General features: G+C 53.9%; 9 protein-coding genes, 1 long non-coding RNA gene and 1 pseudogene across 46 annotated transcripts; 5 read left to right on the forward strand and 6 right to left on the reverse strand.

Moving 5' to 3' along the window:
- The first annotated feature begins 223 nt into the window (after positions 1-223).
- CNOT3 (CCR4-NOT transcription complex subunit 3) lies at positions 224-18395 on the forward strand. 22 transcript variants are annotated; one of them, XM_008955562.4, is made up of 18 exons: positions 224-532; positions 5467-5541; positions 5657-5724; positions 5979-6053; positions 6197-6286; positions 6543-6671; positions 6774-6869; positions 8133-8352; positions 8445-8578; positions 9133-9189; positions 10678-11065; positions 11150-11273; positions 12090-12288; positions 14934-15033; positions 15135-15333; positions 15574-15706; positions 16422-16547; positions 17972-18395. In XM_008955562.4, the coding sequence occupies exons 2-18, from the start codon at positions 5517-5519 to the stop codon at positions 18119-18121; spliced, it is 2313 nt and encodes a 770-aa protein (XP_008953810.1). In that variant the 5' UTR covers positions 224-532; positions 5467-5516; the 3' UTR covers positions 18122-18395. The 22 variants fall into 22 exon arrangements, 17 of the variants coding, with proteins under 17 accessions (XP_008953810.1, XP_003830201.1, XP_054959441.1 ...); XM_003830153.5 differs by having other exon boundaries at positions 18023-18395; XM_055103466.2 differs by having other exon boundaries at positions 236-532; positions 5464-5541; positions 8130-8352; positions 18023-18395.
- LENG1 (leukocyte receptor cluster member 1) lies at positions 18353-23096 on the reverse strand. The gene is made up of 4 exons (XM_003830163.5): positions 22286-23096; positions 21004-21183; positions 19477-19739; positions 18353-18651 (listed from the first exon to the last, which is right to left on the reverse strand). Exons 1-4 carry the CDS (start codon positions 22415-22417, stop codon positions 18435-18437), a joined length of 792 nt encoding a protein of 263 aa, XP_003830211.1. The 5' UTR covers positions 22418-23096; the 3' UTR covers positions 18353-18434.
- TMC4 (transmembrane channel like 4) lies at positions 22817-36494 on the reverse strand. The gene is made up of 15 exons (XM_003830156.7): positions 36371-36494; positions 34688-34901; positions 32270-32418; positions 31462-31694; positions 31185-31306; positions 28128-28275; positions 27133-27300; positions 26418-26581; positions 25721-25847; positions 25361-25458; positions 24792-24975; positions 23852-23982; positions 23600-23755; positions 23189-23267; positions 22817-23096 (listed from the first exon to the last, which is right to left on the reverse strand). Exons 1-15 carry the CDS (start codon positions 36447-36449, stop codon positions 23028-23030), a joined length of 2121 nt encoding a protein of 706 aa, XP_003830204.4. The 5' UTR covers positions 36450-36494; the 3' UTR covers positions 22817-23027.
- Positions 32427-39364, forward strand: LOC129394716 (uncharacterized). The gene is made up of 3 exons (XR_008622066.2): positions 32427-33540; positions 34410-34629; positions 39202-39364. It is a non-coding gene; the product is annotated as an uncharacterized LOC129394716 (long non-coding RNA).
- On the reverse strand, positions 36749-51111 carry MBOAT7 (membrane bound O-acyltransferase domain containing 7). Of its 4 annotated transcripts, none has more exons than XM_034946445.3 (8): positions 50977-51111; positions 50075-50153; positions 49858-49987; positions 48836-48962; positions 45196-45355; positions 42784-43144; positions 40774-40950; positions 36749-37768 (listed from the first exon to the last, which is right to left on the reverse strand). In XM_034946445.3, exons 2-8 carry the CDS (start codon positions 50148-50150, stop codon positions 37381-37383), a joined length of 1419 nt encoding a protein of 472 aa, XP_034802336.1. In that variant the 5' UTR covers positions 50151-50153; positions 50977-51111; the 3' UTR covers positions 36749-37380. The 4 variants fall into 4 exon arrangements, with proteins under 4 accessions (XP_034802336.1, XP_063455704.1, XP_003830206.1 ...); XM_063599634.1 differs by having other exon boundaries at positions 50941-50985; XM_003830158.5 differs by lacking the exon at positions 50977-51111 and adding an exon at positions 50830-50972.
- Positions 51112-51114: 3 nt separating this feature from the next.
- Positions 51115-55327, forward strand: TSEN34 (tRNA splicing endonuclease subunit 34). Of its 6 annotated transcripts, none has more exons than XM_034946455.2 (5): positions 51115-51244; positions 53010-53256; positions 53372-53615; positions 53767-54024; positions 54836-55327. In XM_034946455.2, the coding sequence occupies exons 2-5, from the start codon at positions 53014-53016 to the stop codon at positions 55021-55023; spliced, it is 933 nt and encodes a 310-aa protein (XP_034802346.1). In that variant the 5' UTR covers positions 51115-51244; positions 53010-53013; the 3' UTR covers positions 55024-55327. The 6 variants fall into 6 exon arrangements, with proteins under 6 accessions (XP_034802346.1, XP_008953817.1, XP_034802344.1 ...); XM_008955569.5 differs by lacking the exon at positions 51115-51244 and adding an exon at positions 51664-51811; XM_034946453.3 differs by lacking the exon at positions 51115-51244 and adding an exon at positions 51936-52020.
- A 6717-nt stretch (positions 55328-62044) lies between these two features.
- RPS9 (ribosomal protein S9) lies at positions 62045-69280 on the forward strand. Of its 4 annotated transcripts, none has more exons than XM_063599636.1 (5): positions 62045-62565; positions 62831-62952; positions 63158-63280; positions 67907-68093; positions 68184-69280. In XM_063599636.1, exons 2-5 carry the CDS (start codon positions 62856-62858, stop codon positions 68194-68196), a joined length of 420 nt encoding a protein of 139 aa, XP_063455706.1. In that variant the 5' UTR covers positions 62045-62565; positions 62831-62855; the 3' UTR covers positions 68197-69280. The 4 variants fall into 4 exon arrangements, with proteins under 4 accessions (XP_063455706.1, XP_008953844.1, XP_008953845.1 ...); XM_008955596.3 differs by having other exon boundaries at positions 69031-69280; XM_008955597.3 differs by having other exon boundaries at positions 62486-62570; positions 69031-69280.
- Positions 69281-76602: 7322 nt separating this feature from the next.
- Positions 76603-84354, reverse strand: LOC100991256 (leukocyte immunoglobulin-like receptor subfamily B member 3). Of its 5 annotated transcripts, none has more exons than XM_034946401.3 (13): positions 84225-84346; positions 84029-84064; positions 83561-83845; positions 83111-83413; positions 82366-82662; positions 81809-82111; positions 81451-81501; positions 80422-80538; positions 80056-80131; positions 79939-79976; positions 79655-79707; positions 78613-78768; positions 76603-78533 (listed from the first exon to the last, which is right to left on the reverse strand). In XM_034946401.3, exons 1-13 carry the CDS (start codon positions 84256-84258, stop codon positions 78387-78389), a joined length of 1896 nt encoding a protein of 631 aa, XP_034802292.3. In that variant the 5' UTR covers positions 84259-84346; the 3' UTR covers positions 76603-78386. The 5 variants fall into 5 exon arrangements, 4 of the variants coding, with proteins under 4 accessions (XP_034802292.3, XP_034802291.3, XP_034802294.3 ...); XM_034946400.3 differs by having other exon boundaries at positions 78613-78771; XM_034946403.3 differs by lacking the exons at positions 79939-79976; positions 80056-80131.
- A 6178-nt stretch (positions 84355-90532) lies between these two features.
- Positions 90533-93557, forward strand: LOC103783593 (protein LSM14 homolog A-like; annotated as a pseudogene).
- A 4912-nt stretch (positions 93558-98469) lies between these two features.
- Positions 98470-105915, reverse strand: LILRA6 (leukocyte immunoglobulin like receptor A6). Its single transcript, XM_034946462.3, is given in 9 exon segments — positions 98470-102053; positions 102056-102163; positions 103005-103055; positions 103375-103677; positions 103933-104229; positions 104679-104981; positions 105129-105413; positions 105596-105631; positions 105792-105915. Coding segments are annotated over 9 exon segments (1500 nt in total). The 5' UTR covers positions 105826-105915; the 3' UTR covers positions 98470-101970.
- Positions 105916-121162: 15247 nt separating this feature from the next.
- On the reverse strand, positions 121163-127867 carry LILRB5 (leukocyte immunoglobulin like receptor B5). Its single transcript, XM_063599638.1, is given in 15 exon segments — positions 121163-121604; positions 121684-121839; positions 122726-122778; positions 123037-123074; positions 123157-123220; positions 123542-123658; positions 124688-124735; positions 125035-125085; positions 125408-125710; positions 125959-126255; positions 126716-127015; positions 127162-127393; positions 127395-127447; positions 127635-127670; positions 127834-127867. Coding segments are annotated over 15 exon segments (1929 nt in total). The 3' UTR covers positions 121163-121457.
- Positions 127868-132963: the final 5096 nt, after the last annotated feature.

Here is a 132963-nt window from a genome sequence, read left to right on the forward strand (position 1 = left end):
ACGTTCGGGTCCTCGCGCTGGCGTGTTGTGCCCTGAGGCGGGAGGAGGAGGAGGAGCGGGGAGGAAAACCTGAGCCAATCCTAGCAGGCTGCGCGGGAGGCCAATCGAACGCCGCGCCTTGGAGCGATCACCCAATCCACGAAAGGGGGCAGGGCGCATCCCTGCTAGGAACCAATAGAAAGCCTCCAAGGGTCAGGAGCGACGTTCAGCGGGAGCAATGACTGGCCTATATTCGGGACTCGGGGGCGGGTCGGCGCCAGAGACGAGAAGAGAGGAGGGGAGGCCTCCTCCGCCGCCGCCATCTTGGACCGGGCCCGGTCAGCTTCCGCGGAGCCATCGGCAGACGCCGCGGCCTCCCTTGAGCCCCGACCCCCGTCGTCAGAACAACCCCGGGCCCACTCCCCCAACCCCACTTCCGCTTCGCGCCGCTATCGCGATAGCGCCCGGGCCCGGGGCGCGAGAAAAAGGCGGCGGGCGCTCGCCTCCCCCGCCTGTCGCGATACGCTCCTCAGCGGCGGCGCCAGCTCCTGTGGTGAGAGCGTCAGGCTCGACTGGGCCGGACCCCTTCCCTTCCTCCCCCCGGCGCCATCGGCCGCCCTCCCCGCCGCCTCCCGCCCTGGCGACACCGCCGTCTGTCGCGACATGGCCTCCCCTCGCCTGCCTCCTGCCGCCGCCTCTGCAGCGCGGGGCTCCCGGCGGGGGGCGGCTCCCTCCCTCTCGCCCTCCCGTTCCTGCGCCTCTTTCACGTTCCTCAGCGCCTCCCGGGGGTCCTTCCGCGACCCGGACCCCGGGCCCCGCCCGCCGCCGCCTCCCCGCGTGGCATCGCGTCGGGCCCCCCGGTAGGGGTGTGAGGGTGCGAAGCCTCCCGGGCGCGAGGTGCCCGCCCCTCTCCGCGTCGGTATTGGCTCCTGGCTGCAAGGATGGAGGCGCCCCTGGTCCCAGGTGCCCGCCCTCTCGGGGCTCAGGTGCCTGCCCCCCTCGGCCTCGGTCCTTCGCGTTGTGGGGCAGCCTCCGCGCCGGGGCTTCTCCCTCGACGGTGGCGGGGAGGGGGGGTGGTGGTCGGGACAAGGACCCCAGCTGGGTGGGGGAGTCACCCTTCCCAGGACCGAGGCCGCCCTCCGCATCCCTCCTCACTGCTCCCGGGAGCGCAGCCTCCCCTGGATCTCAGGTTCCAGCTGCCCGTCTGTATCGGATGGGAGCCTCTTGGGAGGGGAGTGGAGGAGAAACTCCCCGTTAGTTGGAGCCTTTGCCGAAGTTTCCACCTCTGTAGTCTGCAGCTCTTCCCTCATGGCGAGTAGCGCCCTGGGTGGCTCAAGCCTCGCCATCCCGCTGCACTGGGCGCCTGCCTTTTGGGGGAGTTTGGCTTTCCCCCACCTGGGGTACAGGACCGTCCTCAGTGTGGCCCACGTCTGGCCTCAGCTCTCACACTTCTTTGATCCTGGCGTCTGCCCCTGGCTTTGCAGCCTTGAACTCCCCTGCATCGTGACTCTCCGACCTTCTGGGTGTGGGCCTCTCCCAGTGATATCAGGACCACTGTGGTCTTGTTGCTGGGGGCTGCTGGGCTCCCCTGGCGCTCAGGTGCCTGGTGAAAGACACTAAGCCCCCACGCTGTCCATGTTAGTGAGCTCCCACTGCGGGCAGCACCAGCCCCTCTTTCTGAGCAGTCCCTGCCTCTCAGTGCAGGGCGGCCACCCACCCCGGGGTGAGCTCTCCTGCCCTTTTGGTGAGGGGTTTTGATGTCTCCCCTCACTCCCTTCACCCCTGCCTGAGTATGAGGCTTCTTCCATTTTCACACCAGTCTCCTCCTCTAGGGTGTCATCTCTCCAAGGACCAAGAAGCCCACTGCCCTTGATATTTGCATCAGATCCCACACTGTGGGTTTGTTGACTTCCCATCTACCCTTACGCTGGGTGTCAGCAGTTGGAGAACAAGGGTTTCGCCTTCTGGCCCCGCTGCTGGTACCCCATGAGAGTAGGAAGCTTCCTAGACCCGGGTTCCTGTACTGCGAGGTGGGGGCTCTTCCCTCTGGGGCTGTGCCTTCTCTCCAGGGTAAGGACCCTTTCTTGGTGTCACCTCCCCCAGGGATAAGGTTCTTGCCATCCTTGGTATTGGTATGGCTGCTCTTCTGGATTTGAGGTGTCCACGCCTCTGCGTGTGTCCCCACCGTAAGGCTGAGGACCCCTCTCGGATGCAGGTGCCCCCGGCTAATGCTTCCAAAACCCCCTCTTGATTTTTCACTGTATGGGGTAAGGCATAGTTTCCTGGCTGTGTGGATGTAAGATACCTGAGTCTCAAGCGGGAGACTCCACTGTAGACCCTGTCCCTGGGACCAGAGACTTCTCTGGTGTAGACTTTCCAAGGTGGGAGTTTCCAGCCCCCCACCCTTGGCATGGGGCATCTCAGTGGAGATGACTACCTCTACCCCAGGCCCTAACGCATCCTTCTTCTGGAGTCTCAGAGCCTCTGTGTGGCCACGTCAGCAGCCACCTGGGTTAAGGATCACCCTTCAACATCACTTCTCAGAGCTCCTTGCTGCAGAGGCGGAAGCTCTCCCAGATCAAAGGTGCCTCATGACAAAGACCACTCTGTGGGCATATGACGGCCCCCAAGGTTAAGGACCACCCGGTGTTAGTTTCCCAGGGCTGACCTCCTGCCCCTCCCTCCTCGAGTCTTTGTGTGGTGGTATCATCTTCCCTGAGATGAAGTCTGGGGGGCTCTTCTTTACTGGTTTTGGCTCTGATTTTAGCGTGTTGGCTCCTGTGAGGCTGGTGTCCTGCTCACCTCCCCCCCCCGCCACCCGCCTTGTGGGTCCCTTCCCTGTGGGGATGTGTGTTCCTCTTGGGTAGGTCTCCTCCTGGGCCGAGGTTCCCAGATTCCTCAGTGCTCTTGGAGAGCCTTTGCTGCTGGAGCACAGGTTCTTCACGCCTGAGAGTGGACCTGCGATCACCACCTTCCTTGGAGGATCTTGGTGGATGCCCCCCTGACTACAGCAAATGGGGCTCTTTCTTCTCTGGCGGCGTCTCTGCTTCGAGACTCAGGCTCCAGCTTCCCTTCTCTCTGGTCCTTTGCTGGGGGGACCAGAGGTACAGATACCCTCATGATATAGGGATTTTCTTAGCGGGGAAGGTGTTGTCTCTACTGTGGCTAAGGCTCCAGCCTCTCTAGGGGACAAGTACCCTGGGCCTCTGGCACTTGCCCCTTCTCTGTGGAGGAGCTGCCTCCTCGCTGGGTCTCAGCTGTAGCCAACTTCGATGTCACACTGTTCTGTCTGAAACATCACCTCCCTGGGTTAGGGCTCTTGTTCCCCTCCTCCTGGCTTGTGACCCCTCCAGGACTTCCTTCTCTTGCTGCCACAGTGTGGTCTCCTCTCTGCGGGTATTCTTCCTCTGCACTAGGATACCAGTCCTTTCCGTGTGGAGACACAGGGAGGGCGTCACCTGCCTAAGGTGTTGATTGCCTTGTTTAGGGGTGTAGACCATGAGGCCTCTTCTCTCTCGGGGCTGGAGCACCTGCCCATGACCCTCTGTTGGGTTCTTGGGATGGAAAGAGGGAGTGTAAGCTCTCGTTTCACATTCTTGTTCCCCCTATGCAGTAAGAGGCTTTTCTGTGTTGGGGTGTTGGACTTTGGTGAGGATCCCTGCACACCTGAGCTCTGGTGTCCAGGCCCTTGCCTTGTGTGAGCTCCCTGGGTCAAAGGGGCTTTCCCCTCCTCAGCCCGAATCCCCACTGTGGCACCTTCTCCTGGGTCCTTTTGTTGGTTGCTTTGCCTTCTTAGAGATTCCCCAGGTAGGGTGTGATAGCTGACCTGGGCGGGGGCTGCTGCGGCTTTCTTTAGGTTGGGCCTTTTACTGAGGAGATTTAAATTCCCTCAAGTGTAAGGTAGCACCCCTACCTATTATCACTCAGAATGGGTCCCTGCGGTGTTGGGAAAATTCTCCCTGGGGGTAAGGTACCAGCCCTGTCCTTTATGGGCTTCTTGTTCTAAAGCATATCCGTCCCATATGGTTGCTGCTAGTCACATGTGGTGATTAGTAACTAGTTAAAAATGAAAAATTCAGTTCCTCCATTACACTTGCCACATTTCAGATGTTCAGTGGCCAACAGATATGCGCAAATAGAGTGTTTCCAGCATTGCAAAGTTCTGTTGGATAGCACTGTTTGCCAGATGTTCCCTTCTTTGTGGGTGAGGACTCTTTTGGTGTGACTTCCCTCTGTATTGAGGCTCTTGTTCCTCAGTATGGGGCTGTTTCTGTCTTTACAGTAAGTGACTACTCCAGGGTTCCCTGCCCTGCACAAGTAGAGTGGGAGCGGCCCATGGATCCCAGTGAACTGTGCTTTTCATTGTAGGCCCCCTCCCTGGAGGGGAAGAGGGCAATCTCCGCTGGTATCTCAGAAGTCTTCTTCTGAGGCATAAGCCTCTCTTCCCAGGGCTCCCCTGGTCTCGCTGTCAGGCCCTAAGGTATGTCTTCCCTTGGACTAAAGCTCCTTGGAACTCCCTTTTGACCTCAGTCTTCTCTGGGTTCCAGGTAACTTCCTTTAAAATAAAGACGCTCCTCTCTTGAAGTTTTGGATTCCTGCCCTGATGGTCTATGTCTCCCTGACTCTAAATTACCAATCCACTTGCTATGGGATTCCTCCGTGAGTGCAGATCGGCTCCCTCACAGCTGCGGTACCTTTGCACCCTCTTATCTTAGTAAGATTTCTATCTTCTCCCAGGTCTCTCTTGGGTACTGCCTTCTGCCCCCAAATCTCTAACCCTTCTTGGTATTAGCTTCTTTGGGTTAGGAGTGTTATTTCCTTTTGGTTTAAGGATCCTGCTCTGGAATAAATTTCTTGGTGGTTTAAGTCCCTTCTACTTGGCATTCAGCCCTGTCTGTATGAGTGGGTTCAGCTCTTCATAGTTTTCGGCATCTCTGCTCGCCGTCGTTTTCCCCCACCCCCAATCTTTCTTCTCCTACCTACAGCTTACACACACACACACACACACGCCCTTCTCTGTGAGCTGCCAGTTTCATTTGTCTCCTGACTTGTCTGAGGGATGACCTCTCCTAGCCACCTCTGTGCCCAGCCCCTCTGAGTAGGAAGTGTGATCTCCAGGGCTAATGCCTCCATCCCAGTCATCAGCTGTGTGCAGCATGACTGTCCTGCTCTGAAAAACCTTTTTGAGTGTATTCTGGGGAGAAGGTACTCCATGCTCTAGGAATTTTCCACTTCCTGAGTCAGAGGCACACAAAAAAGTATGTAACTTTTCTTGTTTCAACAAACTTATGGGGTCCCCTGTTGGCCAGACACTATGCTGGGCAGTCAAGCGAGCATCAGGAGAACTGGGGCTGGTCTCTTGTCAGATAGCAAATGCTTCTTCTCTTTACCAGTCCCACCTACCTCACTATGCTGACTAGGTCCATGTCTCTGGGTTTTTACCAGCCAGGGAATACGTGTTAATTCCTCTCCAATCTCTCCTAGCAGCGTCCGTCTCCAAGAGAGTATGAAGAGAGTGCGTCTGTAGGGCAGGGAAGATGGCGGACAAGCGCAAACTCCAAGGTACTAGACTGACTTCCTGCTGCACCTGTAGCCACATGCTCCCTCTTCTGAGAACTGCTCTTTAGATACCTGCCGCCTGGGCAGGATTCTCACAGCCTTGTTCCTCCCTGGCCAGGTGAGATTGATCGCTGCCTCAAGAAGGTGTCCGAGGGCGTGGAGCAGTTTGAAGATATTTGGCAGAAGGTACAGGGGCTGAGACCCTAATAATCTGGGTCTTCAGAGAGGAGGGCACAGGAAGGCGGCTCAGGACCTCTGGGTGTTGACCAGCGGGAGGGGCTACATATGCAGATGCTGAGGACCTAAGAGAATCAGCTCTAAGATGGATTGGGGGTAGGGGTTGGGGGGGTCCTCGAGTCCCTAGCATAAGGAAGAATCACTGGAGTGGGTACTGGGACATCCCCTCCCACACTGACTTCTCAATTCTCTCCATCCCTCAGCTCCACAATGCAGCCAACGCGAACCAGAAAGAAAAGTATGAGGCTGACCTAAAGAAGGAGATTAAGAAGCTACAAGTGAGGGGGCTGGGGGCCTGGACGCCTTTGTCCTGAGGGTAGAGGGAACTGGGAGAGTGGACTGCTGGGTCCCAGGGAGAAGGAGCTGTGGGCCCCAGTTCCCGGGTCCTGAGGTCTGACTTTCTTGCTTTTCCCATCTGCAGCGGCTGAGGGACCAGATCAAGACATGGGTAGCGTCCAACGAGATCAAGGACAAGAGGCAGCTTATAGACAACCGCAAGCTCATTGAGACGGTAGGAGCCCAGAGCCTGAGTCCCAGAGAGGTGGGAAGGTCACCGGATTCTTGAGATCCCAAGGGGCGGAGGCAGAGCGGCCAGACCCCAGAGGTCCTCAAGAGAAGTAAGGTTTCTGCACCTAAGGGAAGTGAAGAGGCAGCGGACTCAGAGCTCAGAAAGTAGGGTCACGAGGCTCAGGTCTGAGTGTCTGCTGGCCCTTAGTCAGCTCCTTTCCCACCTTTGAGAGCCCCCCTGCCAACTGCACTCTCTACAGCAAATGGAACGGTTCAAAGTTGTGGAACGAGAGACCAAAACCAAAGCTTACAGCAAGGAGGGCCTGGGCCTGGCCCAGAAGGTAGATCCTGCCCAGAAGGAGAAGGAAGAGGTTGGCCAGTGGCTCACGGTGAGTTGGGGTAGAGAAGAGGAGGTGAACTCTGAGGATCCTGAGCCCTGGGTGTAGGCGGAACCCTAGCTGATGGGCTTCCTCTTCCTCTCCCTCCCCTAGAATACCATCGACACGCTCAACATGCAGGTGGACCAGTTTGAGAGTGAAGTGGAGTCACTGTCAGTGCAGACACGCAAGAAGAAGGGCGACAAGGATGTGAGTGAGGGAGACCCGACACCTTTGGGATGGGGATGGGCATGGGAATGGGCTGGCCAGCAGGAGGCCAGTCATTTAGGCTCCTGGGAGTTGGGGCCTGGATTCCTCAGGCGGACAGGGCCAACAGCCGGGATTAGGGATTTGAGAGACAGGATTGGGAGGGCTTGGCAGCTGCACGCGTGGGGCAGGGAGGAGGTCAGACAGAATCTCAGGGTCCCCTGGGTGTCTGGGTAGACAGTGGGGCCTTCGTGAAGAGGAGCGACTTGGGGGAAGGTGAGTGCAGGTTGAGCTTGGGCCACAGAGTAAAAGTGAGACCTGAAGGACACCCATGGCAAGAGGCCTCCTGGCACCCAGAGGGCCCTGGTCCTAGGGAGAGCACAGTGGGTAGAGACAAGGCAGAACATGGAGAAGGCAGAGAACCAGGCCTGAAGGAAGACAGGAGTCTGGGACAAAGCTGGATGTTGGGGTCCCAGGTTCTAAAATCCGGGATTGTGGGGTATGAGTTCAAAGGGATACAAACTGTATAGACTTGCTGAAACCAGAAAGACGGAGGGGAGAGCTGGGTCCTCAGGGAAGCTGTGGGTGGGAGAGGGTCAGGAAGTGGAAGATGACAGGGTCGGGTGTCAGACTCTGAGGGGTTTGGGAACCAGGGGCTTTCGGGGAGATGATGGGTCCTTGAACAGAGCAGAGATTTGGAACCAAGGCTAAGATGTTAAATCCTAAAGGGGCCTTGAGGGGAGGGCAGGAGCGAGGCTTAGGAATCTGGGCTCTCTCAGGGATAAATGGGTAGGGTTGGGGGCCTAGTGATGACAGATATCACGATTCTAAACAGCAAGCTCCTCACAAATGGGGATTATCATTGTTACTGCTGGAGCAGGTCGGAGGGTATCTGTATGCCAGAGGCAGTCACAGTGGTGGGCAGGCTCAGTTGAGAAATCTGGGCTGTTAGGTGAGGTGCAGATGGAGGCCAAGTCGTGGGATGGCACAAGGACCTCTGGGTCTTTTAGAGGTTTCCAAGGACTCCTGGAGCCAGAAAGGTGTGGGGAGAGGAGGGAGCAGTGGGATCCCAAGATGTCAAGGCTAAGATTGGTCCCCACAGGGCTCAGAGGGTGGGTGGACCCCATACTGCCCCACCCCGAAGGGGATGGCGTGGAGGCTTTGGGTCTCCACAGGGGTCAGGGACTGAGGACAGGTTCTGTGGGGGCAGGAGGGGCCAAGCAGGTGCTCTGCAGCCCCTGAGCCTGGCCCTGGGCTCGCCAGCAGAAGCAGGACCGGATCGAGGGCTTGAAGCGGCACATCGAGAAGCACCGCTACCACGTGCGCATGCTAGAGACCATCCTGCGCATGCTGGACAATGACTCCATCCTCGTTGACGCCATCCGCAAGATCAAGGACGACGTTGAGTACTATGTTGACTCATCCCAGGACCCCGACTTCGAGGAGAACGAGTTTCTCTACGATGACCTGGACCTCGAGGACATTCGTGAGGCCCTGGGGCTGATCGTGGCACAGGAAGTGAGGGCCCAGAGTGGGCTGTGTGAGCCGGCTAAGCATGCCCTTCTTCTGCCCCCACAGCACAGGCGCTGGTCGCCACCTCCCCCCCCAGCCACAGCCACATGGAGGATGAGATCTTCAACCAGTCCAGCAGCACGCCCACCTCAACCACCTCCAGCTCTCCCATCCCGCCCAGCCCAGCCAACTGTACCACGGTGAGGCCCCACGGGACACTAGTACCTTGTGTTTCCAGCAGGGCAGGACTCGAGGAGACAAATCTGGGTCACTCCAAAGTGGCTATGGGAGCGTAATTGAGGAAACACAGATCTAGGTATCCAGGGTCTAGGCTCTTGGAGCACATGCTAAGGTCCTATATCTGGGTCCCTAAAGGACATAAAGAGCAATAGGGTGCATCCCGCGCCAGTTTAGGTCCTGGATCTGGGAGGTGGGAGGGGCCGGTGCCTGGGCTGCCTGAAGAGGCTGGGTAGCTGGCCACCTTGGGCAGGGATCCAAGGGTTGGCTTCCCTGTGGAGAGCAGGTTCCCAGATCCTTAAGAGGCTGGTGGGTCAGTGCTGGCTCCCAGAAAACAAGACTGGAGAGCCTGAATTGAGGTGGTTTCTCCAGGCAGATTAAGGACAGCCATTTGACCAGCTCTGGGGCCTCAATGGCAGTCAATTGGGCCCAGGTCCCCGGGACATTCAGAGATTGGCGGTTCTCCATCAGAGCCCCAGAGGTCACACAGGTTTCTATTCTGCCTTCCCTACCTCAGGAAAACTCTGAAGATGATAAGAAGAGGGGACGTTCTACAGACAGTGAAGTCAGCCAGGTGGGTGTGAGCCTGGACCGGGTGGGCACGCCATTCACTCCTCTGTTGCTTCCCAAAGGCATCTTGAGGCCTGAGCGCCGGCCACTGTGCTGGGCTGGTGGACACAGGTGGCTCAGAAATCAGTGCTGCCCTGAGGGCAGGTGGGCAGGGCAAGTGGACAGGTGACTGGTGCTGTGGTCAAGGGGGTAGCACAGGTCACCCTTGGCCTGGCCAGGCAGTCAGGAGATGCTGCTGTGGAGTGCCCTGGGCTTCACAGTCAGGTGAGTTTGCCTGGCAGGGAGAGGTGGCAGCCAGTAACATGGGCAAGTTGTGACAGAAAGCTTGGAAGTGTGGAGAGATGAGTGTGGCCAGGTCTGCAGGGCCAGGGGCCCAACTGTGAGCACAGGGACTGGGACTGTCAGGCTGAGGGGCTCAGGCTTTGTGGACCTGAGTGGCCTCCAGAGTCAAATAAGCCTAGGAAGCGATGGGGCCTTTGCTGTGCTGATAATACACACTGCAAATTTCTGAGAGGAGACGGTGGCAGGCAGTGCTTCTTCAACTCCTTTAACATCTCCCAGGACAGGAGCACGCTTTCGGAAACGCTGCTACAGAACAATGTTAGGCAGGAGCAGCATGGGCCTGAGGCCCCTCTGTGGGCTAACGGGATGGATGGTTCCAAGGGGACACCCTGAGTGGGCATTGAGGAGGCTGGTGTGGAGACTAAGGGGACCCGCGGGTAGTAGTGAGGGCGGGCAGCAGGGCCAGGAGGTGATGAGGAGAGACACTGAGGTAGGTACTCCAGGGGCCAGGCTGGGCTCTGCCACCTTCCCAGGCCCCCACTGCCAAGCAGCGATGCCCAGGAGAGAAGTGGGTAGTCAGTCCTGTTGGGCGCTTGGTAAGCGCAAGGTGCCTGTGGGGTGGCTGGAAAGAAGCCCAGGAGGTGGTTAGGCTCAGCAGCCCGAGTGCTGTCCGCAGATTGCCTGCGGTAGGGATACCATGAGCACATTTACCCTCCCACCACTTTCTGCAGTGCTGGTAACTTCCAGCCCTGTGAGTAGCTTTTGTGACCCTTCAGGTGACATTCAGAATTACTATCCAATTTCCAGCTGTTTTTCCTTCTACTCTTGGACATTAGGCGGCTCCAGCTAATCTCATATTGAGAACACTTAAGTGTTTCCCACTAGTCCTCTGGCTTCCGACAGATGGATCTTCTCTGGCTGACAACCTAAGTTGTGTGTCAGATCCCTGTGGGGGTGTCCATGGGGCGGTGTCCAGGCAGGACTTGGGAAGCTGGGCAGGCTGGAAATCAGTGCGAGTGTTTTAAGCATGAAGGTGATTGAAGCCATGAGGGTGAGTAAGGTCACCCAGGTCCCCAAGAGGGCAGGAGCAGGTGCGGGCAGCGAGGCCAGAGAGGAGGCTGCTGGGACGAAAATGGAGGCTGAGGTGGGGGTGATGAGGGAGACCAGCTGGCCCACTGGGTCCTGACCCTCTGCTCTCTCCCACCCGCAGTCTCCAGCCAAAAACGGCTCCAAGCCTGTCCACAGCAACCAGCACCCTCAGTCCCCAGCTGTGCCGCCCACCTACCCCTCCGGCCCCCCGCCTGCTGCCTCTGCCTTGAGCACCACTCCTGGCAACAATGGGGTCCCCGCCCCAGCAGCACCCCCAAGTGCCCTGGGCCCCAAGGCCAGTCCAGCTCCCAGCCACAACTCGGGCACCCCTGCTCCCTATGCCCAGGCTGTGGCCCCACCAGCTCCCAGTGGGCCCAGCACGACCCAGCCCCGGCCCCCCAGCGTCCAGCCTAGCGGAGGCGGAGGAGGCGGCAGCGGAGGCGGAGGGAGCAGCAGCAGTAGTAACAGCAGTGCCGGTGGAGGGGCTGGCAAGCAGAATGGCGCCACCAGTGAGTGGGGAGGCAGCGGGGTGGGGGGCGTGGGCGGGGCTGGGCAGCAGGCAGCAGCCCTTTCCATTTACTCTTTGTTCCCAGGTTACAGCTCAGTTGTGGCAGACAGCCCGGCAGAGGTGGCTTTGAGCAGCAGTGGGGGCAACAATGCCAGCAGCCAGGCCTTGGGCCCCCCTTCTGGCCCCCACAACCCACCTCCCAGCACCTCGTGAGTGTCTCAGCCATCGGCAGGGTTGGGATGGCAGCCTTTTGAAACAGAGAGGCGCAGGCGCCTCACCCCCGCATCGGTGGGTTCTGAACCCCCCGCCCTTGCTGCTGGGAATGGCCAAGCGCTATCCTCCATCTCCATCGGGTGTTACACCCCCACTTCTTTCCAGCAAGGAAACTACATCAGCCTCCCTGCTTTGCCCTTCAGAACATTCTAAAATACGTTCTCATCTAAGTGGAAGTTTTCTCAAGAGCCCCATACCCTTTCCTCCCCATTTCTGTTACCTGCCTGAGGCCAACTGACTGCCACCGGAGGGTCACTGTTTCACTTTTCAAAGTGAATTGTCCCGAAGTCCTTATTCCTCTGCAGCCACTCCTTCAAATCTTAGCTCAGACCATTCCCCTGGGTCTGCCTGTTTCCCGAAGAATGCCCTAAGAAAGATCAGTGTGCACAAAGGAAAGGCCTGCTTCCTGCCCCCTCACCCCAGCTCCAGCTGGCCTGCCCAAGGGGGAATGGGCCTTGTGAACACCTGCCCAAGGCAAGTGGTTTTGATCAGCCTGTGGCCTGGTGGAGCACCCGACAGTCCTCACCCCCACCCCCACAGCTCTGCTCTGCTGATGAGAAACCATTCCAAAGATGGGGCTCTGCCTTTGTTTGCCCAGAGAACCACTTCTTTCTCCCATCTGTCTGCCCTCACCTGCCCCTCTCAGATCCCATCTGATATGTGCAGTCTCCCCTCTCTCCAGCCAGGCCTCTCTGCCCATCCCACCCTCGGGGACCCTCCTCTCAACCCCCTCTTCCATGCTCTCTCTCCAGGAAGGAACCCAGTGCGGCAGCCCCAACGGGGGCTGGGGGCGTGGCCCCAGGCTCAGGGAACAACTCAGGGGGACCCAGCCTCCTGGTGCCACTGCCTGTGAATCCTCCCAGCTCCCCAACGCCCAGCTTCAGTGATGCCAAGGCAGCCGGTGCCCTGCTCAATGGGCCTCCACAGTTCAGCACCGCCCCGGAAATCAAGGTGGGCTCCTCGGACATCCCCCGAGCCTCTGTGTCCTGACTCTGTTGTTTCTTTCCTCCAGGTCTCTAGCTGCACCCCCTGCCCCCACCCTCTTTCTGGATCTCTTTCTCTGGCTTTCTGTGTCCTGACTCTGTTGTTTCTTTCCTCCAGGTCTCTAGCTGCACCCCCTGCCCCCACCCTCTTTCTGGATCTCTTTCTCTGGCTTTCTGTCCCCTTCTCACACTTGCTCTTTCTCCAGGTCTTTCTGTACCACCCTCCCCGTGACCTTGATCTCTGGGGGCTCTCATACCTCCTCTCTTGTTCCCTCCAAAGCTCTGTTTCTCTGGGTCTCTTTTCCTTTCTCTTGGTTGTACTTGTTGCTTGCTCTCTCTGGGTCTCCATCTTCATCCCCCCAGCAGGCCCTCAGTTTCTGTCCCCGTTTGTCCTCACAAGGCATAGACTGGTGTACTTTCTGCACAAGTAGAAAGACTGGTTGGGTGAATGCAGCCTGGTTCCACCCTTTAGGAAGCTTCCCTGCTGGGGCAGCTGCAGGGAAGGTTGCGGTGGGCCCACCGAGGGGCATCTGACCTGACCTGGGAGACAGGCCCAGGAAGGCTCTGAGAGGGGGTGATGTTTAAGCTGAGACCTGGACCAGGCAGGGGGGCTAACAGCTGCAGGAAGGGCTTCAGGAGGTGCTTTAGGAGGAGCATGCATCTGCCTGTGTGCTTAGGAAGCTGGGCAGGATGCAGCAGAGAGGAGAGAGGTGTCCACTCTGCAGGAGACAGTGCCACCAGCTGCAGGGCTGAGATAGTGGGTGTAGCAGGATAGGACGGTGGGGTCCTGATCATCGAGGGTCAGGAGCTGGGGCTTGGCTTGTGAGCCAGTATACTGTAGCGCAGCTTCCATGGGGGGACCAGTGTGTATGCCCAGGCTGTCCAGGAGGCAGTGTGCGCACCCAGGCTGTCCAGGAGGCAGTGTGCGCGCCCAGGCTGTCCAGGAGGCAGTGTGCGCGCCCAGGCTGTCCAGGAGGCAGTGTGCGCGCCCAGGCTGTCCAGGAGGCAGTGTGCGCGCCCAGGCTGTCCAGGTCCAAGTCTTGGCATTGTCCTTTCTGTGCTTTCATCTGGGAAACGGCAGTAGTCACGATTATACCTACTATGTAGGGTTATTTGGAAGACTAAATCATCCTCATAAAGCTCTTGGAACAGTTTCTGGCCCAACAGAAGCATTAATTTTTTTTTTTTTCTTTTTTGAGACAGAGTCTTGCTCTGTCACCCAGGCTGGAGTGCAGTGGTGCGATCTCAGCTGAATGCAACATCCGCCTCCTGGGTTCAAGCGATTCTCCTGCCGCAGCCTACTGAGTAGCTGGGATTACAGGCACCTGCCACCACGCCAGGCTAATTTTTGTATTTTTAATAGAGATGGGGTTTTGCCATGTTGGTCAGGCGGGTCTTGAACTCCTAACCTCAGGTGATCCACCCACCTCGACCTCCCAAAGTGCTGGGATTACAGGTGTGAGCCACCGTGCCCGGCCCAAATTTTAGAAGTAGGTGGACAGGATATTTATAGTGCGTGCATTTTTCTGGAAAAAGGGAAACAGCAGCTTTGAGATTTTCAGAAGGGGTCCATATCTTTTAACACCACCAACAACAAAAATGAATCACTGGGGTGGGTGGTCGGGAACCATGGCAAGGTTTGGAGTAGAGAAGGAACAACATGACTTCATTGGAAAGGTCCCCTGGGGCTGGTGAGGACAGGATAGAGGGAGGGTGGTCTGGGCAGGAGAGGACAGGCTTGGGCTGTGTGGGACATGGTGGCACGACAGGGAAGGGAGCCATCCAGTGGGGTTTAGAAGCAGGACGGATAGCTGGGCGTGGTGGCTCACACCTGTAATCCCAGCTCTTAGGGAGGCAGAGGCGGGAGGATAGCTTGAGCCCAGGAGTTTGAGACCTGCCTGGGCGATATAGCGAGACAGGATGGATAAGCCTTGGCGACTGACTCGTTGTGGAGAGTCCAGCACAGGGCTGGGGTTAGGGACAGCTGCACGTGGCTGGAGGAGATGGGAGGAACCAGCCGTGACTTTGGGGAACAGAAGCCTGCTGTAACCTTTGTAATAGGTAACGAGGCTGTGGCTGCAGGGCTGGAGACCCAACCTACCTGTTGCCAGCAAGGAGACTGAAGCCTAGCCGAGCTGGGCCCACTCCGATTCCAGTCACCCCATGCCAGTCACAGGCAGACAGCTGAGCATGTAGACCTCCTGCCTCCTTCAAGACAGGCGGGAGCTCTCCCAGCGTGTAGGTGTCCCTAGTGAAGGAGCGTGTACTATTGGCACATCCTTTGACAAAAATGGTAGCGCACTGTACATATTCTGCAGGTTGGCGTTTACTTCTGTAGTATGTCACGAACTTGTATTTTGAAAATCTTGGCGTAGTATTCCATGCTGCAGAGTCCCACTCACGAGACGTTCCTCTGCTGATGAATGCGTCGTGGTCTCCGATTGTTTCCCTACAGTTTGATGCTTTTACCTGTCATGGGTAGATTGTGAGGAGTGGGTCGTTGGCCCTCCACGGCCCCCAAACAGGGCAGGTGAGAGCATCTGGGGCCTGTGTCAGGCTGCACTTGCTCCTGCAGCCCAAGTGCTCAGGCCAGGCCTCTTGTTTCCTCCCCAGGCCCCTGAGCCTCTGAGCTCCTTGAAGTCCATGGCGGAACGGGCAGCCATCAGCTCTGGCATTGAGGACCCTGTGCCAACGCTGCACCTGACCGAGCGAGGTGAGGGACCCAGGATGGTGGGGAAGCAGCGGGCCAAAGAGGAGGGGCTGCCCCGACCCATCCTCACCACTGAGGGGGCCGGACCCCCTCCCTCCCCACAGACATCATCCTGAGCAGTACATCAGCACCTCCGGCCTCAGCCCAGCCGCCCCTGCAGCTGTCAGAGGTGAACATACCGCTGTCGCTGGGTGTCTGTCCACTGGGCCCTGTGCCCCTCACCAAGGAGCAGCTCTATCAGCAGGCCATGGAAGAGGCCGCCTGGCACCACATGCCTCACCCCTCTGACTCTGAGCGTATCCGGTGAGGGGCCACAGGGAAGGGGGTTGGGCTGGGACTCGAGTCTTAGCGAGGAGGCAGTGGCTGAACCTGTGAGGCTGTGGGTAGAGCACCAGGCCCCTGACTTGGGCTCTCCACTGAAGGTCAGCACCGCCCCGGGTCTTTCTCTACCACCTCCCCCCGCAGGGATGCATGTCTGAGCACCCTTTTGATCAGGACAGGACTAGTAGGCAGCTGGCACTGACCTTCCTGTTGCTCCCACAGGCAGTACCTCCCCCGGAACCCCTGTCCGACGCCCCCCTACCACCACCAGATGCCACCCCCACACTCGGACACTGTGGAGTTCTACCAGCGCCTGTCGACCGAGACACTCTTCTTCATCTTCTACTATCTGGAGGTACAGCAGGGCCCCCGGGGCAGCCTCGGGCCCCCCGGCTTCGCCGCCACCGCCGCCGTCCCCCCTCGGGCTGGAGGGGTGAGGTGGGTGCCCCACTGCGGCCACTGGGACCGCACCCCCTCCCTATTCCCACTCCTGGGCCCCTGCCCCAAATCCACCTGTCCCCGTCCCCCGCTTCCAGCCCAGAGATGTTAGAACTGCTTGGGTTGACAGCGAGGCTGGTCCACTGAGGCACACCTCAGCCCCGCTTCCAGTTGCCCACTGGCTCACCCGCGGCCCCTCCCCAGCCCTGCTCCAGCAGCCCCTCAGTCTAGGCCGACCCCACTCTGCTCGTCGGCACATTCTCAGGCCTCCCTGGAGACCACTGGGGAGCTGTCCAGCCCCCTCCCAACCCCAGTGAGTCGAGTGACCTCCACCCTCATCCCCACTTGGGAAATTTTCTAAATTGCCTCCTCTCTCAGCTCTCATCACACATTAGTTTTTCTTCCTTCTCAAAGCTTCTCTGAAAGCAATTTTCACCTCCTGTCTCATTTTCCTTCTCCTGACCAGCATTGGTATGTTCTGTGCCCCCAGCCCCACCTCCAAGAGGATTGTCCAGCCCAACTGTGGTCTGTGGCGGGGGCCGGGGTTCAGCCCTGATGTCCTGCCCCATTCCCCTGGCTCCCCACCCAGTTTGGGGGCCCCCTGATCCCCCTCTCCACTGTTCCTCCCCCAGGGCACTAAGGCACAGTACCTGGCAGCCAAGGCCCTAAAGAAGCAGTCATGGCGATTCCACACCAAGTACATGATGTGGTTCCAGAGGCACGAGGAGCCCAAGACCATCACTGACGAGTTCGAGCAGGTGAGGGCCCCGCCCCCTCTCTTCCCGCTGCTAGGGTTGGGGTAGAGTCCCCAGGCTCCAGGCAGCCCCTGCTGGCCTCTGCTCCCTCGCCTCCACCTTTCAGCTGGCGCAGTCCCTCAGCCTGACCAAGTACTCCTCCCTCTGGCTGGCTGCTCAGCCTGGAACACCGCCCTCTCATCCTCCACTTGGCCAGCTCCTAGGCCTCCTGTAGGTCTCAGCCCAAATGTCCCTTCCTCAAAGAAACCTTCCTGGAGCCACCCAGCCCAGTGCCTCCCCTTTGCAGTGCTGGGCACACTCGCTTGGGGTGTGGGATTTTCCCAGTATGCGTCCCTGCACCAGGCTGTGGGCTTTGCTGCCCAGGGACCTTGATGGCCCCCACTTCACCTCCAGGTCCCAGCACTCAGCAGGGCAGGGGCTCAGTGCGGAAACTATTTTTTTTGAATGGGCTTCTCAAGTTCTAATACTGGGAAATTCCTGCTGCTTGCAAACACTCTGGAACCAACCTACCTGGGTTTCAGCCCAGTCCAGCTGGGCGACTCTAGGCAAGTCACTCGAACCTCTGTGTCTCAATTAACTTATCTGTAAAAATGGGGGGAAGACCACCTACCTAATGCAGTTGTTATGAAGATTAAATGAGTTAATAACATGTAAGTACTTAATGGTGACTGCTACATAGTCAGTGTCATGGATTTTTTTTTTTTCAAATTACTTTCAGCTGGTGTGTTCTACAGTGATGTTTTTTTCCACCAAATACTTCCCTGATGCCGAGCCCCTTCATGGGGATGAAGTAGTACAAGGTCCTTGTCCTCAGAGAACTCAGTCCCCTCTCCTGGTTCTCCCAGGTTGCCATCTTTGAAGCACTTAAGACATTCATTTAGAACCTAGGTCCTCTCCCATTGTGTCCTCAGACGTTAACCACAGACTTCCTGTCCTTTCCTGGTTTGGCCCGAAACCATCCTCCAAGTTAGTACATTTCAGGGCATCCAGTCATTCAGAAATTCCCACACCACTTCCGTCACCAATAAAATGTCCCTGCAGAGTGCTTGGATTTAGACTCTGAGACTGTTCCATTCTCTAGAACAAGGGTGACAGTACCCACTGCCTCGAGGTCTTTGTGAAGATTAAATGCTAGGCTGTGCATCCTGTACTCACACGTGAGAGGTGCTCAAAAGCCACAGCCCTCGAGGAAACGAAGGCTGTGCACTCACACCTGGGGCTGGGGCCCCGTTCTGGCAGCTGGCTTCGGTGGAACCTCTCTGCGGCCCCCTCCGTTTCCTCCTCGCTGAAGTGGCATGATAACATTTCCTACCCAAGAAGAACGTTGTGAGGGTGGATGAGAGTGTGTGCGTGCAGGGCAGCTGGCCCGGTGCCTGACACATCCACAGCCCTAAGAATTGTCCCCTTTGTCTGTTGGTCCGGCCCAGATCCCAGACCACCTCCTCGTCCACTCACTGACCGCCTTCTCCCCCGGCCAGGGCACCTACATCTACTTTGACTACGAGAAGTGGGGCCAGCGGAAGAAGGAAGGCTTCACCTTTGAGTACCGCTACCTGGAGGACCGGGACCTCCAGTGACACCGGCCCCTCCCTCTACCCACCCCCTTCCCCCGCATGCTGATCCCCCTGCCCAGGTGAGGGCCCTGCCCTGGAAGACTGGAGGGAGGCCCCAAGCCACGGGGCATCCCCCTCTCCCAGGAAGCAGGGAGGGGGCCGGGAGGTTTTCCTCTCAGCCCCACCCTGGGGGCCCGGGGGCGAGGGCTGCCCCCTCCTCCCCTCCCCAGTGAGGGACATTTTTTGGTAAACCTATTTTCATTTTGGAAAATATTTATGAATAAATAGTTTTATATGACGGCTGGCAGCAGCGGCCTCTCCTGTACCCCCTCAGGAGTCAATGAGTAAGGTGAGGGTCCTGCTGGCGGGGGCGCCGGGCCAGCTGGGGGTTGAATTGGGAGTTGTACCGCCGCCGCCGGTCATCTGTCTCGTCTTCTTCCGGCTGACCCTGTAGTGCCCGGCCTTGGACCCAGGCCAGCAGGGCCTCTGCCCGAGCCCTCTCAGCTGCTTCCCTCCGCAGACGTTCAGCTCGAAGCTGGTCCAGGGATGGAGGCCTGCGGGGAGAGGAGTGAGGTCAGAAAGCTGGTAGCCCCTAGGAGGCCATTCCCCCAACCTCTCCCATAGAGGGAGCTGCCGCCTGGAAGCCCCGCTGCATCCAGCACACCCCAGCCTCAGCTCCTTAGGCCTGCTGGAAGAAGCCACTTGGTGCTGGGACGCCATGGGCATGTCTCCGGCCTTCCCTTCTGTGGCTTTGGTCCTCCCCAGTCTTTAAAATCTGATGTTTCTCCAGGTCAAGAAAGCACACTTAGCAGCCCCCTGGCCCTCAGTTTCCCTTTCTAGAGAAAAGACGACTACAGGCAGTGTACCCCCTCTAGACCAGGGGTGCAGCATCCTGGAGACAGAAGGCTGCTTTTACTCTCTAACCCAGCAGCTCTCAAACTCTTTGGTCTCAGGACCCCTTTATACTCTTCAAAACCAAGGACCCCAAGAGCTTTTGTTTAAATGGGTTCTCTTAATATGCTGCAAATCATTAGTGAAAACTAAGAAAGTTTGGACACAAGCATCTGCCATTAGCCATCAGAGCGAGGGTGTCTTCTCATCACACAGCCTCTGGAAACCTGCACTACATGCCTGAGAACACGAGTGGAAAAGGCCAAAAGTGTTTGTTAGGAAAATAGGCTTGACACCACGGCACCCCGGGAAAGGGTGTCAGGACCCCTAGGGCTCCCTGGACCACATGCTGAGAACCACTTCTCCACCTAGCCAGCCCTTCACGGCGTCCCTGGCTGTCCTGACCAGAGACCCTGCAGTGCCCATGCTGGGCTGCTGCCAGGCCCTGAAGGTCTGGGCCCTGGTCTGCCGAGGTGGGGTCTTCTTACTCCTTGGGTCGCTGCTTCTCAGACCCCTCCTTTTCCTTTCTGCTGCGATTGCCTTCATCACCGCTGTGCTGTCTCTTCTTCCCCAGATGCTTCTGCATCTCCCGCAGAGGGTCCAGACGGCTCTTGATCTTCTCATCTGGGGCTGGGCTGGGCGGGGGGCCCCCTCGCCCTGGGGGTAGCTGGTACCAAGGGGGTTGAGTCTGTGCCTCCGCTGCACTCTGGCCCAGGTATGTCAGGATGCCCAGAGCTTTCTCTTGCCTCTCCTGAGGGGGCCAGGAAATACAAGAGATGTGATGTAATCTTTCAAGGTGTCAGGTGTGTCTCCCTGACACAGGTATCTAAGCGAACAGGTATCTAAGGCTTGTTATGAACCAGTTGGACCAGGTGCTGGGGATGGAAGACAAACAGAGGCCAAGCTCCCCCTGGGGACACAGTAGCAGGTACAGTAACAGCAGGGGAAGGAGGGGACAAGTGGAGCCACTTGAGTGTTCAGAGGCAGGCATCTTTGCAGAGAAACTTGAAGAGAAGCCTGAAGGGATCAAGCAAAGCAGAGGAGCGATGGGTGGGGTCAGCAAGTCCAGAGACAGCAGATAAATGACAAGAGCTGATGTACCTCTTTTTTTTTTGAGATGGAGTCTCGCTCTGTTGCCCAGACTCGAGTGCAGTGGCACGATCTCGGCTCACTGCAACCTCTGCTTCCTAGGTTCAAGCAATCCTCCTGCCTCAGCCCCCCTAGTAGCTGGGATTATAGGCACACACCACCATGCCCAGCTAATTTTTGTATTTTTAGTAGAGACGGGGTTTTGCCATGTTTGGCCAGGCAGGTCTTGAACTTCTGACCTCAGGTGATCCACCCACGTTGGCCTCCCCAAGTGCTGGGATTACAGGCGTGAGCCACCATGCACGGCCACTGATGTACCTTTTACACTTGATCTTAGCCAAAAAGCAAGAGGCAATTGATTCACTTTTTGTTTGATTGTTTTGAGATGGGGTCTTGCTCTGTCACCCAGGCTGGAGTGCAGTGGCACAATCTCAGCTTACTGCAGCTTCCACCTCCTGGGTCAAGTGATTCTCCTGCTTCAGCCTCCCGAGTAGCTGGGATTACAGGCGCGCACCACCACGCCCGGCTAATTTTTTTGTATTTTTAGAGATACCATGTTGACCAGGCTGGTCTTGAACTCCTGACCTCAGGTGATCCACCCGCCTCAGCCTCCCAAGGTGGTGGGATTACAGGCGTGAGCCACAGCCGGCTGATTTAAATTTTTAAAAGCCCATCAGGTTTGAGACTCCTCCAGTTTGGAGAACTGAGCGGTTTGCCCAGCAGCTGGGGACCTCTAGCATCTACCTCCAACCCCTGTGGGCGCCCAGACGGCAACAGCCAACGCTTTTTGAGTGTCATGCCTTGGTATGGTCCTAAATTCTGTGTGTTCACTCTTGTTTGACCTTGGTCACAACCAATGGCTAAAGTGCCCCCTCCCTCCAACTCGATTCATGGCCCCTCTGATGAAGTGGGTGAGGCCAGCTTACTTTCTCCTGTCGCTTTTCTTCCTCGTACTCTTTATTGCCTCTGATCACTCCTTTCCCTTCCTCCAGCAGCTCCCGAAACAGGTCCACAGGGCCAGAACTTGGGGCTCCCGCCTCTGCTGCTTCAAGCTCAGGCAGTGAGTTCTGATGTCTGGCTTTCTTCCGTAGGAATTCTGTACGGGCCTGGGGAGAAAGTTATAGGCAGGACATTCAGAACCTAGAGGTAATTCAAGAACTGTGAGTCTGGTGCCCACCACAGAAAATGGCAGTCCAGGGTGCTGGGGTTATATGAAAGGGAGCACTAGGCGCCTAAAAGAGGCACCTGTCCTAGCTGGGGGTGAGGGTAGGCAGATGAGGCAACGCCTGGGTTTTGTAAACTCCCTTTCAAATAGTAAACCACGGGTCATCAAGGATGTATGGGAGGAGGTCCCTGGCCTAAACCAAAGGGGTTCCTAACCTCAAGTGAGACAATTAAAACAGCCATAAAGGTATGCATCAGGCCAGACGATCTGAATTCTAGCCATGGCTCCAAGTCACTACCCCAAGTCTGCTGAAGCCCTGTCCCCTGCCTTCAGGACGCGGATTTCAAACAGCGCTCAGCAGCCTACTGAGATTCTAAAAACCTAGACTACCTCCCACCCACGGTGGAGGATCAGACTAGCTAAGGAAATGAAAGTTGGGTGTACACCAAACAGATTTAAAGAGCCATACAGAAAGCCCGTGTTTGTGTGTATGTGTCTAGGGGGCGGCGCACGAAAGGGCTCGCCCGATGGCGTGGAGCCTGGCTGTCCGCCTCTCCTTAAAATGTGTCTTCCCCTCACTGAAGCCATCTCACTTCGTGCAACAGAGATGACAGTGCCCCTCTAAGAACGAACAGTGCTTATTGGGGATTCCGCAAGTCAGGTGCACGGCATGTAGTTAGCATACAGTAGATGCTCAATAAATAGGATGTGCAGGCAAACTAAAAAGTGATCCGAATTTCCTTGAATTGTCCAAGGGTTCACGGATTCATTAAATGTTAAGCTTCTCTTTTGTGCTAGACACTGTTCCAGCCATGTGAAATACATCAGTGGGGGAAAAACTAAGACGAGGGCGGGATCAAGGGAGGTTTCGTGGAAGTGGGCACAAGGTTTGCGGGGCAACGTCCTCGAAAACGGGATCGGCGCCTGGTCCCGAATTTCACACGGGGCACATTGAGCCTGCGCAACGCCTCCGCTTCCGGCCCCCAACCGCGGCGCCTGCGCGCTGGGCCCCGGAGCGCCGCCCGGCCGGCTTCCGAGCTTACCTCTTGCTGAGCCAGCAGCACCCTCCGCTCACGCTCCTTCTCCTCCTCCCGGGCCTGGGCCTCGTCACGCCGCACGCGGGCGACATTGTCCTTGTTCCGGACGTGCCAGCTCTTCTTGGGCAAGATATTCATGGCGTCGTAGCTGTCCAGGGACTGGCACGCCCGCCTCTTTGCACTTCCGATTGGCGAGAGGCTGCCCCCCTTCTTCTTGTCCCTACTTCGACCGCGGATTGGTTCCGAATTAGTTGGTACGGCCCCCTGGCCTGTAGCGACAGGTGATTGGCTGAGACGCCCTTTATCACAGCGAATGCTAGGCGTTCGGCTCGTGGTATCCCCTAGCAACCGCCTCTTGTCACAGATCTGAACCAATCATAAGTTGGCCCGCCCCTGATGCTACCAGATGCGGCCGTCGATTGGCCGACATGACCGACAAGTCTCCTTGCGGAAGAGTGCTCTGCACCGACAAACATGCCCATACATTTGATTGGCTCCTGCCCTGCTGTAGCCCTGCCCCCACCTTCAGGACGCAGATTTCAAAGCGCGCTCAGCAACCTCGGCTGTATTTATTGATATATGGAAGATCACCCGAGAGTCAGGGACGTGGCGGCGAGGGGCCCTGGAAATCTCCAGATAGCAAAGCTGGAAGGGCTTGGAGTCTTCTCCAGTTCTCCTAGTTTACAGATGTTGTGACCTAGGCTTACAATGGGCCTGGGGTCTGAAAGTGGGACGTGGGCTGCGGGGGTCAAAGAGCCGGTTTGGTGGAGGTCAGCGCCACAGCGCGCCGTGCCAGGAAGACTTTATTCTGCGCCTCCTGGGGCAAAGAGAGGTGGAGGTGAGACAATCCTCTTCCCCAACCCCTTTCCATGTTCCCCAGGGGCCCTCTCAGGGACCCGCCTGGCTCACCGTCTCTCTCTGACGTTTGAGCTCAGAGATGAGGCGTCCGTAGGAGTTAGCCAGAGCCACAGTGTACGCCATCAGGATGCTGAAGGAGACAGGAACGGAAGCCACTCCTGACACGCTCTTCCATTATATCCAAACGTCTGGCTCCTTCGAAGCCAGGGATGTGGACGCCTAAGCCCCTCCTCGTCTGGGCTCAAGGAGTTCAGTCTCCCAGCCCCTCCGCCTTCAGATCCAGGAGTCCTACGCCCCGCCCACCTCCTCCTTCGGACCCAGCAGTCCAGGAGCCTAGGCCTCCTCCCTCAGACTCAGTACGTTGCCTGCTCCCACGCCCAAGCCTCTCCTCTCTTGGACGCAGGTGGTGGCCCCCAGATCACACGCATTCAAACCCAGACCCAGATATCTGGGCCACCTCACCTGGAGATCAGCAGAAGGGGCACAGCAAAAGCCTGGGTCCCCAGGAAGAAGAGGAAGTTCTGGGTGGTCTCAGGGAGGCTGGAAATAGACTCAGGGATCTGGGCCCAGATGGACGACTGCCCCCGGAATGGACCACACAGCTTAGAAGGCGGGATCCTGAAGTCAAGACAGGCTGGGCTCACGTAGTGCCAGGAGTCTGAACACTGAATGGGGAGAGAGGGAGGGAGAGAGGCGGGAGCCTCTCGCACTTACAGGAAGATGCTGTAAAGCAGGGGAACGCTGGAGATGGCCAGACCCAGGAGAAGGACCAAGGGGAAAAAGAAATTCGCCGCGGAGGCCCGGAAGGTGCGGGCAGCCGGGGAGCAGGTGGAGAAGAGGGTAAGCTGGTGGGGGAAGGCACGGAGAAAAGGGATCTGAAACACAAGAGTCTGTGCCTCCTTTTTTTTTTTTTTTTTTTTTTTTTTTTTTTTGAGACAAGAGTCTAGCTCTGTCGCCCAGGCTGGAGTGCAGTGGCTCTCACTGCAGCCTCCCCTCCCGGGTTCAAGCTATTTTCGTGTCTCAGCCTCCCGAGTAGCTGGGATTACAGGTGTGCACCACCACTCCCGGCTAATTTGTTTTGCTGCTGTTGTTGTTTGTTTGTTTTCTCTTTTTGAGACGGAGTCTCGCTCTGTCGCCCAGGCTGGAGTGCAGTGGCACGATCTTGGCTCACTTCGACCTTCACCTCCCTGGTTCAAGCAATTCCCCTGCCTCAGCCTCCTGAGTAGCTGGGATTACAGGCGCCTGCCACTAAGCCCGGCTAATTTTTTTTTGTATTTTTAGTAGAGACGGGGTTTTGCCATGTTAGCCAGGCTGGTCTCAAACTCCTGACCTCAGGTGATCCACCCGCCTTAGTCTCCCGAAGTGCTGGGATTACAGGCGTGAGCCACTGCACCCGGCCTACCTGCCTCTCCTTTTTTCCGAACCAGGAGTCTGAGCCCCTTCCTCATCTAGGACCCCGGAGTCTGAGTCCCCAGATCCTCAGACATATAAGTCAGAATGCCCTATACTCCTCAGATCCAGTAGTCTGTCCTCCAACCCCCTCCTCTCTCAGGACCGAGTAATCCAGGCCCCCAGGATCTTCCTTGCCCTTGACCCAGGAGTGCGGGCCCCAATACCTCCTGCCTCAGACCCAAGGGTCCCCCCTACCCCTTACCTTCTTCAGGTAGAAAAGCAGCAGGAACTTGACCGTGTTAAGCAGGGGCAGTAAAGGGCAGAAAAAACTCCCCACCCAGACCACCGTCTGCGCGTAGATGAGCCCCAGCACCTCGTCGGGCACCTGGAATTCCTGGGTCCCCGCCAGACGACCCAGCGCCCCAGGACAGAGGCCACAGAGGAGCCTGAAGGACGGGGCGGGGCCGGGCCGGAGTCAGGGCAGCGGCGGCCTGGAGTTTCCCCGCCTCCACCGCCCCGCCCGCCAATAGGAAGCATGCGTATTGGGGGGGGGGGGGGGGGCGGGACTTTCAGGACTCCACGTGGAGGGGGTGTGTCCAGAGGGCGGGTCCTGAGGACTAGAAGGGACCCAGATGTCGCCGCGGTCGGGGCCAGAGGGAAGTAACCCACTAAAACAAGGGCGGGGAGCGGGGAGATCTGCGGACCCAGGGCAAGCAAAGGGAGCAGGCAGAGGCGGGAATGGTAAAAAGGTGCGCGGTGAAAAGAACAGCGCGATGGGGCAGGGCCTTGGTCCTAGGGGGGCGGGGCCACAGCAAGGGGCGGGGCTCTCACTTTCTAGGAAACTGGATGAGCAGCGCGACTGCCAAGACAGTCAGCAGATCAAAGAGCAGAAGTTTGTACATTTCCTGGCCCAGGACAGTCTCCCAGCACTGAAGAAGGAAGAAATATGTCAGAACGACCTCAGGACCCGGGCACCTGGAGGCCCACGCGTCCGAGTCTCCACATCGCAAGCCTATGAGACCCTGTCAATACTTTCTCTGGGGATCCTCGTTTTTCAAACATTCATACCCTTGGGAGAGTGTTCCAGCACCCCAAGCTCCCCTCTCCGCCCAAACCAAGAGTCTGGACCCACCCAGCTCCATCTCTCCTTCAGGGACCCAAGAGTCCCAGGCACACTCATGCCGTTCTCACCGGAAGTTGTTTGTAATTGTAGCCACAGGTTTTGCAGTCCTCAGCCTCGGAGTCGCCCCCACAAGTGATCTGATTCCAGAGAGAGAAGAGCAGGACCACCAGGGAGGCGAGGCGAAGAAACACGGTCCTGAAGTGGAGGAGGCAGAGGAGAATGGGCCCTGACCAGGTACCCACCATGTGGCAGTTCCCTTCTCAGTAGAACGCGCCCGCATTCAACCCTTCTCAGATGAAGAAGCTGAGGCCCAGTGACAGAATCAGGATTTCTTTCTTTTCTTTTTTCTTTTCTTTTCTTTTTTTTTTTTAAGACAGGGTCTCACTCTGTCGCCCGGACTGGAGTGCAGTGGCGCGATCTCAGCTCACTGCAACCTCCACCTCCCAGGCTCAAGCCATTCTCCTGCCTCAGCCTCCCGAGTAGCTGGGACTACAGAAGCCACTACCGCCGGGCTAATATTCGTATTTTTACTACAGACGGGGTTTCATCATGTTTGTCAGGCTGGTCTCGAACTCCTGACCTCAGCCTCGGCCTCCCAAAGTGCTGGGATTACAGGTGTGAGCCACTGCACCTGGCCAACAGAGTCAGGATTTGAATCCCTGGATTCGATATCAGCAGGATTTCCGTGTCTTACCTGTCAGCGCCAACATCCCTCTGACCGCCCCCACCCTTCATCATTCCCAGCCATCCCCGTGAGGCTGGAACCTGAGCAGGATAAAAACGATCTGGCGACTCCGAGTGTAGCCCTCCAGTGGAGCAATGAGCTTGAACACGGGCGGCAGCACAAAATTGACCCCAGCGATGAAGATGGACGGAAGGTAATTCACCCCAAGCTTCAGCAGTGGCAACTCCTGGACAAGGGGCATCTCCTGGGAGCGGGATGGACCATGAGTAGAGGCTTGGGGTCCTGGAGGAGCCAAGCTTAAGGTCCTCCCCCCGGCCTCTTCTTCTTCTTCTTCCTTTTTTTTTTTTTTTTTTTGAGACAGAGTCTCGCTCTGTTGCCCAGGCTAGAGTGCAGTGGTGCGATCTCGGCTCGCTGCAACCTCTGCCTCCCGGGTTCAAGTGATTCTCCTGCCTCAGCCTCCTGAGTAGCTGGGATTACAGGCGCCCACCACCACGCCCGTCTAATTTTTGTATTTTTAGTCGAGACGGGTTTTCATCATGTTGGTCAGGCTGGTCTGGAACTCCTGACCTCGTGATCCGCCCGCCTTAGCCTCCCTAAGTGTTGGGATTACAGGCGTAAGCCACCGCGCCCAGCCTCTCTTCTTCCTTTAAAATCCCTAAGTCCAGGATCGGAACATACCCTCTCCCATACTTCCTCTCTAAGGTCTCTGGCATCCCAAACTTCCGTCCCCTCCCTCCACCGTTGGAAATGTAGGTTCCAGGACCCCCTGGCTTCCTCTTCCAAGACCCTCCGCACCTGCAGCTCCACGGTGCACCCCGTAGCCCAGTAGACGCCGTAGAAGGCTGCCCCCAGGAGCGCGACCACCAGCAGGTTGAGCAGCACCCGCACCAACCAAACCCTGGCTTGCTGGCCCAGCGTCCGCACCGCAGCCTGGCGCCACACCACTGTCTCTTCCAGCTCCACCTGAAGGCAGGAGAGATGCCCGCTTGGACTCCATTTCCCAGGGCGCGGGCCTCCCGGTTCCCCAGGCCTGGCTCTCCAGAGATCCTCCTTAACGTGAACTGATGCAGCCGTCTCCCCACCCGCTAACAACCTCTGCAGTCCTGGTTCCACCCGCTCCGGGGCGCTCCAGGAAACCAGCGGCCCTTTACAGCCCCGCCCCTTCGCGGCCGGATACAGCAACCCAAGCCCCCATCCCTCCGCGGCCAATCTCAGCACCCCAGGCCCCGCCCCTGAGGCTCCGCCCAGCATCCCAAGACCCGCCCCTGGTCAGCCCTGCCCATCAGAGGCTCCGCCCCCAGGTGGCCCTGCGCTTTATTCCTGGCCTGAAGTTCCAGTTCAGCTGTATCAAGACGCCCTGCTGGCCGCTCCCATCACTTAACTTTGAACCAAATTGCCTTAGGCCCCGCTCGCTTCTTGTGCTTACTTAGAAAAAAAAATTTTTTTTTTTTTTTTTTTTGGTAGAGAGGGAGCCTCCCTATGTTGCCCAGGCTGGTCTCGAACTCCTAGACTCAAGTGATCCACCTGCCTCGGTCTCCCAAAGTGCTGGGGTTACAAGCATGAGCCACCGATCCCAGCCCTGGCGCATCCTTTTCCTACACCCTTGGACCTCGGGCAGCCCTATCTCGGCCTCCTCTCAACCCTCTCATTCCCCAGGACCTGCCTTTCTTGGAGAAGGAGCTGCTTAGCATCTCTCCGGAGGCCCCATCACCGAGTTAGGCCCTGTGCGTTATCTCAGCCCGGTCCTGTCTGGTCCCTACCCAGTTGCAGACCCCGCTCCCTAATCGCACCTTTAATTCGTACAAGATGATGCGCTGGCGCAGCCGCACGTGGACGTCCCCGCAGAGACCGAAGTCCCAGGCCGAGAACACCCGGTGGCTGTAGCTGGTCAGAGCCTCGGACTCCGCCAGCAGTGTCTGCTTCAGCCCAGACACCGAGCTGAGAGGAGAGACCCGAGAGATGGGATGTGAAAGGACAGCCAGGAAAGGGGTTATGGGGGGACCCCTCATATTGGGACAAACGGGGAAGATGAACCCTAAGGCCTTGGGTACTAGGCGAGTTCCCACCAGACCAGATGGGGAAAGAGTCAAAGAGGTGGAGACAGTCATTGAAGGCAAAGTCCAAGGGAGATTCAGAGACAGATCTGGGGTGCAGGCACCCCAAAGAGAGGCAGAAACCTAGGAGACAGGGACAGAGCCCCGGAGCGAAGGGGGCAGAAACCCAGAGTGAGAGAGACAGAGGCCCTGAGGAACACAGAGATGTGGAGGAGGGACAGAGGCCCCAAAGGGAGATTTGGAGAAAGGGAGAAAAAGACAGTGAGAAAGGAGAAACTACATCTACAAAAGATGGGGGTCAAAGACCCATAAGAAGTACAGGCACCCAGAGAAGGGAGCTGCGGCGGGAAGAGCCGAGAAGAAGACAGAGACCCAGAGAAGATGGCAGGTAAAGACTCAAGAGAGGGGGCAGGCCAGGCGCCATGGCTCACACCTGTAATCCCGGCACTTTGGGAGGCCGAGGGGGGAGGATCACCTGAGGTCAGGAGTTTGAGATCAGCCTGGCCAATGTGGTGAAACCCCATCTCTACTAAAAATACAAAAATTAGCCAGGCGTGGTGGTGCATGCCTGTAATCCCAACTACTTGGGAGGCTGAGGTGGGAGGATCACTTGAACCCAGGAGGTGGAGGTCGCCTCCGGAAAAAAAAAAAAAAAAAAGACCCAGAGAAGACGGGCAGGTAAAGAGACTCAAGAGAGGGGGGCAAAGACCCAGGAAGGAGATAGAGAAGACGGGCAGGTAAAGAGACTCAAGAGAGGGGGGCAAAGACCCAGGAAGGAGATAGAGAAGACGGGCAGGTAAAGAGACTCAAGAGAGGGGGGCAAAGACCCAGGAAGGAGATAGAGAACCCCAGCAGGGGCAGAAACAGAACTGGACAAAGAGACCATGTGCACCTTCACTGCCCTGGCCCCGGCCCCCATCATCTCTCATGTGAACAACCACAGAGGGCCCCCACATGGTCTCCTTGCTTCCACTTGTGCCCGCTTATAATCCATTCTCAGTTCTTGAGCGAGTGGGACCTTCTTTTGATGCAACTCAGACCGTATTCCCCTGTTTAAAACCTATTCCAGGGCTTTTCCCTGCTCTTAAAATCGAGGCTTCTTTGCCGGGCATGGTGGCTCACGCCTGTAATCCCAGCACTTTGGGAGACCGAGGCGGGCGCATCACCTGAGGTCAGGAGTTCGAGACCAGCCTGACCAACATGGTGAAACCCCATTTCTACTAAAAATACAAAATTAGCCGGGCATGGTGGCACATGCCTGTAATCCCAGCTACTTGAGAGGCTGAGGCAGGAAAATTGCTTGAACCCGGGAGGCGGAGGTTGCAGTGAGCTGAGGTCACACCACTGCACTCTAGCCTGGGTGACAGAGCAAGACTCCGTCTCAAAAAAAAAAAAAAGTTGACTTTTGGCCAGGCACATTGGCTCATGCCTGTAATCCCAGCACCTTGGGAGGCTGAGGTGAGCAGATCTCTTGAGCCTAGGAGTTTGAGCGCAGCCTGGGCAACATAGCAAGACCCTGTCTCTATAACATTAAAAAAAAATTTTTAGCAAGACATGGTGGTGCACCCCTGTGGTCCCAGCTGCTCCTAAGGCTGAGGTAGGAGGATCAGTTGAGTTCCGGAGGCCCAGGCTTCCGGTGAGCTATGATTGCACCACTGCACGCTAGTCGGGTGACAGAGTGAGACCCTGTCTCAAAAAACAAAACAGACTGGGTGCGGTGGCTCACACCTGTAATCCCAGCACTTTGGGAGGCCGAGGCAGGTGGATCACCTGAGATCAGGAGTTCGAGACCAGCCTGGCCAACATGGCGATACCCCGTCTCTACTAAAAATACAAAAAATTAGCTGGGCGTGGTGGCTGGAGCCTGTAAACCCAGCTACTTGGGAGGCTGAGGCAGTAGAATCGCTTGAACCCGGGAGGTGGAGGTTGCAGTGAGCCAAGATCGTGCCATTGAACTCCAGCCTGGGCGACAGAGTAAGACTCTGTCTCAAAAACAAACAAACAAAACAAATGAAAAACAAAAACAAAAACAAATCCCAAAACCTTGATTTTTTTTTTTTTTTAGATGGAGTTTCACTCTGTCGTCCAGGCTGGAGTGCAGTGGCGCGATCTCGGCTCACTGCAAGCTCCGCCTCCTGGCTTCACGCCATTCTCCTGGCTCAACCTCCCGAGTAGCTGGGACCACAGGCGCCCGCCACCACTCCCGGCTAATTTTTTGTATTTTTAGTAGAGACGGGGTTTCACCGTGTTAGCCAGGATGGTCTCGATCTCCTGACCTCGTGATCTGCCCGCCTCGGCCTCCCAAAGTGCTGGGATTACAGGCGTGAGCCACCGCTCCTGGCCCAAAACCTTGATTTTAACTCACACAGAATAAAGGGTTACACAGCAAGACCGAGGATTCTGGGGCCGGGCGCGGTGGCTCACGCCTGTAATCCCAGCACTTTGGGAGGCCGAGGCGGGTGGATCACGAGGTCAGCAGTTCAAGACCAGCCTGACCAACATGGTGAAACCCCGTCTCTACTAAAAATACAAAAAAGTTAGCTGGGCGTGGTGGCGGGCGCCTGTAATCCCAGCAACTTGGGAGGCTGAGGCAGGAGAATCGCTTGAAACCGGAAGGCGGAGGTCGCAGTGAGCCGAGATTGCGCCACTATACTCTAGCCTGGGCAATAAGAGCAAAACTCCGTCTCAAAAAAAAAAGACTGAGGATTCTTGGGGAGGGGGTTTCTGCCACCACCACTTGCTCCCGCACCCCAACCCGTCCCGTCAGGGGTCAGGGGTGCAGGTGCCACTGACCGATGCAGGATGAGCAGGAGGCAGATGAGGCCAACGGCAAAGGCCCAGCACAGGTAGGTGACCGCCAGGCGTGGGCGGGGCGGGTAGAAGCCATAGAAGAGAGGGGACCATTCCAGGTAACCCTGTGGGGGGAAGGCGGCGCAGGGGCCACTGTGGGAGGAGGCGGGGCTCCTGGAGCTGCACAGTCAGGGTCTGGGGTCAGGGTTTGAGGTTCCTGTCATTGAAGGCACTGGGTTCACAAGTGGGCGGGGAATCCCCCAGGGACCCAGGCACCTACCTCTCCCGAGAGCAAGTTGAAGAGCTGGGTGGCAAAGGTGACCAGGCCCTGGGAGTGGGGGTTATAGAAGCCGCAGGGCGAGGAGATGTTGGGGCCGGGAGGGCCTGGGGGAGCGCCTCCCAACCAGGTGGGCAGCAGCGTCATGCAGGCCATGAGCACAGAGGCCAGCACGTTGAGAAGGAGCAGGAAGCGCAGCAGGGAGAAGTAGGACTCCGTGCCGGCGCCAAACTGGCCTGCAGGGGGCAGCAGACAGAGGCTCAGGTTCCTTCCCGGGAGCAGGACCAGCCCCTCCCACCCCTGGACTGGGGTCCAGCTGCGCCTTTCTTTCTTTCTTTCTATATATATACGTATATACACACACACACACACACATATATATATATATATATATATATTTTTTTTTTTTTTTTTTTTTTTTTGAGACGGAGTTTCGCTCTGCCGCCCAGCATGGAGTGCAGTGGCGCGATCTCGGCTCACTGCAACCTCCGCCTCCTGGGTTCAAGCAATTCTCCTGTCTCAGCCTCACGAGTAGCTGGGATTACAGGCATGCGCCACCATGCTCAGCTGGTTTTTGTATTTTTAGTAGAGACGGGGGTTTCACCATGTTGGTCAGGCTGGTCTCGAATTCTTGACCTCAGGTGATCCACCCACCTCGGCCTCCCAAACTGTTGGGATTACAGGCGTGAGCCACCGCGCCCGGCCCAGCCGTGCCTTTCTCAGACCCAAGAGTCCAGACCCCCAGCCCCTCCTCCCTCAGACCCAGGAGTCCAGGCCCTGCCCCCAGGACACCACCCAAACCCCACCGCACCCCCGATCCTCTTCAGTGTCCACGCCCAGGGCTGCAGGCTTCGCAAGCCTTCCTTTGTTTTCTCCTTGGACCTCCGAAGTAGCCGCGCCCATTGGTCCGTCTTAGTTCCAGAGCCATAGACCACCTGGTCCCTGCTGGCATTTCTTTGCCTGGGAGGGAAACAGGCAGAAAATGAGGGGTTTCGCAGCCCCAGACTGGGAACCATCTGAATGTAGACACAATCCAACAGTAGAATGGAGAAGTAAATTGTGGCCTATACATAAGATAGAATACTCTGTAGCAATAAAAAAGAAACCAGCTGGGTACAGTGGCTCAGGCCTGTAATCCCAGCACTTTGGGAGGCCGAGGTGGGTGGATCACCTGAGGTCAGGAGTTCGAGACCAGCCTGACCAACATGGTGAAATCCTGTCTCTACTAAAAATACCAAAAAAAAAAAAAAAAATTAGCTGGGCCTGGTGGCGGGTGCCTGTAATCCCAGCTACACGAGAGGCTGAGGCAGGAAAATTGCTTGAACCTGGGAGGCGGAGGTTGCAGTGAGCTGAGATGGCGCCATTGCATTCCAGCCTGGGTGACGGAGTGAGATTCCAAGAAAGGAAAGAAAGAAAGAAAAGAAAGAAACCTAATGCTAGGCAGAAGAAGCCAGCACAAAAGACTGAAGACTGTATGATTCTATTTGCACAAAGTTGCAGAGCACAGCTTGCAAAGCTCTACAGAAAAGCAGGAGGCTGGAGTAGGAGGATCGCTTGAGCCTAGGTGTCGGAGGCTGCAGTGAGCTGAGACTGCACCACTGCACTCCAGCCTGGGCATCAGAGTAAGACTCTGTCAAAAAAAAAAAAAAAAAAAAAAAGGTTAGGGAGAAGAGGTTACCTTGTATTTGTGAGGAAAAAGGGGGTGTCAGGGGAGGGACGCACAGGGTGCTGTCATGCCGTGTCGCTTGCCCTAGCTGGAGTTTATCTGGGCTCTCACTTTATGAATACAGCCGTCCCTCAGTATCCATGGGGGTTGGTTCAAGGACTCCCCAAGAATACTGAAATCTGTAGATGCCCAAATTCCTTATATAAAACGGTAAGTATTTGCATACAGGCTACACACATCCTCCTGTGTTTGTTTTATTTTATTTTATTTTATTTTTTATCTGATTTTTATAGACAAGTGTCTCGTTTTGTTGTCCAGGCTGGAGTGCAGTGGTGCAATCATAGCTCAATGCAGCCTCAAACTTCCAGGCTCAAGCAATTCTCCCGCCTCAGCCTCCCAAAGCGCTGGGGCTACAGGTATGGGCCACTACACCCAGCCCTCCAATGCACTTTAAATCACCTCTAGATTACTTATAACACCTTGTACAAGGTAAATGTTATATAGATAGCTGTTCTTTTAACTTGTATTATTTTTTGTCATATTGTTACTTTGATTATTACTTTTAAAAAATAGAGATGGGGGTCTCGCTATGTTACTCAGGCTGCAGTATAGTGGCTATATTCACAGGCATGAACCCGCTACTGATCAGCATGGGAGTGTTGATACATTGTTATTTTTTATTGTTTTTTTCCATATGTATACACATATATATACACACATATATATGTATATATATGTGTGTGTATATACACACATATATGTGTATATATACGTATATATGCATATATATACACGTATATATGTGTGTATATATATATTTGAGATGGAGTCCCGCTCTATCACCCAGGCCGGAGTGCAATGGCACGATCTTGGTTCACTGCAACCTCTATCTCCCTGGTTCAAGCGATTCTCCTGCTTCAGCCTCCCGAGTAGCTGGGATTACAGGCACCCGCCACCACACCCAGCTAATGTTTGTATTTTTAGTAGAGTTGGGGTTTCGCCATGTTGGCCAGGCTGGTCTCGACCTCCTGACCACAGATGATCCACTCGCCTGGGCCTCCCAAAGTGCTGGGATTACAGGTGTGAGCCACTGCAACGGGCCCATAATCATTTTTGAAGGAGGGCACCTGCATTTTCATTGTTCACCAGGCCCTGCAAATTATGCAGTGAGAATGGGAAAAGAAAGAAGTTAAAGAGAGGGAGGCTTGGAAGAGGAGGCAAAGATGAAGGAAGGTATAAAGCAGAGAGAAATAAATATTAACAGATTTTGGACACACACACACAGAGAAACTGAGGCAGAGACAGGATTGGTGGAGACCAGGGAGATGGCAAATCCCAGAGAGAAGAGACCCCAGAGCCACCGAAAGGCAGCACTCACCTGGAGTCCGAAGTAGAGACAAAGATGAGGGGAAGAAAGAAACCAAGAGAGGCAGCTCTGAGCGGGGCAGAGAGAGGCCCCAGAAGCCAGGAGCGGCAGAGGACAGAGGGAGGAGACCGAGTCCAAGGTATGGGAGAAGGGCCCGGTCCGGGCTGTGCGGGTCCCAGCGGGAGGTGGAGCCTCACCTGTGTGCCCGTCTGGCCTGCATGGGCCAGGGCAGTTCCCGGGAAGGGTGAGGGTCCTGCAGCTCCGTCTGGGTGACTTCTGTGAAGGCCTTTCTGCTCCTTCCTCCATCCTCCTCCTCCTCCTCCAGCGCCCCCCAAGGCAGCACCCCAGGGCCTCGGTACCGAAGGGTGGCAGCACTGGGCAGCTCGTTCAGCACAGAGGACAGCGATGGGCCTGGGGAGGGGCAGGGGGCTGGGAAGACCCGGGAGTCTGGGCCCAAATTCCTCCTCCCTCAGACCAGGAAACCAGGCCCCCGGCCCCTCCTCCCTCAGACCCAGGAGTCCAGGCCCCCGACCCCTCCTCCCTCAGACCCAGAAGTCCAGGCTTTCGGCCCCTCCTCCCTCAGACCCAGCAGAACAGGCCCCTGGCCCCTCCTCCCTCAGACCCAGAAGTCCAGGCTCTCGGCCCCTCCTCCCTCAGACCCAGCAGAACAGGCCCCCGGCCCCTCCTCCCTCAGACCCAGGAGTCCAGGCCCCCGGCCCCTCCTCCCTCAGACCCAGAAGTCCAGGCCCCCGGCCCCTCCTCCCTCAGACCCAGGAGAACAGGCCCCCGGCCCCTCCTCCCTCAGACCCAGGAGTCCAGGCCCCCGGCCCCTCCTCCCTCAGACCCAGGAGAACAGGCCCCCGGCCCCTCCTCCCTCAGACCCAGGAGTCCAGGCCCCCGGCCCCTCCTCCCTCAGACCCAGGAGTCCAGGCCCCCGGCCCCTCCACCCTCAGACCCAGGAGTCCAGGCCCCCGGCCCCTCCTCCCTCAGACCCAGGAGTCCAGGCCCCCGGCCCCTCCTCCCTCAGACCCAGGAGTCCAGGCCCCCGGCACCTCCTCCCTCAGACCCAGGAGAACAGGCCCCCGGCCCCTCCTCCCTCAGACCCAGGAGTCCAGGCCCCCGGCGCCTCCTCCCTCAGACCCAGGAGTCCAGGCCCCCGGCCCCTCCTCCCTCAGACCCAGGAGTCCAGGCCCCCGGCCCCTCCTCCCTCAGACCCAGGAGTCCAGGCCCCCGGCACCTCCTCCCTCAGACCCAGGAGAACAGGCCCCCGGCCCCTCCTCCCTCAGACCCAGGAGTCCAGGCCCCCGGCGCCTCCTCCCTCAGACCCAGGAGTCCAGGCCCCCGGCCCCTCCTCCCTCAGACCCAGGAGTCCAGGCCCCCGGCTCCTCCCTCAGACATAGGAATCCAGGCACCCAGCCCCTCCTCCCTCAGACCAGGAAACCAGGTTCCCAGCCCCTCCTCCCTCAGGCCCAGGAGTCCGGGTGCCAGCCTCTACTTCCCCTGGACCCAGGGATCCACAGCCCTCAACTCCGTCCCCAAGCGTGGAACCCTCCTACTCCAGGGCAGTGGAGTCCAGGCTTCAACTTCCTTTTCCCTCTAGCTCAGGAGTGTGGGAACCCAGCCTCTCCTATTCCCAAGACACCCAAACTCCCAGCCCTTGGCCCTCCCCTCCTCCCAGACTAGCCTGGTTCTCCAGGCTCCTCCTCCTCAGACCCTGGAGTTCCAGCCTCCAGTTCCCTTCTCCCCCATAATATCAGGAAGTGGAACCTTCTCTCTTTAGCCCTCAGACTCAGGAGGCCAGGCCTCCCCTTTCCTCCTCCAGCAGGACTGCCACCTAGCCTGAAGGTCGGATGGATCTGAGCTTCTCCTGGCATCCCTACCTCCTCTGGCCTCCTGGGGGGCCAGCCACCCCCTAGAGGAGCCCCAGGCTTCTGATTCCAAGGTTGGGTTTTCTTCCATGGCCCCAGGCTGGGCTGTCTCTAGTGGCCACCAGGCAGACACTGCCCCAGGTAAGGGAGGGGCCAGGGCAGGTGTGTACCTGGCCAGCAGGTGGCCCGGAGGGAGTAAGGTACACTTCCTGTGGTTTCTCAGGGCCGCTGATGCGAAAGGTCTCCTGGGAGCTGAAGTCCCCGTGGTGCCCCGGGCCTGACAGTTTGGTTCCTGGGCTGGGCGGGGGGCGGGGGGCTGTACCTCACCCTGGGACTTGGTGGACTAAGTCCTTCCCACCGTTTATCACCCAGACACCTGCAGGGACACAATGCCTTTGTGCAACACTTTATTGGGAAAGATTTACACACGGTGACCTGTCATAGGCCAAGCGATGAGAAGAGGGCGCCAGGAGCGCTGGGGCCCCGAGGTGGCTCAGATGGAAGCCATGGGACGGCCGTCCCCAGGCCCGCGCATCTGCACCTCAGTTTCCCCTTTGTGAAATGGGAAGCTTATGCTTCCTTCCACGTCTGCAATGTCGGTGCAATGAGCTAAAAGTGGAGCGAAAGACACAAGGAAGAGGCTTCCCACTCCCAGGACCTGCCCCCAAGCTCCGACCCCACGTTGTGGATGCAAAGAAAGGGAATTTGCCCAAAACCCACTGCCCAGGGGCCCCTTCCGTTTTGGGGAAGTGCAGTGCTCTCTGGATACCCAGAAGCTGGAGCAGGGGCCAGTGACTCTTGTCTGGACAATACTTTGATTTTGTAGGAGTGGAGGTGGCCTCTGGGCAGAGGGCAGGGAGGACACCCCCGGGTCTGCTTCAGTTGCAGGCAGGGTATTTAGCTGGGGAAGAGGAAATTCTCTCCAGGACCCTCTCCAAGGTAAGGACTCTTTCTGCGGAGGAGACAGCAGCCTGGTTCACAGAATTCCCGGGACCAGCTGGCAGAGGGAGCGTCGTGACAGCTTACTCCTCCCGGAGCTTCTCCGGGGCAAGGCTGGTGGGCTGGGATGCTGCCTTCCGCCGGCTGGGGCTGCCCCCACCTAAAGCCAGCCCCAGCCCCAGGGCTGCCAGGGCCAGGAAGTGGATACAGAAGTAGATGGAGGCCCAGTACCGAAGTGTGTCTGCCAAGGAGAGCAGCACGAAGCCCATGCACATGTAGTCATAGGCACGCATCTTCAGGAACCAGTGCACCCAGTCCCAGGCCTTCTGGCCCCCTGGGCTCAGCCGCCCCCGCAGGGCTGACTCCAGCCGGCCCTCGGCAGCCAAGCACAGCGGGATGGTCAGGAAGCTCAGGTAGTAGCCCGGGTGGAGGCCGTGCCAGTAGGCGCTCAGCAGCATGGTCCAGGCGCTCCTGAGGAGGAGGCTGGGAGTCAGGACCTACGAGTCCAGGTCCCCAGTGCCCACTGCCCCCAGATCCAGGAGTCCAGGACCCCAGCCCCTCCTCCCTCAGACCCAGAAGTGCAGGCCCAGCCCCTCCTCCCTCAGACCCAGAAGTGCAGGCCCAGCCCCTCCTCCCTCAGACCCAGGAGTCCAGGCCCCAGGCCCTCCTCCCTCAGACCCAGGAGTCCAGGCCCCAGCTCCTCCTCCCTCAGACCCAGAAGTGCAGGCCCAGCCCCTCCTCCCTCACACCCAGGAGTCCAGACCCCACCCCTTCCTCCCTCAGACCCAGGAGATCAGGCCCCAGTCCCTCCTCCCTCAGACCCAGGAGTCCAGACCCCACCTCCCTCCTCCCTCAGACCCAGGAGACCAGACCCCATTTCCCTCCTCCCTCAGATCCAGGAGACCAGGCCCCAGACCCTCCCCGCTCAGACCCATGCCCCTAGCTCCGGAAGGCGGAGGAGGCTACAGGCCTCTGTCTCCTTCAGGGATCCAGGAGCTTGCAGCCTTCCACACACACTCAGTCCTATCAAGACCCTCTTCTTCTTTAAAGATTTAACATTTTATATTCCACTGCCCTTCCTCTCCCAGGACCAACAAGTCTTAATTCTTCAGCCCAGTGGTTTTTTTTTTTTTTTTTTTTTTGAGACAGAGTCTTGCTCTGTCGCCCAGGCTAGAGTGCAGTGGCGCGATCTCGGCTCACTGCAAGCTCCGCCTCCCGGGTTCACGCCATTCTCCTGCCTCAGCCTCCCGAGTAGCTGGGACTACAGGTGCCTGCCACCATGCCCGGCTAATTTTCTTTTCTATTTTTAGTAGAGATGGGGTTTCACCGTGTTAGCCAGGATGGTCTCGATCTCCTGACCTCGTGATCCGCCCGCCTTGGCCTCCCAAAGTGCTGGGATCACAGGTGTCAGCCACCACACCCGGGCAGCCTGGTGGTTCTTAACCTGGGGTCCCAGGTCTGGCATCAGCATCACCTGAGAACTTGTGAGACATACAAATCCTTGTCCCCACCCCTTTTGCACCAGAAGCCCTGGGGGTGGGGCCCAGGAGAAGTCTTCCAAGTAACAAGTCCTCCAGGTGACTCTGATGCCTGTTAACATTTGAGAACTCCTGCCTGGCTCATGAAGATCCAGAAGTCCCTGGCCTGTGGTCCTTCCTTATTCTGGGCCCAGGAGATATGTTCCTCTTCCTCCAAGGCCCAGCACCATCTTTCCTCACTCTTTTTTATTTTTTATTTTTTTTTGGAGACAGAGTCTCACTCTGTCGCCACAGGACAAGGCTCACTGCAGCCTCCGCCTCTTGGATTCAAGCGATTCTTATGCCTCAGCCTCCCAAGTAGCTGGGATTATAGGCAAATGCCACCAAACTCAGCTAATTTTTGTATTTTTTGTTGTTGTTGTTCAGACGGAGTCTCACTCTGCCGCCCATGCTGGAGTGCAGTGGTGCAATCTCGGCTCACTGCAACCTCTGCCTCCCGGGTTCAAGTCATTCTCCTGCCTCAGCCTCCCAAGCAGCTGGGACTACAGGTGCCCACCACCATGCCAGGCTAATTTTTGTATTTCTAGTAAAGATGGGGTTTCACCATGTTGGCCAGGATGCTCTCAATCTCTTGACCTTGTGATCCACCCGCCGTGGCCTACCAAAGTGCTGGGATTACAGGTGTGAGCCACCGCACCCAGCCATTTTTATATTTTTAGTAGAGACGGGGTTTCACCACCTTGGCCAGGATGGTCTTGATCTCCTGACCTTGTGATCCACCCACCTTGGCCTCCCAAATTGCTGGGATTATAGGCATGAGCCACCGCGCCCGGCCTATTTTATTTTATTTTGAGACAAAGTCTCTCTCTGTTGCCCAGGTGACCTCGCTCACTGCAACCTCCGCCTCCCGGGTTCAAGTGATTCTCTTGCCTCAGCCTCCCTAGTAGCTGGGATTATAGGCGCCCGCCACCATGCCTAGCTAATTTTTTGTATTTTTAGTAGAGAAGGGGTTTCTCCATATTGCCCAGGCTGGTCTTCACCATATTGCCCTGACCTCAAGATGATCCACCTGCCTGGGCCTCCCAAACTGCTGGGATTACAAGTGTGAGCCACCACGCCTGGCTATGAGTTTCTACTTCTTTTTTTTTTTTTTTTTTCTTTTTTGAGACGGAGTCTCGCTGTCGCCCAGGTTGCAGTGCAGTGGCGACATCCCGGCTCCCTGCAACCTCTGCCTCCCGGGTTCAGGCCATTCTCCTGCCCCAGCCTCCCGAGTAGCTGGGACTACAGGCACGCGCCACCACACCAGGGTAATTTTTTGTATTTTTAGTAGAGACAGCGTGTCACCATGTTGGTCAGGCTGGTCTCGAACCCCTGACCTCATGATCCACCTGCTTGGGCCTCCCAAAGTGCTGGGATTCCAGGCATGAGCTGCCGCGCCCGGCTGAGTTTCTGCTTCTAAAGGCTGCACAGATAACAGTGTCAAGCACAGAGTCTCCACTCGAGAAATATTGGAAGAATGAAAAACAATAAAAATGAATACATAGCACGCACTTACCTGTCAGGCCTCACATTAAATACATTTCACATTTTATCACATTTAGTCCTTCTATCTACCTATGAAACCAGTAATAAATAGCATTCACTCCATTCAACACTTGAGGCAACTAAGAGGTCAACTAACTCCTCAAGGTGTCTCTGTAACCTGGACGGCCAAGATTCCAGGAAGGCTGGCTATTGAGTCCACAGGACTCAGTACATTGCTTCTGCTGAGTGAGGCTGACTTTACAGAAGTAGAAACTGAGGCCCCGAGAGGGGGAACGATTTTACACCGGCATGCTGCCACTATAATTAGAGGCAGGGCAAAACCAGGCTAAACAAACTACAATTCCCATGAGCCTCCGGGGGCAGGGGCCCAGCCAGGGACGCTGCAGGCTACCCTGGGGCCTGCTGGGAGATGTAGTTCCGCAGTGTCACCTGAGACTGGGCGGGCTCACTCACCGCAGGACATAGGAACGGGTAGGTGCGCTCTTGTAGATATACTGCGCCAGCCACCACTGCACCGTCATGTTCCAGTACCGCATGCCATCGCGCACCCGCACGCAGAAATCTGTGCTGTAGCAGTCGATGTTGCGGATGGTCTCATAGTCATACTCCAAGGAAGCCGCCTTCTCCGGACTGGGGGGTGGAGGATGAGGGTGGGGGACAGACATGCAGCTCAGCCAGGCCCCCTCCCGACGCCTGCTAGTGTCCCAGCCCCGGATGCTAAGGAAGGGATCCTGGCCAGGCAATGGCCCTCTGGCTGTCAGACTTGCTAGGGCAACAAGGGAGGGTGGCCCAGAGGGTGCCTGTAGGGGAGGAAGGTGGGTGGGCTGGGTGGTACAGTTCACTGACAATGGGGTTCTTCTTCTTTTGGTACCTAATGGGGCCCGCCACAGCCATGAAAAGCCTTGAAGGGCTATGGTTGCTAAGCTATGAGTCCTTTAGCAACCAAGCTCAGTATATTCAGAGAAGCCGCCAAGGATGGTCCCTTCTAAATTGTCGGACACTGCAGTTGCCAGGGAAGTTGTGGTTATCATCCCTAATAACAAGGTGCTTCACGGTTGCTAGGGAGATGTTCCAGGCGCCAGTGGGGTCCCCATGATCTTTGTTGCTAAGGAAAAGGCATTCCTTAGCAACAAGGCCTAGGATGTTTAGAAAGGCTTTTAGAAAGGGGCTTTTTTCCTGGTCGCAGTGATTATTGGAGAAGTGTCACCTCTAGCAATACAGTGGCTCCCTCATCACTCATGTCGACAGCCCCAGCAGTGGGAAACATTGGCCCATATGAAGCCTTGGTGGCCTCTGATGACAGGAGGGGAGCCATCCTTTAGGAGTGAGGACCGAGCAGATTTAGAAAAACCTTCAATTCCTGCTTGGCTTTACTAGGGGGACATCCTCTCTCTAGCAGCTGGAGGTCAGGGCACGGTTATTAGGGCAGTGGTAACAAATTCACGTTGGGGTGTCACTACCCCCACAACAGAATGGCAGTTTGTGACGACTAGGGGACAACCCTAGCAGGGAGTAGTAGTTCATCATTTACATCAACAGGCTGTTCCCCCAGCCGCAGTCCAAGCCCCTGGGGGAAGGCTGACTGCAGCTGTCAGGAACACAAGGGCAGTCTACTCCTGGTTGCCGGGGGTGCCATCTCCCTAGCAACACGGGGGCAATACTTCCTCAGCCACAAGAGAGTCCACAGCTATGGCCGTGCGACTTGCCTAGCAATGCAGGTGCTGGGGGGTGGAGCCTCTCTGGCAACAAGGGTCAACCCATAGTTTCCAGGGGGAGGTTTGGCTTCCTTAGCAACAGGGTAACTGTAGTTGGTAGGAATGGCGTGCCCTCTGCTGGGGAACAGCACTGGTCAGGGATTGGAAATTGCTATTTCCTTGCAGAGGGCTGCTGAGGGCCGCTATGTGAGGACATCCCACGGGGTGGAGCAGTGCTAGCTCCTAGCAACAAAGGGGCAGTGCAGGGAGTGCCATATCTGCAGCAACAGAGCAAAACTTCTGGTAAAAAGGAGGTGAGCTACTGTTGCTAGGGATCCTGCTTCCCTAGCAAATAGTGGCATTCTGTTGCTAGGGAACCGTTTCCCTAGCAACAGAGGGTGACCCACCACTAGCAAAGGATGGCATCCCCAGCAAGCAGGAACAATCTGGTTCTGGGGGGGTGACACTTCTGTGGCAACAGAGGGGTGGCACAGGGTTGCTAAGTTACCACCTTTTCCTAGCGACAGGGGGCAGTTCACCACACTGCGGGGTGACAAGCGCTAGCAACAAGGGGCATCTGTCAGTACCAGGGATCTTTTCCCTACCGACAGGGGCTGGCAGGCCGTGGTTGCCAAGGGGGCGACACTCTGCTAACAAAAGGTGGTGGCCCTGGCCCCTTGCTCCCCGCTCTCCTCCCTGCTAGGGGCAGAGCCAGCCCTTGGAGGTGGGGGCTGCTGGGTCTTGGGAAGCCTCCCTCGCGCCGCCTGACCTGCTGGGGGGTGGGCATTGGAGGGTGGGGCCGCCTCCGGCCCGGGCTTTGGCGGCCACGGGGTAGGCCCCAAAGCCGGCGGCTATGCAGCCGCACTCGGCGGCAATCCAGGCCACGTAGAAGCGCATGCGGAAGGCGAAGAAGACGGGGATCATGTAGAAGAGGCGGGCGGGCAGCGGGCGGGCGTAGAAGGCGTCCTCGCGCACGGCCTCCAGCGGGAAGAGGTGAGAGGAGAGCAGGAACAGCAGGCCGAAGAGCGGGGCCGGCCAGGCGCGGCGCAGCAGGGGCCGCAGGCTGGGCACCGCCCCGGGGAAGGGCTGCTCCAGCCAGTCCAGGTAGGTGCGGTAGCGGAAGAACGGGCCTGTGGGGCGGGGAGGGAGGGCCGCGGTCAGACAGGCAGGTGGGCAGAGCTCAAGTCTGCAGGAGGAGGACAGGGAGCTTGGAAGGAAGGTGGGAAGAGGGAGTGAGACGGGCAGAGACTGGGCGCCGGGGAGACCCCAAGGGTAGGGACAGAGACCCTGAGAGATGGGGATAAGGAACGAGAGACAGGGGGACAAGAAACTCAGAGAGACAGAGACAGTAACAGAAAAACAGAGGGGCCGGCGCGGTGGCTCACACCTGGAATCCCAGCACTTTGGGAGGCCTAGCTGGGAGGACTGCTTGGGCCCAACAGTTGGAGAGCAGCCTGGGCAAAACGGCAAGACCCCATCACTACAAAAAATAAAAATTAGCCAGGTGTGGAGGGCACCTGAATTCCCAGCTACTGGGGAGGCTGAGGCGGGAGGATCGTTTGAGCCCAGGCTGCAGTGAGCAGTGACTGAGCTACTGCATTCCAGCCAGGGAGGGAGGGAAGGAGTGAAGAAGGGAAGAAAGAAGGGAGGGAAGGAGGGAAGGAAGGAGGGAGGGAAGGAAGGAGGGAGGGAAGGAAGAAGGGAAAAGGGAAGGACGGAGGGAGGGAGGAAGGAAAGAAACTAGGAGATAGCTGTGGCACTTTAGCTACAATATGATGGTGGTCTGGCCTAGGGAGGAAGCAGTGTGATTCACAGAAGGGACCGGGGTTAAAATTTTTATATGTTCACAAAGACCGCATGTTTAGGTCAATGTAGCATGGGAAGTTAAAAAGAAAAAAAAAAAACAAATTAAAATAAATAAATAAGACCACATGTTGTATGATTCCATTTATAAGCGCAATGTCCAGAACAGGCAAATCTTTACAGGTAGAAAGTCAATTACTGGTTACCAGGGATGGATGGAGGTTTGCGGGATGATGGACATGGGGTTTCTTTGCAGGGTATGAAACTGTTCTGAATGTAACTACACAGCGGTCATGTCTGCACAACTCTGTGGATATACCAAAAGTCAGGGAGTTGTATGTTTTGTGTTTTTTTTTTTTTTCCAGGAAATTAAAGAAGCCAAGAGTTGTATGTTTTAAGTGGATGACTATGTGAATTAGAGTTCCCTAAAGCTGTTATTGGAAAAAAAACCTTAGATGAGGTAAACATTAATGAAAAATATTTTCTTTTTAAAATTTCACATATATATACACATACACACATACATATATATACACACATGCACACACACATACATATGTATTTTTTGAGATGGAGTCTTGCTCTGTTGCCCAGGATGGAGTGCAGTGGTGCGATCTTGGCTCACTGCAACCTCCGCCTCGTGGGTTCAAGCGATTCTCCAGTTTCAGCCTCCCAAGTAGCTGGGATTACAGGCACACACCACCATGCCCGGCTAATTTTTGTATTTTCAGTAGAGACGGGGTTTCACCATGTTGGCCAGGCTGGTCTCAAACTCCTGACCTCAGGTGATCTGCCTGTCTCGGCCTCCCAAAGTGCTGGGATTACAGGCGTGAGCCACTGCGCCCGGCCCTTTTAATTTTATATTTATTTATTTTTTAAAAATAAAGGTTTAAAATAAAGGGATGGGATCTTGCTATGTTGGCGAAGTTGATCTTGAACTCTTGGCCTCAAGCAATCCTCTCGCCTCAGCCTCCGAAAGTGCTAGGATTATAGGCATAAGCCCCCACGCCCAGATGAAAAATATTTCCTTAAACTGAAAGTGGACCCTAAGCTGTGAATATTTGTTGTCTGGGAAGCAAAAACATCAGGTTGACATAGATCTTTACCTCCTTTATCTCTTCTCTTTGCTCCCAATACGCTACAAGGAGAAGAGCAAGGAATCGCTTAGGCTGAGACAGCCAGCTTCTACCCCAAAGCAGCTCTGGTCCAGCGGAGGTGTGAGACGTAGACCCAGACACGTGCCCACCCTCACAGCAGCAGATGCTAGGATGGAGGTTGCCCCAGGCAGGGCGGGAACACAGAACAGGCACTCAGGGCGGAAGGGGACACAGGAGACAGAGCGGCAGAGTGGCACAGCTGTCAGGGCAGCCCCACTCACCTGTCATGATTCCCACGTAGCAGTAGCTGTAGCTGAGCGTCTCCATCAGGGAGGGCACGTCGGGCAGCAGCCCCAGGGTGGGCCCCTTGCTGAAGCCTGAGGCCATTTCCTTCCTCTGGGCCAGGTGCAGGTCCTGGACTTCACTGGCCAGGCTTACCAGCTGGGCAGAAGGGGGTGGGCAAGGGGCCAGGTCAGACTCTGGGCCCTTCCCCACACCCATCTCCCTTGCGCGGCTGCCCTCGGCAGCCAAGGGGTGCTGGGTGCCCGCAGCTCTGCCCATCTAGGTTGTGTGTAACGCCTCTAGCTGGGCAGTGTTCCCCAGGGCTCAGTCCCAGGCCCTCCTCCCCTTTCCCTGTTCCGTGCTTACCTGCTCTCATGCAATCACGGAGGTTTCAATACTATCCACACGCTGAGGATGCCCAAACGCTACCCCAGCCCCAGACCTATCCATCAAGTGGCTTATTGGCATTTATACTCGGATGTCTCCAGGCACCCCAAACGCACTGGAAACGGAACATGATGTTACCCACCCCACAAGGTAGACCCTCTTCTAGTGTCTCCCCTCAAACAACAGGCCACCAAATTGTTCAAGCCAAAAATCTCCCTCACTCCCCAAATCCGATCCTTTAATCTCTTTTTTTTTTTTTTTTTTTTTTGAGACAAGTTTTGCTCTGTCACCCAGGCTGGAGTATAGTGGTGTGATCTCGGCTCACTGCAACCTCCGCCTCCTGGGCGCTCAAGCAATTCTCATGCCTCAGCTGGCCAGGCTGGTCTCGAACTCCTGGCCTCAAGTGATCTGCCCGCCTTGAAATCCCTTAAGTTTGAGTCTGTTGCCTCTTTCCATCTCCACTACTGAGCTGAATATGTTGTACTCTCCACCCTTTCCCACCAGTCCCAAGGTCCACCCTATATCAATAGATCTCCTTCTTCCAGCTTGTGGCTGGGTTGTCAATAGAAATCCCTGGCTGGAGACAAAGTCAGGAGAGGGAGGGTAGGGCTTTTATTCCCTTGTAAGATGGCCTTGGGCTGGCTGTCACCCTTGATAGATCATTTCAAGGTGGGTGGCTCTACACACCCTTTAAAAACAATAATTTTGGCCGGGCGTGGTGGCTCACGCCTGTAATCCCAGCACTTTGGGAGGCCGAGGCAGGCAGATCACCTGAGGTCGGGAGTTCAAGATCAGCCTGACCAACGTGGAGAAACCCTGTCTCTACTAAAAATACAAAAAATTAGCCGGGCATGGTGGTGTGTGCCTGTAATTCCAGCTACTCGGGAGGCTGAGGCAGGAGAATCGCTTGAACCTGGGAGGCGGAGGTTGCGGTAAGCCAAGATCGTACCATTGCACTCCAGCCTGGGCAACAAGAGTGAAACTCCGTCTCAAAAAAAAAAAAAAAAAAAAAAATTTAGGGCCAGGTGTGACGGCTCACACCTATAACACTAGCACTTTGGTTGGCCTAGGCAGGCAGATCACTTGATGTCAGGGGTTTGAGACCAGCCTGGCCAACATGGTGAAACCCCATCTCTACTAAAAATATAAAAATTAGCAAGGCGTGGTAGTGGGCGCCTGTAGTCCCAGCTACTCGAGAGGCTGAGGCAGGAGAATCGCTCGAACCCGAGAGGCAGAGGTTGCAGTGAGATCACACCACTGCACTCCAGCCTGGGCAACAGAGCGAGACTCCATCTTTAAAAATAAATAAAATTTAAAAAATTAATTTTTTGTAGAGACAGGGTCTCACTATATTGCCCAGGCTGGTCTTAAACTCCTGGCCTCCAGCAGTCCTCCCACTATGACCTCCCAAAGCGCTGGGATTATACAAGTATGAGCCACTGCACCAGGCCTACACAACCCTTTTTCCATCCAGGTACCACAACCTGACCCATTTCCCCTGGGCCTAGGGTTGGGAACGGCTCCTTCTGCCGGGCTGGGGTTCAGGCACCATCCCTTCTTGCTCCTCTACATCCTGCCCAATTGGTGGCCACTCCTTCAGTCATCCTAAATGCGCGTTTCCTGCTGCAACTCAGACCTACCCACAGCCAGCCAACGGCCTGTATCAAGTCACCACAGTTTGTCACCTGGACTCGGACAAAGGAGGATCCCTTTATCTGAGTCCATCCCATCTTGCCCTGTTCCACTTCAATTCTCCTTCAGCATCCAGAACGAGTTTTATTTCTTTTCTTTTCTTTTCTTTTTTGAGATGGAATCTTGCCCGGGAAGGCCCAGGCTGGAGTGCAATGGCGGGATCTTGGCTCACTGCAACCTCCACCTTCGAGGTTCAAGCAATTATCCTGCCTCAGCCTCCTGAGTAGCTGGGATTACAGGTGTGAGCCACCACACCCGGCTCATTTTTGTATTTTTAGTAGAGATGGAGTTTTACCATGTTGGCCAGGATGGTCTCAAACTCCTGACCTCAGGTGATCTACCCGCGTCAGCCTCCCAAAGTGCTGGGATTACAGGCGTGAGCCACCGCAGCTGGCCTAGAACGAGTATTTCTATTTGTTTATTTATTTTTGAGATGGAGTTTTGCTCTTGTTGCCCAGGCTGGAGTGCAATGGTACGATCTCAGCTCACCACAACCTCCGCCTCCTGGGTTCAAGCAATTCTCCTGCCTCAGCCTCCCGAGTAGCTGGGATTACAGGTATGCACCACCACGCCCAGCTAATCTTTTGTATTTTTAGTAGAGACAGGGTTTCTCCATTTTGGTCAGGCTGGTCTTGAACTCCCGACCTCAGGTGATCCGCCTGCCTCAGCCTCCCAAAGTGCTGGGATTACAGGCGTGAGCTACTGTGCCCAGCCAGAACGAGTATTTTTAAACATTTAAAACTGGTCACATTGCCTCTTCTGGCAGCAAACCAAAAATCCCCTCTTCCAGCAGATCTCAATCCTCCACGGGAAGAAGTCCAGTGTCCTCACGGTCTCCAGCCAGGCCTAGCACGGTGTCAGCCCTGCTGCCCGTTCCCTTTTGCTCGTCCCAGAAAGTGGATGTGGCTGGTGTAGCCTGTGGAACCCAGCCTGCTCCCCTCCACACATCCTGCGGCCTGAAACGCTCCTCCACGAACCCCTCTCTCATCCAACCTACTCCTGCCACCACTGAGCTCCCACAGGGCACACTGAATGCTGGGAAGGCCACTCCCTACCTAGCATGACTGCTGTGTTCACCGATAAGCCGCCAGTAGGAAACCATGACTCTGTGGGTCTGGGGTGGGCCCTGGGATTCTGTTTTCACCCCTCTTCCCAGGTGATTAGGAGCCAGACCTGGATGCCCTAGTTTTGTGCCCTTCACCAAGTACCTTCTCCCCAGAGCTGGTTTTTCTCCTTTGCAAAATAGCTGGCTACAGAGATTCAAGGACAGCATGTTGGTAAACCACCCAGCTGGGCCTCTGGCACACCGCAAGCACCCAATGGCACCTACTGTTACCCTATGTGGGTTATTTCCTCACCCCAGGAGGAGCTGGGAGGTGAAGACCTGCCCAAAGGCATGTGAATGGGGAATGCTGTGCCCAGGGCAGCAAGTGAGGTGACGTCCCACCCCCAGGGTGTGTTGGAGGTAAAATCCCGGGGAGCCACTGAAGGGGGAGGTAAAGTGGGAGGTGAAGGGGCCCACAGGGAGGCTGGAGGGGAGTGGCAAGCCCCAAGTCTGACCTTCAGCGTCAGCAGCAGCTGGACGGCATTGGTGAAGGGCGTGGGAGTGGGCAGGCCCAGGAGGCTGAGGGCTCGGAAGAACAGGAGATAGGAGAAAGTCCAGGCCAGAGCCAGGGCGTGGCAGGAGCTGGGCAAAAGCAGGAGGCGCACTGTGTTGGGCACAGAAGTCTCGGCCTTGGCCACTCACTCCACAAGTCCAGCCACCAATCCTCCCCCAGCTCTCCCCATTCGTTTAGAGACAGAAACACAGAAAGGCAGAGAGAGGACAGGAGGGTGGATGTAGGGACGGAATGAGTATGATGGAAACAGTGGGAGAAGAGGCTCAGTCACACAGAAACACACACCAACAGAGAATGAGGTTAAGAGAAGCTTCGGGTGAAGACCCTGCAATCCTCCACTTTTTCTTTATTTCCGAGGTCCAGCGCTCAAGAAGAGAGAGGTGGATATGAATGAATATGAACGGTGGCCAGGCCAGCAGACACACTGTCCACCTCTCTCCATGACATGGATGTAGCAGACTGGGACAAACACACAGGGACCAGATGCAGAAGGCAGGGGAGGAAGAAAAGCAGATGAAGGCCGGACGCGGTGGCTCACGCCTGTAATCCCAGCACTTTGGAAGGCTGAGGCGGGCAGATCACAAGGTCAGGAGTTCGAGATCAGCCTGACCAACATGGAGAAACCCCGGCTCTATTAAAAATTCAAAATTAGCCAGGCGTGGTGGAGCATGCCTGTAATCCCAGCTACTTGGGAGGCTGAGGCAAGAGAATTGCTTGAACCCGGGAGGTGGAGGTTGCAGTGAGCCAAGATCATGCCACTGAACTGCAGCCTGGGCAACAGGAGCGAAACTCCATCTCAAAAAGAAAGAAAGAAAAACAAACAAACAAACATGAAACAGAGAAACGAGCTGATCAACAAGAGACAGCTAGAGATGAGGCAGAAGCTGAAAAAGACTCAAAGAGGAAACAGGTTGCTTCCCCCTCTCCCCTCTTCTCCCTCTCCTCCCTCCACCAAATTCTCACCAGGGCTGGGCCTGAATGAGGGCCCAGGTCCCGAGGATGGTGACCAGAGAATGCAAAGTGTGGGGGCCACAGGTGAACAGGGTGAGCCCCAGGCCCACAGCGGCTGCTCCCCATCTCTTCAGCCCAGGACCTGCAGGGGGAAGGGACAGCATAAGCCTGGAACCTTCCAGAGGGTCCCCCCCCCTTTATTTTCCACTGGGGAGGGAGCCTGACTCACCGGCTTTCTTAAAGAGGAAGCCGATGGGGATGGAGATAAGAAGAACCACTAGATACGTCCATTCTTCAGGCGACATGGTCTGGGGGAGGGGCAGAGATTCACAGTGAGAACCCAGGAATCCAGGCCCCCTGCCTCCTCCCTCTTCGAGGATCCAGGAACCCAGCCTTCTAGACCCCAGTTTTTGATGATGGAGTCTGAGCCTCAGCTCCTCTCCTTTGAGAACCTAGCAACCCGGACTCCAGCCCCTTCCTCCTTGGAGGAGACAGGAATCCACCCCCAGCCCCTCCTTTGAGCGCACAGGCCTCCAGCTCTCCTGTCCTTGGAGAACCCAGGAAAGTGTGGGGATCTCCCAGCACCCAAGCCCCTCCTTTGCGAACGCAGAAATCAAAGCTACTCCCCGCACCCATACTGGGGACCCAGATTTGAAGACGCCCCTCTTTTAAAAACCCAGAAACGGCACCCCTCCCGGACCGTTCCTCTTCGACAGCCCAGGAATCTAGACCTCCGAGCCCCCTCTTCCAGCGAGGATCCAGGAACACAGACCCCCTCTTTGGATCCCCCATCCCCCGGCCCTTGTGAAACCAGATATCCGGACCACCCAGCCCTTCTCCTTCGAGACCACCCAGAGGAGCCCGGGCCTCCAACCTGCACCTCCTTCGGAGCTCCAGACCCCTCTCCTACTGAGAACCCGGGGATCGAACACCCTCCCCTCCCCAGGCCCAGGCCCAGGCCCAGCCCCAACCCGTCCCGCGCACCCCAGCGCATCCCCGGCAGAGCCACAGGCGGTTGCGCCAGCCCCGAGTTCCAATGCGCCTCCGGGGCCGCCCCGCACCCGCCAACCCGCAGAGACCCTGCCGCCGTGTAACCTCGCCTCGCCACTGGGCGCCGCCACCCTGGCCCACCTGAGCTGCTCGCCGGGCAGGAGGCGGCCGAGCAGTCCCAGCCCGCTTGCCGCCGCAGCTCCGGCCACGCCTCCCCCGCCCAGCGCGCCCCGCGCGCCCCCGCGCCGCCTGCTCCTTCTGGGCGCCCGCCGGGCTGCGCAGATCAGGCCGGGGAAGAAGCCACGGTCAGGGCCCCGGGCGGGCAGGGAAGAAGCCCCGGAGCAGAAGCCGAGAGCGCGAGTCGGCAACGGGATTCGAGTCCAGGTCCACACTGGGATCCGAGCTCCGAGTACGTGAAGGGGCGGGCCTTCGGGCTCGGAACAAGGAGGAGCCAAAAGCTTTGGACCCGAAGGGGAACAGACGGGCTCCGGAAAGGAGGCGGGGTCTGGAGCTCGGCGTGAGGAATGAGGCGGGGTCTCCCTTCGGGTTCCTTCGGGCACAATCGGGAGCTTGAGTTTCCCCGGAGGCGGGGCCACAAACTTCGGCTCACTTCGGCAATAGTCGAGAACGGAGAGCTGAGGCCACTGTGGGCGGGGCCACATGTTTCGGCTTTCTTCGGAGATAGTCGAGTCCTTAGGGTCACTGTTCCGATGTGGGCGGGGCCACAGACTCGGCCGGATGTGGGTGGGGCCACAAGCTTCGGTTTACTTCGTAGATAGTTGGGTACAAGTGACGCTAGGATGATAGGCGGAGTCAACAGGTTCGCCAGATACCGATGAGTATTTACAAGGGGGCGGGGCGAAAGCGACTTGCCCTCAAAGGGGCGGAACCCCGAGGGCCGGCGTGCGCCTACGGGACCGGGCCAGGGTGACGATCCTCAAGTTCCCAAGTAGAGGAGAGGAAGCGGCAGAGGGAGGTGCGCTCAGTGGGGCGGAGCCAAGGTGGCCCCCGCGGGAGGAGGGCGGGGCTTCGGTCCTGCGAGGGGCGGGACCTGACTTCCCGCGGCGCTGATTGGGCGGGATGACGAAGTTGACGAGGGTGTCGGCATGAGGGGGTGGAGCAAGGAGCGCGTGGCGCGGTGCGTAGTGGGTGGCTCCACCTCGACTGCGAATTACTGTTTATGAGGTGACTTGCTGGTTCTATCGGTGGACAGTGGGACATTCTGAAGGGAGGCAAGGAGGCGGACTGAGCGCTCCCAATTGGGGTGAGCCCGCCCGAGCGGAGAGTGGACGGCGGGTGCCCAGGGGGCGGGGCTTTCGGCTGTGGGGTTCGGTCGTAGGGCGGGAACTCCCCAACTGGGGTGCGCTGGCGCTCGAAGGGGGCGGGGCCACAGGCTGCGAGGCTGCCGGGAGCCGATGACGCCCGAACGCCGAACCTATTGCGTCCGGGAGGAGGCGGGGCTGCGGATTCGGCCGAGCCGAGAACACCCGAACGTCAAATTGCTGGCGTTCGAGAAGGGGGCGGGGCTGCGGATTCGGTGGAGCCGAGGACGCCCGAATGCCGAACTTCCTGTGCTCGGGAGGGGGCAGGGTTTTGTACTGTGGGAGTCTGAGAGCGAGGAGGTCCGAAAGCCGAATCACAGTCGTTCGGAAAGAGGAGGAGCGAAGGCCCGAGCGTCCGGAAGAGGGTGTGGCCTCGGCGGTGCCTTAGCCTCCAGAGCTTCTGACCGCTGACGGGAACACCCGAAGGGTGACGCCCACTTTGCAACAGGGTGGTGCCAAAATGGACCTTTGTAAGGGGGCGTGTCGCCGCGCTTGCGGAGGTTTGTTTTTCACACTCCAAGGCGCAATGGTAGGTACGGCAGTGCGGGCACAGAGCGGGTGCCGACCGCAGGGTCACAAGGGTAGAGCGAGGTCCCGGGGGCTTGGCGAGGGGCGAGGGTCGGGGGCTTGTCTCCGGCGTCTCGTCTCCGGCGGCCGCGAGGCCTGGTGGGATCGCCCGGGGGCGGGGCCTGGCGCTCGGGCCCAGCAGGTGGTGAACGGCGGCTGAGCGAGGCCCCGCCCCCTGAGGCCTAGGGGCGGGGCTTCGCCGAGACCCCGGAGGCTTTGGGTGCTCTGCAGCGGTCCGCGGCGCGCAGCTGTTTCGGTAACTGCTTTGCCTCCCGGCTCCCGCAGGAGGATGCTGGTGGTGGAGGTGGCGAACGGCCGCTCCCTGGTGTGGGGAGCCGAGGCGGTGCAGGCCCTCCGGGAGCGCCTGGGTGTGGGGGGCCGCACGGTAGGCGCCCTGCCCCGCGGGCCCCGCCAGAACTCGCGCCTGGGCCTCCCGCTGCTGCTGATGCCCGAAGAGGCGCGGCTCTTGGCCGAGATCGGCGCCGTGACTCTGGTCAGCGCCCCGCGTCCAGACTCTCGGCACCACAGCCTGGTAAGGGGGCGGGGCTCGAACTCCTGGGTTCGGTGGGAGCGGGACCTGGGAGTCAAGTTTCCTGGCTTCCGAAGGGACCATAAGCTTGGAGGTTCCAGCGAAGTGTGCTTCTCAGGCCCTGACATCCTTCAAGCGCCAGCAAGAGGAGAGCTTCCAGGAGCAGAGCGCCTTGGCAGCTGAAGCCCGGGAGACCCGTCGTCAGGAGCTCCTGGAGAAGATTACGGAGGGCCAGGCTGCTAAGAAGCAGAAACTAGAACAGGCTTCAGGGGCCAGCTCGAGCCAGGAGGCCGGCTCGAGCCAGGCTGCCAAAGAGGATGAGACCAGTGATGGCCAGGCTTCGGGAGAGCAGGAGGAAGCCGGTGAGCATGGGAGGTGGAGTCCAGGGACCACGGGAAGGAGAGGAGAGATCTTTTAGGAATTTTAGCTGGGAATCCAGTGCCTGGGTCTCCCTGAGGGTGAGAAGACTTTACCCCTTGAATTTACCAAACTCTTCTCTGTACTCCCCACCAGGTCCCTCGTTTTCCCAAGCAGGACCCTCAAATGGGGTAGCCCCCTTGCCCAGATCTGCTCTCCTTGTCCAGCTGGCCACTGCCAGGCCTCGACCGGTCAAGGCCAGGCCCCTGGACTGGCGTGTCCAGTCTAAAGACTGGCCCCACGCTGGCCGCCCTGCCCACGAGCTGCGCTACAGTATCTACAGAGACCTGTGGGAGCGAGGCTTCTTCCTCAGTGCGGCTGGCAAGTTCGGAGGTGACTTCCTGGTCTATCCTGGTGAGTATGGGTTGGGGCCTCTGGTTGCTGTGCCTTTCCATACGATCCCAATGTATTCTGCGTTTTTCTTTTCTTTTTTTTTTTTTGTCTTAATAGAGGTGGGGTCTCTATTGTTGCTTAGGCTGGTCCCGATTCCTGGGCTCAAGCAATCCTTCCACCTCGGCCCCCCAAAGTGCTGGAATTATAGGCCCAGCTGCATTTTTCTTTTTTGTCTCACTTTCTCTTAGCCTCTGAAATTCATAGACAGACAGGAAACATTTGGGAGCTCCCGAACTCATTGGGCAAGCAGTTTAACGACTTTTATTAAATGATTACTGTGATCCAGAAGATTCACTTAGAAGTAGTTAGACATGCTGTGCGCAATGGCTCACGCCTGTAATCCCAACACTTTGGGAGGCCAAGACAGGTGGATCACCTGAGGTCAGGAGTTTGATACCAGTCTGGCCAACATGGTGAAACCCCATCTCTACTAAAAATACTAAAACTAACTGGGTGTGGTGGTGGGTGCCTGTATTTCTAGCTACTCGGGAGGCTGAAGCAGGAGAATCACGTGAACCCAGGGGGCAGAGGTTGTAGTGAGCCGAGATCGTGCCAGTGCACTCCAGCCTGGGGGACAAGAGCGAGACTTTGTCTCAAAAAAAAAAAAAAAAAAAAAAAGCCTAGAAGTGGAATAGTTGTGTCCAAGAGCATCTGTTTTAGAGTATCTATAGTGATGGCTGAAATGATCTCAAATCTCCTCCCAGTGGTCGTTCCCGTGGCGTCTAGCCCTCTGCCATTGGTCACTGCTTCAGTGCCTCTCTCCCTCCCCCAGGTGACCCCCTCCGCTTCCACGCCCATTATATCGCTCAGTGCTGGGCCCCCGAGGACACCATCCCACTCCAAGACCTGGTTGCTGCTGGGCGCCTTGGAACCAGCGTCAGAAAGACCCTGCTCCTCTGTTCTCCGCAGCCTGATGGTAAGGTGGTCTACACCTCCCTGCAATGGGCCAGCCTGCAGTGAACTCCAGAGACCTAGGGGATGTGGCTGTGTCGGCAGCAAGAGCCTTTCTGGATGTTCCCCAGCTCTTCTCTGGGAGTCTAGAACCTCCTCCTACCTTTCTCCGCGGTTAGTTTTTGATTCCAGGTTTTCGAACACTACATCTTTTTTATGTTCTTCCTTGTTTCAAAGCACTTATTGGCTGTGTTTTTGTAGTTACCTATTTTCACACTGTGAGCTTCCCGAGAATGGGGCCTGGGTTTGATTCATCTGTTTTCTACAGGGTTTAAGTCTCAGGAGGTCTCAATAAACTTGTTACATAAATGTTCATGATTTGAATATTTGCGACAGTCCTGGAACCCGTGGATGGTCTCATCTGCATGTACAGGTGAGAAAAAGGCCTGGAGGAGGGGGACTGACTTGCCCAAAGTCACACACTTAGTAAATAGCAGGCCTGGCCTTTCAAAATTGGTTTTTCTGACTCCTAAATCTGCACTCTTTCTACCTCACTAAACTTCCTTTTGAAAAGATTTCTATGAAATTTCCCAGATGCATACAAACGTTATAAATAAAAATATAGGCTGGGCACGATGACCCACACCTGTAATCCCACAGAACTTTTGGAGGCCAAGGCAGGAGGATCGCTTGAGCCCAGGAGTTTGAGACCAGCTCTGGCAACATTGTAATACCCAGTCTCTACAAAAAATAATTAAAAAAAAAATTAGCCAGGGATCCCTTGAGCCTGGGAAGTTGAGGCTGCTGTGAGCTGTGATTGCACCACTGCCCTCCAGCCTGGGAGACAGAGCAAGAACCTGTCTCAAAAAATATATATATGTGTGTGTGTATATATGTAAATATACACACATGTATGTATATATATGTGTGTGTGTATATGTATATATTATGAAAGGAAATGAGTATTGTAATTTTAGGAGTTCAGAGCCTGGGGAGAACGTCAGGAAGGACTCTGGAAGGCGTTCTGCTTTTTCATGGCCTGGGTAGTGGTTGAGAATTTTTTTGATGCTGTATATTTATATTTTAGACTCTTTTTTGGATGTGTTATATTCTGCAATTTTTATAAAAGCTAAAACACATCTATATGTAAAAAATTTGCACTTATGAAATCATTTACCCATGTTTTTGCTTAAGAAAGTACTAGAACACTACCACTATTCCAATAATTACACCTTTATCTTATCAATGTGAAGTTTTATTTTGTCACGTTTATTTTGTCAGTGTAATACATTCACATCATGAGGCTGGGCGTGGTGGCTTATGCTTGTAATCCCAGCACTTTGGGAGACCAAGGCGGGCGGATCATGAGGTCAGGAGTTCCAGAGCATCCTGGCCAACATGGCCCACCTCTATGAAAAATACAAAAATTAGCCGGGCGTGGTGGCGGGCGCCTGTAATCCTAGCTACTCCGGAGGCTGAGGCAGGAGAATCACTTGAATCTGGGAGGTGGAGGTTGCAGTGAGCCAAGGTCACGCCACTGCACTCCAGTCTGGGCGACAGAGCTAGACACTGTCTCAAAAAAACAAAAACAAACAAAAACTTCCACATGGTAAAATTCTGGGGCTGAAAGTCTCCACCTCTAGTTCTTCCATTTCTTCCCCCCATGTTTCATTCTTTCTCTTTTTTGTGTGAATTGAGCAGCCTCTGGAACCGAAATAGGTTTAGAGAGACTCCCATCTCCCCTCTTTCTTGCCATTTCCAGTAAACAGACTTCATAGAATCTCAATTTCCTGTAAGTTTAGATTAATTTAAAATACGACACTGGGCCAGGCGTGGTGGCTCACACCTGTAATCCCAGCACTTTGGGAGGCTGAGGTGGGCAGATGAGTTTGAGATCAGCCTGGCCAATATGGTGAAACCCCATCTCTACTAAAAATACAAAAAAAAAATTAGCCGGGCGTGGTGGCATGCACCTGTACTCCTAGCTACTCAGGAGCCTAAGGCAGGAGAATCACTTGAATCCAGGAGGCAGAGGTTGCAGTGAGCCAAGATCGCACTACTACACTCCAGCCTGGGCAACAAGAGCTAAACTCCATCTCAAAAAAATAAAAAGAAGAGAAAAAAAATGACGCTAACCCCTGTCTGGCCAATACTCTCTTCTTTGTGCCTGCTTCATAATTGGCTTTGTAAGTCTATTCTCCACCCTTTCTCCTCTCTACAACAAAGTACTTAGAAGTCTCATTACCTCTGTCATGAGTCTCTCCTCTGAAAAGTTCCTCATTTAAAACTCTTGTGGCCAGATGTGGTGGCTCAGACCTGTAATCCTAGCACTTTGGGAGGCCAAGGTGGGAAGATCAGTTGAGCTGCTGAGCTCAGGAGTTCGAGACCAGCCTTGGCTGAACATAGTGAGACCTCATCTCATCTCTATTTAAAACAAACAAACAAACACTTTTGTGACTGGTGTCCCCACATGTTGTCAGTCAACAAATTCTGTAGGTGCCGTGTTCAAAGCACTGTGGATCCACAGTTTGGCCCCACCCTCCACCTTCACTGCCAGTATCTTACAAAAACCAAACCATGGCTCATTTGATATTGATAGCTTTCTAACTCATCCCCTGCCTTCCATTCTTGCCCCTCTATTGTCTGTTTTCAACAGAGCAGCCAGAATCATCGTTTTTTTTTTTTTTTTTTTTTTTTTTGAGGCGGAGTCTCGCTGTCGCCCAGGCTGGAGTGCAGTGGCATGATCTCTGCTCACTGCAGGCTCCGCCCCCCGGGTTCACGCCATTCTCCTGCCTCAGCCTCCCTAGTAGCTGGGACTACAGGCGCCCGCCACCTCACCTGGCTAATTTTTTGTATTTTTAGTAGAGACGGGGTTTCACCATGTTAGCCAGGATGGTCTCGATCTCCTGACCTCGTGATCCACCCGCCTCGGCCTCCCAAAGTGCTGGGGTTACAGGCGTGAGCCACCGCGCCCGGCCAGAATCATCATATTAAAAGATAAGTCAGACCATGTCACAGCTCTGTCTAAAACTTTGCTGGAGTTTTCCATCTCAAAGTAAAACTCAAAGGTCACACTTTGCAGCTTCCTCATGAACTGGCCATGTGCATTCTCTTCCTTGCTTATTATTATTATTATTATTATTATTTTTTATTTTTGAGACAGAGTCTTGCTCTGTTGCCCAGGCTGGAGTGCAGTGGCACAATCTCGGCCCACTGCAGCCTCTGCCTCCTGGGTTCAAGTGGGTTCAAGCGATTCTCCCACCTCAGCCTCCCAAGTATCTGGGATTACAGGCGCCTGCCACCACGTCAGGCTAATTTTTTGTATTTTAGTAGAGACAGGGTTTCACCATAATTGCCCAGGCTCGAACTCCTGAGCTCAGGCAATCCGCCCACCTCAGCCTCCCAAAGTGCTAGGATTATAGACATGAGCCACCGTGCCTGGCCAGCTTTGTTCCTCTTTACTGCTGGATATTCCATTGTATGGACATAACCCCATTTTATTTATCCATTCACCAGGTGATTGGCATTTGTTTCTAGTTAAGGACAAGGTTTTGGTTTTTGTTTTTGTTTTATTTACCCTTGTTCATGCAGTATCCCCAGGTCCAAGAACAGTTCCTGGCACACAGTAAGCAGTCAATACATTGTTGCTAAATAAATGAGTGGCTTAAACTATAATTTTTAAATCAGGGCTGAGACAATTTGGAAATTATAATTTCTCCTACATGACTTTCTAAGCATATTTTAAATAAATATATATACGTTAAGGTCATTTTTATTAATGAAAATTGTAGCATACTATGCACACTTCTGCATCTTGCTTATTGGATATGCCCAGGCTTGTCTCATTTTTGCCAACGGCTACATGGTTTTGCGTCCTATGGATGGGGCATAATTAGATTTTATTACACTTGTACAAAAGGAAAGGAATTCAGCTCCCCAAGCATGCCCAGCTGGTCCTTGGCAACCCATGATGGAAACCAAGGGTTCCTCTTATATTACCCGTGCTCCTTTCAGAGAGGAAGGGCTAGAGGGCTCCAGCCTGAGTGAGAGAGAGAGAGGAGGAAGCATGAGGGGTTTGTGGAAGAGGGCCCGGTGCCATATGACTGGAGCATGCTTCTGAAGAGGATCAGGGTGAGGCCAGATCTCATCAGCTGACCCTTGAGCAACATGGGTCTGAACTGCTCAGGTCCACTTTTATGCAGATTGAAAGAAGTAAAGGTTACACAGAGCATGCCTGCCTCTCCTGCCTTGCCTTGTACCTCCTCCACCTCTGGCACCCTGAGACAGCAAGACCAAACCCTCCTCTTCCTTCTGCACCTCTGCCTACTCAGAATGAAGACAAGGATGAAGACCTTTATGATGATCCACTTCCACTTAATGAATAGTAAATATATTTTCTCTTTTTTAGAATTTTCTTAATATTTTCTTTTTTTTTTTTTTTGAGACGAAGTCTCGCTCTGTCACCCAAGCTGGAGTGCAGTGGCACGATCTTAGCTCACTGCAAGCTCCGCCTCCCGGGTTCACGCCATTCTCCTGCCTCAGCCTCCCCAGTAGTTGGGACTACAGGCGCCTGCCACCACGCCCGGCTAATTTTTTGTATTTTTAGTAGAGATGGGGTTTCACCATGTTAGCCAGGATGGTCTCGATCTCCTGACCTGGTGATCCGCCCGCCTTAGCCTCCCAAAGTGCTGGGATTACAGGCATGAGCCATCACGCCCGGCCAATATTTTCTTTTCTCTAGCTTAATTCATCATAGGAATACAGAATATAATACATATAGCGTATAAAATATGTGTTAATTGACTATGTTATTGGTAAGGCTTCCAGTCAACTACGAGTAATTTTTTTTTTAAATCCTGAGACAGTGTCTTGCTCTGCCAGCTGGGCTGGGGTGCAGGGGCATGATCTTAGTTCACTGCTGCCTCAACCTCCTTGACTCAAGCAGTCCTCCCACCACAGCCTCCCAAGTAGCTGGAACTACGGGCACACGCCACCACACCCAGTTAATTTTTCTGTTTTCTGTAGAGTCTGGGTTTTGCCGTGTTGCCCAGGCTGGTCTTGAACTCCTGGGCTCAAGTGCTCTGCCCATCTCAGCTTCCCAAATCCCACCTGGGGTTACAGGTGTGAACCACGGTGCCTGGCCTAGTAGTTAAGTTTTGGGGAAGTCAAAAGTTATATGCAGATTTTCTTTCTTTCTTTCTTTCTTTTTTTTTGAGGCAGTCTTGCTCTGTCGCCCAGGATGGAGTGCAGTGGTGCGATCTCGGCTCACTGCAATCTCCACGTCCTGGGTTCAAGCGATGCTCTTGCCTCAACCTCCTAAGTAGCTGGGATTACAGGCATCTGCCACCACGCCTGCCTAATTTTTGTATTTTTAGTAGAGACCAGGTTTTGTCATGTTGGCCAGGCTGGTCTCGAACTCCTGACCTCAGTTGATCCGCCGGCCTCGGCCTTCCACATAGTGCTGGGATTACAGGCGTGAGGCACCGCGCCCAGCCTATATGGAGGTTTTCGGCTGAGCTGGGGGTCAGTGCCCCTCGCCCCCAGACTGTACAGAGTCAGCTGTGTTAAGATATTAAGCACCTTCAGTACACAAGACTCTGTGCTGGTTTTCTTTTCTTTTCTTTTTTTTTTTTACTCTAAATCATCAAACCCTATGAGGAAAGTCCTGTTACTTTCTCCCATTTAGCACTCTTGAAGAGGCTAATTTGCCTAAGATCAAGAGCTCGTCAGTGACTGCTGAGGTTCAAACGCAGATCTTTTTTAAGACTTGAGAACCTACAGGTTCAACCACCATTATAAAACCATCTCTGTAATCACCAGGCACCCGGAATTTGTGGAGCTTGGACTTCATCCTGAAGGGAGTGAAAACTTATGGAAGTTTTTTCCTTCCACGTTTCCCCCTTCCAGATGAATAATATACGCGTGTTCAAGATACAAAAATGCATAAAATTTGGCCAGGCATGGTGGCTTACACCTGTAATCCCAGCACTTGGGGAGGCTGAGGCGAGTGGATCACTTGAGCCCAGGAGTTCAAGACCAGCCTGGGCAATATGGCAAAACCCCGTCTCAAAACAACAAAACAAACAAACAAAAAACCCGTAAAACTGAACAAGGTAGTTTGTAAGATATGGAAGTACAATGCAGATGACAATAATGACGATGGTAGCTACCACTAGGCGCTTTATTTATGCCAGACACTCTCCTCAACACTGGATAGACTCTCACTTAATCCTCACAAGCTTATGAGGTAGGCACTACCATCATTCGCCGTTTTACAGAGGAGGACGCTGAGGCACAGAGTGATTGAGAAACTTGTCGAAGGCACTGCAGCTGGCAAGTGGTGACGTGGCATTTGAATCCAGGCATCCGGATGGTGTGGATGCCGTGGAAGAGAAAGGGGCGGGTGGGACTGCTTCCTGAGGAGATAGTGACTGCCGAGGCAGCAGCGTAGGGAAGACAACTGAAGAACACGAGCTGTGGAGACAGACCATCGCATTCGGAGTGGAGAGATGGGTGTACAGACAGACAATAACCAGACTATATATAAAAAGAGAACTCTAGGTCACGCGCGGTGGCTCACACCTCTAATCCTAGCACTTTGGGAGGCTGAGGCGGGTGGATCACTTGAGGTCAGGCGTTGGAGACCAGGAGTTCAAAACCCCGTCTCTACTAAAAATATAAAAATTAGCCGGGCATGGTGGTGGGCGCCTGTAGTCCCAGCTTCTCGGGAGGCTGAGGCACGAGAATCGATTGAACCCGGGAAGCGGAGGTTGCAGTGAGCCGAGATCGCACCACTGCACTCCAGCCTGGGTGACAAGAGCGAAAAACTCCGTCTCAAAAATAAAATAAATTACTGATAATAATACTAATACCCCTTAAGTGGCTATTGATAATAATAGTACCATGGGGGGGGGGGGCAACTGCTCTGAGAGTGCTCTGTAAGTATGTATTGAAGATTGAGTAAATACATTTAAAATTCTTAGAACAGTATGTGGCACATAGCGTTCCAGAATGCCACATTATTGTTAGTGACAGAAATAATCTCGGCTGGGCGCGGTGGCTCACGCCTGTAATCCCAGCACTTTGGGGGGGCCACGGCGGGAGGCTCTCTCGAGGCCAGGAGTTCAAGACCAGCCTGGGCAACATGGCAAGACGCCGACTGTTAAAAAAAAAAAAAAAAAGCTACCCGGGTGTCGTGGCGTGTGCATGTAATCCCAGCTACTGGGGAGGAGGTGGGAGGATCGCTCGAGCCCGAGAGGTTGGTCGGGGCCGCAGTGAGCCGAAATCACACCACTGCACTCCAGCCTGGGCGACAGAGCGAGACCCTGTCTCAGAAAGAAAAAGAAAAACCACCGTCCAGGGGCGGAGAAGGAAGGTTCTCCCTACTTCTCAGGTTTCCACTCCCTGGCCGGAAAAAACCTAGTCCTCCCAGGTTAGCACGCCGCTCTAGCCCAGCCTCACGTCTCCACTGCTTCTCAGCCAGCCAACGCCTCTTCTGATTGGCTCTGACGTGCGTGGTGCGTGATAACGTCACGAGACGCCGGCGTTACTATAAGAGCGCAGCCGTGGCGCTTGCGCGCCTCTTTCTCAGTGACCGGCTGGTTTGCTCAGGTGAGGTGCGGTGGTGTGCTTTTTCTCTAGGGTTTGGGTTGGATGGTGGCCCGGGCCTTCCGAGTTTCCATGAGTAAGCTAAAGACGTTAGGAAACAGAGCAGGGTGGTTGAACGGGAGTGCAGCACGGTTGTGGGGGCAGATACTGACTATGAGAGCGTTGGAGGTTATTCTCGCGAGATCGGATCTGGGCTCCGCGAGGTTTTGGCGTAGTTGTGGGACTGCGCAGGCGCCGTCTGGAGCCCTTACGCTTCTCTCCCGCGCAGGCGCAGACGGGGAAGCGGAGCCAACATGCCAGTGGCCCGGAGCTGGGTTTGTCGCAAAACTTATGTGACCCCGCGGAGACCCTTCGAGAAATCTCGTCTCGACCAAGAGCTGAAGCTGATCGGTGAGTGGCCAAGGCTTCCGGGAAGTGGTTCGGCTTCCGGGAGGCGGTTAGCACGTGGATGAAGGCGCCCATGTACTCTATCTAGTCCGTCCCCTAAATTTGGTACTATTCGTGGTTTAGGAAGGTTTTGTGAATCCAAAGCTGCCAGTCTAGTTGTTGTGCCAGTACGTGGGACTACACTTGTCCACCCCCTTCTCCCCACCAGGCGAGTATGGGCTCCGGAACAAACGTGAGGTCTGGAGGGTCAAATTTACCCTGGCCAAGATCCGCAAGGCCGCCCGGGAACTGCTGACGCTTGATGAGAAGGACCCACGGCGTCTGTTCGAAGGTGCGTATGGGAGTCCACAGCAGAGGGATGGGGTGCAGGGCTTGTGAGGTTCATTCTCCCTTCTGTTGCCTCTGTTCCAGTGATGAGAGTTGTGTCATTGGATAAATGGAGCCAGCCTTTTAACTTTTAGTGGCACTTGTGGAGTAGGAAAAGTGTATCTGGATCAGTCTTTGCCCTGTTTCTTAGGTGTGTGGCTTTTTTGCCCAGTTACTGGACCTTCAGTTTAGTAATGACCAGAGATAAAGATAGGCCTGGCACACCTGGGCACCCGTCTATATCTTTATATGATGTCTCAAAACAATTCTGTTTATGTGGCCTGTTTGCTAGTGGATGAGAGTAGACTATGAAGTGGAATTTCTGGGCTAAGTGATGGTGATAACAGGGTTTGCACATTTGCTTGGTTTATTGTTTATTTAATTAAGTTTTCTCGTTTTATTTAGTTTTTTGAGACGGAGTCTTGCTCTGTCGCCCATGCTGGAGTGCTGTGGCGCAATTTCGGCTTACTGCAACCCCCGCCTCCTGGGTTCAAACAATTCTCCTATCTTAGCCTCCCAAGTAGCTGGGACTACAGACAGGCGCATGCCACCACACCTGGCTAATTTTACTTTTGAGACGGAGTCTCGCTCTATTGCCCATGCTGGAGTGTAGTTGTCGCAATCTTGGCTCACTGCAAACTCCGCCTCCAGAGTTCAAGCGATTCTCCTGTCTTAGCCTCCTAAGTAGCTGGAATCACAGGCATGGGCCACCAAGCCTGGCTAATTTTCTATTATTAGTGGAGATAGGTTTTCACCATGTTGTCCAGGCTGGTGCTTGTTTTATTAAGCTGGTCAAGGACATTTAGGTGGTATTTAGCAAAGGCCTGAACAGGAGAGAATCTGTAAAATGTCTCAGGGAACAGCATTTCAGGTGATGACTTTAGGAGGGCATGCAGATCACATAGACTTAGGCTTACTTTACTAATTGTGGTGAAATATACATTAACTTGAAAGTGTACCATCTTAACCATCTTGTTTTAAAATCTACTCTGAGATGCGGTGTTATTGGAGTGCTTTCTACAGCAGATTGGCATGACCAAGATTGGCATTAGTATATCCTGAGACGCTGCTTTTGCCTGAGTTTGGGTAGTCATGATTTATGGTGAAAAGCAGTCTCTACACCTGAGCCCTGACTGTTAGGCATGAGAGTGGTCATCCATGTTAGGCGTTGAGAAAGTCCTGGAGCATGTTTAGCCACAGATTGTCACAGTTTGTCCCAGGCTTGCAGATGTTAGAAGCTTTTTCTTTAAATAGGCACAGGATCTTGCAGTGTTGCCCAGGATGGTTTCCAACTCCTAACCTCAAGTGATCCTTCCACCTCAGCTTTCCATAGTGCTGGGGTTACAGGTGTAAGCCACCGCACCTGACCCTTTCATTCTTTTCGTCAATTTGTAGACCCCGTTGGCAATCTCATGAAAGTGCTGGAGATCCCTCCCCCATAGATACTGATGCTGGGTGGGAATTCATCCCAGGGTTCTGTGGGGAGTGGGCTACAGCTGGTTCTGGTTTTAGGGAGGACTTTCTGGACATAGATCCTAATTGCAATGAAACTTACAGTCATGTGAGAAAGCGGTGCAGGTGTCTGAGGGTTATTTGTGGTTTTCCAAGGCAGAAGTGAAAATTCCCAAGGGGTACACAGTTGTTCAGGTGAGTACGCTTTCTAGTAAATGAAGCCATCTAGCCTAGTCAGGGACAGGAAGGAGGAGCTTGGATGTTTGCTCTTTGGTGTAATCCTGCCTTGATTCAGATCCAGCCTTTCCCACTAAGATGTGTGACTAGCGAGATTCTGAGTCTCGTCTGTTAAGACTGAACAGCCGCCAACATTTGGCTGGCAGTTAATAATCAACAGATAGAGGCCAGGCGTGGTGGCTCATGCCTGTAATCCCAGCACTTTGGGAGACCGAGGTGGTCGGATCACTTGAGGTCAGGAGTTCGAGACCAGCCTGGCCAATGTGGTGAAATTCCATCTCTACGAAAAATACAAAAATTAGCCGAGCATGGTGGTGTGCCTATAATCCCAGCTACTCGGGAGGCTGAGGCAGGAGAATTGATTGAACTTGGGAGACGGAGATTGCAGTGAGCCAAGATCCGCGACACTGCACTGGGTGACAGCGAGACACAAAACAACACGAACTCCCCGCCCCCCCCCCCCCCAGCACAACTGTGAAGAAATGTAGGAGTCATATCCATTTTTCAGATAAGAAATGAAGGCATTGTAATACCTGACTGCCTTGTATGATGACAAGGACCTGTTTCCCACTGAGGTCCTCCCTGGTTTGCATTTTTAAAGCATTTTAAATTCTCTTGGTGCATTGGCCCAGCGGAGCCTCAGCAGTAGGACATGCTTTTGTTGAAGGTGTAAGGTTTATTGTGCTGTTGAAAACTATTGTCTTCATACTTAAAGGTTTTGCCTGTGGCTGACTCTCTTGTTCTTTTTCAGGAGATAGATGGTTTAATAAATGTGGGCCTGAGTGCAGTGGCTCATGCCTGTAATCCCAGCACTTTGGGAGGCCAAGGCAGGCGGATCACCTGAGGTCGGGAGTTTGAGACTAGCCTGACCAAAGTGGAGAAACCCCCTAGTCTCTACTGAAAAAATACAAAATTAGCGGGGCGTGGTGGTGCATACCTGTAATCCCAGGCTGAGGCAGGAGAATCCCGGGAGGCGGAGTTTGCAGTGAGCCGAGATCACGCCATTGCACTCCAGCCTGGGCAACAAGAGCGAAACTCTGTCTCAAAAATGATAATAAATGTGAAACATTTTTTAAAAATCATGCCTTTGTTTTGCCTAATGGTGACGATCTCACTTTGTCTCCCGGGCTGGAGCACAGTGGCATGGTCGTGGCTCACTGCAGCCTGGACCTCCTGTGCTTAAGTGATCCTCCTCAGCTCTAGTAGCTGGGACCACAATCCACCATGTACCACCATGCCCGGCTAATTTAGTTTTACTTTTTTGTTTGTTTTGGTACAAATGCGGTCTCACTATGTTGCCGAGGCTAGTTTCAAACTTCTGAACTCAACTGATCCTCCTGCCTCAGCCTCCCAAAATATTGGGTTTATAGGCCAGGCATAAGGGACTGTGCGTGGCTTAAGTTTCCATTTTCTAATGTAAAGACAAAAAGGCGTGAAGTGTCCAAAGAGGTAAATGATCCCAGACTCATTTTCATCACCTTTTGGACGTGTTTTTGTATTTTGATATTCAGGTGTTTAAATATCCTCTGAGGTTGAGTGTTAAAAAAGAACAAAAATTGAAGCCATAGTATGACATAGGATGCTGGAAATGCACACAGCTGGTGTTTCCATTTTGATTCCCTCTACCTGTAACTGCTCCCTACTGGGAAAACTTTGGGTCCTCACAAAGTGAGCTAGCTTTCTTTCAAACTTTGCTTGGAGGGTAACAGTGCCAGGAATATCAGAAGTGCCTGATGCATATGGATCTATTTATGAAAGCTTGCATGAATGGTTTGCTGTAACTAGTAAGAGCCACTTTTTATAAAAGTGCACATAAGGAAAAAAGGTTGAGGTGTTTACCCCAGTCAAGGGGCAGTTGATTTGCTGAACGCGTGTGGGATTATAGCGGTGAGCGGGAGCCTAGGGGATGGCGTTTGCCCCCAGGGCCCTGGGGCTGTGGGCAAGGGCAGTCCAGAGTATTAGCTAGAAGCCATGGCTTTAGACAGGGTAAGGAGCAAGCCATCCTGAGCCTGGGGTTGGAAGAAAGGTGTAGTAGCTGGCATCTGTTGGATATTTTATGCAGTGCATTCTTAGGTTATATACATACTAGATATATTTTTGGTGGAAAATTTCGTACAGAATAGTAAAATGAATGACATGTACTTAGCTGGAAAAACTCTAGTGTTAGAAATTACTTTTCTCTCCTTAAAAGGTGTAGATACTGCTATTTATGGCACGGAATGTGATTCAATCTCACATCTGATTAATCAGAAGAGCTTTCTGGGCTGAGGATATGAACTTTTCAGCACTGTGCTTTGTTACGGTGGTAGTAGCTTAATAGTAGCTGCATTTGGTCTTTTGCAGACTGAGTCCTTGTAAGGAGATGATTTCCTTTACTCTTGCTAAGAATGTGGAGCGAGGGATGTTATGCTCTCAGATGACAGCCATAGGGTAGTTTGGTTTTTTGTATTGTTTCGTTTTGTGACAGGGCCTCACTCTGTCGCCCAGGCTGGAGTGCAGTGGCCCCATCTCAGGTCACTGCAACCTCCGCCTCCTGGGTTCAAGCAGTTTTCCTTCCTCAGCCTCCTGAATAGCTGGGATTACAGGCAGTGCGCCAACGGCCTGGCTAATTTTTCGTAATCTTAGTGGAGACGGGCTTTCGCCATGTTGGCTGGGCTGGTCTCTCAAACTCCTGACCTCAAGTGATCCGTCTCGGACTCCCAAAGTGCTGGGATTACAGGTGTGAGCCACCACTCCCAGCCCGTAGGGTGGTTTTGACAGTGACATGGGTCACAGTGACTGGTGCTGTACTACTTGTGCCTCACCACCGCGGCATGGAGCTACCAAGAGGTGGAGCCAGGATTTGAACCCAAGAAGCCTGAGGTCAGAAGGCTGAATCAGTGTTTCCTCCCACTCTTCCCAGGCAATGCCCTGCTGCGGCGGCTGGTCCGCATTGGGGTGCTGGATGAGGGCAAGATGAAGCTGGATTACATCCTGGGCCTGAAGATAGAGGATTTCTTAGAGAGACGCCTGCAGACCCAGGTCTTCAAGCTGGGCTTGGCCAAGTCCATCCACCACGCTCGCGTGCTGATCCGCCAGCGCCATATCAGGTACCACCTCGGATGGGCACCTGAATCTTCCTCCACCTGCCCCTCTGATGGTTGCCCTCACTAAGCCTGCTGTCCCTATCTCCTATGCAGCCCTCGGAGGTGATGGGTGTGAATTCACCCAGAGGGTACAGATTCACCCTTGCACACAGCTCACCAGGGAGCTGGGGCAGCCTCATGCCCCAATAGCCCAGCGCAAGGGTCACTGCGGCTCTAGCCGTACACCTTGTGAAGGCCTCTGCCAGGCATGTGGGCAGCTGGACAGGTAACAGCTCTTGGTGTCCCCAGTGGAGGGAGAGAACTAGCCTCACCTCGCTTGGGTGGTGGGTTCAGCTGTCTCCTGGCTCGCTTGTGAAGTTGATTCCAGACCCCGATCCATGACTGCGTTCTGGGTACTCAGTGTGCCCTTTCTGTAATGTGGCACCATTGAGGGGGAGGAGCTGTACAGAAAGAGGGCAAGATGTTTGCGTTTAGAATCTTCGCCCCAGCCCTTCACTAACCCTGTGAGCCGTAGGCAGAGCCTTGTGTGTCAATGCTTTCGTCGGAGACGCGTAACCTCGGGTTGCTGTGTTATTGTGGGCATTGCTGCCGCACGTGGTAATACAGCTCAGTGTCAGGCGTGGGGTTAACAATATTTCAGACTCGGAACTTGGGGGCTCTTACACGGCCATCTCATTTGCTTTGTGGTCTTAGGTGGGATACTTTCGGATTTCTCCTATAAAATGGGGTTGAGAAAGTCATCTGAAGCATTTTTGGGGATTAAGGTGATACCCTAAAACCCCGAAGGGTGCCCGTAGGATCAGGTGCACCCTTCCTGCAGCACCTTGGTGTCTGCAGCCATGGCAGCCTCACGGGGTGGGTGGAGAGGAAAGAGTGGTGCCGTAGCTGGGGTTGGCGTCCGTTTCTCCTCCAGTCCACTTCACCTTGTCACCTCTTCCAGGGTCCGCAAGCAGGTGGTGAACATCCCATCCTTCATTGTCCGCCTGGATTCCCAGAAGCACATCGACTTCTCTCTGCGCTCTCCCTACGGGGGTGGCCGCCCGGGCCGCGTGAAGAGGAAGAATGCCAAGAAGGGCCAGGGTGGGGCTGGGGCTGGAGACGACGAGGAGGAGGATTAAGTCCACCTGTCCCTCCTGGGTTGCTGGATTGTCTCGTTTTCCTGCCAAATAAACAGGATCAGCGCTTTACAATTGGTGTGTGGGGGTCTCTCCTCTTTGACTCTTTCCCCGCTCTAAACATGCAGCCTTCCCTGGGAGGCTCACTCACTTCAGGGTGATACTTGGGAGTGCCTACCAGCTAGTGGTCCCTGGCCTCTCAGTACTATTCTACAGTAGTGAACACACATCTTTACCAGAAACTTCTGTCATCAGGGGAGAGACGAATGGTATTTTTGGAAAAAGTGTGTCAAAACCAGAAGGAAATTCCAAGTAAGCCGGCGTTTGCATATAGGGGTGGGAGGGAGCCAGTCATTGCTAGGCAGGGCAGGTGCTGAGTGGAGGTGGGGGCCTTCCCTGCCTGCTGGCCCTGGGACCCTGACCCCACCGGGCAAGAGACAGGTGGGACGGGAGCTGACCAGAGGCTGACAGGTTGCTGGGGAAGGTGAACTGTTGGTGATTGTTGTTGGGGAACACTTCACAGAATTTGCTTGCTAGTTTCAAAGCTTGTGATGCGGTTGATGTTGGGCAAGTTCCCAGTTTTGTCTTCACATGTAGGGGAAGTGGGTTAGCGTAGGAGAAGGGGCGTTGAGGGAAGTCTGTTCCTCCTCTCCGCGTTTGGTGCTTCTGTGGACTCATGGTCAAGAGGTTGGCAGGCTTCCGTTTTCTCAGCCTTGTTGATCATCTGTGTTGGGAAGGGGTTTGGTTTCTGAGGAAGTGAGAAACCTGAAATTGTGCAACCCCCTCAGGCTGCAGGCTGTAGTTGATTGGGTCCTTATCTGGAGGCCTTCAGGGTTTGAGGTCAGGGCAGGGACAGTTCTGGAACACAGCTAAGTTACTGTGAACCACGCGGAGAATCCCATTGCGGCTTACTCGAGCTAGGTGGTTGGCCCTCCCTTCCCTCAGCGTTGCTACTTGGGAAATGATGGTGGTCTTGTGTCCATGGGGCCAGCTGCTGCACCATCTGGGCTCACTGTGGTCTCCTTCCTTGGAGCGTGGGGTCTGGGTCTTGTCTGGGCTAGTGGATGGCCAGGGCAGCGGACTCACTGGCTCCTGGGAGCTTCCCTGGGAGGAAGAGACTGCAGTTGTCTCTGGTCTGAGAGGTGGTGGCTCACCTGGGTGTAGCTCACAATTGCGGAGCTCCACGGCAGCCTGGAGGGAGGGGAGAGTGGGAGTTGAGGTATGCGGTTCTGGGGAGAAGCCTGCGGGCTTGGAAAGGAAAAGGGTCTTCAGGGCTCTGTACAGAGGCAGCGAGCGGGGCAACAGAGGGAGACTCCATCTCAAGAATTTGTAGAGATGGAGTCTCAATGTGTTGCCCCGGCTGATCTAAAACCCTTGGCCTCACGCAATCCACCCGCCTCCCAAAGCACTAGGATGACAGGTGTGGGCCACAGTGCCTGGCCTGCGTGGGTCTGTTTAATCTCCGGGCCTCTTGCTCTCCCTTTCTTGGTGATCTCCTTGGACCACTTCCCCGTATCATTCTCTCCCTCGACCCTGAGCCCGGGGTCCTGAGCAGAGAACGGGATGGGGGCTGGGTAGGGGCCCCTCACTTGCAACCAGGATGTTGGGTGGGGGCGACAGGGGGCCGACCTTGGGCAGGAGGCATTGTGTCCACAGCAGCATCTGTGCTGGCCCCCAGGGGGGTGGCTCACATGGCCCAGGGGGACGTCCAGGAGGTGCTGCCCATCTAGGCGCTGGCGGGCTGGGAGCCCCTTGTCCTGGTCAATGCAGAGCTGTCAAAACCGGCCTCTGAGTGATGCTGAGGGGTCAGGCTGTCTGCAGAGAGCACCGGCGATCCCGGCTGTGCTGAGAGGGAGGGCTGAGGGCTGCCTGGACGCCCCTGAGACGAGGCGACTGGTATTTAGGGGATGCGTACTCTCTGGGGCCCGCTGGGGCCTGCAGGGAGAGCTCTCACCGGTCTCAACTCCATGCCTTCTGCCTTGTGCTTCTGGCCCAAGAGGTCGGGGTCACTGACCACCCCGTGTCCACCTAAGGCTTCCCTGGACACACAGCAGGGAGATGGGCAATGAGGGTGGGGTTGTGGCCCTGCCTGTCACGGTCCCCAGCAGTGCAGATGAATTAGACCATTGAGTCACAGAGCCTGGAGGGCAGATGGGTGTGCTGGTATAAGGAGCCCCGGGCTCTGTGTTACAGGTCATGTGTTCTCACCAGTGGCCTTGCAGGAGGGGAACAGCCCCTTCCCCAGGGCCTCGCTCTGCTCCCCCTGAAGGATGGGGCTGAGGGGACAGCAGGCTCTGGGGGCCTTTCAGACCACATTTGAGTCAAAATTTGACTTCCCCATACTCTGCCTGCTTCCACCTCACCCAACTCTCATCCAGGGGTGACCCTTGTTCTAGCACATGAGGCTGAGGCCAGAGAGGGCAGGGCCTTAGGACACAGCCCAGTCACTGTTCTAATTCCAGAGGCAAGCCCCTTCCATGTCCTGAGCTCTGTAATGTATCTTTTCTTTCATGAGCCTTGCGATCAGGCGATGTTTATTCAGTGGTTACCACATCCAGGCATGCTGCCAGGAGGGGGGGAGTCGTGGGTGAAGCTGATAGGATTCCTGCTGGACTCACGGAGCCTGGGTTAATGACACATTACCCATGTTTAGATAGGAGGTAATTCTGCTCCGGTTTCGACAAGTTGTAGGAAAGGAGGAAAACATGCTCATAGCAGGTGAGCAGCGTGCACCTGTCACGGGAGTGAGGGGTCCTTCTGGGGGATGGAGAGACCAAGACGTGAACAGTGAGTGTGGCACGCAGAGTGTCCTCCACCAGAAACAGTGTGGGCTGTTCTCAGACCTGAAAGTGAGCCAAAGGAAGCTGGGACCTCGTCATTCAGGGGACTTGTGCACCATGAAGATTTATTGGATGCTATGTTTAAGAAAATGGAAAATCCGGCCGGGCACGGTGGTTCACACCTGTAATCCCAGCACTTTGGGAGGCGGAGGTGGGTGGATTATGAGGTCAGGAGTTCGAGACCAGCCTGGCCAACATGGTGAAACCCCGTCTCTACTAAAGACACAAAAAATCAGCCAGGTGTGGTGGTGGAAGCCGAGTAGCCAGCTACTCGGGAGGCTGAGGCAGGAGAATCACTTGAACCCGGGAGGTGGAGGTTGCAGTGAGCCAAGATCGCGCCACAGCACTCCAGCCTAGGTGACAGAGTGAGACTCCATCTCAAAAAACAAACAAACAAAAAAAACAAAACGGGGAGTCTTTAGAAAGCACAGTAGAAACAGATGTCTGTTTTTACAAGCCCATCACTGCACAGAATGCAATATGGGAGGGTTTCACTAATGGTTAACCATAACCACACTCTAGCGTGAGCCCAGCCACTAGGCAATGTGCTGATAAGGATTCTAAGTGGTTTATGTGGACTCCTCATGACCTATGACACACATACGTTTACAGTGGAGTGGAACGAGGCAGGAGGGCTTGTCTTTGTCATAGTCTACGAGCTCTGCAGAGGTGTCAGCTACATCCGGATTGGCTCAGGGAGCGGCCGTCAGAAGACTTACACGTGTTTAATAACTGAGGTTGTGTGTATGTGGCAGGGGGTGGGTAACTGTGATGAGTTTGGTGTGGCACAGCCATAGCCTGTGAAGCTGGAAAGTGTATCAGGTTTGGTCATCAACAGGCTTGAACATGAGGTACAGGAACGTGCATCTTATTTTTGGAAGATGGAGCCCCGTTGGAGGAATTTGAGCAGTGGAGGGTCACAGCCAGGTAAGATGGTCAGAAGAGGCCTCGGAAGTGATGAGAGGGATGGACTGGAGTAGGGATGGGAGCCAGTAGGGGGCCAGGAGGGAGGTTGGTGCAGTGCACAGACAGGGCGTCCTCGGTCTCCAGCTGAGCTTAGACTGTAGGGATGGACCAGCGGACACGGGTGGAGCCGGGTGAGGAGGGATGTGGGCAGAGAGGTTTGGATTTGTTCACTGTGTGTGAAGCAGAAGAGTGTGAGGAGCTTTTCCACTCTCTGCCTTGGTTGATGGGAGGAACCAGTGGGGCTGCCGCAGGACAGACGACCCGAGTGGGAGAAGGAGGCTTGGGGAGATGTTTCTAAGACTTAACTTGCTCACAGAGGGAAGCACAAGCTTCCTTCGAGCCTGGGCTTTGTTTTCCCAAACAGGTCCCTTCACTGACTTTCTTTTTTGAGACGGACTCTCGCTCCGTCGCCCAGGCTGGAGTGCAGTGGCGCGATCTCGGCTCACTGCAAGCTCTGCCTCCCAGGTTCACGCCATTCTCCTGTCTCAGCCTCCCGAGTAGTTGGGACTACAGGCGCCCGCCACCACGCCTGGCTAATCTTTTGTACTTTTAGTAGAGACGGGGTTTCACCGTGTTAGCCAGGATGGTCTCGATCTCCTGACCTCGTGATCCACCCGCCTCGGCCTCCCAAAGTGCTGGGATTACAGGCGTGAGCCACCGCGCCCAGCCAACTTTCCTGTTAATGAGTAGCACTCTTTTTTCTTTCTTTTCTTTCCTTTTTTTTTTTTTTTTTTTTTTTAAGACACGGTCTTGCTCTGTTTCCCAGTCTGGAGTGCAGTGGCGTGACCTCAGCTCACTACAACCTCCACCTCCTGGGTTCAGGTGATTGTCCTGCTTCAGCCTCCCAAGTGGCTGGATTACAGGCACGTGCCATCACGCCTGGCTAATTTTTGTATTTTTAGTAGAGACAGAGTTTCATCATGTTGGCCAGGCTGTTCTCGAACTCCTGACCTTAAATCATCCTCTTGCCTTGGCTCCCCAAAGTGTTAGGATTACAGGCATGAGCCATCATGCTTGGCCTCTTTTTTCTTTTTCTTTTTTTTTGTTTTTGTTTTTGAGACAGAGTCTTGCTCTGTCACCCAGGCTGGAGTGCAGTGGCGTGATCTCAGTTCACAGCAGCCTCCACCTCCCAGGTGCCAGCGATTCTCCTGCCTCAATCTCCCAGTTAGCTGGGATTACAGATGCGTGCCACCATATCCAGTTAAATTTTGTATTTTTTAGTAAAGACAGAGTTTTACCATGTTGGCCAGGCTGGTCTTGAACTCCTGACCTCAGGTGATCCGCCCGCTTCAGCCTCCCAAAGCGTTGGGATTACGGGCATGAGCCACCATGCTCGGCCTCTTTTTTCTTTGCTTAAAAGATGAGGCCTGTTGCCCAGGCTGGAGTGCAGTGGCACTATCATAGCTCACTGCAGCCTTGACATCGTGGCTCAGGTGATCCTCCCGCCTCAGGCTCCCGAGTGGCTGGGACTACAGACATGCACCTCCACAGCCACTACTTATTTTTGTAGCGATGTCTATCAGCTGGTGAATAGAGAAAGTGTGGTATATCCTTACAACAAAATATTATTCAACCGTAGAAAGGAATGAAGTACTCATACATGCTACATGTGTGAACCTTGATAATATACTAGATAAAAGCAGTCAGGAAAAAAAGGTCACATATGACGTTATTTCATTTATAAGAAGTATCCAGCCTGGGTGTGGTGGCTCATGCCTGTAATCCAGCACTTTGGGAGGCCAAGGCAGGTGGATTGCCTGAGTTTAGGAGTTTGAGACCAGCCTGGGCAACATGGTGAAATACCATCTCTACCAAAAATACAAAAAATTCACCCGGCATGGTGGCATGTGCCTGTGATCCCAGCTACTTGGGAGGCTCAGGTGGCAGGATCGCTTGAGTCTGGGAGGCAGAGGTTACAGTGAGCCGAGATCACACCACTGCTCCAACCTGGGTGACAGAGTGAGTCCCTGTCTCAAAAAAAAAAAAAAAAGGTATTCAAAGAAGGCCAATCGATAGAGGCAGAAAGTAGGTTAATTGTTGCATGGGATTAGGTGGGAGTGATTGCTTGATGTAAACTCGGTTTCCTTCTTGGTATGATAAAAATGTTTCGGAATGAGATAGAGGTGATGCTTACACCATATTGTGAATTTACTAAATGCCACAAAATAGTGTTGTATCTCAATAAAAATATATTTGTTGGGCCGGGTGCGGTGGCTCACGCCTATAATCCCAGCACTTTGGGAGGCAGGCGGATCACGAGGTCAGGAGTTCAAGACCAGCCTGGCCAGCATGGTGAAACCCTGTCTCTACTAAAAATACAAAACTTAGCCAGGCGTGGTGGCATGTGTCTGTAATCCCAGCTACTCGGGAGGCTGAGGTAGAACGGAGCGAGACTCCATCTAAAAAAAAATATATATATATATGTAAATATATATATGTTGGGCATAGTGGTGCACACATGTAGTCCCAGCTACTTGGGAGGCTGAGGCAGGAGAACCACTTGAACCTGGGAAGCGGAGGTTGCAGTGAGCCGAGACTGCACCATTGCACTCCTGCCTGGGCAAAAAGAGTGAAACTCCATCTCGAAAAAAAAAAAACCACACACACACACGTAGATAAAATCAAATATTCTGTATGCCATAAATATGTACAATTATTATTTGTCAATTAAAAACTCTTAAGCTGGGCACAGTGGCTCATGCCTGTAATCCCAACACTTTGGGAGGCGGAGATGGGAGGCTCTTGAGCCCACAAGTTTGAGGCCAGTTTGGGCAACATCGTGAGACCCCATTGCTACAAAAAAATTTAAAATATATTTTTAAAAAACTCTAATACAGTAGTCCCCCTTTATCTGTAATTTTCTTTCTGTGTTTTCAGTTACCTGGTGGTCAACCATGGTCCAAAAATATTAAATAGAAAAGTTAAGGAATCATAAGTTTTTGACAAATCAAAACTAAAAATATTTCCAAAAAACCTAGAATACGCAGGAAAGGGGAAACAACACACAGCAGAGGAGACAAACAAAAAGGCACACCTGAACACAGTCATGCACCGCATAACGATGTTTCGCTCCACTACACATTTCATATGTGATGGTATAGCCTATGTATGCAGTAGGTTATACCACGTAGGTTTGTGTAAGTAGACTCTATGATGTTCACACGACGGTGAATTTTTTTTTCTTTTTTTTGAGATGGAGTCTCATTCTGTCTCCCAGGCTGGAGTGAAATGGCACGATTTTGGCTCACTGCAACCTCCGCCTCCCAGGTTCAAGCGATTCTCCTGCCTCAGCTTCCCAAGTAGCTGGGATTACAGGCATGCACCACGATGCCCGGCTAATTTTTGTATTTTTAGTAGAGACAGGGTTTCACCATGTTGAGCAGGCTGGTCTCGAATTCCCGACCTCTGGTGATCCACCCATCTTGGCCTCCCAAAGTTCTGGGATTACAGGCGTGAGCCACCACACCTGGCCAAAATTTTTTAATGATGGCTTTCTCAGAACATATCCCTATCATTAAGTGACATACGATTGTAATGTCATCAGTGATTACATTAAATATAAGTGATCAAAAAGAGATTACAAGATTGGAATTTTTTTTTTTTTTTTTTTTTTTTATTTTATTTTTTATTGATCATTCTTGGGTGTTTCTCGCCGAGGGGGATTTGGCAGGGTCACAGGACAATAGTGGAGGGAAGGTCAGCAGATAAACAAGTGAACAAAGTTCTCTGGTTTTCCGAGGCAGAGGACCCTGCGGCCTTCCGCAGTGTTTGTGTCCCTGGGTACTTGAGATTAGGGAGTGGTGATGACTCTTAACGAACATGCTGCCTTCAAGCATCTGTTTAACAAAGCACATCTTGCACCGCCCTTAATCCATTCAACCCTGAGTGGATACAGCTGGAATTTTTTTTTTTTTTGAGACAGAGTCTTGCTCTGTTGCCCAGGCTGTAGTGCAGTGGTGTGATCTCGGTTCACTGCAACCTCTGCCTCCTGGGTTCAAGCAGTTCTCTGCCTCAGCCTCCCTAGTAGCTGGGATTACAGGTGCCTGCCACCACACCTGGCCAATTTTTGTATTTTATTAGAGACGGGGTTTCACCATCTTGGCCAGGCTAGTCTTGAACTCCTGACCTTGTGATCCACCCGCCTTGGCCTCCCAAAGTGCTGGGATTACAGGCATGAACCCCCACGCCTGGCCTGTTGTTTATATTTTATCACATTAAAAAAGCAGGATGAAAAATGTATTATGCAAACACTAATCAACAGATAATTTCACTGGCTTGTTAGTTGTTTTGTTTTTTTGAGACAGGGTCTCGTCCAGGCTGAAGTGCTGTGGTGCGATCTCAGCTCATTGCAGCCTCGACCTCCTGTACCCAAGTGATCCTCCCACCTCAGCCTCTCAAGTAGCTGGGACTACAGGTGTGTGCCACCACGCCAGACCGGTTTTATTTTTTGTAGAGATGGGGCCTCACAATGCTGCTCCGACTGACTCGAACTCCTGAGCTCAAGCCACCCTCCCCACTTGCCCTCCCAAAGTATTGGGATTACAGGTGTGAGCCACTGCACCTGGTTATGCTTCTTTTTTATTATTTTTCTTTCTTTCTTTTTTTTTTTCGAGACGGAATCTCACTCTGTCGCCCAGGCTGGAGTGCAGTGGTGCGATCTCAGCTCACTGCAAGCTCTGCCTCCCGGGCTCACGCCATTCTCCTGCCTCAACCTCCTGAGTAGCTGGGACTATAGGCACCCGCCACCACGCCCGGCTAATTTTTTTGTATTTTTAGTAGAGACGGGGTTTCACCATGTTAGCCAGGATGGTCTCGATCTCCTGACCTCGTGATCCGCCCGCATCAGCCTCCCAAAGTGCTGAGATTATAGGCATGAGCCACCGCGCCCGGCCTATTTATGCTTCTTAATTTTCCGATGTCGTAAGTTCGATGTATAATATTTACATTATCATTCAGTTTAAAACATTCACTCTTTTTTTTTTAGAGACAAGGTCTCGCTCTGTCACACAGGCTGGAGTGCAGTGGCACAGTCATAGCTCACTGCAGCCTCAGCAGCCTTAACTTCTTGTGTTCAAGGAATCCTCCCCACTCAGCCTCCTGAGTACCGCACCCAGCCTTTACGTCTGTTTTTGTTTTTTTTTTGTTGTTGTTATTAACTCATTGATTGTTGAGAAGTCTGTTGCTTTATTTCCAAAATGGGACGATATTAGTCATCTTTGAGTCAGGTGAGTCCCAAAGTTCCCAGCGTCTCCTCATGGTCTGTGTTAGGGGTCCAGGCTGGCTGGGGTTCACTGGTGTCCACTGGGGGCAGCTCCCGTGCCTTCAGCAGTCCTGAGTCTCCTTCTGCTGAGTGTGGGGTCTGCGTACCCCCCGGGCTAGTGGATGGCCAGGGTGGCGTAGATGCTGGGCTCAGCTGGAGGTTCCCCTTCCTGGGATGCAGGAGGCTCAGTTGCCTTCTGTCTGAGGGTCAAGCTGTTCAGCTGGGCATAGGTCACATCCTGGGGGGCTTCAGATGCAGCAGCCTGCAGCGGGGGAGAGTGAGAGGGAAGGAACGTGGTGGGGGTCGGGGAGGCCTGGGGGTCTGGAGAGGAAAGGACTCACCTCAGTGTCCATCTGCCTGTCCTCTTCCGCCTGTCTGTCCTTTGTGTCCAGGAATTCTTCGGACAGTGGGGAGGGAGGAGAGGCCATTTCTCTCCTAGGTCTGGAGTGTTTCACCTTGGCATACGTCACTGCCTGGGGGTCTTCATCACGTGGGCTCTGCTGGAGAGAGACAGTGGTGGGGGGTGTCCTTGAATCCCCCTGACCCCCTGGAGTCAATTTTCCCCACTGTTCCCGGGGTGATCCGATTACATCCCTTTCCTGATGGAATCTCAGGGATGCCCTAAGGCCGTGGAGGGTCTGGCCGCTCCCTCCCTGTGGTTCTGGCCTCTGCTCCTCACTCTGACCTTGCCCATTTGGCTGCAGCCTCACGGGCCTTCCTGCAAGAGCTCGCTGCTGCCTCGGGGCCTTTGCACGGCTGTTTCCTCTGCCTGCAGGGGCTCGTCCATTAGAGGATCGTGTGGCCCCCTCCGTCCAGGCGTCTCAGATGACAGCTGAGCAGACAGCCCTCTCCTTCCATTCAGACTGGCCCCACTGCCCCACACTCTCTGCCCTTTCCCTGGTTTATGTTCCTTACAGCACGTTGCACTCCTGGACACGGCGCATTTATTTGCATTTTGTCTCCCACCATGAGGTGAGCTCAGGAGGCGGGGGCGGCTTTGCTCTCTGCTGTGTCTGCAGCTCCCACAGGGAGCCCCATCCACAGTGAGCTCCCTGGGAACACTCGCTGGATGAATGAATGAAGAGGAGCCCGGGGGACCGGGGTGGTTCATTTATTCCTCATCCTCCTGATGGCTGGGGAGCGCTCTAACAACCAGACGGCCAAACAGAGGATGAGGAGCAGGAAGGGGACCCGGGAGGAGGCCCACGAGGTCCCAGGACAGCAGGAGAGAGTGAGGTCGCAGCAGGCGGGAGGCAGCGTGCTGGACAAGGAGGGGTCCACTGTGACGATGCTGAGAGCCGGGGGAAGGAGGACAGAGAAGTCCTGCAGGATTAGATCTGGCACCAGGAGGCCTTTGGTGCCCGGGACGGGGCGGGATCTCACCTGACTGTCCAGCTCCACCCCGTCCTCAGACTGTGTGTCCTTCATGGCAGCATCTGCTGGGGCAGAGCAAGGGGTTCGTCTCCTGGTTCTCTGAGACCTCTCAGTCCTGCTGGCCCCTGCCCTGCTCCCAGATGGGGCCACCGAGATGCAGGGAGGTCCCACAGTGTGGGGCGAGACCATCTTCCACGGAGCCCCAGACCCTTCCCAGCCCCTCCCTGTTGCTACTGAAATTTTGGGACTCCTGTCTCTCCAGCACCCCCATTTGTCCCCTCTCTTCCTCTTACAGAGGTTTTCTTCCTGGACGTCAGCAGCTGGGCTGGACCTGGAGGAGGACATGGGAGTGTGAGGGGCAGTGTATGGGCTGCGGTGGGTGGGAGTCTGTGGTCTTTGGGCAGAATTACCTCCTCAGCAGGCCCCTGTCCTTGGGCTCTGTCTCCGCAGCCCCTGCAGGACGCTGGAAATCAGTCTTTCTCTGGTCTGGGTGAAGATGGACAGAGTCTCAGCCCTGGGAACATTAGAACTCCCATTCTACACATGCAACTTGAGGGAAAGAAGGAAAACTAAAAATATTCCTGCATGGATGTTCCAAATATTTTATGAGATAGAAAAAAACTCCCATGAATACTGAAGTTTGTAAATGCGTATTGAAATTACGTGCCCCTGGAACCGGTTTTCTAAACTGACACCCCTGTGTGTTTGGGTTCCCTCTGGCTGGTGCCCTGAGCCCACCCTCGGTCGGCCCATGGGTCCCCCGCTTCCCTACTCACCAAATGTCCTGTGTTTGCTGTGACGCTGACGTCGGAGGAGGAGGAAGAGGAGGAGGAAGAGCAGCAGGACGAAGGCCACCGAGACCCCAATCAAAACCTCCAGGTATCTTCCCAGACCTTGACATGAGGACGTCAGGAGTGGGAATGACGTCACTGATGTGAGCACCTACTGTGTGCAGGCGCGAGCCGGGTCTTTCCTTCGTGACCTCCAACCCTCACGAGCAGTCGTGCAACATGGAATTGCCACCCGTACAACCCATTTCACAGATGCACAAACTGAGGCTCAGAGAGGGGAATCGCCTGCCCCGGGCCCCCAGCGAGGAAGCGGCAGAGCTGGGAAGGGAGCCCGGGAGTCTGACCTGCAGCCCTTGTTCCTGCACCAGAGCCGAGACCCGGAGCTGCAGGCAAAGAGCCTGACCATCCTGAACCACGGCCCTGCTCCCCTCCCCTGCCCCAGGTCACCGTCACTACTGCAGGTGGGACAGGACAGGCCCCTGCGGAATCGGGTCTGGGAGGTTCCCTGGGAGGCCTCCTCTCCCAGAAGGTCACAGCTGGGAGTCAGAGCTGAAAGGAACTTTCCCACCTGCAGGCCTCTCTCCTTTACACTTGGAGAAACTGAGGCCCAGGCGGGGAGGGGCCTGTCCACGTCGCCACCTCCAGAGGAGCCTGAACCTAGGACAGAACTCACCCCTGCCTCCCCTGGACCCTGCCCACCTCCCACTCAGAGCCCCTCACTCACCACTCTGGGGGCCTGACCCTGGGGGGTTAAGGGACTGGTCCTCAGGACCTCCTCGGTCAGGAAGGGGAGATGAGGGCTAGGGCTGTCTTGACCCCCACATCAGCCCGGCTCCTTCTCCCCCAGGCTGGGCCGCAACATCTCCCTCTGCCTCGACCCCCCGCCCTTCACCAGCCCAGCCTCAGAGCCCCTGGGACACAAGCCCATCCTTGAAGGGAGGGGAATGGGATCCTTAGGGAGACTCAGACTGCCCTGGGGGAGGCCGCGCTCCCCACGAGGCCTCAGTGACTCACCAGGTGTGGAGGGCGGCCCTGTGGGTGGGAGGCTGGAGCCTCCAGAGGGTCCTGGAAGGAGCACGGGAGGCGGGTGAGGGGCGGGGGCCGTCCATGGAGTGCACCCTTCCACTCCCACTCTCCTGCTTCCGCCCAGTGGATTCCCTGGAACCATTTCTCTGCCCACCTGGTGCCTTCTGCATGCCAGGCAGGGGAGAAGGTGTGGCCATGCCTAGGAGAACCCCTGCTGGCCTCCTCCCCTCTGAGGGCTGGGTGCCCTCTGGCTAAGCCTCCCTCACTCCATCCCAGCTGAGGTCTCCTGGGGCCTGGGCTTGAGCTGAGCCTTTGAGCTCAGAGAGGACGGGGTCGGGGCCCTCACCTGAGACCATGAGTTGCAGGGTATCACTGGGGAAAGACAGCAGGTGGGGGTTGGAGCTGCGTGAGCCGTAGCACCTGTAGGTCCCCGCGTGGGCTGAGGTCACAGGACTCACGGGGAATTCAGCCTGGTACTTATGAGCTCGGTACTTTGATCTCAGATGCAGCGGGGGATGGGCTGCCCCCTCTTTGGTCAGAAGGAAAGTGTCGAACTGCCCCTGTGACTGACACAGCAGGGTCACGTTCTCTCCTGAGGCCACCGTGGGGCCCGGCTGCACCGAGAGGGAGACTCTGTCATAGAACTGTCCTGGAGAGAAGAAGGATGGTTGAGGGGCTGCCCCACCTTGCTCTGAGCTGACACCTCCCCAGGCCTCTCCCTGGGACCCTCAGTGTCTCTGTCTCTGTTTTCTCTGAGTCTCCCCTCCCCGCCCATCCCCTGTCTCTCTCTGTCTCTCCCTCCCTTGGGACCCCCACCCCTCATCCTGGCCATCACCACCTGGGCTCCCCCGGCAGGGCCTGTGCAGAGCCTGGGTCTCTGACTGAACCCGCTGGGCTCCTCACCTGCGATCAGGATGTCCAGGGGGTCGCTGGGGGCCGACCACTCGGAGGAGAGTTTGTGTGCACCATAGCATCTGTACTGGCCCACGTAGGAGCGGCTCACAGGGCCCAGGGTGAAGTTGGCCTGGGAGAGCCCAGCCTGGGGCTGCCGGCCAGGGCGCTGGAGGAAGTCACGTTCCCCCTCCTTGTACAGAACAAATCTGTCGTAGCCGACATCAGAGCCACACTGGAGGGTCAGCGTCTCCCCAAGGGCCAGGACAGGGCCCCGCAGCGTCAGGAGGGAGGGCTTCCTAGACACGCCTGGAGGGAAAGAGGAGCCAGGACTGAGAGGGCTGGTTCCTCCCACGCCCCTTCCTTCTCCTGTCCTGGCCCTGCAGGTCTCACTGTCTCTCACGCTCTGAGTCTCTGACCCCAGGGTCTCCTTCTCACCCGGGGCTGTCTTGGAGTCATTTCAGAGGAGTGGGGTCTCTCTAGTCCTGGCCACTGTGCCTGATCTTTCCTCCTCTCCTTGAGAGCCGGGACCTCACAGCAAACACACCGATGCCTTCCTGAGTCCTCCCCTTCCAGCTGAGGGTGGCCGAGGGCTCCTCCTCCCATGTCAGAGCCTCCCCATGGGGTCTCCCTCACGCCTTCAGCCCGTCCATCAACACATCACTCTGGGTCCTTTCCAGATTCAGTCACGAGCCAAACTCCCCACAACCTGTCAGCTGCCCCGAAAGTGTGTTAGAGAAGGCCGTGGCTCCCTCACCTGAGGGCAGAATCTCCAGGGGGTCACTGGGGTGGGACCACACCTGGGGGGTGTTCGTATAATAGTAATAGCATGTGAACGTCCACCTGTGGCTGGGGGTCACGGGGCCCACAGGGAACAGGGCCTGGAACCCCCCACTGTGGAGCTGCTGTGAGTCCAGGGTCTGGGGGAGCTGGTGTTCTCCTTCCTTCATCAGAACAAAATGGTCATATCCCTTCTGTGAGCCACATCGGAGGGTCACGTTCCCTCCTGAGGCCACCACAGGGCTGGGCAGGGTGGAGAGGGTGGGTTTGCTGTAGAATCCTAGGAGAGAAGGAGGCACCGTGTTAAATGGGGCTCAGACCTCCCGCGTCATCCCCAGGGCTGGGTTGTGAGAGGGAGACACCCCTGAGAGCCGACCCCCTTCCTGAGGGCAGAGCCTGGGGCTGGGACCCCAGAGTGTCCTCTCACCTGTCACCACCAGCTCCAGGGGGTCGCTGGGCTCTGACCAGCCTGCAGGGCTGCGATAGTAACAGCGGTATCTCCCTGCATGGTGCTCTGTCATGGATGGGATGGAGAATCTGGCCTTGTTCTTGGGCTCCATTGGGTTCTGTGTGTCGTGTGGTTCTGGGCTTCCCTCTTTATACAGACGGTACTCCTGGGCCTCCAGGTTCCCCTGACACCAGATGGTCACGGGGCTCTCCCGGATGATCACAGAGCCTGGCTCAGCCCAGAGGGTGGGTTTGGGGAGGGGCCCTGGAAGGAAATCAGAGGCTGGATCCCAAGACGTCCCCACACTCAGATCCCAGCTCCCAGCCCCAGGACCTCCTGTCATCCCCATCAGTCACCCAGAACTGCTGTCTCCTCCCCCAGCTGCCCATGGGTGGCCCCTTGTCCCAGTGAGGAGTAGGGACCTGGGACAGCTGGGGACAGACTCACCTGCCTGCACGTGGGTCCTGGGGCCCAGACTCAGCCCTGGAAGAGAGTTCCCTGTGAGGCATTTGCCCTGAAGCCTGAGCAAGTCCCCACCCTGGTGCCTCCTGAGCTTTTGAGGTCTCCTGATGGACCAGGGCTTGTGTGTGGGGTGGGGTCCCTCCAAGACTCGGATCTCCCCCTCCCCATCTTGAAATCTCACCAAGGCAGAGCAGGGCTGTGAGGGCGGGGGTCATGGCGTCTCCTCCCGGTGACCCTGCACTCTGCAGAGGGATGAGCCCTCAGTGCTGGCAGGACAGAGAGACACACAGGGTGTGGCTGCTGGGAGGCTGGGTCCTTCTTGTCATGGGGTTGTCTCATCCGCAGCCCACAGGAAGGGGAACTGCCCTCCCCAGGAGCCTGGCTCTCATTTCCCCAGGGCTGAAGTGGGGGCGCGCACCAGGCTCTCTGCAGGCATTTCAGAGAGAAATGGGGTCTCCCTGTCCCCGGGCCACTGTCTGCCTGATTTATCTTTATCTCACTGAGGATGGGGACACAGCCGCAAATAGACCTGGTGCCTTCCTGAGTCAGCCCCTTTCAGGCGAGGGTGACCGTGGGCTCCTCCTTCCTCTCGGAGCCTCCCCATGGGGTCTCCCTCCCTCCTTCAGCTCGTCCATCAGCTCAGCGTTGCAGGGTCCTTACCATGGCGGTCGTCTCTCCAGCCCCGGAGGTGCTTCAGGGAAGACCCAGGTCCACGCTACAGGTAGACTCAGATCAGCAGAGACGCACCTGACACGTGGCTGTGCAGCCCAGGTTGAGCTGCGTGTGGCAGTGAGCACAGAGGAGAAATGCAGGGTCTACCGTGGTGGCTCATGCCTGGAATCCCAGCATTTCAGGAGGCTGTGGCAGGAGGTGGGCTTGAGGCCAGGAGCTTCAGACAGTCCTGGACAACATACTTTGACCCTTTCTCTACAGAAAAGAAAAAAGTGAGCTGGGCATGGAGGCTCATGCCTGTGGTCCCAGCTACTCAGGAGGCTGAGGTGGGAGGATCACTTGGGCCCGGGAGGCGGAGGCTGCAGGGAGCTATGATCATCCCTTGGCCTTCGAGCCTGGGCAACAGAGCAAGATCCTGTCTAAAAAGGAGAAATAGATGGGATAAAGAGAAATATATATATATATATATATATATATATATATATATATATATGTTTCATTGTAATCTATAATCTGATTCTGGGGAAGGTGAGCTGACTTGTATTTAATTCCTGATCATCATCTAGGGTTTATGTGACTTTGGACATGAATGTCACCTCTGAGCCTGCTGTCATGAACCCCACTCATCACAGTGGCTGTGGGGACCAGTGGTGCCCAGGACATGGGAGGCTCAGCCATGGTGAATTTCCAGACCAGTTCAGACAGGAGGGTGGGGACGGGAGAGGATCCCGGTGCTGGGCTCCACAGTGGAGGATGATGATTGACGCCCCCATTCAAGAGCCCACACCGGCTCCAAATACCATGAAATTCTCCTTGTGATACGTCTGAAATATGCAGATCATCACAGCCACAGGCAGAGAAAGAGGTAGAACAGTTCCTCACATTGAGACGCATCCCCTTCCATGAGCAGAGTTCAATGCTGAGTGGCCACAGGTGTCTGGGACCACCCAGGGTCATCAGGGAGAAGGAGGCTCCCACCTCCGTGCGGGACAGAAGAGGAACCCCAGGTCCTCCCAGGCAGGGAGGGGTCAGGGCTCTGGGTGAGGCTGGAAGCTGTGGCTCCCCCTCCCCTGTGTGTGTGGACAGGCGCTGGGGGGTCTCTCCTCACTCACTGGAGGCCATGGTCAGCGCTCAGCCCCTCCCCTGTGTGTGAGAAACAGATTCAACCCACGGTGGTCAGACATGGGCGTCTGCCCCACAGGTGAGTGTGAGGCTGGCGTTGGTCCCATCCCTGCTGGGCACAATCTTGAGCTGACACTGAGTTTGGGGGAGTGGGGCAGCAGCCCCGGCAACAATCCCCTTCATCAGGCTGATGCCTGGACAGCCGTGGGAGAAACCCTTTATGAAAGGCCAGGTGCGTGGGAGGAGCCGCCCCACAGGAATGACAACCGTATGAGGACAAAATAGACAATTGTTGAAATGCATTAGACATCGTGAAAGTGAAAAACTATATTAAATTAACGCCATTAAAAAGGAATTTATGTCTGGGCGTGGTAGTTCATGCCTGTAATCCCAGCACTTTGGGAGGTGGAGGCGGGCAGATCACTTGAGGCTAGGAGTTGGAGACCAGCCTGGGTGACATGGTGAAACCCCATCTCTACTAAAAATACAAAAAATTATCTGGGCGTGGTGGTGAGTGCCTGTAATCCCAGCTACTCGGAAGGCTGAGGCAGGAGAATCTCTTGAACCTGGCAGATGGAGGCTGCTGTGTGCTGAGATTGCGCCCCTGTACTTCAGGTGGGACAACAGGAGCGAAACTGTGTCTCAAAAAAAAAAAAAAAGTAATTTACTAACCATATATACCTACTATGCAAACATAACAGAATCAAAAACATAATTTAATCCAGGACAAGACACCTGAAATAATAAATATATACATTGGGATAAAATATTCATGAAATTTTCCAGACTGTATCATGGAAAGAACAGAAATTGAACAATAGAAAATATTAATACATACAGGAAGTCGAATGAGAAGAAAGAACGTGTCTGTCACGGTTTCAGAATGAAAGAAGGAAAAAGAATGTTAGTCCATGATATGCATGAAGAGCTAATGGTTGAAATTTTAACAGAACTGAAGACAAAACATCAGTTTATAAATAAATTTAATATCTCAATCATGGTAAAGTGAAAACCATGAGGCATCAATTTAATGTAATCCTAAAATTACCAGAGAAAATGTAAATTACCCTTGAATGAATGACAAGCTCATTGGGAGTGGAGTTCCAAAGAGCAAACAGCAACCCCAGAAGATACAGGAGAAACAACCAGAAGGGTTTAACTGTGAGGAGAGAGTTCTGTGCTCGGCCTAATTATTACTATTATAATTATTTATTATTATTATTATTATCTTTTGAGATGCAATTTCGCTCTTGTTGCCCAGGCTGGAGTGCAATGGCGCGATCTCGGCTCACTGCAACCTGGCCTAGTTATTATTAAAGGACCGAGTTGCAGTGTCAGCTGTGGATAAATCCTAGAACATAAGGAGACTCAGGGCACTCATGACCCGTCAGGTCAGGCGGTGGCCTTATGAGGAATAAGGAGGGCGTTTTCAGTGTGTCCTTTTATCAGGTACTATGATAACAACAGAGAAAGAGAGAGATTGAGACAGACAGAGAGAGACGGAGAGACAGAGAGAGAGAGAATGAGACAGACAGAGAGAAACGGAGAGACAGAGAGAGACTGAGACAGAGAGAGATGGAGAGACAGAGAGAGAGAGACTGAGACAGAGAGCGGGAGAGGGAGACACACACACACACACACACACACACACACACACACACACAAAGAGAGACAGAGAGAGAGAGAGAGAGAGAACCAGGCATTGCTAGAGCTGCAAGCCTGCAGACATGTTTGCATCTGGGCTCTTTCTGAAAGCAATACTAAACGATGTAAATCAGGGAGTGGAATAATGGACCCCAAATGGAGAAGATGAGATGCTACTGTGAATAAAAGAAGTCAACAGTACATACAAAAAACGAATAAGCATAGATCTATCTGTAATCTGTGTATATATAAGTATATGCATTTCTACTAAGAATCTGAAAGAGCAAGGAAATGGATTCGCGTCTCTGGAGCCTCCAGAAAGGAATGCAGCCACGTTATGGCCTTGATTTTGTCCTAAAAGACTGTGAAATAATGAGTTTGTGTTGCTGAAGCTGCTCAATATGTGTAATTTGTTATGGCAGCAATAGCAAACCAGTACTAACACAAACAGCCTTTGAAAAGAAAAATAGATGATATTTCACACTTTTTTTTGAGACGGAGTCTCGCTCTGTCACCCAGGCTGGAGTGCAGTGGCGCAATCTCGGCTCACTGCAAGTTCCGCCTCCCAGGTTCACGCCATTCTCCTGCCTCAGCCTCCTGAGTAGCTGGGACTACAGGCGCCCACCACCACGCCTGGCTAATTTTTTTTTTTTTGTATTTTTAGTAGAGACGGGGTTTCACCGTGGTCTCTATCTCCTGACCTCGTGATCCTCCCGCCTCGGCCTCCCAAAGTGCTGGGATTACAGGCGTGAGCCACCGCGCCCGGCCTTATTTCATACTTTTAAATCAACAATCTGCAAAGAAGAGAAAGTTATACACTTTCACTCAACCAATGACATCCTTAAAAATTTACAAAGCATCAATTGAGACACAATGGAGGATTTGAAGAAATATTGATCAGACTTTGATAGATTTAGTGAATAAAATATTTGTGAGAGTTGAATGGCACAAGTGTTCAATCTGATGCGCATATATGGTGTTTTGATTGTTTATATATTATGTACATTTGTATAGAAACAGTTCTGGAATATACATATAGCAACAAAGTGGGAATACATATTTCTTTATATATTTCTTTTTGAAACAAGTTCTCTCTCTGTTGCTCCATCTGAAGTACAATGGCATTATCCCAGCTCACTGCAGCCTCGACCTCCCCAGGCCTAGGTGATTCTCCCGCAACTATTTCCTGAGTAGCTGGGACTACAGGATCATGCCACCTTGCCCGGCTAAATTTTTTTTAACACGTATTGTTTGTAGAGACGAGTTTTCGCTATGTTGCCCAGGCTGGTCTCAAACTCCTGGGCTCACGGGATCTGCCCACCTTAGGCTTCCAAAGTGTTGGGATTACTGGTGTGAGCCACTGTGTGAGGCCAGGAATACTTATTTATGAAAACATATTGATCGGAAATATCTATCTTTTTTTTTTTTTGAAACGAAGTCTTGCTCTGTCGCCAGGCTGAAGTGCAGTGGCACGATCTCGGCTCACTGCAATCTCCACCTTCGGGTTCAAGCGAGTCTCCCGCCTCAGCCTCCTGAGTAGCTAGGATTACAGGCACACGCCACCATGCCTAGCTAATTTTTGTATTTTCAGTAGAGACGAGGTTTTGCCATGTTGACCATGTGAGTCTCGAAATCCTGGCCTCAAGTCATCCGCCCGCCTCAGCCTCCCAAACTGCTAGGATTGCAGGCATGAGCCACCGTGCCCGGCCAATATATTTATTTATATTTACTATTCTAGGAGTTCTAATATGAGAAGAGAACAGAAACATATCTGAATGTATAACGGCCCCTAATGATTCAACTTTGATGGTAAATATAAATCCGTCTCCACATGGCAGTCTTCCCTGTGCGTCTTGTCTTGTCCTTGTCTCACTAGGACGTGAATGATATTAGATTCAGATCCTGTCCTCATGCAGCATGACTGCATCTTTATTTATCTAATCACATCTTTTTTCTTTTTTTTGAGACAGAATCTCGCTCTGTCGCCCAGGCTGGAGTGTAGTGGTGAAATCTCGGCTCCCTGCAACCTCCGCCTCCCAGGTTCAAGCCATTCTCTTGCCTCAGCCTCCCGAGTAGCTGGGACTACAGGCACCTGCCACCACGCCCTGCTAATTTTTTTTTGTATTTTTTTAGTAGAGACGGGGTTTCACCGTGTTAGCCAGGATGGTCTCGATCTCCTGACCTCGTGATCCACCCACCTCGGCCTCCCAAAGTGCTGGGACTACAGGCGTGAGCCACCGCGCCCAGCCTCTAATCACATCTCTAAAGACCCTGTTTCTGCATGAGTTCACACTCACTGGTACGGGGGTTAAGGCTCCAACATGACCTTCTGGGGTTAAAATGCAACCCACAACACCCATCATGGTTGTGTTCTCTGTGGAGCCTCCATCAGTGCCCAGTGAGTGATCTACGCTGCCCATAATTCTCCCTACGTGCTGTTCTACTGTGATAAGGAAAATAAAAAGAATAGGGCACCAACGCCGGGCGCGGTGGCGCACGCCTGCAATCTCAGCATTTAGGGAGGCCGAGGCGGGTGGATCACTTGAGACCGGCCTGGCCAACATGGCGAAACCTTGTCTCTCCTCAGACAAAAAAAAAAAATTAGTCGGGCATCCTGGCACATGCCTGTAATCCCAGCTGCTCTGGAGGTTGAGGCAGGAGAATCACTTGAATCCGGGAAGCAGAGGTTGCAGTGAGCCGAAAAAAGAAAAGGGCAAAAGGGCTTGAGAGCGGGAGGCTGGGGGAGGGTCGCGGAGCCGGCGCCGCCGCCATGTTGGGTCTGAAGTGAAGGAGGAGCGGGCGTGCGGGGCGTGCGGGGCGTGCGGGGGGGGGCGTGCGGGCGTGCGGGGGGGGCGTGCGGGGCGTGCGGGGGGGCGTGCGGGGCGGGGCGGGGGGCGGGGCCGGGGCGGGGCGGGGGGGCGGCCGGGGCGGGGCCGGGGGGGGCGGCCGGGGCGGGGCCGGGGGGCGCGGCCGGGGCGGGGCCGGGGGGGGCGGCCGGGGCGGGGCCGGGGGGGGCGGCCGGGGCGGGGCCGGGGGGGGCGGCCGGGGCGGGGCCGGGGGGGCGGGCCGGGCGGGGCGGCGGCACCTTTGACATCAGCAAGCATCAGCCTCCTGTCCGAGGCGGAGATCCGCCACGAGGGCATCCTCTGCACCGTCGACACCGAACACTTCACCGCAGCCCTCGCCAAAGTTCGATCCTTTGGTCCAGAAGGCAGACCGACAGATGGTCCAATACCGCCTCGAGATGGAGTCTTTGAATACATTAAATTCCGTGGGAGTGACGTGAAAGACCTCACTGTCTGCGAGCCACCAAAACCACGGTGTTCTTTGCCTCAAGACCCAGCTATCGTTCAGTTCTCACCAGGCTCATCGACTTCTTCATTCCAGTCCATGGGTTCTTCTGGGCCTTTCGGCAGGATGGCCACATCCAGCCAGTTCAGTCCAGGTTCCTTAGTGGGGCAGCAGTTTGGTGCTGTTGCTGTTGCTGGAAGCTCTTTGACCTCCTTTGGAACAGAAATATCAAACAGTGGTACCTTGCCCCAACGTAGTGCGGTTGGTTCTGCCTTTACACAGGATACAAGATCTCTAAAAACACAATTATCTCAGGGTCGTTCAAGCGCGCAGTTCGACCCTTTGAGAAGAAGCCCAACCATGGAACAAGGAGTGCAGACCCCCTGGGCCCACTTACCTGCTCCAGCACCTGTTGGTAGAAGGAGTCCTGTACCAACCAGGCCTTTGCCATCTACCAGCCAAAAAGCAATAGAGAATCAGGAGCAGAGGTGAGCTGAAGCGCACAACGTTCCAAGGCCAGAAAATGAGCAACTCAGAAATGCAACAAGAGACAAGCAGCTCCAGGTGCTCCTTCAGCGCCAAGGAGAGGGCGTGGGAGTCTTCAGCGTGGCAGGGGAAGATTTGGTATTCGGCGAGATGAGCCAATGAAATTTGAGAAAGACTTTGAAAGTGCAAATGCACAATTCAACAAGGAAGAGATGGGCAGAGAGTTTCATAATAAACTTAAATTAAAAGAAGATAAACTTGAGAAACAGGAGAAGCTTATAAATAGTGAAGATAAAGGAGACTCAGGAGTTGATACTCAAAGCAGTGAAGGACATGCTGATGAAGAAGATGCACTTGGACCTAATTGCTATTATGACTAAACTAAATCCTCCTTTGATAATATTTCTGGTGATGACAATAGAGAACGGAGACCAACCTGGGCTGAAGGAAGAAGATTAAATGCTGAAATATTTGGAATCCCACTTTGTCCAAACCGTGGCCGTGGGGGATACAGAGGCAGAGGAGGTCTTGGTTTCCGTGGTGGCAGAGGGCGTGGTGGTGGCACAGGTGGTACCTTGACCACCCCTTGAGGATTTCGAGGTGGATTCAGAGGAGGTTCCAGGGGTCGGGAGTTTGCAGATTTTGAATATAGGAAAAGCACGGCCTTTGGCCCCTAAATAGTCTGAAGTGATAGTACTGCCTTCTGAAAGAAAGACAACAAAGCTGCTGCATAGTGTACAAACAAGTCTTTGAAAACAGGTGAATTTCTAGCTCTTCATGGTGCTGGAAACTGATTTCAGTCTTCGCGAAGAACGAAGAAGTGAATTGGCTGTACGTTTGCCATCAGCACTGGGTTTTTGTTTTTTGTTTGTTTTTCTGTTTAATTTCAGAGATAAAATGCAGTTAGTTTTGGGGGGAGGCAGCCTTATCTTAACACATGAGGATTAAATATATTTGGAATAGCAGAAGGTTAAATAATTTCTTATGTATAGTTAAACTAAAACAGTACTTCAGTGGGACTTATAAGTAGTGTTTCATCACCGAAAGTTTTTCTTTTTAAATCACTGAATTGTATTTGGTAATTGCAGGTTGCCAGCAGATAGGGCCGTGATACTGTGTTCTGAGCCAAGGAGGGGGTGTGTGTGTGTGTGTGTGTGTGTGTGTGTGTGTGTGTGTATCTTTCTCCTCCTCTCTTTTGGGGAATCTTGTAATATTAAATAGCTTATTTCATCAATTAATTAGGGTGCTGGATGGTAGAGAATTTTGTCAGTCAACTATGTACACACGGTAAATACTGTTTCTTAGGCAAACGTAACTTTTTTATATAGTTGTAAAATTCCATTATATTCCAATGCCAAAGAAACATTAAAAACTTTGTAAAGTTGTATAAAAAGCAACTAATTTTTTACAAAATAGATATCCTAAAGTTAGCCAAAAAAAAAAAAAAAAAAAAGAAAAGGGCAAAGTGATCATTTTTGGCGTAGGGTAACCCTTATTTTCTTCCCTGGTAGTAATTTCCCACCAGGCAGATCGTCTAACCCCAAATCACCTAAAAGTGCAGGCCCAGGACATGCTTATCTGCCCAGTGGGTCACCTGGAGGGGTGGTGATGGGGGCTGTTGATGACACGCTCCTTTCCTTTCCCAGCCCGTGTGTTCTACCTCTGAAAAGACATACCATTTTCATTTGCAGAGCCCATTATAGAAAAATAAGAACAAAAATATTAGAAGGAAAAGACATAGCATCATTTAGTGTTCATTCATATGAATATGTATATTGTCTACAGCTATCTATATCTCTGTTTTATATCTATGTCTGTTACACCATCAGAGAGCACCTGAAGTGCAGAGTCTCATCCACAAACTGTTTCTTGCATCTACTGTAAGAGGCCATTCCGATGCTCTGTCAGCCCCAGCAGCACCCAACCACTACATGGCACGCATCCTATCTCAGGTCACCCCCAGGATATCACGTGGCCCTGTTCTCATTGCCCCACTGATTTCATGGGCGTGCAGGTCCCTCGATCTGAGATTAAGTCATGAGATGCTCCATTTAAACAGGGGGGAGCCTCTGATTCCTGGTGGAGAGCCACAGTGAGCCCAGCAGAACCCATCTGAGCGCCAGCATCCATCCCGGTCAGGAGGATTTGCTGCCCCCTCCTGGTGGAATGCGCGCCATGTCGTCAAGCGGCCACCAGATGACTCGCTGGTCCCCTCAAAGGCATCACATCCAGAACGCTCTGCTGGTTACAGGTGAGACTCTCAGCGACAGTGGTGGCTGCTTGTTCCTTGGTAAGAGGGAGTCGCTGGTGTTGGTTCCATGCATGTCCTTTTTCCTGACTTTTATTTTATTTAGAGACGGAGTCTCACTCTGTCGCCCAGGCTGGAGTGCAGTGGCGCGATCTCGGCTCACTGCAACCTCTGTCCCCTGATTCTCCTGCCTCAGCCTCCCAAGTAGCTGGGATTACAGGCACCTTCCACCACACCTGGCTAGTTTTTGTATTTTCAGTAGGGACGGGGTTTCGCCATATTGGCCAGGCTGGTCTTGAACTCCTGACCTCAGATAATCTGCCCAACTCAGCCTCCCAAAGTGCTGGGAATACAGGCATGAGTCACTGCGCCTGGCAGCATGTCCTTTTTTTCTTGCTCCATGGCCACGACACTCATGGGCCCCTCCAGCATGCACTGGGGCTGCTGAAACAGAGCTGGCTGAAGCTCACGGCATTAACCAAGTCATCAGTGGATCCTTTGGTCCCCTAACCCCAGCTGTAGGCGCTCCTGCTAGCTTCTCAGGAGAGGCTCCTGGTCGAGAGCAGACATTTCTCCTGTCCTCCTCCAGCCTCAGTCTCTGGCAGTTTCTGTGTGCCTGGGCCTTGAGGGTGGGGCTGTCTCCATGTTTCTGTCCCCGCTCCTCATGGCAACTGCATTCTTTTGGGTCGGTTTGTTTGGTGGGGACGGGTTTTCTGTCCCTATTCCCAATTTGCATATCTCTAATGGTATTTGTCTAGGATCAGGGTCCAGGATTGTTCTCTGCACTCCTCCTAGGGTAGAGGGATTTTATGATCCACCTTCTTCCGGCCACAATGAGTCATTACCTGGGATCTGAGGTGGACAGAATTATCTGAGACTCTTCCCATGGCTTATGTTTTTTCCTCCATGTGAGAGAAACACCTGGATGGGAAATGAGATTTCAGGCCATGCACAGTGGAAGCTCTTTCTGTCTGATCACTAATGTGGGGTCTCCACCTTGCTCCCAGTCAGTCTTGTGAATGCTCAGTTGAGACCCACGGGAACGAACCTGTGGGTGAGTGCACGGCGCCCCTCTTAGGTCCCCAGGTGTATCTCGGTCTCTGGAGAACCAGAAAACATTGGCTCCCGCATTCACTGTTAGCTGATATCCCCCTCTGAGTGTGTACAGCAGCCTCCCACCCTTGTGGGTTCTGTCTCTGTGGAACCAGTCATGACACGCCCGCCTCCTTGGCATTCAGGTTACTCAGCTGCTCCTAGAGCTCAGGTTTCTGATGGTCTCAGGAGAAGCTTCCACGATGGAGCTGATCTGAGTTTTGCTCTCTGTTAGGGCTGTGGCGAAACTCTCCAGCTTCCCAAAGTCTGGGCAGAGACCTGGATATAGATTAAGTATGTGTTTATTTATTTACTTACAGGATAGATTTCGCACTATTTTAAGGTGTAGAAATCAGTGTTTTTTGGTGCAATCACTACCTGTATCTAATTCCAGATTATTTCCATGACCTGAGAAAGAAAGCCCCTGAATCATTGTCCAAATTCTCCTCATCCCTCAGCTTAAGAATCAGGAATACACCTTCTGTTTCTATGGATTTGCATACTCTGGACATTTCATATAATTGGAATCATATAAAATGTGTGTTTTTTGTCACTTTTCATAATAGGTAAATAGTGAAAACGACCCCAATGTTTAGCAATTGGCGGATGCATAATCAAAATGTGACTATCAAGGCGGGGCTCGGTGGCTCCCACCTGTAATCCCAGCACTTTGGGAGGCTGAGGCAGGTGAATTGCAAGACACAGCACGTCCCTTCTGCCTATGAGCCTGTAAAACCCAAAGCAAGATACTTACTTCCTAGATACAATAGAGGTACAGGTATTGGGTAAATACAGCTGTTCCAAATGGGAGAATTTGGCCAAAACAAAGGGCCTACAGGGCCCATGCTAGCCCCAAATCCAGCGGGGCAGTCCAGTCTTAAAGCTCCAAAATGATCTCCTTTGACTCCATGTCTCACATCCGGGTCATGCTGATGCAGGAGGTGGGTTCCCATGGTCTTGGGCATCCAGGATCCCTAACATCCCCATGTCTCCAGCAGACTATCCCTTAGACATGGCTCCATGATTTACTGTTTCGCAGGGCATGCAGCAGGCATGGGCTCCCCCCATAACAGGTGCAGTGGGTCACTCAGGACTGAGCACTCACAGGCAGAGCCATCAACAGAGAGCTGCAGCCTCTAGAGGTCCCATCACCAGCCCCAAGACCCAGAGGGAAGCTGGCCTGAATGCCCCACTCGGTCTCTGCACCCCAGTGAGCCGGTGTCCAGGGGCCTCCCCTTCCTGGTTAGAAGGCACAGGTCAAATGAGCTTCCAGAGCTGCAGAACAGGGTCATGTGCTCTCCAACCTTACTCACTAGGGGGCACAGCTGGGCTGAGAGAGAAGGTTTCTTGTAGACATCTGGAGAGAAAGTTTTTGATTGTAGTGCACAAGACATGCTTATACTATGTACAGGGCAGGAACAAAGTATTCTTTTTCTTTGTACTGAGGAGTACTCTGCATGTCTGCTGGTGTCTGTCTTCATCTCAGTTTTATCTGTAGGATCCTGACTCTGTGTGTGTGTGTGTGTGTGTGTGTGTGTGTGTGTGTCTGTGTTGTATGTGTGTCTGCCTGGCTGGCTGCCAGTCATAGGCTTTGTTTTCCTTGACCGGCTTTCTTTCTGCCCATGTCTGTGTGCCTTACTGAGGAAGAAGTGTGTGAAGAAGTGTGTGAAGTTTGTTCATCGTTTGTGAAGAAGGTGCTTATGTGTCCCTAACAGCCATATAAGATTTGGGCTTCTTGTCTGGGCGTGGTGTCTCACGCCTGTAATCCCAGCACTTTGGGAGGCCGAGGCTGGTGGATCACGAGGTCAGGAAATCGAGACCATCCTGGCTAACACGGTGAAACCCCGTCTCTACTAAAAAAATACAAAAAAAAATTAGCCAGGCGTGGTGGCGAGCACCTGTAGTCCCAGCTACTTGGGAGGCTGAAGCAGGAGAATGGCATGAAACCAGGAGGCGGAGCTTGCAGTGAGCCGAGATGGCGCCACTGCACTCCAGCCTGGGCGACAGAGCGAGACTCCACCTCAAAAAAAAAATTGGGGCTTCTTCTGGAACATGAAACTATTTACTTTGAGTTTCCTCAGAAAACATAGTGCTGGCCTTAGACTTCCTATCCTGAAACCCCACGTCTATTTCCTAACCTTATGCATGGAAAAGTGTTAGAATCTCCATAGGATCAGCAAGACCTGTATAGAATCTCCATGGGACCGCCACAGGACCTCCATAGGTTCTCCACAGGACCTCCATAGAATCTCAATAGGACCTCCATGGCACCTCCATAGGATCTCCATAGGACTGTCATAGGACCTCCATAGGTTCTCCATAGCATCTTCACAGGGCCACCATAGGACCTCCACGGGACCTGCATGGGATCTTCATGGAATCTCCATAGGACCTCCATAGCATCTCCGTAGGATCTTCACAGGACCTCCATAGGTTCTTCATAAGATCTCCATAGAGTTGCCACAGGATCTGCCACTGCAGGGAGCAGCCTGCATCCCCTACACCCTGAGAAGCTGGTTATGCATCTCAGATGCTGCAGTAGTGGTTATGGATTTCCTACAGAAGGATGTGTGAAACCACGTTCCTGGGCCACTCTGCAGAGTTCCAGTCTCAATTCAAATCCTCCAGGGGCCAGGCTGGAGTGGGTGTCTCGTGTGTCACTGTGTCTTATCGCACAGAATGGGGACTTCTGCAGTGTTAATGGGAAACCAGCACAGAGATAGAGGCAGGGATTGGAGTTATGCTGCCACAATCCATGAAGTGTTAAGCTGAGGAAACCAGCTAAGCTTGGACTGTAGTGTTGGACAGGAGACATTGATAAGAAGCGCTCTGGGTTAGAATGGTATGGATTTGTTCATCGTGTGTGAAGAGGAAGATGCTGAGGAAATGAAAGCTCTTCCATTCTGTGACTTGGTTGACAAGAGGAACCAATAGGGCCATCACAGGAGCAATGACTCCGTGGGGGAAGGAGACGGAAGGAGGTGTGTTTAAGACAGTTAACTGAGTCAGAGAGAGAAGCAGAACCTCCCAGTACCTGGAAAGTGGGGTTTGTTCCTCCCAAACTTCCTCCTTCTGACTTCCTTATTTCTCTACGTAGCAGCACCTTCTCTTCATTTCTCCATCAAAGGCTCTGAGCTGTTTGAGTTCCTCATATATTCTGATGATCAAACCCTTGTTAGAGGAATAGGTAACAAATGTTTCTCCCTGCCTCTGTAGGTCATGACACTGTTGGTTGTTTCCTGAGCTCTGCAGAAGCTTTTTAGTTTGATATACCCATTTGTCTATTTTTGTATTTGTTTCCTATGCTTTTTGGTTTTATTGATAGAATGTTTGCTTAGACCAATGTCTTGAAGCGTTTCCTCTGTGTTTTCTTCTATGGTTTCATAGTTTCAGGTCTTACTTTAGGTCTTATTCCGTCTTGAGTAGATTTTGTATATCGTGAGAGACAGAGGTTGAGTTTTGTTTTTCTGCATATGGATATCCAGTTATGCCAGAAGCATTTATTGAAGCAACTGTCCTTTTCCCAATATATGTTCTTGGCATGTTTGTTGATAATTACTTGGCTGTCAATTTGTGGATTTATTTCTAGGTTCTTCACTCTGTTCCATTGTCTATGTGTTTGTTTTTCAGCCAGTGCTTTGCTGTTTTGGTTACTATAGCTTTGTAGTGTATTTTGAAGTGAGGTAGTGTGATGTCTCCAGCTTTGTTCTTTTTTTCTCTACATTGTGTTGGCTATTTTGGGTATCTTATGGCTGTATATGAATTTTAGAATTTTTTAATATTTCAGTGAGGAATGACACTTATATGTTGACAGGAATTACAATGAATCTGTAGATTGCTTTGGGTACGATGGTCCTTTTAGTAAATATTTATTCTTTGAATGTATGAACATGAGGTATCTTTCCAGTTTTTTCATGTCCTCTTTAATTTTTTTAATCAGAGCTTCATAATTTTATTTGTAGAGGTTTTTACCATGTCAGTTAAATTTATTAGCAGGTCTTTTATTGTTTGTGGCTATTATAAATGGGATTTCCTTGCTGAATTCTTTTTCAGCCAGTTCTGTTCTTCAGGGTCAAGCATCATGTAAGTTCCCATCTAGGAATGGAATCCGGAATGAGCAGCAGCTGCACAGATATGCCTTTCTCTGATTTCCACTTCAGAGGAGTCCAGGAGGTGACAAGGCACATGGAGTATTGTCACATGTGGAACCAAGTCCTGTGTGATCCCTAAAACACCACCTGTTTGGGTTGAACCTCATCTCTGAAATAACCAAGCCCTGTGTGATCCCTAAACCACCACCTGATTGGGTGGAACCTCATCTCTGGAATAACCAAGCCCTGTGTGATCATCCTAAACCACCACCTGATTGGGTTGAACCTCATGTCTGAAATAACCCCAAGGCCATGTTGGTGTCCTTCATCCCAGTTCTGGTGGTTTCAACATAATGAAATCAGAAAGTTATATGGCCACTTAAAAATGTCAAGTGCATGCCATGAAGTACTGGACAAGGTGTTTCCTCTTCTGAGGCCCATTCTTACCTGGGTAAGTGGCTCATTGTCTGCCTGGACTCAGGTGAGGTTGATCAGGCAGGTGGGTGTCATGTTGTGAATGAAACACAAAGTCAACCTGTGAGATCATTGCTCTGACAGGTCAAGAACCACCTGGTTTGCCATTTAGTGGCCAGTGCAGCCTGTGGCATTCACCACCACACTTCAATCTCAGCTCCCTAAATGGCATGACAAATAAAGATAGATAGGTACAAAAACAGAGATATGCTATTCCCTGGTTAAAATGGCTGTTATCTCTAAGACAGAAATTAATAGATGCTGTCAAGGATATGGAGAAAAGAAACCCTTCTACCTTGGTGGGAACGCAAGTTGGTGCAGCCAATATGGAAAACAGCATGGAGGTTCCTCAAGAAACTGAAAGTAGAACAACCACACCATCCAGTAATCGCACAGTTGGGTATATTTCCAAAAGAAAGAAAATCAGTATATCAAAGAGGTGTCTGCATTGCCATGTTTATTGCAGCAGTATTCACAATAGCCAAGATATGGAATCAACCTATGTCCATCAGTGAATGAATGGATAAGGAACATGTGGTCTGTATACACAATGAAATAATATTCAGGCATAAAAAGAAGGAAATTGTACCATGTTCAGCAACACAGATGAATCTGGAGGACATTATGTTCAGTGAAATAAGCCAGGCCCAGAAAGAGGAACATTGCATGTTCTCACTCACGCGGGAGTTACAAAAGTGGGCCTCGTGATGGCAGAGAGTAGAATGGTGGTCAACAGAGGCTGGCAAGGGAGTGTGGAGGACAGGGATGGAGAGAGGTTGGAGGACAGGGATGGAGAGAGGTTGGTGGACGGGTGCAGAAATACAGGTAGAGAGAAGGAGTAAGTTCCAGGGCCTGAGAGCTCAGTGGGGTGACCATAGTTAGCAACAAATTATTGTATTTTCCACGTGAGCGAGAAATGATTTGGAATGTTCCCAGCATAGAAATTATAAAAGTTGGCCAGGCATAGTGGCTCACACCTGTAATCCCAGCACTATGGAAAGCCGATGCTGGTGGATCACCTTAGGTCAGGAGTTTGAGACCAGCCAGAGGAACATGGTGAAACCCCATCTGTAATAAAAATACAAAAATTAGCCAGGCTTGGTGGTGCATGCCTGTAATCCTAGCTACTCAGGAGGCTGAGACAGGAAAACTGCTTGAGCCCGGGAGGCAGAGTTTGCAGTGAGCCAAGATCCTGCCACTGCACGCCAGCTGGGCAACAGTGCAAGACTCTGTCTCAAAATAATAATCATAATAACAAATGTTCAGGGTGATGGATGTCCTGGGAACCTTTATTGGATCGTTACACATTGCATGGATGAATCAGATTACCACATGCTCCCAAGAAACATGTATGATTATTCCGTATCAAATTAAAATTATGTGATTTACCAATAACTCGAAGTGGATTGAGGGTCACCAAATGAAAGTCAGCATTCCAGTGCCCGTGTCCAGTGGCCCTTGGAGTTTCCATGTTGAACAGAACCCTCCAGTATTTCCTGATGTGCAACCACTATTTTGGATTACATAATCTATTTCCTTTATTTATGGGGTCTATTTTGAGTCTGCCTCCCTAGAAAATAAATGCTGCCTCTTTTTGAGCTTCATGTGCTGAAATAGCTGTGCATGCCTTCTTTTTATACTCTTGTTTCTTTACTCAACATCATGATTGAAGGTTGGTTTGCATTGCTCTTTGTTGGTTTGCATTGCTCTTTGTAGATTTTGTCTGTGCCTCTGCACGGCCTTGTAGTATCCCTTGGTAGAATTGAACCACATATGTTTCCTTTGTTTTAGATGTATTTTTGGGTTTTATGGCTGTTGTGTAATATGAGCAGCAGTCCTGTCCATGTTGTTGTGAATGAAACCTCACCATATGAACACATTTTCCTCTAGGTTCTGTGCTTTGTGTTCATAGCTGTGTGTCTCTTCTTTTTTTTTTTCTTTTTTTTTTTTAGGTGAAGTCTCACACTGTCACCTGGGCTGGAGTGCAATGGCGCCATCTTGGCTCACTGCACCAACTGGCGCCAACTTGCTTCCGTCTCCCAGGTTCAAGCAATTCTCCTGCCTCAGCCTCTTGAGTAGCTGAAATTACAGGCACCTGCCACCACGCCCAGCTAATGTTTTGTATTTTTAGTAGAGATGGGGTTTCACTATGTTGGCCAAGCTGGACTCGAATTCCTGAGCTCGTGTTCGCCCGCCTCAGCCTCCCAAAGTGCTGGGATTACAGGCATGAGCCACCGCGCCCGGCCATGTTTCTTCTTTTTCACTGGGTACTTCTGATATTTTCCCCAAATTGATTCAAGTAATTTGCAGTCCTACCATGGATGTATTGGATTTCTACGTGAGCCCTACTACCTCTGACATTTGATATTGTCATTTTCATCATGCGAAATGAATACCTCAACATTGATCCCTCTCTTCAGGAATGATCGACAGATAGTCCAGAAAGCACAGGCTGTAGATTTTGTTCCAGAACCTCCTGGGATCATCAGATTGAACACATGAGGGTGGGAGACTGCCATACAAGCTGGGAAGGAGGAATCAGATGATATTGTCATGAATTCCTCAAGAGTTAGTGTTTGCTGGCCTCCAAGAGGCAAGGATCTCTGGGAACTTAAGGCAGAGAAGCACTTCACACTCACCCATGAGCTCTTTTCCGTGGGTCTCAACTGGGCATTCACAACATAGATTGGAAGTAAGGTGGAGACCCAAAATTTGTGATCCGACATGATTACCTTCCACAGTGTGTGGCCTGAAATCTCACCCCCCTCTAGAGGTCCTAGATTGTCCTCCAGAGCCTCCTGGGATCATCAGAGCTGTCCCTGAGGCTCCACCACGCTGAAGGGTGCATTGTCCTCTCTGCTGTTCACCTCCTGGCTGCATCTTGGGGGCTTCTCTGGCTGTGCTGAGCCTCAAATAACAGAATCCCGAGGACCACCAGGACCAAGCCTGCCATGCCCATGCGGATGAGATTCTCCACTGTGTAATCCTTGGCGTGTGAGGCTGGGGATGGTGGGCAAAGAGGTCACAGAGGTCAGCGCAGATCAACTTCACCCAGGACCCCTGGATGCCCAACCCAGGGCACCCCCTATCCCCCATTGACAGAACCTGACCCTCTGTGCCCGCCCCATAACTGAGAGCATCTCCTCACTCATCAGTCTTGCGGTCTGACTTGTTTTGTGATGGGGTGAGGGTCTCAGCTCCTCCTGAGAATCAAAACAGAAGGGGAGAGCCCTGAGCCAGCCTCTCCCCTGGGCTCTGTGTTCTTATTCTTCCAGGCCTCATGACGTGGCTTTTACGGAGTTCTTCAATAAACCCTCCCTCTCCTGCAGCAGGGCTCCCTCCAGTCTCCTCATGAAACTATTTCAGTTTTCCTGTGTTCTATGAATTTCAACGTTGCTCCTGAGTCATTTCCTCCCTCCCATGGGCTGGATTCTCCGCCTTCACTCCCCTCTTTTCTAGTGTCCCAGAGCTCTCCTGGGTGCAGAGCCTGAGCTGAGCCTTTGAGCTCAGAGAGGACAGGGTCAGGGCCCTCACCTGAGACCACGAGCTCCAGGGAGTCACTGGCCTGACCCTGGGGGGTTGAGGGGCTGGTCCTCAGGACCTCCTGGGTCAGGACAGGGAGGTGAAGCCTGGGGCTACCTTGCTCCCCACATCAGCCCGGCTCCTCCTCCTGGCTGGGCCCCAACATCTCTCTCTGCCTTGAACCCCCCACTCTTCACCAGCCCAGCCTCAGAGCCCCTGGGACACAAGCCCGTCCTTGAGGGGAGGGGAGTGGGATCCTTTGGGAGACTCAGACTGCCCTGGGGGAGGCCGCGCTCCCCACGAGGCCTCAGTGACTCACCAGGTGTGGAGGGCGGCCCTGTGGGTGGGAGGCTGGAGCCTCCAGAGGGTCCTGGAAGGAGCACGGGAGGCGGGTGAGGGGCGGGGGCCGTCCATGGAGTGCACCCTTCCACTCCCACTCTCCTGCTTCCGCCCAGTGGATTCCCTGGAACCATTTCTCTGCCCACCTGGTGCCTTCTGCATGCCAGGCAGGGGAGAACGGGTGGCCATGCCTAGGAGAACCCCTGTTGGCCTCCTCCCCTCTGAGGGCTGGGTGCCCTCTGGCTAAGCCTCCCTCACAGCCTCCCTCAGTCCATCCCAGCTGAGATCTCCTGGGGCCTGGGCCTGAGCTGAGCCTTTGAGCTCAGAGAGGACGGGGTCGGGGCCCTCACCTGAGACCATGAGTTTCAGGGGGTCACTGGGGAAAGACAGCAGGTGAGGGTTGGAGCTGTATGAGCCGTAGCACCTGTAGGTCCCCGCGTGGGCTGAGGTCACAGGATTCATGGGGAATTCAGCCTGGTACTTTTGAGATTGGTACTTTGATCTCAGACGCAGCGGGGGATGGGCTGCCCCCTCTTTGGTCAGAAGGAAAGTGTCGAACTGCCCCTGTGACTGACACAGCAGGGTCACGTTCTCTCCTGAGGCCACCGTGGGGTCCGGCTGCACCGAGAGGGAGACTCTGTCATAGAACTGTCCTGGAGAGAAGAAGGATGGGTGAGGGGGTGCCCCACCTTGCTCTGAGCTGACACCTCCCCAGGTCTCCCTCTGGGACCCTCAGTGTCTCTGTCTCTGTTTTCTCTGAGTCTCCCCCTCCCTGCCCATCCCCTGTCTCTCTCTGTCTCTCCCTCCCTTGGGACCCCCACCCCTCATCCCGGCCATCACCACCTGAGCTCCCCCGGCAGGGCCTGTGCGGAGCCTGGGTCCCTGACTGAACCTGCTGGGCTCCTCACCTGCGATCAGGATGTTCAGGGGGTCGCTGGGGGCCGACCACTCGGAAGAGAGGTTGTGTGCACCGTAGCATCTGTACTGGCCCCCATGGGAGCGGCTCACAGGGCCCAGGGTGAAGTTGGCCTGGGAGAGCCCAGCCTGGGGCTGTGGGCCAGGGAGCTGGAGGAAGTCACGTTCCCCCTCCTTGTACAGAGTGAATCTGTCGTAGCCGACATCAGAGCCACACTGGAGGGTCAGGCTCTCCCCAGGGGCCAGGACAGGGCCCTGCAGGGTCAGGAGGGAGGGCTTCCTAGACACGCCTGGAGGGAAAGAAGAGTCGAGACTCCGAGGGGCTGGTTCCTCCCATGCCCCTTCCTTCTCCCGTCCTGGCCCTGCAGGTCTCACTGTCTGTCACACTCTGAATCTCTGACTCCAGGGCCTCCTTCTCACCCGGGGCTGTCTTGGAGTCATTTCAGAGGAGTGGGGTCTCCCTAGCCCTGGCCACTGTGCCTGATCTTTCTTCCTCTCCCTGAGAGCTGGGACTTCACAGCAAACACACCGATGCCTTCCTGAGTCCTCCCCTTCCAGCTGAGGGTGGCTGAGGGCTCCTCCTCCCATGTCAGAGCCTCCCCATGGGGTCTCCCTCACGCCTTCAGCCCGTCCATCAACACATCACTCTGGGTCCTTTCCAGATTCAGTCACGAGCCAAACTCCCCACAACCTGTCAGCTGCCCCGAAAGTGTGTTAGAGAAGGCCGTGGCTCCCTCACCTGAGGGCAGAATCTCCAGGGGGTCACTGGGGTGGGACCACACCTGGGGGGTGTTCCTGTAGGATCCATAGCATGTGAACGTCCACCTGTGGCTGGGGGTCACGGGGCCCACAGGGAACAGGGCCTGGAACCCCCCACTGTGGAGGTGCTGTGAGTCCAGGGTCTGGGGGAGCTGGTGTTCTCCTTCCTTCATCAGAACAAAATGGTCATATCCCTTCTGTGAGCCACATCGGAGGGTCACGTTCCCTCCTGAGGCCACCACAGGGCTGGGCAGGGCTGAGAGGGTGGGTTTGCTGTAGAATCCTAGGAGAGAAGGAGGCACCGTGTTAAATGGGGCTCCCACCTCCCACATCATCCCCAGGGCTGGGCTGTGAGAGGGAGACACCCCTGAGAGCCGACCCCCTTCCTGAGGGCAGAGCCTGGGGCTGGGACCCCAGAGTGTCCTCTCACCTGTCACCACCAGCTCCAGGGGGTCGCTGGGCTCTGACCAGCCTGCAGGGCTGCGATAGTAACAGCGGTATCTCCCTGCGTGGTGCTCTGTCATGGATGGGATGGAGAATCTGGCCTTGTTCTTGGGCTCCATTGGGTTCTGTGTGTCGCGTGGTTCTCGGCTTCCCTCTTTATACAGACGGTACTCCTGGGCCTCCAGGCTCCCCTGACACCAGATGGTCACGGGGCTTCTCCAGCTGATCACAGATCCTGGCTCAGCCCAGAGGGTGGGTTTGGGGAGGGGCCCTGGAAGGAAATCAGGCTGGATCCCAAGACGTCCCCATACTCAGATCCCAGCTCCCAGCCCCTGGACCCTCTCGTCATCGCCATTAGTCACCCAGAACTGCTCTCTCTTCCCCCAGCTGCCCATGTGTGGCCCTTGTCCCTAGTGAGGAGGAGGGACCTGGGACAGCTGGGGACAGACTCACCTGCCTGCACGTGGGTCCTGGGGCCCAGACTCAGCCCTGGAAGAGAGTTCCCTGTGAGGCATTTGCCCTGAAGCCTGAGCAGGTCCCCACCCTGGTGCCTCCTGAGCTTTTGAGGTCTCCTGATGGACCAGGGCTTATGTGTGGGATGGGGTCCCCCCAAGACTCAGATCTCCCCCTCCCCATCTTGAAATCTCACCGAGGCAGAGCAGGGCTGTGAGGGCTGGGGTCATGGCGTCTCCTCCCGGTGACCCCGGGCTCTGCAGATGGATGAGCCCTCGGTGCTGGCAGGACAGAGAGACACACAAGGTGTGGCTGCTCCGAGGCTGGGTCCTTCTTGTCATGGGGTTGTCTCATCCTCAGCCCACAGGAAGGGGAACTGCCCTCCCCAGGAGCCTGGCTCTCAGTTCCCCAGGGCTGAAGTGGGGGCAGGCACCAGGCTCTCTGCAGACATTTCAGAGAGAAATGGGGTCTCCCTGCTCCCTGGCCACTGTCTGCCTGATCTGTCTTCATCTTACCGAGAGCCGGGACACAGCAGCAAATAGACCTGGTTCCTTCCAGAGTCAGCCCCTTTCAGGCGAGGGTGACTGTGGGCTCCTCCTCCCTCTCAGAGCCTCCCCATGGGGTCTCCCTCCCTCCTTCAGCCCGTCCATCAGCTCAGCATTACGGGGTCCTTACCATGGCGGTCGTCTCTCCAGCCCCGGAGGTGCTTCAGGGAAGACCCAGGTCCACGCTGCAGGCAGACTCAGATCAGCAGAGACGCACCTGACTCCTGGCTGTGCAGCCCAGGCTGAGCTGCGTGTGGCAGTGAGCACAGAGGAGAAATGCAGGGTCTACCGTGGTGGCTCATGCCTGGAATCCCAGCATTTCAGGAGGCTGCGGCAGGAGGTGGGCTTGAGGCCAGGAGCTTCAGACAGTCCTGGACAACATACTTTGACCCTTTCTCTACAGAAAAGAAAAAAGTGAGCTGGGCATGGAGGCTCATGCCTGTTGTCCCAGCTACTCAGGAGGCTGAGGTGGGAGGATCACTTGGGCCTGGGAGTTGGAGGCTGCAGGGAGGTATGATCATCCCTTGGCCTTCCAGCCTGGGCGACAGAGCAAGATCCTGTCTAAAAAGGAGAAATAGAGTGGATAAAGAGAAATATATATATATATATATATATATATAATATTTCATTGTAATCTATAATCTGATTCTGGGGAAGGTGAGCTGATTTGTATTTAATTCCTGATTATCATCTAGGGTTTATGTGACTTTGGACATGAATGTCACCTCTGAGCCTGCTGTCATGAACCCCACTCATCACAGTGGCTGTGGGGTCAGTGGTGCCCAGGACATGGGAGGCTCAGCCATGGTGAATTTCCAGACCAGTTCAGACAGGAGGGTGGGGACGGGAGAGGATCCCGGTGTTGGGCTCCACAGTCGAGGAGGATGATTGACGCCCCCACTCAAGAGCCCACATCGGCTCCAAATGCCATGAAATTCTCCTTGTGATACGTCTGAAATATGCAGATCATCACAGCCACAGGCAGAGAAAGAGGAAGAACAGTTCCTCACATTGAGACGCATCCCCTTCCATGAGCAGAGTTCAATGCTGAGTGGCCACAGGTGTCTGGGACCACCCAGGGTCATTAGGGAGGAGGAGGCTCCCACCTCCGTGCGGGACAGAAGAGGAACCCCAGGTCCTCCCAGGCAGGGAGGGGTCAGGGCTCTGGGTGAGGCTGGAAGCTGTGGCTCCCCCTCCCCTGTGTGTGTGGACAGGCGCTGGGGGGGTCTCTCCTCACTCACTGGAGGCCACGGTCAGTGCTCAGCCCCTCCCCTGTGTGTGAGAAACAGATTCAACCCACGGTGGTCAGACATGGGTGTCTGCCCCACAGGTGAGTGTGAGGCTGGCGTTGGTCCCATCCCTGCTGGGCAGAATCTTGAGCTGACACTAAGTTTGGGGGAGTGGGGCAGGAGCAGCGGCAACAATCCCCTTCATCAGGCTGATGCCTGGACAGCCGTGGGAGAAACCCTTTATGAAAGGCCAGGTGCGTGGGAGGAGCCGCCCCACAGGAATGACAACCAAGATACGTGAGGAAAACACAGACAATTGTTGAAATGCATTAGACAGACATCGTGAAGGTGAAAAATAGTAAATTGAATTAATACCATCGAAAAGTAATTTAATAAATATATACACCTACTATGTAGCCATAAAGTGAAAAATTTGACCGGGCGTGGTAGCTCATGCCTGTAATCCCAGCACTTTGGGAGGCCGAGGTGGGTGGATCACCTGAGGTCAGGAGTTTGAGACCAGCGTGGCCAATATGGTGAAACCCCATCTCTCCTAAAAATACAAAACAGTTAGCTGGGCATGGTCGTGGGAGCCTGTAATCCCAGCTACTCGGGAGGCTGAGGCAGGAGAATCGCTGGAACCCATGAGGCGGACATTGCAGTGAGCTGAGATGGCACAACTGCACTCCAGCCTGGGCCACACAGCAAGACTCTGTCTCAAAAAAAAAAAAAAAAAAAAAGAAAAAGAAAAAAAGAAAGTAAACAACTTCTAAAGCGATTCAAGCACCAGAAGGGTTCAAATGAAAATGAGACCAAAGGAAGTAAATAAAAAAGAGGAGGGAATTTGTGAGAACACATTTTAAAGGGTCCATTTTCAAGGCATGATATCTAAGTATTGGCAGCCAGTCTGCGGATGTAACAAACCGCACGGCTCATGCTCCTAGCAAATCACAATAAGTGAACAGAATGGCGGGGGGTTGTGGGGGAGGAGGCGGTCAGCCCATAAAAGGGAAAAAAATTTTGTTATTGGGAAATCCAACTTAAGCGGGGAAGGGGAGGGGGTATAACCTTATAAGGGGGATAATGAAACTCAGGCGAAGTCTGGGAAGATTGTAACCTCATAGTACTCGACCAGTGAGGAACTGGGGAAGGGATACTTGAGTGCTAAGAGATAAATTACCTGCTGTGACTGCCCCGCGTATGCCTACCTAGCAGACATCCAATTTTGCAAGACCCTGTTAAAAGTCTCACTTTCAGGCGGGACATGGTGGCTCACGCCTGTAATCCCAGCACTTTGGGAGGTCAAGGCGGGCAGATCACGAGGTCAGGAGATCGAGACCATCCTGGCTAACAAGGTGAAAACCGTCTCTACTAAAAATACAAAAAATTAGCCGGGTGTGGTGGCGGGTGCCTGTAGTCCCAGCTACTCGGGAGGCTGAGGCGGGAGAATGGCGTGAACCCAGGAGGCGGGGCTTGCAGTGAGCAGAGATCGCGCCACTGCACTCCAGCCTGGGCGACAGAGCAAGACTCCATCTCAAAAAAAAAAAAAAAAAAAAAAAAAGTCCCACTTTGGCTGTCGTTCGTGCCTCTGAGTGCATTCTTTGGTTTTTCATGGGTGAGCGTGTTTCTCACACTGACTGTCCAGCTCCACCCTGTCCTGGGCTGTGTGTCCTTCGCAGCAGGGTCTGCTGGGGCAAAGCAAGGGGTTCGTCTCCTGGCAAGTTTCCCTGGGACCTCTCAGTACCACCTCCCCCTGTCCTGTTCCCAGTGGGACTGCTGAGATCTAGGGAGCGGGTGTGATGTCCCCGAGGTTCCACAGTATGAAGTGAACCATGTTCCCCTGAGCCCCAGCCCCTTCCCAGCCCCTTCCTGTTACTAGTGAAACTGCAGGGTCCCCATCTGCACCCCAGGTGCACCCCCTCTTCCTCTTACTCACTGAGGTTTTCTTCTTGGATGTCAGCAGCTGGGCTGGACCTGGGGGAGGGCACGAGAGTGTGGTGTGGGGGAGTGTGGGAGTCTGGGGTCTTTGAGCAGAATTACCTCCTCAGCAGGCCCCTGTTCTTGGGCTCTGGACCCACGGCCCCTGCAGGGTGTTGGAAATCAGCCTCTCTCTGGGCTGGGTGAAGAAGGACAAAGTCTCAGCCCTGGGAACCTTAGAACCACCCACCCTGTACATGCGACTTTAGGGGAAAAAATGAAACTTGAAAACACACCCATATATATACATACATATATATATATATATATTTTTGAGACAAGGTCTCGCTCTGTCGCCCAGGCTGGAGCACAGTGGTGCAATCCCAGCTCACTGCAGCCTTGACCTCATAGGGTCAACTGATCCTCCTGCCTCAGCGTCTTGAGTAGCTGGGACCACGGGTGCACACCACCAAACCTGGCTTATTTGCATTTTAAATTTTTTTTGTAGAGATGGGGTCTCACCACATTGCCCAGAGTCCTCTCAAACTCCTGGGCTCAAGCAATCCACCTGCCTCAGCCTTCCAAAGTGCTGCGATTACAGGCATAGATGTTTTAAATACTGGATACACTTAAAAAGGCCCGAAGACGTTGGGCCCAATGGCTCATGCCTATAATTCCAGCACTTTGGAAGGCTGAGGCTGGTGGATTGCTTGAACTCAGGAGTTTGAGACCAGCCTGGGCAACATAGTGAGACCCCCATCTCTCCCCCACAAAAAAATAATTAGCCTGGCGTGGTGATAGGGGCCTGTAGTCCCAGCTACTCAGAAGGCTGAGATAGGAGGATCATTGAGGATCTTGGGAGGTGGAGGTTGCAGCGAGCCGAGATCACACCACTGCACTCCAGCCTGGGTGACAGAGCCAGATCACGTCTCAAATAAAATAAAATAAAAAGCTCAAAGAATAAATTACTTGCACGTACGCTCTCATTTATTCTCTTCTTTTTTTTTTTTTTTTTTTTCTTTTTTATTGATCATTCTTGGGTGTTTCTCGCAGAGGGGGATTTGGCAGGGTCACAGGACAATAGTGGAGGGAAGGTCAGCAGATAAACAAGTGAACAAAGTTCTCTGGTTTTCCTAGGCAGAGGACCCTGCGGCCTTCCGCAGTGTTTGTGTCCCTGGGTACTTGAGATTAAGGAGTGGTGATGACTCTTAACGAACATGCTGCCTTCAAGCATCTGTTTAACAAAGCACATCTTGCACCGCCCTTAATCCATTCAACCCTGAGTGGATACAGCACATGTTTCAGAGAGCACAGGGTTGGGGGTAAGGTCACAGATCAACAGGATCCCAAGGCAGAAGAATTTTTCTTAGTACAGAACAAAATGAAAAGTCTCCCATGTCTACCTCTTTCTACACAGACACAGCAACCATCCGATTTCTCAATCTTTTCCCCACCTTTCCCCCCTTTCTATTCCACAAAACCGCCATTGTCTTCATGGCCCGTTCTCAATGAGCTGTTGAGTACACCTCCCAGATGGGGTGGTGGCCGGGCAGAGGAGCTCCTCACTTCCCAGTAGGGGCGGCCGGGCAGAAGCGCCCCTCACCTCCCGGACGGGGCGGCTGGCCGGGCGGGGGGCTGACCCCCCCCACCTCCCTCCCGGACGGGGCGGCTGGCCGGGCGGGGGGCTGACCCCCCACCTCCCTCCCGGACAGGGCGGCTGGCCGGGCAGAGGGGCTCCTCACTTCCCAGTAGGGGCGGCCGGGCAGAGGCGCCCCTCACTTCCCCGACGGGGCGGCTGGCCCGGCGGGGGGCTGACCCCCCCACCTCCCTCCCGGAGGGGGCGGCTGGCCGGGCAGAGGGGCTCCTCACTTCCCGGTAGGGGCGGCCGGGCAGAGGCGCCCCTCACCTCCCGGACAGGGCGGCTGGCCGGGCGGGGGGCCGATCCCCCCACCTCCCTCCCGGACGGGGCGGCTGGCCGGGCGGGGGGCTGACCCCCCCACCTCCCTCCCGGACGGGGCGGCTGGCCGGGCAGGGGGCTGACCCCCCACCTCCCTCCCGGACGGGGCGGCTGGCCGGGCGGGGGGCTGACCCCCCCACCTCCCTCCCGGATGGGGCGGCTGGCCAGGCGGGGGGCTGACCCCCCACCTCCCTCCCGGACGGGGCGGCTGGCCGGGCAGAGGGGCTCCTCACTTCCCAGAAGGGGCGGCCGGGCAGAGGCGCCCCTCACCTCCCGGATGGGGCGGCTGGCCAGGCGGGGGGCTAACCCCCCCACCTCCCTCCCGGACGGGGCGGCTGGCCGGGCCGGGGGCTGACCCCCCCACCTCCCTCCCAGACAGAGCGGCCGGCCGGGCAGAGGGGCTCCTCACTTCCCAGTAGGGGCGGCCGGGCAGAGGCGCCCCCCTCACCTCCTGGACAGGGCGGCTGGCCGGGCAGGGGGTTGATCCCCCCACCTCCCTCCCGGACAGGGCGGCTGGCCGGGCGGGGGGCTGACCCCCCACCTCCCTCCCGGATGGGGCGGCTGGCCGGGAGGGGGGCTGACCCCCCCACCTCCCTCCCGGACGGGGCGGCTGGCCGGGCAGAGGGGCTCCTCACTTCCCAGTAGGGGCGGCCGGGCAGAGGCACCCCTCGCCTCCCGGACGGGGCGGCTGGCCAGGCGGGGGGCTGACCCCCCCACCTCCCTCCTGGACGAGGCAGCTGGCCGGGCAGAGGGGCTCCTCACTTCCCGGTAGGGGCGGCCGGGCAGAGGTGCCCCTCACCTCCCGGACGGGGCGGCTGGCCGGGCAGGGGGCTGACCCCCCCACCTCCCTCCCAGACGAGGAGGGAGGACGCTCCTCACTTCTCAGACGGGGTGGCTGCCGGGCGGAGGGGCTCCTCACTTCTCAGACGGGGCGGTTGCCAGGCAGAGGGTCTCCTCACTTCTCAGACAGGGCGGCCGGGCAGAGACACTCCTCACATCCCAGTCGGGGCGGCAGGGCAGAGGTGCTCCCCACATCTCAGACGATGGGCGGCCGGGCAGAGACGCTCCTCACTTCCCAGATGTGATGGCGGCCGGGAAGAGGCGCTCCTCACTTCCTAGATGGGATGGCGGCCGGGCAGAGACGCTCCTCACTTTCCAGACTGGGCAGCCAGGCAGAGGGGCTCCTCACATCCCAGACGATGGGCAGTCAGGCGGAGACGCTCCTCACTTCCCAGACGGGGTGGCTGCCAGGCAGAGGCTGCAATCTCGGCACTTAGGGAGGCCAAGGCAGGCGGCTGGGAGGTGGTTGTAGCGAGCCGAGATCACGCCACTGCACTCCAGCCTGGGCGCCATTGAGCACTGAGTTAACGAGACTCCGTCTGCAATCCCGGCACCTCGGGAGGCTGAGGCTGGCGGATCACTCGCGGTTAGGAGCTGGAGACCAGCCCAGCCGACACATCGAAATCCCGTCTCCACCAAAAAAATACTATTCTCTTCTTTCTAGATTTTTCAGCTGGGACTTTCTGGAGCTGTTTTTCTAAGCTGACTTTCTTGTGTGTTTGGTTCCCCTTTGGTTGGTGCCCTGATCCCACCCTCGGTGGGCGCACAGGTTCCCCCATTCCCTGCTCACCCAATGTCCTGTGTTTTCTCTGACGCCGACATTGGAGGAGGAGGACGAGCGGCAGGACAAAGGCCACTGAGACCCTGGTTACAACTCCCAGGTATCTTCCCAGACCTTGCGCGTGATGACGTCGGGAATGAGGATGACATTGCTGATGTGAGCACCTACTGTGTGCAGGCGCGTGCTGGGTCTTCATGAGCTCCAACCCTCACAGCAGTCGTGCGACATGGGATTGCCAACCCCCCAACCCATTTTGCAGATGCACAAACTGAGGCTCAGAGGGGGGAATCGCCTGCCCCAGGTCCCCCAGCCTGGAAGAAGCAGGTCTGGGAGGGGAACCTGGGACCTTGTGTTTTCCCCAGCTGTCCTCCTGCTGCCCCACCAGGTGGACACCCGCTTCCTGCTCTGGGTCTCCTCATCTGACACGAGGGGCCTGTCTTAGTGTCTCCATCTGGGGCTGTGTCCTCCTTACAACCCTCCCTTCCCCAGCACAGCAGGGCCTGGGGGAGGGAGTGGGCTGTACAGGACGGACCCTGCATTGCTCTCACCCCCAGCCCAGCCAGGTCCGTCTCCTACTCTGCCAATCCCTGACCTTCCCATGCAGGGCCTTTGACCACAGACTGAAGGGCTGCACTGTCGGCTTCTCTGCTTCTGAGGTTTTGGTACTCGGACTAGCTTCCTTGCTCCTCAGCTTACAGACAGTCTATTGTGGGACCTCACCTTGTGATCGTGTGGATCAATACTCCTTAATAAACTCCCCTTTATATATACATCTATCCTGTTAGTTCTGCCCCTCTAGAGAACCCTGACTAATACATGTTTCTGAAATACGCAGCCATAGAAGGAAATGAGAAATGAAACTTCCTGACGCAGGCAGGAAACCTCAGGAAGCAGCGAGGTCAGAGCCGAGTTGGCTTCTGGTGACTTGCAATGTCAGGGAATCACTAAAAGGGAGGTTTCCGCCTCTATAAGAGACAGAGGAGAACCCCAGGGCCCTCACAGTCAGGGAGGGGTCGGGGTTTTGGGTGAAAGTGGGAAGTTGTGGCTCCTCGTCCCCTGTGTTTGTGGATGGCACTGGGATATCTCTGCTCATTGACTCAGGTTTATGGTCAGCCCTGAGCCTCCCCCTCTGTGTGTGTGAAATAGATTCATTGTAGAGTTGTCAGACATGAGGTTCACACTGGACCCTCCCCTGCTGGTTACAGGCCTGAGCAGACTCACGAGACCCGGGCAGGTGGTGCCTTCCTCCTCTTTTCAAGCCTAACGCCCAGTGCAGCCCTGGTAGAAACCCTCTCTGGCAGATGAGGCACTGGGAGATGAGTGTCCAAGAATGAGAACAAAGAGGAATCATCCTAATGATAAAAAGTGCTATGACTGGCTGCCTGTGATGGCTCACGCCTATTTTCCCAGCGCTCTGGGAGGCCGAGGTGGGCAGATCGCTGGAGCCCAGGAGTTCGAGACCAGCCTGGGCAACATGGTGAAACCCCATCTCTACTAAAAAGACAAAAATGAACTGGGTGTGGTGGTGCACACCTGTATTTCCAGCTACTTAGGAGTCTGAGGTCGAAGATCGCTTGAGTCTGGCAGGCGGAGGTTGCAGTGAACTGGGGTAGTGCGCCATTGCACTTTAGCCTGGGTGACAGAGCAAGACACTGTCTCAAAAACAAACACAGGCTGGGCGTGGTGGCTCACGCCTGTAATCCCAGCACTTTGGGAGGCCGAGGCAGGCAGATCATGAGGTCAAGAGATCGAGACCATCCTGGCCACACGGTGAAACCCCATCTCTACTAAAAATACAAAAAAAAAAAAAAAAAAAAAAAAGATTAGTTGGTTGTGGTGGCGGGCACCTGTAGTCCCAGCTACTTGGGAGGCTAAGGTAGGAGAGTTGCTTGAACTCAGGAGACAGAGGTTGCAGTGAGCTGAGATCACGCCACTGCACTCTAGCCTGGGTGACAGAGTGAGACTCCGTCTCAAAAAATAAATAAATAAATAAATAAATAAATGAAAACAAAAAACAAACCAAAAAATCAAACACAAAGTGCTATGATTGACAATCCACACTCACTAATGAGGATTATCATGGTCAAAAGGAGTACTAGGAATGTGTGAGACCCATCTTCGGTTAAACATGTTTAAATATTTGAGAAATACAGAGGACATTGAATTTCTGAGGCAGGATTATATGATTTTTTTTTCTACAGCAGAATGAATATTATATAAAATAATTAGAAGACATAGAAAAATCAGATTTAATGAACACAATCAAAATACTCATTCCTTCGAGGACAAGACACAGTGAAGCACCAATTATGAAATTAGAAAACAAAACATAATTTTTTTTAGAGTGTAGCATAGAAACTTTATAAATTGCAATTTAAAGTACTTGGGAGAATAGAATGAGGAGGGGGAATGTCCTATCTATTGTAGGTGTCAGAAAGAAGGAAGAGAAAATGATGTCTAGCAATAGCCCAAGAGGTGAGTAGCTGAACATTTTATAGAGATGAGGAAAGACTAACTAAGGACTAGGGCGCATCCATTTAAAATTGAAATGTATGGGCTGGACGTGGTGGCTCACGCCTGTAAGCCCAGCACTTTGGGAGGCTGAGGCGGGCGGATCACCTGAGGTCGGGAGTTTGAGACCAGCCTGACCAACATGGAGAAACCCTGTCTCTACTAAAAATACAAAATTATCCGGGTGTGATGGCACATGCCTGTAATCCCGGCTACTTGGGAGGCTGAGGCAGGAGAATCGCTTGAACCCAGGAGGCGGAGGTTGTAGTGAGCCGAGATCGCGCCATTGCACTCCACCCTGGGCAACAAGAGCCAAACTCCATCTCAAAATAAATAAATAAACAAATAAATAAATAAATAAATAAATAACAAATAAATAAAATTGAAATGTGTGTCTTCACCCTGCATGGTAAATATGAAGAACATCAAGAGTCATTTTAATAAATATATCCTAGACTGTACTGCACTGTTTCAAAATGATACATAGGCCTCCATCCTCATGTCCCCACTCAGCTTCCATGAGATTTGAAGAGGAAAAGGAAGGACCGTAACCCACAGCCAAGCCCTGGTCTGTCAGGAGACTCCAGGGGTTCAGGGACTCCCAGGATGGGAAGGCCTGCTGAGGCTCCCAGGGGGACAAATCTCTTACAGGGAACTCTCTTTCAGGACTGAGTCTGGGCCCCAGGACCTGTGTGCAGGCAGGTGAGTCTGTCCCCAGCTGTCTCAGTTCCCTCCTCCTCACTGGAGACAAAAGGCCACTTTTTGGCAGCTCAGGATGGAGACCAGCAGTTCTGTGCCGACTAGTGGAGATACCTAGTGGGGGTCACTGTGCTCTGACCAGCGAGGGCGGCTGCCATAGTAACAGTGATATCACCCTGTGTGTTCCTATGACATGGATGGAATGGTGAATGTGCCTTTGTTCCCAACCTCCAGTGTGTCCTTTCTGTTCCAGGCACTGATCTTCCCTCTTCAGACAGAGCATTCTCTTGAGCCTCCAGGATCCCCTGACACCACATGGTAATGGGCCTTGCCCAGGTGATCACAGAGCCCGGCTCAGCCCAGAGGGTGGGTTTGGGAGGGTTCCTAGAATAAAATCAGAGGCTGGGTCCCAAGACATCCCCACCTTTCATATCCCATCTCTCAGCCCCAAAACCCACTAGACCCCTTTATCATTATGTAGTGAACTTCTTTGTCTCTTTTTAGAGTTTTGGTCTTGAAATCTATTTGTCATATGTAAGTATGGTAACTCCTGCTCATTTTTGGTTTCCATTGGCATGGAAAATCTTTTTCCATCCTCTAGCTTTCAGTGTATGTGTGTCTTTATAGGTGTAGTGTGTTTCCTATAGGAAACAGATCTATGGGTCTTGTTTTCTCATCCATTCAGCCAGTCTATGTCTTTTGATTGGAGAGTTTAGTCCATTTACATTTAATGTTATTACTGATAAGTAAGGACTTACTCCTGCAATTTTGTTATTTGTTTTCTGGTTGTTTTGTGTTTTTTTTTTCTTCTTTCTTTCCTTCTTGTCTTCCTTTAGTAAAACTGATTTTCTCTGGTGATATGATTTAGTTTCTTGCTTTTTATTTTCTGTCTCCATTGTATGTTTTTTGGTTTGCAATTACCATGAGGCTTGCAGATACTACTTTGTAACCCATTATTTTAATCTTATAACAAGTTAAAACTCTTTGCATAAACAAATACAAAGCAAAAGGAAAACTAATAGAAACTCTGCGCCTAGCTGGGCGCGGTGGCTCATGCCTGTAATCCCAGCACTTTGGGAGGCCAAGGAAGGTGGATCACGAAGTCAGGAGTTCAAGAACAGCCTGACCAATATGGTGAAACCCTGTCTCTACTAAAAAATACAAAAATTAGCCGGGCATGGTGGTGCACCTCTGCAGCCCCAGCTACTCAGGAGGCTGAGGCAGAAGAATTGCTTGAACCCAGGAGGTGGAGGTTGCAGTGAGCCGAGATCATGCCACTACACTCTGGCCTGGGTGACAGAGTGACACTCTGTCTTAAAAAAAAAAAGAAACTCTTTGCTTTAACTTCATCCCCTTACTTTTTTTTTTTTTTTGAGATGGAGTCTGGCTCTGTCGCCCAGGCTAGAGTGCAGTGGCGCAATCTCAGCTCACTGCCAGCTCTGCCTCCTGGGTTCACACCATTCTCCTGCCTTAGCCTCCCGAGTAGCTGGGACTACAGGCGCCCGCCACCATGCCCAGCTAATTTTTTTTTTTTTGTATTTTTAGTAGAGATGGGGTTTCACCATGTTAGCCAGGATGGTCTCGATCTCCTGACCTCGTGATCCGCCTGCCTTGGCCTCCCAAAGTGCTGGGATTACAGGCATGAGCCACCATGCCTGGCCATGTAGTGGGAAGAGTTTTAAAAGTGTAAGTCAAGATGGTAGTCATTCTGGAAACTTAGCTGACGTCTGCATGGACTCCTACTCTGAACAAGGTTCAGACCCAAGTGCCAAGGTTCTGACTGTTGTGCAGATTATTTTGTCACCCAGATATTAAGCCTAGTAGCCATTAGTTATTTTTCTTGATCCATTCCCTTCTTCCAACCCCCACCCTTCAATATGTCCCAGTGTCTGTTGTTCCTGCGTCCACATGTTCTCATCATTTAGCTCCCACTGATAGGTGAGAACATGAGGTATTTAGTTTTCTGTTCCTGAGTTAGTTTTCTGAAGATAATGACCTCCAGCTCCATCCACATTCCTGCAAAGGACATGATCTCATTCTTTTTTATGACTGCATAGTATTCCATGGTGTATATGTACCTCATTTTCTTGATCCTGACTGTGTATTTTCAAATAGCATGTCTTCAAGCTCACAAATTCTTCTGCTTGATCAATTCTGCTATGAAAGGACTCTGATGCATTCTTCAGTATGCCAATTGCATTATTTCAGTTCTAGAATTTTTCTGCTTGATTTTTCAAAATTATTTTAATCTCTGTGTTAAATTTATAAGATAGAATTCTGAATTCCTTTTCTGTTTTATCTCGAATGTCTTTGACATTCCTCAACAAAACTATTTTGAATTATTTGTCTGAAAGGCCAGATATTTCTGCTTCTCTAGGATTGGTCCCTGGTGCCTTATTTACCTCATTTACTGAGGTCATGTTTTTATGGATGGTGTTGATGTTAGTAAATGTTCTTCATTGTCTGGGCTTCGAAGAGTTGGATGTTTATTGTGGTTTTCATTATCTGTGCTTATTTGTAGTAATCCGTCTTGAAAAGGCTTTCCAGATATTTGAAAGAACTTGAGTGTTCAGCCTAAAAGCTCCTCCAGTTGATAAACAACTTCAGCAATGTTGCAGGATACAAAATCTATGTACAAATTCACTAGCATTTCAATACACCAACAACAGCCAAACTGAGGGCCAAATCAGAAAGGCAATCCCATTCACAAGTACCACACACACAAAAAATAAAATACTAGGAATACAGCTAACTGGGGAGGTGAAAGATCTCTACAATGGAAATTATAAAACACTCCTTAAAGAAATCAGAGAAGACACGAACAAACGGAAAAACATCCCATACTCATGGATCAGAAGAATCAATATCAGTAAGATGGCTATCCTGCCCAAAGTAATATACAGATTCAATGCTATTCCCCTCAAACTACCAACAACATTCTTCACAGAAGTAGAGAATACTATTATAAAATTCATATAGAACCAAAAATGAGCCCAAATAGTCAAGGCAATCTTATGCAAAAAAAAAACAAAGCTGGAGGCATCACATTACCCAACTTCAAACTATACTACCAGGCTATAGTAACCAAAACAGCATGGCACTGGTACACAAACAGGCACATAGACCAATGGAACAGAATAGGGTGCCCAGAAATAAGGTTGCACATCTACAACCATCTGATCTGTGACAAAGCTGACAAAAACAAGCAATGGGGAAAAGACTCCCTATTCAATAAATAATGCTGGGATAACTGGCTAGCCATATGCAGAAGATTGCAACTGGACCCCTTCCTTATACCATATACAAAAATTAACTCAAGACAAACTAAAGACTTAAATGTAAAGCCCAAAACTATAAATCCCTAGAAGACAATCCAGGCAATACTACCCTGGACATAGGAATGGGCAAAGGTTCCAAAGACACCAAAAACAATCACAACAAATGCAAAAATTCACCAGTGGGATCTAATTAAACTTAAGAGCTGCTGCACAGCAAAAGAAACTATCAATAGAGTGAACAGACAACCTACAGAATGGGAAAATGTATTTATAAACTACTCATCTGGCAAAGGTCTAATATCCAGCATCTATAAGGAACTTAAGCAAATTTACAAGAGAAAAACAAACAACCCCTTAAAATGTGGGCAAAGTACACAAACACACACTTTTCAAAAGAAGACACACATGTGCCAACAAGCATATGAAAAAAACCTCCATATCATTGATCACTAGAGAAATGCGAATGAAAACCACAATGAGATACCATCTCGCACCCGTCAGAATAGCTATTATTAAAAAGTCAAAAAATAACAAATGCTGGTGGGGTTGTGGAGAAAAGGGAACACTTATACACCATTGGTGAGAGTGTAAATTAGTTCAACCATTGTGGAAAGCAGTATGGCGATTCCTCAAAGAGCTATCAGCAGAACTACCCTTCAACCCAGCAATCCCAATTCTGGGTATATACTCAGACGAATATAAATCATTTTACCATAAAGACACATGGGCACGAATGGTCATTGCAGCACTATTCACAATAGCAAAGACATGGAATCAACCCAAATGCCCATCAATGACAGACTAGATAAAGAAAACGTGGCACATATGCACTATGGAATACTATACAGCCATAAAAAAGAATGACAGCATGTGCTTTCTGGGGGCAGGATGGAGCTGGAGGCCATCATCCTTGGGAAACTAATACAGGAACAGAAAACCAAATACTGCATGTTCTCACTTATAAGTGGGAGCTAAAGGATGGGAACACATGGACACATAGAGGGGGACAACAGACACTGCGGCGCATTTGAGGGTGAAGGGAGAAAGGAGGGAGAGGATCAGGAAAACGGGGCACTAGGTTTAATACCTAGTAATCCCAGCACTTTGGGAGACCAAGGAGGGTGGATCATGAGGTCAGGAGTTCGAGACCAGCCAGGCCAAGATGGTGAAACCCCCACCTCTACTAAAAATACAAAAATTAGCCGGGCGTGGTGGCAGGCAACTGTAGTCCCAGTTACTCGGGAGGCTGAGGCAGGAGAATCGCTTGAACCCGGGAGGCAGAGGTTGCAGTGAGCCGAGATCGCGCCACTGCACTCCAGCCTGGTGACAGAGCGAGACTCTGTCTCAAAAAACAAAACAAAACAAAACAAAAACCCTCACACAAAAACCAAAACAAATCCCCTTGACACAAGTTTATCTGTCTAACAAACCTGCACATGTATCCCTGAACTTAAAAGTGAAAAAAATAAAGGCAATATGTGTCAGATTTGTGGTGGTGTCTGCTGTTTCACCCCCATATGGAAATGTGTGCCTGACCCCCGCTTTTTTCCTTGCTTATTGTGGCTAGGATTTGTGAATGTAATTCACATTCTCGAGAATGAGCTTTTTTGGCTTCATCGAGTTTTCGCGTAGTTGTTTTGTCCTCTTAAGTAACTCCTCTTGTTATTTTTGTCCCCTTCCTCACACCTTCATTTGGAATAATTTGTTGTTCTTTTTCTAAATTCTTTCTATCATTGCCAAGGTCATTAATTACGTAGGTTTTATTCTTTTCTAATTCATTCGCTCATTTGTAGTTTTCTGATTTCATCATTTAATGTGCAATATTTACATTATCATTCCAAATTTATACCATGCTCTAATTTCTGTTTCAGTTTTCTCAGCTCATTGATTTATTGAGAAGTCTGTGGCTTCATTTCAAAAATGCAAGGATATTAGTCATCTTTGACTGCAGAATCTAGTGAGGCCCAAAGTTCCCAGGATGTCCTGGTGGTCTTTGTTAGGGGTCCAGGCTGGCTGGGGTTCATTGGTGTCCACTGGGGGCAGCTCCTCTGCCTTCTGGAGTACCTGAGTCTCCTGTTGAGTGTGAGATCTGGGTCCCCCGTGGGCTAGTGGATGGCCAGGGGGGCGTAGATGCTGGGCTCAGCTGGAGGTTCCCTTTCCTGGGATGGAGGAGGCTCAGTTGCCTCCCGTCTGAGGGTCAAGCTGTTCAGCTGGGCATAGGTCACATCCCGGGGGACTTCAGATGCAGCAGCCTGCAATGGGGGAGAGTGAGAGGGAAGGAACGTGGTGGGGGTGGGGGAGGCCTGGGGGTCTGGGGAGGAAAGGACTCACCTCAGTGTCCATCTGTCTGTCCTCTTCCGCCTGTCTGTCCTTTGTGTCCAGGAATTCTTCGGACAGTGGGGAAGGAGGAGAGGCCATTTCTCTCCTAGGTCTGGAGTGTTTCGCCGGGGCATACGTCACTGCTTGGGGGTCTTCATCGTGTGGGCTCTGCTGGAGAGAGACAGTGGTGGGGGGTGTCCTTGAATCCTCCTGACCCCCTGGAGTCAATTTTCCCCACTGTTCCCGGGGTGATCCGATTACATCCCTTTCCTCATGGAATCTCAGGGATGCCCTAAGGCCGTGGAGGGTCTGGCCGCTCCCTCCCTGTGGTTCTGGCCTCTGCTCCTCACTCTGACCTTGCCCATTTGGCTGCAGCCTCACGGGCCTTCCTGCAAGAGCTCGCTGCTGCCTCGGGGCCTTTGCACGGCTGTTTCCTCTGCCTGCAGGGGCTCGTCCATTAGAGGATCGTGTGGCCCCCTCCGTCCAGGCTTCTCAGATGACAGCTGAGCAGACAGCCCTCCCCTTCCATTCAGACTGGCCCCACTGCCCCACACTCTCTGCCCTTTCCCTGGTTTATGTTCCTTACAGCACGTTGCACTCCTGGACACGGCGCATTTATTTGCATTTTGTGTCCCACCATGAGGTGAGCTCAGGAGGCGGGGGCGGCTTTCCTCCCTGCTGTGTCTGCAGCTCCCACGGGGAGCCCCATCCACAATGAGCTCCCTGGGAACACTTGCTGGATGAATGAATGAGGGGAGCCCAGGGGACCGGGGTGGTTCATTTATTCCTCATCCTCCTGAGGCCTGGGGAGCGCTCTAACAACCAGACGGCCAAACAGAGGATGAGGAGCAGGAAGGGGACCCGGGAGGAGGCCCACGAGGTCCCAGGACAGCAGGAGAGAGTGAGGTCGCAGCAGGCGGGAGGCAGCGTGCTGGACAAGGAGGGGTCCACCGTGACGATGCTGAGAGCCGGGGGAAGGAGGACAGAGAAGTCCTGCAGGATTAGATCTGGCACCAGGAGGCCTTTGGTGCCCGGGACAGGGGCGGGGTCTCACCCAAGTGTCCATTTCCACCCTGTCCTCAGGCTGTGTGTTCTTCACGGCAGCATCTGCTGGGCCAGAGCAAGGGGTTCATCTCCTGGGAAGGTTCTCTGAGACCTCTCAGTCCTGCCAGCCCTTGCCCTGTTCCCACTAGGGTGGCTGAGATCCAGGGAGGGGCTGCAATGTCCCTGAGGTCCCACAGTGTGGGTTCAGACCACCTCCCCCTTGCCCCAGACCCTTCCCAGCCTGTGCTCCTGCCCCCATTGCTACAGAAGCTTTGGTGGCCCCTTGCCCACTCCAGGTGCCCTCTGCTTCTAGTCACTCACTGAGAATTTCCTCCTGGGTGTCAGCAACTGGGCTGGCCCTGGGGGAGGACATGGGAGTGTGAGGGGCAGTGAGGGGGCTGTGCGGGTGGATGGGAGTCTCGGGTCTTCAGGCAGAATTACCTCTTCTGCAGGACCTGGTCCTTGGGCTCTGGCCCCGCAGCCCCTGCAGGACGGTAGAAATGGGCTGGACAGAGATGGACAGAGTGTCAGGCTTGGGAGAATTCGAACCAGCTGCCCTGCACACACAACTCGAGCAGAAAGAAGGAAACCCGGAGGCCCACCGGCACCGAGGCTTTAAATACGTCGTAAGTTTAAAGTAAAATCAGAAGAATCAAGCACTTCCACGCATGCTCACATTTATTCTCTTCTTTCTCGGTCGATTTTTCACCTGGGAATTTCTGGAGCAGTTTTTCTAAGCTGACTTTCCTGTGTGTTTGGGTTCCCTCTGGCTGGTGCCCCGAGCCCACCCTGGGTCGGCCCACGGGTTCCCCCATTCCCTACTCACCCGATGTCCTGTGTTTGCTCTGATGCCGATGTCGGAGGAGGAGGAAGAGGAGGAGGAACAGCAGCAGGACGAAGGCCACTGAGACCCCAGTCACAACCCCCAGGTGCCTTCCCAGACCTTGAGCGTGATGACGTTGGGAATGGGGATGACATCATTGATGTGAGCACCTTCTGTGTGCAGGCGCGAGCTAGGTCTTTCCTTTATGAGCTCCAACCCTCACAGCAGTCATGCAACATGGGATTGCCAACCCCCCAATTCACAGAGGAGCAAACTGAGGCTCAGAGAGGGGAATCGCCTGCCCCAGGCTCCCCAGCCTGGAAGAAGCAGGTCTGGGAAGGGAACCAGGGACTTTGTGTTTTCCCCAGCTGTCCTCCTGCTGCCCCACCAGGTGGACACCTGTTTCCTATTTGACAGGAGGGGCCTGTCCTAGTGTCTCCATCTGGGGCTGGTGTCCTCCTTACGATCTTCCCTTCCCCAGCACAGCAGGGCCTGGGAGAGGGAGTGGGTTGTGCAGGACGGACCCTGCCTTGCTCTCACCCCCAGCTCAGCCAGGTCCGTTTCCCACTCTGCCAAGTTCCCATACTCCCATGCGGAACCTGTCTGGATAGGGGCTCTGTGTGTATCTGGGAAGGGCTGAGGGTAGCAGGAGGACGGTGCCCCTGCCGAGCTGTGTACAGGGCCAGGTCCCATGATTTTGCTTACACCTCGCAGCAGTTCTGTGAGCTGGATGGGACTGAGCCAGTTTACAGCTGCTGAAACTGAGTCAGAGTAGAAAGTTGACCTGCCTGGGCCCACGGTGGGATGCGGCAGAGCTGGGGAGTGAACCCAGGAGTCTGACCCGCAGCCCTCGTTCTCTGCACCTGAGCGGAGCCCCAGAGCTGCAGGGAAAGAGCCTGAATGCCCCAAACCACGGCCCTGCTCCCCTCCCCTGCCCCAGGTCACCATCACTGCTGCCGGTGGGACAGGACAGTCCCCTGAAGAATCCCATCAGTGCAGGCCTCTCTCCTTTACACTCGGAGAAACTGAGGCCCAGGCAGGGGAAGGGCTTGTGCACTTCACCATCTCCAGAGGAGCCTGAACCTACGACAGAACCCACCCCTGCCTCCCCTGGACCCCGCCCACCTCCCACTCAGAGCCCCCACTCACCACTCTGGGGATCCAACCCCGTGGGGGTGAGGGGCTGGTCCTCAGGGCCTGCTGGGTCAGGACGGGGAGGTGAGGGCTGGGGCTGCCCTGCTCCCCACATCAGCCCGGCTGCTCCTCCCCCAGGCTGGGCCCCAACACCCAACATCTCTCTCTGCCTCGACGCCCGCCCCCTCACCGGCCCAGCCTCAGAGCCCCGGGGAGCCTGCGGCCCCTCCTCTGGCTCTGCCCAGCTCCCCGGAGGGAAGCTCCCGCTGGAGTCTTTGAGGAGAATAGGATCCTCGGGGAGACTCAGGGCTGCCTGGGGGGAGGCCGCGCTCCCTCCGAGCCCAGAGGCCTCAGTGACTCACCAGGTGTGGGGGTGGAGCCTGTAGGTGAGAGGCTGGGATCCCCAGAGGGTCCTGGGAATAAGCACAGAAAGGGAGCGAGGCGCTTTGGTGCTGAGTGAGGAAACCCGTCCCTCCACCTGCCCGTGGCTTCTCTGGAAACTTTCTTCTGCTCACCTTTCACCATTTGCATCCCAGGAGATGGGGCCAAGTGTGGGCATGCCTGGGGAGCCCCCGTTGTCCTCCTCCCCTCTGAGGGGTGAGTCTCCCTCTGGCTGAGCCCCCCTCAAACCCCCCCCCCCACCCCACCACGACTCCATCCCAGCCCAGAGCTCTCCTGGGGGCAGGGCCTGAGCTGAGCCTTTGAGCTCGGACAGGACAGGGTCAGGGCCCTCACCTGAGACCACGAGCTCCAGGGGGTAACTAGGGCTGGACAGCAGGTAGGGGTAGGACCTGATTGCGCTGTAGCATCGCTAGGTTCCACCCTGGGCTGAGGTCACAGGACTCATGGAGAATTCAGCCTGGTATTTATAAAACTGGTACTTTGACTTTAGACACAGCGGGGGATGGGCTGCCCCCTCCTTGGTCAAAAAGAAAGTGTCTATCTGACGCCATGACTGACACAGCAGGGTCACGTTCTCTCCTGAGGCCACCGTGGGGCCCGGCTGCACCGAGAGGGAGGGTCTGTCAGGGATCAGTCCTGGAGAGAAGAAGGATGGGTGAGGGGCTGCCCCACCTTGTTCTGAGCTGACACCTCCCCAGGCCACTCTAGGAGCCTCTGTCTCTGTTTTTTCTGAGTCTTCCCCTCCCCACCCATCCCCTGTCTCTCTCTGTCTCTCCCTCCCTTGGGACCACCCCCCCGCCTCATCCCGGCCATCACTAATTGGATTCCCCCGGCAGGACCTGTGCAGAGCCTGGGTCCCTGACTGAAACCGCTGGGCTCCTCACCTGCGATCAGGATGTCCAGGGGGTCACTGGGGGCCGACCACCTAGGGGAGAGGTTGTGTGCACCGTAGCATCTGTACTGGCCCCCGTAGGAGCGGCTCACAGGGCTCAGGGTGAAGTTGGCCTGGGAGAGCCCAGCCTGGGGCTGCTGGCCAGAGCCCTGGACGAGGTCATGTCCCCCCTCCTTGTACAGAACAAATCTGTCATAGCCGACATCAGAGCGACACTGCAGGGTCAGGCTGCCTCCGCGGGCCACGACAGAGCCCTGCGGGATCAGGAGGGAGGGCTTCCTAGACACGCCTGGAGGGAAAGAGGAATTGGGACTTGGAAGGCTGGTTCCTCCCCCGCCCCTTCCTTCTCCCGTCCTGGCGTCCTGGCCCTGCAGGTCTCACTGTCTCTCACGCTCTGTGTCTCGGATGCCGGGGCCTCCTTCTCACCTGGGTCTGTCTTGGAGTAGTTCCAGACCGATAGTGTCTCTCTGACTCCTGGCCACTGTCTGTCTGGTCTGTCCTCTCCTCATCGAGGGACAGGAAATTGCAGCAAATACACCCATTGCCTTCCTGAGTCGACCCCTTCCAGGTGAGGGTGACTCAGGCTCCTGTTTCCCCATCCGAGCCTCCCCGTGGGGTCTTCCTCACGCCTTCAGCCCATCCATCAACACATCCTTCTGGGGTCCTTGCCATGATCAGTCATCAACCAAACTCCCAACAACCTATCTGGTTCCCCAAAATTATATAAAGAAGCGTGGTGGCTTTTTCACCTGGGACCAGAATCTCCAGGAGGTCACTGGGGTGCGACCACACCTGAGGGTTTTTCCTGTAATAGTAATAGCATCTGAACCTCCACCTGAAGCTGGGGGTCACGGGACCCACAGGGAACAGGGCCCGCGATGGCCCTTTGGGGAGCTTCTGTGAGTACAGGGTCCTGGGGAGCTTCTGTTCTTCCTCAACAAGAACAAACGTGAGAAGTCCGTCCCGTGTATCACACTGGAGGGTCACATTTCCTCCTGAGGCCACCACAGGACTCGGCAGGGCTAAGAGAGTGGGTTCTGCATAGAATCCTAGCAGAGAAGGAGGCACGTCTTAAATGGGGCTCCCACCTCCTACATCATCCCCAGGGCTGGGCTGTGAGAGGTAGACGCCCCCAAAAGCCGACCATCTTCCTGAGGGCAGAGCCCGGGGCTGGGACCCCTGAGTGTCCTCTCACCTGTCGCCACCAGCTCCAGGGGGTCACTGGGCTCTGACCAGCCTGCAGGGGTCTCATAGTAGCAGCGGTATCGCCCTGCACTGTCATACACCGTGGATAGAATGTGGAACTTGGCCTTGGCTCCAGGCTCCAGTGGGTTCTGTCTCTCCCAGGCCCATGGGAGTCCCTCCTTATCCAGACGGTACTCCTCAGTCTCCAGGGGACCCTGACACCAGAGGGTCACGGGCTTCCCCCCGGGCTATCACAGAGGCTGGCTCAGCCCAGAGGGTGGGTTTGGGGATGGTGCCTAGAATGGAATCAGAGGCTGGATCCCAAGACATCCCCATCCCTCAGATTCCAGCTCTCAGCCCCAGGACCCTCCAGACGTCCCCATGAGTCAGCCCAGAACAGCTATCTCCACCCCCAGCTGCCCGGGGTTGGGTCCTTGTCCCCAGTGAGAAGAAGGGACCTGGGACAGCTGGGGACAGACTCACCTGCCTGCACGCAGGTCCTGGGGCCCACACTCAGCCCTGGAAGAGAGTTCCCTGTGAGAGATTTGCCCCCGGAAGCCCCAGCAGTTCCTCTCCTCCCTCGGAGCCTCTGATAGACCAGATTCTCTGATAGACCAGAGCCTCGCTTTAGAGTGAGCTCCCTCCAAGACGGAGACCTTCCTTCCCCCTCTTCAAACCTCACCGAGGCAAATCAGGACTGAGAGGGTGAGGGTCATGGCATCAGCTCCCACTGGACTCAGCTGTGCAGGCGGATGAGACCACGGTGCCTGGCAGGACACAAAAACACGCAGAGTGTGGACTGGAGGCTGGGTTCTCCCTGTCACAAGGCTGTCCCATCGGAAGCCCCACAGGAAGGGGAACTGCCCTCCCCAAGAGCCTGGCTCTCATTTCCCCAGGGATGGGGCTGGGGTGAGCTCCAGGCTCTCTGCAGACATTTCAGACAGAAATGGGATCTCCCTGAACCCTAGCCGCTGTCGGCCTGACCTATACTCAGCTCACCAAGGGCTAGGGCAGAGCAACAAAACCCCTCCGCTGGGAATGAACCTCTAAGTCGTACCTGCCTCCTCAGTGCCCCTTTGTCCTTGGCCGTCCCTCTGTGCCTCCAACCATGTTCAAGGTTTTCAGAACAATTACTCAGGTTTGTCATCTGATTCATGGGGTGGAGCGGGGAGCTGAATTTTCTTCCCAATTCCACCGATTATGTGACCTTGGACAGCAAAGTGGCTTGCTTGAGCCTTTCTCTTTTGGAACTTGTGGTCATGACCTCAGCTTCTCAGAGTGGATGTGGGGCTCAGTGGTGCCTGGGACATGGGATGGGGCTCGGCCATGGTGAATTTCCAGACCAGATTAAGACAGGAGTGGTTGGGGTGTGAGAGGATCCTGGCGTTGAGCTCCGTAGTTGAGGAGGATGATTGATGCCCCAACTCAAGAGCCCACATCTGCTCCAAATACCAAGAAATGCTCCTTATAATATGTTTGAAGTTCCCGGCACGGTGGCCCACCCCTGTAATCTGAGCACCTAGGGAGGCTGAGGATGGAGGATCCCTTGAGCTCAGAAGTTCAAGACGAGCTTGGGGAACATAGTGAGACCCCGTCTCTGCATATAACAAAAAAGAAATAATCAGGTATGTTTGTGCACGACTGCAGTCCCAACTATTTGGGACACTGAGGTGGGAAGATTGCTTGAGCCTGGGTGGTCCAGGCTGTAGTGAGGTATGATCATAGCACTGCACTCCAGCCTGGGTGAGAGAGCACGACCCTGTCTCAAAACATACATATATATACATATATATATATATATATATATCTCTGAAATATGTAGATTATACATCCGAAATATGTAGATTATGAAAGTTTTGTGCAGAAAAAGAAATGAAAAGTTTTTTAATTTGAGAAGGTTGCACATCAAAGAACAAACTTGAAAGCTGACAGCCTGCTTGTGTCTAAGACCATCCCAGGGTCATTAGGGAGGAAATTTCCACTTCTGTGTGGGACAGAAGAGGAACCCCAGGTCCTCACTGTCAGGGAGGGGGTAGGGGCTCCAGATGAAGATGAAAAGCTGTGGCTCGGCCCGGCACGGTGGCTCACGCCTGTAATCCCAGCACTTTGGGAGGCCGAGATGGGCAGATCACGAGGTCAGGAGATCGAGACCATCCTGGCTAACACAGTGAAAACCCATCTCTACTTAAAAAAAAAAAATAGAAAAAATTAAGTGGGCGTGGTGGCGGGCGCCTGTAGTCCCGGCTACTTGGGAGGTTGAGGCAGGAGAATGGTGTGAACCTGGGAGGCAGAGCTTGCAGTGAGCTGAGATCGCGCCACTGCACTCTAGCCTGGGGGACAGAGTGAGACTCCGTCTCAAAAAAAAAAAAAAAAAAAAGGAAAAGAAAAGCTGTGGTTCACCCTTGCTCGTATTTGTGGACAGGAGCTGGGATATCTCTGCCCACTGACTGAAGTCCATGATCAGCATGGGGCCACCTCTCCTGTTTTTGTGTTTAACAGATTCAGCCGCCGTGCGCGGTGCCTCACGCCTGTAATCCCAGCACTTCGGGAGGCTGAGGCGGGCGGATCACCTGAGGTCGGGAGTTTGAGACCAGCCTGACCAACATGGAGAAATCCTGTTTCTACTAAAAATACAAAAAAATTAGCTGGGCGTGGTGGTGCATGCCTGTAATCCCAGCTACTCAGGAGGCTGAGGCAGGAGAATTGCTTGAACCCGGGAGGCGGAGGTTGCGGTGAGACGAGATCAAGCCATTGCACTCCAGCCTGGGTGACAAGAGTGAAACTCCATCTCAAAATAATAATAATAATAATAATAATAATAATAATAAATAAATAAATAAATAAATAAAATCCTTGAAGTCCACCCGGCGTTCTATTGCACTGCAGCTGACCTGGCACTCAAGCCACAAAATACTGTCCTTCCCACTCATTCCTCCCCTTTCTCAAGGCAAAGGAGCCTCACGCCATGACCACTGCCACGACAGGCTTACAGGGAGAACTGCCAGTGTTCTCTTAAGCCCTAAGGGATCTTCAGTCAGCTTGTGGTGAAGGCTGCCTGGCCTGCTATTCATCCGTCATGACACTGGGTTCTGCCCAGGCCCAGGGCAGGTCCAGAAATGATCTCTAAGAGCAAAGTCCTTGAATTGAGGACCCGAGAGCCTACTTGGCACTCTATCCCCTGTTGTTGAGCTGGTACCTAAGGTGCAATACAAAGTCCCTTTTACTTTTTCTTCCACTTTTCTCACCCCACAGTCAACATGGCTGGGAAGGTGCTGAGTCTCACTTGAAGCCAGCAAGTCTCAGAGTCTCACCTAAGGCCCACGACATAGTACCTGTATATTGCTGCTGGTTATTCAGGGCCCAAGAGCTCTTCAGTTAGCAAGTGATGAATTCTGCCAGAACTAAATCCTTCCCCACAAGGCATCAATTTCCCTTCTGGCCTAGGGTATGTGGAAAAATGTTGTCCAGGAGCTAGCATCTGGGATGGGGACCTCAGGACTCTGCCTGTTGCCCTATCTTACTGTGGCTGAGTTGGTATCCCAGATAAAAGACAAAGTCCTCTTTATTCTTCCCTCTCCTCTCTTCAATCAGAAGGAAGGAATCACTTTTGTTGCTACAAGTTGTGCTGCCTTGGGTAGTGGGAGGGATGAAACAAGTACACCCTTAGCTACGTTTGCTGATTTCTCTAAATTCACTGGCTCCAAACTCAGCACAGCACTAGGATTTACCCAGGAATCACAGTACTTGTGGCCTAGACTCTTTCAAGCTTGTTTAAGACCCCAGACCAGGCGCAGTCACTCACACCTGTAATCTCAGCACTTTGGGAGGCTGAGGCGGGCAGATCACGAGGTCAGGAGTTTGAGACCAGCCTGGCCAATATGGCCAAATCCCATCTCTACTAAAAATACAAAAATTAACTGGGCATGGTGGCACGTGCCTGTAGTCCCAGCTACTTGGGAGGCTGAGGCAGTAGAATCGCTTGAATCTGGGAGGCAGAGGTTGCAGTGAGCCGAGATTGCACCACTGCACTCCAGCCTGGGATGACAGAGCGAGACTCCATCTAAAACCAAAACAAAACAAAAAAACAAACCCAGAGCACTTTAGCCTGAGGTCTCAGGTGGGACTTGCTGAATCTCAAGTTCCAACTGATTTTCTGGGCAGTTCCCCTTTGGGTAGAGCTCATCAAATGCTTTCTCCATGAACGGGCATCAGTTGCAATCAGCCCAGTGTGGCTTTCCAGTGTGACAGGGCAGCATTGAGTTCAGTCCTGCCTTCTCCCTTCCCCAAGCACACAGTCGCTGCTTGGGTGACTCCAGCCTGGGTGACAGAGCGAGACTCTGTCTCAAAAAAAAAAAGAATGCTGAAAATATACCCTAATATCTTTAATATCTTCTGACTTTTAGGGTTATGCTGAAAGGTTCACTGTTAGCCTGATGAGGTACGTCTTTTGGATGACTGGCCTATTCTCTCTAGCTGCCATGAATAATTTTCTTTCACGTTGATCTTGGAGAAGTTGATGAGTATGTTGTTTGTGGATGGTTTTGTTGTATAGTATCTCACTGGGGTGTTCTGAGTTTCCTAAATGTGAATGTTGGCTCTCTAGTGCGGTTGGGGAAATTTTTATTGATAATATTCTCAAATATGTTTTTCAAGTTGCTTGCTTTCTTTCTTACTCAGGGATGCCAATGGGTCATAGGTTTTGTCTCTTTCCATAATCCCATAATTCTCAGAGGTTTTGTTCATTCTTTTAAATACTATTTTTTTATTTTTGTCTGACTGCGTTGATTCACAGAAGCAGTCTTTTTTAATTTTGTTTTTATTTTTGTTTTCTGAGATGGAGTTTCGCTCTTGTTGCCCAGGCTGGAGTGCAATGGCACAATCTTGACTCGCTGCAACCTCCACCTCATGGGTTCAAGCAATTCTCCTGCCTCAGCCTCCCTAGTAACTGGGATTACAGGTATGCACCACCACGTCCGGCAAATTTTGTATTTTTAGTAGAGATGGGGTTTCACCATGTTGGTCAGGTTGGTCTCGAACTCCTGACCTCAGTTGATCCGCCCGCCTCAGCTTCCCGAAGTGCTGGGATTACAGGTGTGAGCCACCACGCCTGGCCATAGAAGCAGTCTTTGAGCTCTGAGATTCTCTTCTCACCTTAGTCTATTTTGCCGTTACTACTTTTTATTATATTATGCAATTTTTGTAATGAGTTTTTCAGCTCTATAAAATCAGTTTCTTTCTTTCTTAAAATGTCTATTTCATCTTCCACCTCTGGTGTCATTTTACTGGGTTCCTTAGATCCCTTGGATTGGGTTTCAACTTTCTTCTGAACCTCAGTGATCTTAGTTTGGCATCCAGATTCTGAATTCTATGTCTGCCATTTTAGCCATTTCATTAAAAATCACAGGATGGCCACGTAATAAATGAAAGTAGCACTGCACCTCTATCACCCCATCCCTCAGTCAGGATCAGCTTGGAATAAAGAGGGACTTCTCCTTGCTGGAAAAAGCTGAGAAAAAGATCTAGCAGCTTCCATCAACACTTTGGACACCTATAGATCTCACCATTGGAGATTCCCTTTCACAGACACTCAGCACAGCTGACGGAGCTACCCAGATTCCACACAGCTGCACTCACCCAGGAGAAAAGACTGACACTGTGCCCCACTGTCCACGGCCGTCACGGCTCTGGCACTATGCCATTGTGGAATGGGATGTACTTCTGGATGTCTGGGGGACACGTAGCCGCAGCATCCTTTCACTGCTGAGGGATTGTCACCGCTGAGCCAGCCTTGCCTGCTGGCCTGCCATCCCCA

This window comes from Pan paniscus, chromosome 20, assembly GCF_029289425.2.
Source record: "Pan paniscus chromosome 20, NHGRI_mPanPan1-v2.0_pri, whole genome shotgun sequence".
In the NCBI taxonomy this organism is placed as follows: Eukaryota; Metazoa; Chordata; class Mammalia; order Primates; family Hominidae; genus Pan; species Pan paniscus.

What these genes read in the sequence shown, in the direction of transcription:
- CNOT3 (XM_008955560.3), top strand. Translation starts at nt 5,517, where the DNA reads ATGGCGGACAAGCGCAAACTCCAAG. An exon ending in AGAAGAAGGGCGACAAGGAT is followed by an intron (nt 6,870 to 8,129) that starts GTGAGTGAGGGA and finishes TGGGCTCGCCAG; the next exon opens with CAGAAGCAGGACCGGATCGA. An exon ending in TCTGACTCTGAGCGTATCCG is followed by an intron (nt 15,334 to 15,573) that starts GTGAGGGGCCAC and finishes TTGCTCCCACAG; the next exon opens with GCAGTACCTCCCCCGGAACC.
- LENG1 (XM_003830163.5), bottom strand. Translation starts at nt 22,417, where the DNA reads ATGAATATCTTGCCCAAGAAGAGCTGGCACGTCCGGAACAAGGACAAT. An exon ending in TGCTGCTGGCTCAGCAAGAG is followed by an intron (nt 21,184 to 22,285) that starts GTAAGCTCGGAA and finishes CTTTCTCCCCAG; the next exon opens with GCCCGTACAGAATTCCTACG. An exon ending in AAGAAAAGCGACAGGAGAAA is followed by an intron (nt 19,740 to 21,003) that starts GTAAGCTGGCCT and finishes TGGCCCCCTCAG; the next exon opens with GAGAGGCAAGAGAAAGCTCT.
- TMC4 (XM_003830156.7), bottom strand. Translation starts at nt 36,449, where the DNA reads ATGGAAGAAAACCCAACCTTGGAATCAGAAGCCTGGGGCTCCTCTAGG. An exon ending in GACACTGAAGAGGATCGGGG is followed by an intron (nt 31,695 to 32,269) that starts GTGCGGTGGGGT and finishes TGCCCCCTGCAG; the next exon opens with GCCAGTTTGGCGCCGGCACG. An exon ending in TCATCTTGTACGAATTAAAG is followed by an intron (nt 27,301 to 28,127) that starts GTGCGATTAGGG and finishes TCCTGCCTTCAG; the next exon opens with GTGGAGCTGGAAGAGACAGT.
- MBOAT7 (XM_034946445.3), bottom strand. Translation starts at nt 50,150, where the DNA reads ATGTCGCCTGAAGAATGGACGTATCTAGTGGTTCTTCTTATCTCCATC. An exon ending in CTACGTGGGAATCATGACAG is followed by an intron (nt 43,145 to 45,195) that starts GTGAGTGGGGCT and finishes CCCGCCCCACAG; the next exon opens with GCCCGTTCTTCCGCTACCGC. An exon ending in ACCCGTTCCTATGTCCTGCG is followed by an intron (nt 37,769 to 40,773) that starts GTGAGTGAGCCC and finishes CCTCCTCCTCAG; the next exon opens with GAGCGCCTGGACCATGCTGC.
- TSEN34 (XM_063599635.1), top strand. Translation starts at nt 53,014, where the DNA reads ATGCTGGTGGTGGAGGTGGCGAACGGCCGCTCCCTGGTGTGGGGAGCC. An exon ending in ACTCTCGGCACCACAGCCTG is followed by an intron (nt 53,257 to 53,371) that starts GTAAGGGGGCGG and finishes TGTGCTTCTCAG; the next exon opens with GCCCTGACATCCTTCAAGCG. An exon ending in GGGAGAGCAGGAGGAAGCCG is followed by an intron (nt 53,616 to 53,766) that starts GTGAGCATGGGA and finishes ACTCCCCACCAG; the next exon opens with GTCCCTCGTTTTCCCAAGCA.
- RPS9 (XM_008955596.3), top strand. Translation starts at nt 62,856, where the DNA reads ATGCCAGTGGCCCGGAGCTGGGTTTGTCGCAAAACTTATGTGACCCCG. An exon ending in CCAAGAGCTGAAGCTGATCG is followed by an intron (nt 62,953 to 63,157) that starts GTGAGTGGCCAA and finishes TCTCCCCACCAG; the next exon opens with GCGAGTATGGGCTCCGGAAC. An exon ending in CCCACGGCGTCTGTTCGAAG is followed by an intron (nt 63,281 to 67,906) that starts GTGCGTATGGGA and finishes CACTCTTCCCAG; the next exon opens with GCAATGCCCTGCTGCGGCGG.
- LOC100991256 (XM_034946400.3), bottom strand. Translation starts at nt 84,258, where the DNA reads ATGACCCCCGCCCTCACAGCCCTGCTCTGCCTTG. An exon ending in GACAGGGGCCTGCTGAGGAG is followed by an intron (nt 79,977 to 80,055) that starts GTAATTCTGCCC and finishes GTCCTCCTCCAG; the next exon opens with GTCCAGCCCAGCTGCTGACG. An exon ending in ACAGGCAGATGGACACTGAG is followed by an intron (nt 78,534 to 78,612) that starts GTGAGTCCTTTC and finishes CCCCCGCTGCAG; the next exon opens with GCTGCTGCATCTGAAGCCCC.